Genomic DNA, 118,937 nt, shown 5'->3' with positions numbered 1-118,937 from the left:
CCAACAAATGACATAATGCAGACACTCCACATCCTGCATTCAACATAAGTAAAATCATCATGCTGCTACCAACAATACACCTGACACACGTGCTCACACAACATATGTATGATCGACATAATCCTCCAATTTGTACACACCACACATACTCACAACATAGGTATAATTCATCGTGATACCTCCAACAATGCATACCGAACCCGTGTGCATATGTCAACATAGGTATAATCAACAATACACCTCAAACAACACTCACAACACATACCAAATGAGTATAATCACTTAATACTTCCAATAAAGCCTAATAGACACAAGTGTACCCATAAATCAAATATAATCCACAAGATACCTCGAATCTTACACCGAAAACATATGGTCATATCACAACTCAGATTAAATCGACAAAATACCTCCAATAAATCAATCAGACACGTACGCCTAACCACTCGGGTATAGTCTACTAGAAACCCACAATAATCATCATCTGAACAACTATACACCCACTACATGCAATTTGTCTGTCTATCATAGAACTCCTACAACACATAATAATCAAGTGTATAAACTACACAGGTATGTAAAATCAGCATATTTAATCCAATCTACCACACAACCCCTATGCTACCTACTCTCATGGTTTAGGGGTATAACTAAATAAAATTAAACATAAAGATCATACAGGAAAACGCAATCATAGACAATCCAACTAGGTACATACAGTCTAAAATTAAAGTCCACATGGAATAGGATACATCGATCCTCAATAGACTGACCAAGCCGACAATGATATATGGCTAATTCAGTCTTTTCCACGTCAGTACGAGTCATGTACTCAAATGTACTCTAGATACCTAACTAAGCACAAATAATCAAAAGATTCGAACCTCTAAAAATAGAGTATGACTGTCCTCTACTGATCAAACCAATAAAACTAAATCAGTCATCTACTAACTAATCAAGAATACTTTAATCCTCCACAAGCAACTAGGGTATATCAATATACGACTACCCAAATCAACAAGTGTAAATCAGACTCCTAATGACCGATCTAACAAGAGTAAACCAATATTTACTGATGAAATTAACTAAGATAACATGGTATACTACTGGCTAGGTCAACATAAATAGGTAGATACTATCCACTACACAGCTAATAATAGCAGAGGCAGGTATGTGCCTCCATCTTCTACTAGTAGTACTAGAAGCTAAAAACTACTGGTGTATGCTATGAAAAATCACCAGAAACTGTAACCCTTAATCTCTATTACGGTCGATCATCATCAGTGGCTAACCCATCACATGTAATATGGCTATAACATCAGTCAGATACCAGATACAAAGTGTTATTACATGTCATAACTATCATAGTCAACAATGCATACACTAACAAAATAGTAGGATAACAGTATACCAACATACCTCCTATAGCTTGGAGATGCCCTGCTGCTGTCAGGTCCCAAAACCCGAAGAGTCACATCGAGAAGACCAAAACACGAAATCATAAACACAGGGAAAATAAGACTCGTAAGTCGATCTCTGATACAAAATAAATTGGTATTAGATAAATCTCGAAAATCCAGAACACATAGCAAGTATCGTATACCTGCTCTGATACCACTAAATTATCACACCCCGGGAGAGTCCCTGTCCAAAGAAATTTCGGCAGCACCTCCCCTGTACGGCTGACAATCTGAATCATTTCTACATGTACAATATACATCAGCCACAGACGGCTGGAATATACACACAACCACGCAGTTATATGATACAACCTACTCGGCTGATACAATAAAAACACAATCACGTAGTTATATGTAAAGAAGCCCACTCGGCTGTACCAAAACCAAAACACAACAAAAAATGACAGAAACCAAATACAAACCAAACACAAAACTGCTAGCCGGCTAGGCTTACACAACCAACAATAATACAAAATACCACATAACAACTTATCACTCTGGAAACAAAACCGGAGCACAAACTAAACACACTGACACATAAAACAAACAAAACATAAATGAAACCGATAGATCTTCTGAGGTGACGTGGGGACCAGCAGACAGGATACTCCAAGCGACATCATAACCAACCTGGTACCTGAAAAAGATAGTGTCCACGGGGGTGAGTTCAACAACTCAGCGAATACCAATAGACATGCCTAGTAAGAAATATCTAACAGCAATAAACATGGAAATACAGCTTCCTAATCATATATAGGAAATATGCAAAACTGAAAGGTAACTGAGGAAGCTGTACTCACCAGGAACTCCTATCCAGAACAAAAGGGTCGTCAAACCAGATACACAATATGCCTCCTGTATGCATGTCAAACAAATGCATCCACCAAAATGCAGCATATAAGTGCAGCAAACACAAGCAAATAAATGCAATAAATGCATATGATGTCAATGACATGGTCACCCCTAACGTCAGTCAGTCATCTCACACACAATGGTGAGACTGAGTGGTAGGGTTATGACAACCGTGCACTCTGACATCACTGCTCCTGATGAATGACCGAATGGACGGGATGTTGTCGGAGTACATACATACTCCTACCCCAAATCATAAATGGGGGAGCGCAATGCTCTCATCTCCCGGTACATCATGACGGGGAGGGATCCCTGACGTGCTACCACGCTGCGTCACACTACCGATGAGTGGACCAACGGAGCACCGAACAGAGCAAAACTAACGTGCTACAACGCTGCGTCACACTACCCATGAGCGGACCAACGGAGCACCGAACAGTGATGAAACTGGCGATATTATCTACAATAATGGAGCAGCCTACCACGCAGCATGCAATCATGAGAATAGGGCATGAAACTAAGCATGATAATATTCTGAACCAAATCCATATATATATATATATATATATATATATATATATATATATATATATATATATATATAAATGTGTACCCTAGTACAAGTAAGTCAAATCCACAGATCTAGGGTATACAGGTCCTCTATGATATAACAACCTAGGTCCTGAACATATCCACCTCCATAAAATATGTACCAACAATGTACATGGATCAAAGCAAAAAGTTTAGGTACACAGATCAGGTATGATATAAAAATATAGATACACATGTCAGATAATAAAAATCCAGAGTCTAGTCATAAACTCAGTAAAGCATGGTATGTCACTTACTCTAGGAACTAAGGTACTCATGGCAATAATCACGAAACGTAAACATGGATACATAACAAACGACAAAAACAGAACATGCTATGGGTATCAAACTGTGACATACCAAAGGCAAACATGATCATTGCTTATAGCTATAAAATACTATACATATCCAAATGACAATATCATAAAAGATAAGTCAAGAGGTACCCGCCTCCGATATAGATCGAATCGAACCAATCCGATGTCGAGACGCCCAATCTCGAACCACAGTCCTGCAACAACATGATATATGGATTTAGCTAATTACATATAAATTAATTAGATAAATCATATCCCCAAGAAACTAACCTAAATCCAAATCCAATTATATATGTATCAATCCATACCTAAAACAGCATGTATCAAGAGCATGCCAACTCAATCCATACACCAAACCCTTACCTTACTTCTTAGCCACTCCTGTTAATTCACAGCCAAGGAAAGTTACTGCTGGACAAAGTAAATGTTGCTGGAAACCCTCCACACTGCCCGGATCATAAGAAAAATTGAGGCTCAACCAAAATATCAATACACCACTATAATTTAACATCAACCTAGCTTCCCTTACCTCAATCCACAACTGTTATGGCTACTGGAACAACAAAACAGAAACACAGTAAAGAGAAAAACTAGGGCACAGTGGCTGGAGGCTAGGAGAGGGGCAGGCGGTGATGAACTAGGGCACATGGACGGCGTCGCTGGAGTCGCGGCAGAGGCTAAAGTCGGGTCCTCGGCTGCGTTGGCTCGAGTGTCGCCGACGCTGTCTCGTGTGGCGGCGGCGCTTTCGGGTGGAGAAGGAGCGGCCAAGAATTGGGGCACGCCGGTTGGGGGTCGGCGTCGACACGCAGAGGAGAAGAGAAGAAAGGGAGGCTCTCAGTGGTGTGCGGTGGTGGAGAGGCTAGGGCAGAGGAAACCGCGGCAGCGCTGCTCGGCGCTAGAGGGTGGCTCGGCGTTGCTCTCTTCCTCTGGCGTCGGTTGTGGCGACCGAGGCGACGCGAGAAAGGGCGGCGGCGGCGCGTCAGGCACAGTGGTGGCGTCGGGATCACGGTGTGCGGCGGAGAAGAAAGGAGAAGAAATAAAAGGAGAGGAGGAGAAGAAAACCCTCCGGGCGGTTAGGGCAAGATCGGGGAGAAGAAGAAAGCGCGCACGGTAGAGGAAACGGGGAAAAAAGAAATAAAGAAAAAGAAAAGAAAAATAAAAAGGAAAAATCAACATTTCCTCACTTAAATGTGGTAGCCTAAACAGGCTTTCCCGGGTCCCGTTTTTATCCCCGTTAACTCATTCATACGAGCTCTGAAAAATTCTCGGAAAATTTTCAAAAATTCTGGAAAATTCCCTTATTATTATCTACCATTTTCCGGTATTTTACAAGACTTCCTCCCCGACTGCTCGTCCCTCGAACGCTTCACCCGCGTCCTTCTCGTCCACCAGTGTACTCTTCCATAGTTTTTCGCCCCTTAGATGCACCGAGCCCGTCGACTCACTTGCTATCATTCTTGCTCACCACATCTTCCGTTCGACTTCTTGTACTCCTAAGCTCCTACACACATAGATACAAGGTATTACAATAACATAGAACCTAAGTTAACTGGATTGATCACATCAAAATCAACCTGAGGTATTTACAATCTCTCTCTTTTTGTTGCGAATCAACCCGAGATAAGATTAAGGTTAAACAAGATAAATAAAATGCAATATGATATTTAATTGCAAATATTAAATGTAATAAAACCTCCCTCTAAACTTAACAATATATTTTACCCCTTTGATCACATTAAACAATAGAAAAAAAATAGTAGGGTTAGAAAAAAAAAATGAAAATATTTCTAGTGGTAGTACAGAACATCCCAAACGTAAAGATTTTTATCGAAATTAATTTTGTAAAGAAATTAATTATTATGAATTAAATCTCATATTTGAAAAAAAATATATAAAAATTATTTTAAGTTTTTGAAAAATATTGATTTTTTTTTACAATGCTGAAGATAAGTATTCAGATCCGTATAAAATTTTTCAGGAACATACTATTTTTTCATTATCAAATAATTATTTCGTGACAGAGATGTCTATTTTGAGAATTTACTGTTTTTTAAAAAAAATTTAAACTTCTGAAAATCTAGCTAATTTTTCTAAGCATATAAGATATGATGTTTATCCATAAAAAAAAAAATTTTTGAAAATTTTTAATTTTTAAAAGAGGATTTTTGATAATTTTTTTGAAATTATTTCTCTCAATAGAAAACAAAAGTTTTTATCACAAAATATTTAAGATTTTCAAAATAATTTCAATTTTAAAATATAATTTTCGTTAGAAAATTCATAAAAAAATTCTGATAGTAGATAATATTTCACAAAAAAATTTGGATAAAAAAAAATGTTAACAGAAGGTCTACCAGGGCTACGAATTAAATTTTGCTAAAAATATTAATAAATTAAAACAATTTATATTTCTAGCCTACATAATAAAGTAATTTAAGAATCTAGTACAAATTTTGGTTTCCAAAATAAGTTTTTTCCTAGTGAATTAACAAGATAATGTTTTTAGAATATATTTTTCACTTTTCTAATTTGACCTATGTGAAATATAAAATACCAATTAAGTGTTGGTGCGGTTAGTACAACGGTCTAACTCAGGTTTTGGTGAATGACAAAATAGATTAAGTTAGTTATGCTATGATTTAACACTTTTAATTGAGTGTGCAGGAGAAATCCAGCTAGGTCAACGGGCCAACCAGATAGCTGGTGTGAAGTCCAGATAGGTCGACGAACTGACTGGATATCTGGCACGAAGACCAACTAGGTCGACGGACAGATCGGATAGCTGGCACGAAGCCCAGCTAGGTCGACGGGCTGACCAGATAGCTGGCACGAAGTCCAAACGGGTCGACGGGCTGACCGGATGTCTGGCAAGTAAGTTAAAGTAAGTCACTGGAGGGGAGTGACTTGGTGAGAGTGTGTTCCCCGTTCGAGGGAACAATAGGCATCAATCCAACTTAAATTTATTTTAGAAATCTAAGTTGAGATGTTGACTAGATTCTGGTTTCAATGAGATAAAATCTAATTACTGCTCAAATTGACTATAATTGTGCTAACACTTTGTTTTGCAATGTAGTATAATTTGTATTTACCTCGGACTAACATTTTCTTGTAGGAAAAATGATTTATTGGAAAATAGTGGTCCGGGCGCTCGGAAGGGATCCGGGATCCCAGAGTTGGTCCAGGCGCCCGGAACTGGTCCAGGCGCCTGGAAGGCAAATCTTATCTCCGCCAGCTGATTGGTTGGCCGACGTCATGCTCCAAGAGCCCGAAAGGGATCCAGACCCCCAGAGCTTCCTATATAAAGAGGCTACCACCTGGAGCAAAACACAACAATTTCTTTCTGCGATTGCACTACTGCGCACTGCTCCTGCGACGCTACAAAGCTCTTCTAGCAACCCGCGACTCAATTTCTTCTTGTTGTTGTTATCGGTATTGCTTTTTATATAATTCTTGTACTCAATCGTGTAACATTTTACGAATTATTAGTGATTGCCCAACGAAAACACTCTCACATGCGGGTCTTGGAGTAGGAGTCGACAAAGGCTCCGAACCAAGTAAAATTGGTTCTGTTAGCGTTGTGTTTTCTGTTTCCGCTGCATACTCGGTAATGATTTTTGAAGATCGCTATTCACCACCCCCCTCTCTAACGAACTTTACGATCCAACATTAAGCTCTTGAAAATTTCTAAAATTCTAAACATTTGAACATGCATAATTCTTTTCTAATGTTTTTATTTGATCTTTTAATTTATCATTTTCAATTTTTAGTTTATCATAATCATAATCTTCTAATAAACATGTTTTTGCTAAGGTAACCTTTAATTTGGTATTTTCTCTTTTTAAAAGTGCATGCTTTGTTTTTAATTTGTACCAACTTCTAGAAAGTATTTTTATGAACTCGTACAATTTTTCGAGAGGTAAGGAACGTACCTCTCTTACCATTTTGTTTTTGTGGTCTGACGCTTCCCCTTTTTCATTGTTTTCTTCCAACGTATGTCCCCCTTCATCGATGCTCATTTCAGACGAGCTTTCGATATCTTCTTAGTGATCCACTATCAGTGCTAATCCAACATATTATTCTAGCTCAGACTCGGACGAGGACTTGTCCCATATTGCTTTTTGATTCTTATGCTTGGATCTGCTTGGATCTTTGTCCTTTCCTTTGCTTTTCAACTTTGAGTGGTTTTCTTTGACATGTCCTTCTTGGCAACTGTAGCACTGAACCTTCCTTTTACTCCGAAAAGATTTTATTGCGTGTCTCTTGTAAAATTTGTTAGATTTTAAAATTTTTGAAAAGTTTCTTCATTTTCGTCGAGAGAAGCTTCGGAGTCTGGTTCGTCCCTTTTTGCTTTTAGAGCGACGTTTTGACTCAGCTCCTTTCTTAGTCCTACACATCTAGATTCATGAAGTTTTAATGTAGAAAATAAGTTCTCTAAAATACTTACATCTAGATCCTTAGAGATGTAGTAGGAGTCAATTATCGATGTCCAATCCATGATCCTCGGGAAAGCATTAAAAGCATACCTTATGGAGTCTCTGTTCGTTTCCATTTCTCTGAGATTTGTGAGTCCAATGATCAATTTCTTCAGTTTGGCGTGCAGTTGAGTGACTGATTCTCCTTCTTTTAGAGGAAGGTCCATCAGCTGATTTCTGAGCAAGTTCCGTATTGCTAGCTTAGCATCCGAGGTCCCTTCGTGAAGCTCCAAAAATTTCTCCCAGAGTTCTTTGGTGAAGTTGTAGACACTGATCTAGTTAATTTCTTGCGGTGGTAATATGGTTAGCTAGACCTGACCACAGTTTGGAATCGATGGTTCGAAGATTCTGAATCGATGGTTTGATGGTTCCAGACAGGTCAACCCTTAACCTTAACTACCCAAGACAATTACTGTTCATGGTTCGGTTCACGGTTCGTTACGATTCAAGATTATTATGTTAAAAAAAAAAGTAAAAATTACAAATTACAAATTTATTGGAAAAGGCTTGCACTTATTTAAGTTGTCTACGTATCCCCTTAGGAGAATCAAAGTTCACGTAGTTCTTTTACATTTTTATTCTTTTATATTGTCACTTACTTCCATTTCCCATTCCTATCATATTTATTCTTTTAGTATCAAAATCTTCAATTTCGTCATCTGAAAGTTGCATTCCTTGAATTCTTTTCTCCGCTCTAGTCCAATCGTCCAGTAATGCTTGGGCTTCCAATGAGTCAGGAGACAAAGTTGATCGTCGTTCATCTAATATGTTGCCGCTGGCACTGAATGTCTGCTCCACAACAACAATTGACACTGGACAAGCTAAAATTTCTTTGGCGATCGCGGAGAGGATGGAAAAGCTTTGAGCCTTCTGTGACCACCACTTTAAGATATCGAAATTTTCGCTATATGCTTCATTAAAATCAAAAGAAGTCGTAAAATAATTCTCAAGTTCCTGTGTGGAACTTGAGGATTCTCGTGGACGTTTTGTCTGTTCTTTTAAAAAAAGTTGTGCTTTTGTAAGTTTTAAATTACTAGTAGTAGTTTGTTGTATTCCAGAAATATTAATTTATGTTCCATATTTTGCATAATATTGATTATAAATATCATAGAAATAAATTCTAATATTATATATAATATTAACTTGATCATGAGAATAAAATTTTTTAATTGGAATTAAAGCGTCATAATATAAAGTTAACATTTCTTGTAAAACTTCTAATTAAAATCTAGGATCTAAAGCAAATGCAATTAAATAAATTTCAAGAATAAAATAACAATATTTTTCTCATTTAGTTTTCATAGCTAAGATGTAAGGAAATAAAGATTCATTATTAATATGTCCATTTAAAACTAATACTATATTTAAAAAATCTAAAACTAATTGAGCAATGAGATAATAAACACTGGAAAGTTGTTCGGTTGCATCATTAAATACTTTTAAAATTTCACAAATAGTACTACAAATATTTCATTGTTGTGAAAATAAATATATATTAGTATTAGTATTTTTTTGTAAAAAATGAACATAATAATTCTTTATATTCAAATGAATTTTGTAATAATTGGTATGTTGAATTCCAACATGTTGGTACATCACGTGAAAATTTTGTAGGTCTCATTCCATTAGTTTTACAAAACCTACCCTATTGTTTCATTATAAATAGACGAGACCATAAATAAGAAATTACAATTCTAATCGGTTTAATATAACTTTCTAAAATTTTTAATCCATCTTGAACATATAAATTTAAAACATAGCATACACAACAAATATGAAAAATAAACCGCTAATAATAGGTTGATAATTAAATTTTAGATTATCTATACAAGCAGCATTAAACTAGCATTATCTAATGATATTGAAAATATTTTATGAGTTAAGCCATATTCTTCTAAAATTAAACATAATAATTGTGCGATGTTAAAAGTATTATGTGATTCATCAAAAACTCTATAAGCTAATAATCTTTTTTGGAGGTTCCAAGAGTATAGATCCAATGGCAAGTCACACACATATACGAATGTGTTTGCCAATGATTACTCCAAATATCATAACATAATTTATTACTTAATATTCTATTTTGATTTATTTTAATATCTATATAGTCTTCTTTATTCTTGTGCATGTATTGTTTGAGTTTGTATGATATTACTAGACCATAGTATAGCTACCGATTGATACTCATGCATTTACATCACATCCTAGTTATACACTTAGACTTGTACCTATAAGTTTACTCATGTATACTTATGTGAGCGTATATATGCCAACAAGACTACACCTACCCATACATAATAGATATCATCTTAGCAGAGGGGTAGAGTATTCCATTAGATTATCTCCTTTGGACCAACTCCCATGACTACTTGATTTTGAATCCATTGGTTTACAGTATTCATGATGATACAAGGGAGTTAGATGAGATATCATGACTAGTCATATTCCCTTAATTGAGATTGTTTCTATTGTCGTTGTTGTTGTGGTACTTAGAGACATGTTATTAGAGTTGTTACTTATTGCATGTATATGCATTTAAACTGTCCATTAGATCAGATAGTGATATTGAGCTATCGCATGTAGATTGCAGTGGTTGTTTGAACTTGTGACTATATGATAGTGAGACCATAGCATAGTGTAGCTAGTAAAGTTTACTCTTGGAGGTGATTGCCACTGCTTACTTATCATTTTTAGTTTGTACACTTATACATCCTAGCTGCTTATGGGACCATCTGGGATAGAGCGTTCTCCCATAGATAGTGATTGTTTGAATATGACTACCCAAGGGACCATCCGTGGTAAAACGTTCTCTCTAGATAATGACTGTTTATATACTCTGACTGTCCACGAGACCATCTATGGTAGAGCATTCTTCCGCAATCAATGACAGGGGAGCTAGATAGCTACCTCATCCTGTCCATCCACGGGACCGTTCATGGTAAAGTGTTCTCCTGCGGATAGTGACTTGTTATATATCCTGACTGTCCACGAAACCCATTCATGGTAGTATATTGTTGCGCTATATAGGACTTATGCTTGCTATTTCTGTTGATACAGTCTGACCTGGATGTTGTTTCGCTGTTGACACTGATTTAAGTTTGTATCAGATATTTAACTCAGATTGATTACTAATCTAGGTTGACTTGGTTGACCTGATTGAGAAAGTCCTAACTGGGATGTTAGGCAGTTGGAAAGTCCTGGTGAGTGAAGCCAGGCAGATTGGAAGTCCTGGTGAGTGAAGCCAGGCAAGGGAAAATCCAGATGGATCAAGGGTGATCGGACATCTGGTGTTGAAAAGTCCAAGAAGGAAACTTGGCATGCGAAGTCAGAGAGGGCTCGGTAGCTCGTTCTCTAGGACCAGATGAAGTCGGAGAGGGCTAGGGAGCTCGTTTCTCCGGACTAGGTCAGAGAGGGCTCGACCCGGACTGAGTCAAGAAGCTGGATCGGTCGGCAGACCGATCCAGTGAAACCTTGGACACCTGATCGGTCTGGCGACCGATCAGGAATCGATCAGTGGCTACTGATCGATTACTGATCGGTCTGCAGACCGATCAGAAATCGATCACTGTAAACGCTTGGGAAGAGCGACATCTGATCGGTCTCGGGACCGATCAGATTAGTTCCTGATCGGTCCGCAGACCGATCAGAAGCTGTGTGCAGCGACATCTGATCGGTCTGGAGACCGATCAGCGATGATTCAGAAAGCATGGATCGGTCTGCAGATCGACCCACGGTATTGTTTGTTTTGCATGCACTTTTTCTGATTGCCGTATTTGTTTTCACCCATCTGTTTTTAACCATCTACTGTGAGTCTTTTTAGCTTGCAGGTTGCAGGTCACACTCTCATGGTTGAATTCAAATTAAGCTTCATTAAGAGAAGAAGACAAGTGCTCTTTACACTGTGATTTGCTGCAACAGATGCATTTGAGGCATCAACGTTCATTGGGTTTCTGATTGCGATTGGGCTGCACTAAGTTTGACCTCTACTCATTGGTTCGTATCCAGAGATGCCAGTGATTTCCATTGGCATGGGTTCAGAGAACCAGATGAGGAGGAGAGGTGATTGGCTACGCCTAGTTGGCAGCAGCGATTCTGCAGGCAGCGGTGATTCGAGCCAGTGAAGCAGAGAGACATAAGAAGGAAGAAGAGAGGTTCAGAAAAGTTAACCGATTCTCTGTTTCTTTGCGATCAATCCTTTGAGAAAGCAAGTTGGTGAAGCTGTGAGCTCCTTGCTAAGAAGGTTGTTGTGCGCTCTCTGCTCCGTTTTCTTCTCCGCGTGGCTGTAAGCTCATCTGATTATTCTTCTCAGCCACTGTAAGTCTTGTGCTTAATTCTATAATCAACTGAGACTCTGTTGAGAGGTTGCTCCACCGAGAAGGAGACATCTTTAGCCGGATTTTGTCCGGGGTGTGATCTACCGAAAGATCAAGGAGTCGTCCTCCTTACGGACATGCCGAGGAGTAGGGGCAAGTTATCCCCGAACCTCGTATATCTTTGTGTCTGCTGTGTGTGCTTTTCTTCCTTCGTTTTCGTTTTAGTTTTCAACTTCCGCTGTGCTAACAAGTTTCTCTTTAAGAAAGTTTTTGTTTAAGTTTTCATAGAGGCTATTCACCCCCCCTCTAGCCATCTAAGATCCCAACAATTTCCTGCAACACTGAGTTAGCACAATAGATATAAAATAGTAAAGTAAAGCAGTGTTAGCAACATTCAAGATTCGTTGGTCCGTTCGACTGTGCGTGGTCGACCGAAAACTATTTGGTCACACTTGTTTAGAGTTTACTCCTCAAAGACTTCTCATCTATCTAACCTTTAGTCAGGACTAGTTATTCAATAGACTTCTCACCACTACCAAGTCTTGAGTCATCTTGACCACTTGGACTTGCTAATCACTCAGTAGACTACTCATCACTGTCAAGCCTTCAGTTACCTTGACCACTTAGACTTGCTAGTCACTTTGGTAGATTACTCATCACTGTTTATCTCCAGTTAGGACTTCTTCTTGGTTAGATCAACCTTGACAAAACTTTATTAAACATATTGACAAATAAATATCAAAACTCTAGAAGTCGATTGCACCAACAAAATTGATTGCAGGCTTTGGAGTAGTAGTCATGAGGCTATGAACCAAGTAAAACTACCTTGTCTTTTTTCCTACTTTATCCTTGTTTTTTCCGATGCATGAATTTGTCTTTTTGAATGATTTTTGAATGTGTAGAAGCGTGATATATACCCCTTATAGCACTTTCTTGATCCAATAACTATTTTTAGAGCAGGGCACTCGAAATTGGTGCAAGCACTAATTGAACTTGTTTATTTTTCTTCATTTGTTTTTAAGTTATCATTTTTAGTCAAAATTAGTGTAAACACCTCTTTTGATAAAATTTTTAATTTTTCATAATTGCTCTAAATTGATGCACCACTACCCGAGCGACTTTTTTTTTTCCTACTCGCCCCCTGCTCTTCATCAGAGATAACTTCGATTACTGGAAGAGTCATATGAAGTCCACCTGAAGACTCAGGTGAGCATGTGGATCTTGATCCAGACCAAGTTCACTCTACCTACCAATCAGATGGAAGTCAAATGGATTGTGAGGACTAGGATCCAAACCTACAGAAGCAAATAGAAACCGATGACAAAGTAACTCAGACTCTCTTGTGTGGCTTAACCAAGGAGGAGGTTAGTCTCGTCAACCCTTCATCGATGCAAAAGATCTATGGAACAAGTTAATCAAACTCCATGAAGGGACATTCAACACTAAGGTAAGCAAAAGAGATTTACTTTAAATAATCTGTACAACATAACCATATAGGAAGGAGAGTTCGCTAATCAACTCCACACTCAGACTCCAAAACATTCTCAATTGACTACTCGCAATCAAACAAATAGTGCAGAAGATATCATAAGGTATGCGCTGAGAGCTTTCCTGAGAAACACCTTGTTGGCATCAATCGTCGATGCTTACAAAGTTTCTCGGGATCTCTCAAAAATTAAATTAGATCAACTATTTCCTAAACTTGAACTCCAGGAGCAAACTAATACAAGCCAAGTCTAGAAGGGTATGCCTCTTTTTACAAGACAACTAAAGGAGAACAAGCCAAAGGCGTAGAGGCATCTAAATCCGATGATGACAAGACCACCACCAAATTAGTCAACCTTGTATGGAGATTGGTAAAGAAGAAAAAGGGGTTCAACACACATGAAATTAAGAAGGTAGTATAGAGTAAGACGGATGGATCAAATTGAATCTCTATTCGAAAATCTAAGTCCACCTACTACGAGTTCAATCAAAAGGAGCACTTTAAGGCTGATTGCCCGAAGTTGAAAAAGAAGTACCATCGAACGAAGAGGGCACTCAAAGCAATGTGAGATGAGTCTTCATCCTCCGAAGGAGAAGAGCACCACATTCTCCTTGCAATGATGGCTAAAACCAACACTGAATCCGAGACCGAGTATGAATCTGAGTTCGAGAGAAGCCATGTATTCATTTCTGAATGGCCAAATCTGTCACGCCCTAGAGGTGTACTTGTCCAACGAAATGGACAGTACCCCCTTTGACAATGTTTGATATAACATGATATAAGTTCACAAATCATAAATGAATACACTGCAGAAGATATATGCCAACCAACTATACAATAGAAAGATTTACTCAATTTACTCAAAAACATGAAAAAACATAAGATGATTGCATACCGGTATGACTTAATACAACAAGTACCATAACCAAATAAAAGTACACCATAAGATTAAAATCTACACTCAAGTTAATTATTACATGATCAAGTTCAGAAAAGAAACCAAAATGCAAGTAAAAGCAATAGCAAGAAAAACTCTCAATGCGACGTGAGACTAGTGGATAGGGTTTTCAAGTGACTCCATATATCCTTTATTTGCAACTTGGGGAAAGAAAGCATACATGGGATGGTGAGTCCAAATGACTCAACGAGTAATGGAAAATAAATAGTGCATGGTCAAATGTATAAGGAAATCAAAGTATACAATTTCTCATATAGTATCATCATACATAACTGTAAACAACATAATAAAATGCACATATAAGAACTGGTCTAATAAGTAAGGTATAAGACTATATAGACAATAAATAGATCATCTCCAAAATTAAGCACGTAAGTATCAAATTCAGCCATATGTGAATAAAGTCAAGATAAGTAACCTAATCCATCATTTAAACTCATGCACTAAGATCAATAATCTATAGAGGTTAAGAAAGAAATGAAGAAATATTCATCTTTATCTGTAGATCATTTTAGTCATCTTCTAATCCGAGTCTATCTCAAGCTCGAATCCAACAAGTATAAGATACAAGACCAATCTAAGTACCAACATAATCCTAATAATCATAAATAGTCTAGATAATTAATAATTTATTTTCTCTTTTGTAATCATCTTAATTTCCATATCATCACTTAATCTTGCATGAGCTCTCTATGTGTGCATACTTAAACATATATACCAAATCAGAGAAAGTCGAATTTTTTTAATCAAATATTAAAATTTCATATCACACTAGATTATTTGGAGCATTATTATATTAAGGGTGTATTTAGTTAGGAGTTATCCATCCAAGATTATCAACGAAAATCTTATTTGATTTAGATAATCAATGGTCTTCGAGTAATGTTCTATGCCCGACACGTCAGCAAAAGGGGGCATGCAACCCGAAATCGAAAAATCTCGGAAAATAGAGGTTTTTCTTGATTCCGGAGTTAACGAAATTTTTTTACCCAAAATACCTTCGAATAAGAGAAAAAAGTGATAAAAAAGAAAAACGAAAAGAAAAAATATAAAAAATAAATGGGAAAAAAAACACATAAAAAAAATAGAAAAATAGGAAAAAAGTAAAAAAAATTTAAAAACGTAAACAAATAATAAAAAACGTACAAAATTTTAAAAATAGGAAAAAAAAAATTAAAGACAAAAACAATAAATTTTTTTTAAAAAAATGTAAAAAAATAAAAAAATAAAAACATAAAAAATAAAGAAAAAATAAAAATAAACGGTATAGTTTAAATAATAATAATATATGGTTGGTTTCGTAATTAAGGGTAATATAGTAAAACATTAAACTAGGTTATTCATTAAAATCTTCAAACAAACAAGTTTTTGTTACATTACTTAAATTGAACTAAATAATAATGGGTTATGTTTTATTTTTTATAACTTTAATTATATGATAACTTGATAATCATATAACCAAGATTATATATAATAATTTGAACTAAACATACTCTTAAGAGTGTACTTGATAACTTGAAACCAGACTAGCAATCACTTTTATTTACTTTTATTTGATTTATCAAGATTGGATTAGACATGCCATTCCATGTCTCCAATCAATTTTTTGTTTCATAATGTCAACAAGAATGTGTGCCACGTGGCCAAGGGGTGTCCCTTCCCTTGTATGTGACTCCTCCTCTCTTTGGTTAACTCTTGCATTTTGGTCTCCCACTCTCCACCAATCCCTTTGCTTCTCTTTCTCACCCAAATTTTCTCTCTATGAAAGGCTATGTTTGCATTTCTCTTGCAAAAGGAATAAAAGAATAATTGATCTGCAAATAACACCATAAAAGGTAAATTAATAGGTACATATTAAAAGCTTCCTGCTAGATCTGATCATGATTCGAAATCGATGGTTCGACAGTTCGGAATCGTCGGTTCCAGACAGGTCGACCCTTAACCTTAACCGCCCAAGACGGTTACGGTTCACGGTTCTGAACCGCCGGTTCACGGTTCGTCACGGTTCAAGATTATTATGTTAAAAAAATTAAAAATTAAAAATTAAACATTAAAAATTTATTGGAAAAGGGCTTGCACTTATTTAAGTTGCCTACGCATCTCTTTAGGGGAATCAAAACCCACGTAGTTCTTTTACATTTTTATTCTTTTACATTTTTATCCTTTTATATTTTCACTCACTACCATTTCCTGTTCCTGTCGTATTTGTTCCTTCAGTATCAAAACCTTCAACTTCATCATCTGAAAGTTGCATTCCTTGAATTCTTTTCTCCGCTCTGGTCCAATCGTCCAGTAATGCTTGGGCTTCTAATGAGTCAGGAGACAAAGTTGATCGTCGTTCATCTAATATGTTACCGCCGGCACTGAACGTCTGCTCCACAACAACAATTGACACTGGACAAGATAAAATTTCTTTTGCGATCACGGAGAGAACGGGAAAACTTTGAGCCTTCTGTGACCACCACTTTAAGATATCGAAGTTTTCGCTATCTGCTTCATTAAAATCAAAAGAAGTCGTAAAATAATTCTCAAGTTCCTGTGTGGAACTTGAGGATCCTCATGGATGTTTTGTCTGTTCTTTTAATAAGAGTTGTGCTTTTGTAAGTTTTAAATTACTGTTAGTAGTTTGTTGTATTTCAGAAATATTAATTTGTGTTCCATATTTTGCGTAATATTGATTATAAATATCATATAAATAAATTCTAACATTATATATAATATTAACTGGATCAGGGAAGCGTCATAATATAAAGTTAACATTTCTTGTAAAACTTCTAATTAAAATCTAGGATCTAAAACAAATGCAATTAAATAAATTTCAGGAATTAAATAAAAATATTTTTCCCATTTAGTTTTCATAGCTAAGATGCAAGGAGATAAAGATTCATTATTAATATGTTCATTTAAAACTAATACTATATTAGAAAAATTTTCTAAAACTAATTGAGCAATAGAATAATAGACACCGAAAAATTGTTCGGTTGCATCATTAAATACTTTTAAAATTTCACAAATACTACTACAAATATTTCATTGTTGTGAAAATAAATATATATATTAGTATTAGTGTTTTGTGTAAAAAATGAATATAATAATTTTTTATATTGAAATGAATCTTGTAATAATTGGTATGTTGAATTCCAACGTGTTGGTACATCACGTGTAAATTTTTTAGGTCTCATCCCATTAATTTTACAAAACCTACCTCATTGTTTCATTATAGATGGATGAGACCATAAATAAGAAATTGTAATTCTAATTGGTTTAATATAACTTTCTAAAATTTTCAAACCATCTTGAACACATAAATTTAAAACATGGCATACACAACGAATATGAAAAAATAAACCTCCAATAATAGGTTGACAAACAAATTTTAGATCATCTATACAAGCGGTATTGGAACTAGCATTTTCTAATGATATTGAAAATATTTTATGAGTTAAACCATATTCTTCTAAAATTAAACATAATAATTGTGCGATATTATGAGCATTATGTGATTCATCAAAAACTCTATAAGCTAATAATATTTTTTGGAGGTTCCAAGAGTTATCGATCCAATGACAAGTCACACCCATATACGAATATGTTTGCCAACGATCACTCCAAATATCGGAACATAAAGAAACTTTATAATCTAATTTACTAAATTCATCAATTAAATTCTTTTTTCCTTGTTTTATTAATTTTTTAATTGTACGAGTAAGTGTAGTCCTAGAAACATGTTTAGCATATGGATTATGAGATTCTTTACAAAAATCTTCATATGTGCATTTAGATCCAAAACTAAAAGAAAGATGTTCTACGGAAACAAATTTAGCTAATGATTCTTTTAATTTATTATCCGAATATAAAAATAAACCGAAATTGATACTACCGCTAGTTGAAGAAAATCTTGATAATTTTGTTTGAGAACGGTCAAGTCCATATTCTGTCGAGTGCTTCGTTTCTATATATCGTTTCAACGACCCATAGCCGCCGCTGGCTTGGAATTTGTAGGAAGCATTGCAGTGCTTACATTTTGCACGCATTTCTCCTGACGGAAGAGTGACCTTCTCAAAATGTTTAGTGAAAATAGAAGACTTTAGAGGAGGAAGTTCCCGAACCTTAGAAGTAATTGCATCGGTACTTCCTTGTGTTTTGTGTGTCGGATTCGGAAGATGCTCGATCTCATCATCGGTGGATTGAATGTTGGGGTCCTCCTCCCGCGGATTCATTATTTGCTTTCCCTTCCGAGCTCGAGATGATGCACCTCCGCGGTCTCCTTCCATTGTAATTGAAAATTGGAAACGAAAGCGTGTAGAGTCTAGAGATTAGAGAATACGAAAATGAGATTAAAAGTAGAGAAGATGTGTGTGAAAAATGATGAAATGAGCTCTCTATTTATAGAGTTTTGATAGTGATGACACTAAATCATAGCCATTGATAAAAAAACGGTCAAATGATCCTAACCGTTGAAAAAAAAATACTTAAAAAATCCTCCCAACGGCTACGAACCGTCGGTTCCAACGGCCCATTGACCCGATTATGGGCCCGGGCCGGGTCCGGGCCAGACTCGGCCCGGGGTCGGGTCTACTTCCTGCCATTTAATTATGTAAGGATATCAAAAAAAGTTCAGTTGACAACAATCTAAAGAAATTTAGATATTACAATTAAGCTATATGAATAGCTGCAAATGGCTTTACTGGCCATGATATAAGTCCCAAGAAGAGAAGAGCTATGATATAAGTCCCAAGAAGAGAAGAGCTATGATATAAGTCCCAAGAAGAGAAGAGCTGTGTCATTATGGTGTATAAATAATTATTCGAATTTGAATAGGAATGAATATTTTAAAAATCAACTTCTAAGTGCGTATAAATTATACTTTAAATTTATTCGATAGGTGAATCAAAATACCTCTAAGATTAGTTGGGTGAAAATTATACACCACAAATAATTACAAAAATAAGTAAATCAACAAAAGAGAAATCACAATGACCATCCAACTTATCTTCAACTATTCTCAGTAAAAATTCTTACAAAATTTATACATGTACTAACATAAATAATAGAAAAATATTAATTTTGAAATGGATAAACATCTAAAGACCCATTCCATCACCCTCACCAAACCAACAAAGAACATAAATTTTAAATTGATGAACCAAAATCAAATAAAAATGAAACAATATTTATCATTAAAAATTTTCTTCTCATTAAACATGATTGACAATGAATAAAAGACAATGATGCATTTTTTATTTTTAGCATTTTTCGATAATAATCTTAAGGAAAAAAAATATATTAAATTGATCATTATATTTTTTAATAAAATCCTCACAAAATTCATTCATACACCTACATAAATAATTAACAACTCTAAAAAAGGTAACTAGTAACTTATTCCACCACTCACATCAAACTAAAAAATACTAGAATTCTAAATTTATGCTAATTTAATATACTTTTCCTTATTATTATTATTAAATAATAATCATAATAATAATAATTATCTTTTATAAATTTTTTCACATCAAAATTTTGATAAGGGATTAAATGTTATTTTTTAATACTACTACACAGAAAATACAGTGGTCAGGTATTTTAGCCGCTGAAAATCCGTAAACTCTCAAGCCGTTCTCAGTTTTCTCTAGGTCCGGGAAGAGCTCCTCGATCGTCACGATCGCCAGCGATGGCAAATCCTCCGAAGCCATGGAAAGCCGAATATGCCAAGTCCGGACGGTCTTCGTGCAAGACCTGCAAGTCCCCCATCGACAAAGAACAACTACGCCTTGGCAAGATGGTCACTGCCACCCAGTTCGACGGATTCATGCCCGTAAAATCGAAACCCTACTTTCTCCTCCCTTTCCCCTTCATCCTTTTTCCCTCCCTCTCCCCATCTTGTAGACTCACGTAGAGATGAATTTCCATGCCTTGGCCAATGGCTAGTAGATTTACCTCCTCCGTGTTGCCTAGGGACTGGTTGACGGGGGCGCTGGGTGAGCGAATTGCCTTTTGCCACACGTAGAGATGAATTTCTTCCTAACCCTTGTCTGCTCTTCTCTTGTTTTTCCATATTGGGGACAATGTGCTTTTGATTGTCAAATCTAAAAATATTATCTTTACAATTTTCATATGCGAAGCCATCAATATCTTATCTTTCAGTCTTTTTATTGCGAGATCATATTAGTTACTTTGACTCGTAGCACATTATTATATGTCATTCTTTTGTGCAGCTTTTCTTAATCAAGAGGTTTCCAGACATGAATTTCCTCTAAAGAGATTTTAGTGGGTTTCGGATTGGCAGCTGATAGTTCAGAATATATTGAGCTGATGTGCTTTAGACACCTAAAACTTTGAGAAATCCAGAATCAATACACGGACAAAAAAAATCAGCTGCACTTCAATATACCACTGAGATGAACTTCTGTTATTTTTTCTCCATTTCTTCTATCTACTGCATTCATTAAATTTAGAAAATTTAGTTTAAGATTAAGTAATGGGAATTTTTTTAAAAATATATATAGTCTCATAGGACAACTAATGACATTTCCCTACTATTTAGGCTAGATTATGTGGTTCTTATCTTTCTATCAAATTGTGTGCAAATTCTTGTGGATCTTAACCGTTGACAATTGATGAAATTTAGGGTTTAGGTCTTCTTACCCTTTTCCAATATGTGGAGTAAAGTCTTCTTACCCATCTTTAATTGCTTTGGTTGTCACACTAGAGAATTTATATGTTATGATCATGCCCATAGCTTCTTAGTTCCTAACTTATTTCCTGTTCTTTTATAGTCAATCTTTTGAGGTCTTAACTGATGGATATTGGCAAAAATTTATTTTATATTCTGTTCTAGCATTCCCAACTATTGCTTGAGTAAAATTTATTGTTTATTTGTTCTGGTAGTTCAGAAACTATACATATGGTTGTGCTAAATGAGTGGCTAGATCAAGTGATTTGTTCTCGTAATTGATCAAATTTAGAATGTCTTTGATCATGATGCAATTAATTCATAAGATATGCTTCTTTCATATACATAGAAAGTTTACACAATATCCTTTAAATAGTTATGTTTGCTTCTTCAGATGTGGAATCATGCTGGTTGCGTCTTCAAGAAACAAAACCAGATAAAATCGTACGCTTCTTGTTGTTGAATTTATTGGCAATATTGTTTCACATGTAGTAGTTGTTAAATCATTGTTTTGTAGAGTCTTGGTCAACACATGAGTTTCTCGTCACTTTCACACAACTCTTATTCATGCTTGTTTGATGTCTCTCTTACTACCTTTTTGTTCACTATGGCTTTCTTCATTGCCAGCCTTGATGATGTTGAAGGCATAGACTCATTGCGTTGGGATGATCAAAAAAGGATAAAGAGTTATGTTGAGGGTGGAGCCTCAAGTGGTAGTACAGTTGCCACCGCAGTTGCAACTACAATTGCTGATAATGAGTGTTCCATTGAAGTTTCCCAAACTTCTCGTGCTACCTGCAGACATTGTAGTCAGAAGATTCTGAAAGGAACGGTTGGTATTTTTCTATGTATTTTAAAATTATGTGAAACACTGTTTCTTTTAAGCATATTTTTTCGTTATAGTAATTCTTAACATATCAAATGTGGGATAATTTTTCACTTATGTGGCTGGTAATGCTAAAAAAGGTTGAAGCTACTAATCGATATAGTTTTAGTTTTCTTGATAAAGATCCATTAATTGGTTACAAATGGGTGGTTGGAATCATGGGGAGCTTCTAGTGTCTTATGTGAACGCCAAGTGTCTCTTATGCTAAAGGAAAAGTTTTATAGATTGTGAATTTATCTGCCATACTTTATGAATGAGTGTTAGACAATTTGGAAGCAACATATGTAAAAAGTTAATATAGTATAGATGATTACACAAAAAGTTAATATAGTATAATGAAAATGCTAGGATGGATGTGGGAATCTTATTAAGGTAAAAAAACATTAATATTTGAAAGCAACTAGGTGTAGCTCTAATAAATGATAATGAGAGAAAATAGGTGATGATATGACCATATATAAAGACAACAAATAGATTTTATCATTAGAAGAGTTGAATACATAAGAGTGAAAAAGGTCTTTAGAGGTAGAGACCAAAAAAATATTCTTGAATATAATAAAAAATAATTTAATTGATTTGAATATTATAACCATCATGGAGCTCAATTCAGGGGATAAGATGCATGAAGCCAATACCAAATACTTGGGACAAATATGGCTTCATGATGATGATTTATTGAGGATTATACAAAGTGCCTTAATTAAGGTTATGGACGGATTCAAATTACAATGACTAAAGAGATAGAAAAATAGCCTTTTCGGAATCCAATGTTAGTAGTTGCAAATTGATCCAGACCAACTGAAGCATCTGTCAACTTGCTGCCAACTGATTAAGAGGCAGTCTACTGCCTATTAGCCACCAGCCGATTTTAACAATTTTTTTGGGGACATTTAACAGCTTCCAACTATGATTTGCAGTTGTTTGGTACTTCTTGATAGAGAGAGACAACTTGAGGTCTGGACGAGTAATAAAGCTGGTGTAAACAGTGAAATCCTGACTGAGTCTAGTTGTTAACCCTTGGACCTGTTTAAGTTAATTTTGGTTCCAGAACTTATCAAAATCCTGAAGCATCAAACTATTTTCATGGCTCAATTGGAGAAACATTAACATAAGAACTTAGCTATGAGGTATTTAAACAATTATCGACTTGGACTTGTTTGCATTACATCATTTGAACATAGAGCAAGAGCGAGCTTGACTTGTTATCTTAAAGTATCTTAGCTTAATGCTTGCGTTAATGTCAGTTTGATCATGATTTAGGTGGATTAAATGCTCAATATTGAGCGGCACATTATAGACGGCTACTGACTTTAGGTTCTCCATTGAAAATTCAAGGGATTTAAGAAGCTACTACTGGTTGTGATCATAGAGACCTTACACATTATATCACATGAAGGGTATGAAATCCTGGCACCTAGATGGAAGTTTAGAGGTAAAATTTACAGGTGCATTGTCACTATGAAGAGTGCACACATGTACATAATATTGAGTTAGATGACAGTGTATTTCAGGAAAATAATGTCATTTGATCATAATCAACATCAGTGAATATTATGAAACAATAGACCAAGTTTAGAATTAATAAGATTAGTAGTCAAATATTTTTCTCATTAAGTAGTGCATCTATTGGCTTTGCTAGATTAGTATTCAACAATTATTTTCCTAGTTGGTATGTCCAATTCAATATAACTCTGGCTAGGAAGATAGGGAACCATCTTATAAAAACTTGAGCCACAAAAACCTCACTTACCTGACTATGATTCAATTTCAAGTGGAAATCTAACAATACATGTGAAAGTAGGGCAGTTGATAGGGAATAGGGATATATAATAAAGGCCTTTATAGTTTAGAATGAATTGCCACAATTTATCCTTTTTGTCATCAAATCATGGGCACAAACTTTAGCATAGTTGTATATAGATTGTTGGATTGAATGTAGATGAATGAGACTAGATGCTGCTGGTGGGGGTGCGGCTGGGCGAATAGACTTTGACCTCACAATATCTTTCTTAAAGAAAAGATAGATAAGTGTAGCGGATATTAAAGCAAAATGAGAAAGGAAGAAATGCTAACAAAAGCTATTTATATGGTTTGGAACCCTTGGTTTCTACTCCACAGTTTATATACTCTTAAGGTGAGTCACCTCTCGAAATATTCACTATAATTTCTTCTTCTCAAATCTTTCTGAAGGTTCAGAAACCTCATCAAATCATGGGCACAAACTTTAGCATAGTTGTATATAGATTGTTGGATTGAATGTAGATGAATGAGACCAGATGCTGCTGGTGGGGGTGGGGCTGGACGAATAGACTTTGACCTCACAATATCTTTCTTAAAGAAAAGATAGATAAGTGTAGCGGATATTAAAGCAAAATGAGAAAGGAAAAAATGCTAACAAAAGCTATTTATATGGCTTGGAACCCTTGGTTTCTACTCCATGGTTTATATACTCTTAAGGTGAGTCACCTCTTGAAATATTCACTATAATTTCTTCTTCTCAAATCTTTCTGAAGGTTCAGAAATCTCATAGAAACCAACAAAGGTGTGAACTTAAAGATAGGGACCTTAAATTTTAAGCAAGAAAACTATAAATGAATGACAGAATTGAGTTTTGAAATCCCTGAGAATAATAGCTTGTTTTTGTCCATTGAGCTCCCCCTTGCCGTTCCTTTTATAGCCCTTCAAATGGCCATGGATAAGCTCCGATAACTATTCCACATTAATGTTGGTCGATTCATTTAAGTCTCCGGTCAACTGAAACTACTTGAATCTTGAGATCAATATCTGCCAGCTAGTTGTTGAATCTAGTCAACTCATTGGCAATCTAGTCCAATCAATGTGCCATCAATCAAATACTTTAGATATTCTTTTTAAATGGTCTTCTTTTTTAAATTCAAGTAGAAAATTAGTCAACTGACCAGTCGAATAAAGCATATCCATCTGCTCAGTCAATTGAGCCCGATCAGATATCAAATAGAACCAGTCTCAGCAAATTAAAGCCACACTCAATTTCCTAGTCTATTAAGCTTATTGAAGTCAACTTCCACTCGATTGAAACCTTAACTAGTCTTATGCCTAAGTAAGAATCTAACCGAATCCCAAAATATAGGTCACTCGACTCCTACAACTTACTTAGAGTTACTATAGGCAACTTGACTTCACCATTGAAGTCATCTCTTGCTAGGTTGCTTACCTCTTCGAATGCATTGAGCCAACACCTCGCTCCTTTCCCATTCTTCATGCCTCATCTACATAGTTCACCTTCTTATGGCTTTCGTCAACATTGCAACCTCAATGCTCCTTGCCCCTCGGATGCATTGAGCCAATGACTTGCTCCTCATCCAATCCTTCACACTTCACATACATAGGACGCCTTCCTTTGGATTTTGTCATCACTGCAACCTCGATGCTTCATGTCTTGTGGTCCCTTGGATGTTCATTTCATCCTTATATGATTTCTACCGACTTCGAGCCACTGAGTTGCCAACTTGGCCATGCCGAGTGATGCTCTATGAGTTGCTCCAGCACCACCTTAGTTGCCTCATGCAACCTTTTTTAATCTCCACGAACCTCCAAGCCACTATGTGTGTCGCCTTGGTGCGTCAAGTCATCATCAACATCACTCGACCTTAGCATAGTCACAAGCTCTCCTACACACATTTTAATAACACATGCAAGCCTAACTTGAACCCTTTACCAAATATATCAAAACAAGATGGTCTAAGATGACCACTTAGGCCATGTTAGAGCATGATTGCTCTAACATAGAACACGTGTAATATTTGCTTAGTTTACTTATGGAAATATGATTGTATGAAAAAAACATGGGCTGGGAAAGTGTTTGCAATGATAAAAATATGAGTGGCATTCCTGATCTCTACAAGGTGACGCTAGAAGGAGATTGAGATTTGATATTAATGTAGCAGGACAAGTTGTCTACTTGTGAGAAGTCTTCTAGTTTGAGGACTCATGAAGTTGTAGTGGATGACTGTGCGATAATTTAGTAGAAGGTCCAAACTGAGCTAAAGCAGAAATGGGCCTTCAAACTATGTAGTCAAGTTGTAAAAGTTGGTATACTCTTTTGAAAGAATAAAAAACTAAGGGTTATCTCAAGCAATACCTTATTGTTCTGTCTTTGAGTGGACACAAACGGATTTCTTTTCCCAAAAGAATAATAGCTATTTCTCGCTTTAAACAATTGCAAAGGTTGCACTTGGATGACCTCCATGGCTTTCCTCCATGATTTCTTCTTACCTCCAAATCTTTCTTACCAATTGTTGGTAAATAGTGGTAGATCAGCAGGGACAATTTATAGAATAAATTTACTGAACATTTGAGCAAATGGAAGATTCTTTGACGCACTTAAACTTTGCATCGTCTTTATTGGCTTAACTACATGCTTAGAATTTTAATTTTGTTATTTTGTTTTATTTTTGAAATAATCATTTAGATTATTTGGAAGTTTGTATAGCATTTAGGTAACCAAGCCATAATTTTGCAGAGAACTATACCAGATCTGATTGCTCGACCTATGAAAGAGCTTAGGATTGCTTGTATCGAATCATTTTATTTATTTTTATAATGTTCCCTTTTGACAAATTTAGTCGTTTTCAGTGCTATATCAATTGGTATTAGAGCAAAAATTTCTATGACATCAATCTTCTTGAGATGAGTTCTTGATGCTCGTGAACTCCTGTGTCCCATCCAACCATGCAACTCTATCCTTCAATGGTTTACTTAGCGACAATCTCACTGCTTCTCTATCATGACTTAAACATCACTACAATGCCTGAGCCTCAAGAACCTTTTGCCCAAATAAGCCGAAGATCTTTGTCTCAGGCTCTAATAGAGCTCCACCATCTTCCAACTTAGATATTGCAGCCCAAGAAACGTGTTCTTGTGCCTTTGTTGTCTTGGTCTTCAGTAGAGGATGCCAAAAGTTCCCTCAACACTCCTCGCTTCCTTCCACTATTGCGTCATGGTAGCTAGCAATGCTATGGTCATCCTAGCATCGATATAGAGCATTATATCAAGGCCGACCTACCTCTCTTCTCTCCTTCCACCCTATGCTAGTCTCCAATGCTCTAGAGTACCACTGGCTCCAAGATTCCCTAGCCACCATCCCCACTGCCTATGCCACTTCAGTTTGTTTAAATCCATCAGAGTCCTTGTATTCTCTTTAGATTTGGTCATTGCCTCCTTCAACAATGACGGCTAGAGGAAGCCACATTGTACCCTGCTTCTCTCCTTCGGCTACCCATGTGCCTAATAGTCAATTTCATCACAGGCTTCTCATATCTAAATTTTGATATTTTATAGATCCATCCACTTTGTAAAATTGTAACATGGAGATTTTGACACGTTTGAGGAAGGCATCATTTCTTATCATCAAGTCACATGCGTGACCAACTTCTACAACATAATAAGATTATGCAACCCTGGTAGATGTATGTTTTGTTTGAAAATTACTTTTGTTTAATTAATTGGTTATCAAATTTTCTGCATTTACCCCTAGTCTTTCTTATAAAATGATAATTTGTTCCTCACCGAAAAAGTCTTTTGGCCTTTATTTTCTTATCATACAATGGCTTTGTAGGATAATTTATCCTTGGAAAAAATCTTCATAGCCCTTTAGGTGCACTCTTGGTTTTCTAGTGTTATAAAATTTATAAATCTTGAGAGATATAGATAATAGGAATGAGATTTTTAAAACAAGATATAATGGTTTGGAAAACAAGCTTAAAATCCTAAGAACTCAGGGAAAATTTGTAAACAAACTATTAGAAAAATAGGCGATATGAATTTTGATTTTTTTTCTTAAATATCATTTCAAAAGCATACATCTATATATTTTTCTTAGATGTAATTTACATTGTGACCCTTGACCTATAATTGGAGATAAGGAAGACTTTTTTTCAACTATAGACCAGGGTTTGAAAAGCCGAGCTGTGTTGCCCGAAATCGTCGGAATTTATCGTTTCGGTGGCGCTGGAAGCGTCGCGGGATGCCTTCGCCGCCGCCGCCGCCGCCGGAAGTGTTGCACGAGTGTTGCTTGCGGGAATCGCGGGATCGCGCGCGATGCGCGTACTATTGCAAAAGAAAAAAAGATTTAATTAATTTAAACAATTCCCAACGGGAGATGTGATATTTTGAATAGATTTTTATAAACCCTAATTAAATTATTCCTATAAAATATATAAAAATATATTTAAAATTTAAAAAATTTTAAAAAAATTATTAATTAATATTATAAAAAAAATTCTTTTTATTGTTCTAAATTTATTTTAAAATTATAAAAAATTCAAAAAATTCTAATAAATCATATTTATATTCTGATAATTTATTATTATTATTTTATATTTTTTTGTTGTTTAATTGATATTTTGATTTTTTTACTATTTTAAATATATAAGATTTAAACTAATAATTAATTAAATGAATAAACAATTAATTTATATAATTATGATGTATCAATTTTAATTTGAGTAATTAATATATCTTTAAAGAAAACTATATTTAATTTTTTTTTCAAACCATATTAAGTTGTTCAAATAACTTATATAAAATCAATATACAACTTATTTTTAAATTATACACAATAAATATATTTATTTAATAATTACTATATATAAATAAAAAAAATACTGAAACTGTATCGGCACGATACGATACTGAACCGTATCGTTCCGGTCTGGGACCAAAACCTCGGCACGGGTCGAAATTTTAAACCTTGCTATAGACACCATGTTCAGGAAAGAGGAAAGAGAGATACTAGACATGTTAAGGTGGATGCCCATTTTGGTGTAAGGTAGACCTAAATGCATTCCTTGACTATTGTCTATATTAAGGATTATTTTGAATACATAGCCCTCATTGAACTGAACAAGCTTAATTTGCTAAAAGAAAGCTCATAAAAGTTACTAAGAAATTTTGGCAAAACATGTAGGCTTATCAAGATCAACGCAAACTAGAACCTCAAAATGAAATGAAACAAGAGGAAGACTAATTAATGTGCCGACATAGAGATCAATTGTATAGTAAGTGGATAAATTTAAATAACCATCGTAAGTATATTGGAGTGCCAAGAAACTCTATATACTCAATGTGGCTAGTGAAAGCCTTAGAGCTGCACTCTTCACTTAGGCCCAAAATGTAGAGATTGGATTTTTTCTAACTCATTAAAAAAATCTCTCAAGGAACTGGAGTGGATCAATAAAATCTCTATGTTCCTAGAACTTACCCCTTTCTCTAGAATTGCACCTTCCTATATGACATTTCAATTAGGAAAACCTGTCAACTTGATTTGTTCTAGAACTATCATCCAATGGAGAAGTTAGAGAGATCTAACTTTAATCTTAACTTGAACTAAAATGTATAGGGATCACATGGCATTGAAATGCCTCTATATTGTTTATAACATAGTTTAAAATCTCGTGCCGTGTCAATCGACACTTCCGCCCATTGATCGGCATAACACCGACAATTGACATGATAGCATGAGGCCCCACGGTTGAGCCAGGCTTTGTAAGAGACCCCACGCCCACTTCAGCCTTGCACGAGACCTCGCTTAAGGCCTTGCGATGGCTGTGCGAGACTGCGATGGCTGTTTTTTTTTTCAATTTCTCTTTATTTTTTTAATGGTTAATTTTTCCCCTCTTTAATTTTTTTACTCTTTCCTCCCATATTTTAATTTTTTTTTATTCCTTTCTCCTTAAACACATAGAAAAAATTCCTTGTGTTAATTTTTTTTTATTCCTTTCCTCCTTAATTGATTAAAATAAATTTAATTTAAACCTGTTTGATTCTAATCATCATGTTTAGACTTTTGTTAATCCTAAATTGACTTTTACTCAATTCTAATTTTTAAAATATTAGTTTAACCTAATAATAAATATTTATAGTAATCAAATATTATTATAATATTTTTTAATTAATATATTTTATATTTAAAAAAGTACCAAAATAGTACCGGCATAGTATGATACGATATTATTGTTCCGGTCATAAATTGAAACTTTGACATGACTTAAAATTTTAAACCATGGTCTATAGAGCCTAAGCACTATCCTAAACATAAAATTACATTCTCATTAACTCCAAAAAGTTATGATAAAAATAGAACCTAAAGACGAACTCCTAAAAAAATGAAGGTGAGGAGAGAAGCTGTAGAACACCCACGATTGATAACACATGAAAACATACTATTTTTCATACTTATGTAAAACATGTAAATAAACTAGCTTTACATCCAATTCATAACTCACTCTAAGAGAAAAAACACCTATGTCTAAAAATATAATAGGTAAAATGTTCAACTTATCACTAACCTAGCCTAATCCCATTGCACCAAGACCTAGGTCTATCCAACGTTTAAGGTAATTCTTGAGAAAGAAGGATTCAAGAGTGATAGCAGCCTAGTAGCTAAGACTTTAAGGATGATTGGAGTACCTTACTGACCTTACTAGTAGTGGCCTCACTAGTAAGATTATCTTCTTGAAATCCCTTTGATGTTAAGATCTTAGATGAGTATTAAAATATAAGTCTTATGGAGGTACCTAAAGAAGTATCACTTCTATGCATAATTGAACATGCAATAGACTATTCCTAGATGATAGTTGCCCAAATTTTCACACCTATTGCATGAATCCCTTGGGATGAGATAAATTAAATAGGAATATTGAAGGACTTATATCGAAAAGTTTTATTAGAGAAAACATTAGTCCTTGTGCTACTAAAGATCGTTTGGGATCATCATAGCAGAAGGTATCCAACTAACGCAACAGAAGCATGTTATTTTTATTTTGTTGCAAGATCAAAGTATATACAAAATAATAAATGAAACAATTTCATTAATACTTTTATGAGAGACTCAAAAGATACATGCCATGTACATTGTCCACTTGACGAACTCTTGTTGTAATACAAAGGTGCTATAATTCAATGAGAATGAGGGAAGACATGGTGTTAAAACTTGGCTAGGGTGTTGGTGTTGGCGGCATGGTGTTAATGTGTGTGTGTGTGTGTGAGAGAGAGAGAGAGAGCTCAGTCTAACTAATGGAAATTAATTAGGACAAAATGCTAATTTTCTCAACTAATTAATTATTTGATTTTAAAAAATTAAAAGGCTTTCAAACTTTGAAAATTTTACAATTATTTTAGTTATAGTATCATTCTTTAGATTAAGATTAGGATAGGTAACTAGTGGAAAACCGCTTTTAAAACATAAAATGAACTATACAAATGGTTAATTATGCCCTTTGCACTTTCAAACACTCCAAACATATTTATGAAAATAATGTATTAAGTCTTAAAGCCCTAAAATATGAAAATTTTTAGTAATCCATTTTGATGGCATCCTTATCTATGTCAAAGAGTGGGAGACCCACTTAGAACACATTGGCTTAGTCCCTAAGACCCTTTGAACTGAAAAAGTGTTTGTCAACTTAAATAATGCCAAACTCAAGTACTCCTTATGCCCTCTTGTTCTCTTCCCTAGGGTTATTATCTCTTCACTAAGTTTATTATCATTGCAGAGGGAATTTCAACAGATCTAACAAAATTAAGCCAATCAAGGATTGGCTTGAACCCTATACTCTGTAGGAAGCCTGAAAATTTTCATAGCTTTATGATCTTTTATAGACATTTTATTAGGAACTTTAGTATTATTGTGACACCCATCGTAAATGTTGTTAACAATGGAAGTTTCACTTAGAAAATCGAAGAAAGAATGATTAAGGCTTGCCCTCTTAATTGAAGGTACCCTAAGCCAAGAAATATACATTATACCTTCTTTAGCAAGAAATTGGACATTACTACTCCGCATATAATGAGGATTACACTATTATCTAAGCTATAAAAAAACAACAATGCTATTTATTACCAAACAAATTTATATTGCACTCATATCATAAGATATCTTGTTACATCCAATCACAAATGAAGTTGAGTGCTAAGAACACACTTGATGGGTTGAGTTCCTCCATAAATTTACATCCTAAAACACTGACCAGGGAAGGATAAACACCCACAAATGCATTGAGTTTAGTTATAGCTATCCTACATAAAATGACAACTAAAGGATTTGAATGCCTAACGGATGAGTACTTTACATGCTCTACTTTGGGGCAATTTTTCAAGGCATCCAAGATAGAAACATCACAATGTGGTTACTTTATAATTAAAAATTACTATTTTTAAGGGCACACATTTACATATTCAGTAATCGTCTTTTTAGGTAATGACTAGACTATATCCCTTGTTCCAGACAAGTTGTATTGGGCATCTTTAAAATGAGACATAGCAAGGGTTGCATCACAGTGTCAACCATATCAAATAACTAAAGCAACCAAGCAAAACATGAGTCTCTACACTCCCTTACTAATTCCTCATGGTCATTGAAAGACATTAATATAGATTTTGTTTTAGAACTCCCTTGGACTAATAATCAAAGTCATGACAACATCTTAGTTGTCACAGATGGGTTTTATAAAATGGCTTATCTCATTCTTTGCAATAAGAGAAATGATGCATTTTCATGAATTTAAGTTGTGTTCTAAGGATAGTCTTAGATAGGATGTCAAATTTGTTAGCTATTTTAAAAATATTTTATGAAAATTGTTTTGGAAGCAACTCAAAATTACATCCATATTTTTTCATATGAAAGAGGAAAATAGAAATAAAGTAGGTATTGTTGTAGATAATTATTTAATGGATGAAGTAGTAGTAGTTAGGAAGGGAGATAAAGTTATAACTCTCAAGATAACTGTAATAAAAGAAACTATTAATATAATTAACATATATACACTTAAAGTAGGATTAGAAGAAGACATCAAATATAGATTCTGGAAAACTAGATGAGATAATACAAAGTTTTTTGAAAAACGAGATGATTTTAATAGAAGGAGATCTAAATAGGCACATTGAAATAAGAAAAGAGGAATACGATAGGGTACGCTATAATTTTGGAATAAAAAAATAAGAAAAAACTATATTAGATTTTACGATAGTATATGAACTTGTAATAGCTAATATATTTTTCGAGAAAAGAGAAGAATACTTGGTTGCATATAAAAGTGGAAATAACATCGTAAATTGATTTTCTTATGGGTTAGTGATTTTAGATATACACTTCAATCATAATATCAGAAAGAAAAATATACATGGCTCTTAGGATCAAGTGGTCGAAGTTAAAGGATGAGAAGTAAAGGATCTTTAAAGAGAGAGTAGGAGCATAAGTATTCAGAGAAATACATGACTTAAAAATGAATCTAAAAGAGTACTTGTGAAGATGAGGAAATAAAGGAACGATGAAATATTTTTATAAACTTTTTAATAAAGATTTAGGTGACTAATTTAGCTTAGGAATTTAAGTAGGTTGAGGAGTATAGCAATTTAAATTTTTATTGAATAATTCAAAATTTAGAGATCTAATAGGTGTTAAATGGGATGCAAAATAGAAAAAGTGGTGGATTAGATAATATTCTAATAGAGGTATGTAAGTGCTTAGGGAAAGATATTAAATATACAGTTGTTTGACCTAATGTTAAAAATAATGAAAATGCTTGATTAGTGGAGAGTAAATACTTAGTCCTCTTGGATAAAAATAAAGGAGAAGTACAAAATTATGAAAATTATAGAAGCATTTAGCTAATGAACTATATTATGAAACTTTATGAAAGAATGATACAAAAAAGATTAAGGGAGGAGGCCAAGGTGATTGAAAATTAATTTCGATTCATATTTGAAAGGTCAATGATAGAAGCTATATCTCTCTTTGATAAGTTTCTTAAAAAATATTAGGAAAAGAAGATTAATACATTGTATTCATTGACCTAAAAAAGCGGAAATTTATGTGGAGAATTTTAGAAAAATAAAGGTGTCAACATACTAGCATTGTATATATTGCAACAATTGGGATATGTATGAGAATGTAATAATAATAAGAGTGAAGACTCCAGATAAATACAAACTTTCCTATAAAGATAAGATTATATTAAGGATTAGCTCTAAGTTCATATTTTTTTAGACTAGTCATGGACAAACTCATTGTATACATCTAAGAAGTTACCATGGTGTTGTTTTGGCCGATTAGATACATGAAAAGTAAATCCTGGTGGAAGACATTGGAAGTAAAAGCTTTTAGACTTAGTAGAGTAAAAATATATGAAATTTAAGTTTAGTAGTAGTTGACGTAGTAAGATAATTGTTAAGATAGAAGATTACGTGTTATCTGTAATTAAGAACTTTAAATGTCTAGGATTCTTTTTGCAAAAGGATAAAGGGGTTGATAGAGATATTTTACATGGGATACAAATAAGGTACTTAAAATGGAGGAGAGCAATATGTGTTCTTTGTCATTGTAAGGTACCTCTAAAGTTCGAAATGATGGTTTGAATTGATATGTTATATAGAGTTTCTATGGAGCTTGATGTTGGATTATGAATTAAGCACACAAATAGAAGATGAGACTTGTAGTGATGAGGATATTAAAGTGGATGTGTGAACATACGAGGGATAGGATACGAAATGAGAGCATTAGAGAGATAGTTTCTGTTGCATAGGGAAAATTCCGAGTAATGTGTATAAGATGATAGAGACATATACTTATATGATCAATAAATGCCTTATAATATCTTAGTTAGGCGATGTGAGATTATGATAAATACACACATTAATAAAGAAAGAGGGAGACGAAAAAAAGATTTGATTAACAACGATAAAATAATATAAAATTTATTTAATTATAAATGAGAATATAATTTACATATAGATAAGGATATAGTAGGAGATAGAGCTCAATAGTGTAGAAGGATTGCTAACCCACTTTGTGGGATGAAGGCTTTATTGTTGTTGTATTCTTCACAAAACAATATTTAAACTAAATTGGTGTTAGTTTATGGAATATGCTTAAGTGTCTACTATAGAAAAACCATGTATTTGAATTCTATGTTACTAATTGTTGAATTTGCTTATAAATTTCAAGATCCGTTTATAGGTCTAAAGTTTATCATCTAATTTATTAGTTTCATTACTAGTAGCTCCCCTACCATCTTCCATACTTCTAAATTAGCTGAGAGCTTCTCTGAATGATTTCAAGATACTCACGCTAATCTTAAGAAAAAATTGAGTAAAGAATTTTATAAAATTTATATACATGTATATTGAAGGACAAAAAAAATACAATATAGATTATGTCGTTATTATTTGCATTTGTCTTGATCACATTTGCTGCACTAAGCACATGCCCTTAGCAAATTTCTAAAATTACCATAAGAAACCTGTGTATATCGTTGACTTATTATTCAATCAAACATCACTTTAAATTTCAATCTAGAGGATCTAATAAGATAAGGGACATTTGGGTCCTTTTTCTTGTGTTGATTTGCCTATATGTTGTACTCTTGCCATTCCTGCTCTAGCTCTTCTTCCCTAGTCATAATTGACTCGTATGATTGAGAGGGTTTGTATGATTGAGAGGTCATTGATACATAATTAGTGCTAGCTCCCTATAGAAGCACTAAGAGGTACCTACTCTACTAGAAAAATCTCCCAGATATAGAAAATGCATATATCACAGAAGAATATGCAACACATTACACAATCCAACAAGAGGCACTAAAATCGACTTCTAGAGATGCACTCCTAATTGTATAATTTATAGTCACGTGAATAATTGTAAGCCTTGATCAAACATTGTAGTCCCTGCTTAACACTCTCCCTACTTACAAAGTTAAATTTTTCTTATTGGGGGAGAATGACTTAACTAGAGTTTTAATCAAGTTTCAAAATCTCGAGCCATGTTGAGTGTCAACATTTAACTAGAATGATACTAATTCAGTATCATGTTGATGTTCCAATGGTTGGTGCCGGTGATGGAGTGAATATGTTGATAGAGGAAAGAGATGAAAAAAGTTTTGATAATTTTACTAGAATGATATGTTTCAATTGTTTCGCCCATAGTATGAGATTTCAAACCATGATTTTAATTTTGTCATTTTAAATGCTTTTAAAAAATTGTTTTGATGGTTGTTTAGATTTGTTTGACTCTTTGTGTGAGAGATTAAGTAACCAAGATACGATTTTATAAAGTTAAGTACAATTGACACCCTGTAAAAAGAGTTAAGATCCTTTCCATTGAATCATCTGTCAATTAATATTATTTCCCCCTTCCGATAAGTGTGTTCTCATTGCTACATTATTGAAGCGTTCTAGGTATCACATCGAGATACATGGCTCAAGGATTAAAATGTCAAACTATGCCCGGCAACATAAGTGGAATTTACCATTTTGCACATCCTCTGACATGTGAGATAACTTAGGCATCAGCATGGGGGTGCACAATGGAAATGACTTTGGTATTGAATTCAGATTTGAAGCAACGCTGCATGATGGAAACAAATCAGGAGAGAAGATAGAATGAGGGAGACAAGGGGGAGAGGGGAAAAATAGAGGAGTACGTTGGAGAGAGAGTGGGATAGGCATTAGGCCTGCAATATCGGGTAAGGAAGTGACAGGCTGTGGGTGAGCCAAGAACCACAGAAATAGGGAAAGGGAGAGAAGTGTACAAAGAAAAAAATGGAAGAGAATTAAATAATTCTTAGTCTTTTAAAAGTACCACTAGCCTAATTAAATATAAATGAATAGAACTATCTTATACGTATATAAACTTGGCTCAGAGTTTAAATCACTTGATCCACTTGATAGGTTCCATATAATGATTCTACTTATTTTACTTTGTCATATAAACAATTTCAAAATATAATTTAAAATATAAAATGTAAAATATTTAAATAGGATAAATTTTAGTATTTAATATTGGTTAATGTTTTTTTTTCACAGTGACTTTTTTATGTTGGAAGATTATGTGAGCAAGCAATAGAAAACTTTGGTTTCAATGAGATCCTATCGACCTTCTCCTCTCTCAACTTTACTTTCAGTGTCAAGGAATAGCTACAGTTTGACACAACATTTTAATTAAATATAAATTGGTTTAAGCAAAGAAAGTAGTTCATTTCACTCTTAGACATGTGAGGAAGAATCACTCTCTTTTCTCCTTGGCTTGCTAACGAAAGAGGTCAACAAAGGTCTACTTTCCATCTCTTTTCCTTCGCGTAGGACTACTCTATTCGGTGACTTCTCGAACAAAGAGAATTTGGGTCTACTTGAGTGCTTAAAGGATGGGAAGAATGAATTGATGGGTGGATGGAGTGCGCTCATCCTATTTGATCCACTCATTATTATCGAACTTATATTAGAAAGAAATTTAGTGGCATCCTCATCTCTTTTCTAGATTCAAGACCATCCTGTTCCCTTAGGACGGTCTAGTGGTTAGCGCATAAGGTATTGCCAACTTAAAGTCTGGGTTCGAATTCAGCATAGCCAAGGTAAATGCTTCCCTCATATGCTAGTCACTATTCCAAGGGCTAGTAGCCACTCATGATTTATCTCCTCCGTGTTAGTCTTGGGACGGGTTGGCGGGGGAGGTAGGGGCGAGCGCAGTCGCCTTTTGCCAACTAGCTTCAAGACCACCCTATTTCATTTTTTCTCTATTTTTAATTTATTTTGTTGGAATTGATACACACAAAATGGATTAGATTCAATTTTTTTAGAATAACTTAATTAACTTCAATTTTAGGGATGAAAATTTTTCAAATTTGAATATGGTTTTATTGAAAAAATTTTAAATTTGATTGAGTTGAAATTAAACTGAAATTTGTATTTTTTTTATTTTAGATTAAACCTTTTATTTTAAAAGAACACTATTAAGTTCAATTTGAAGGCATAATTTTTTTTTTCAAATTTGAATTTGGTTTTATTGAAAAAATTATAGATTTGAAAATTTTAAATTTGATTGAGTTATAATCCGAATTGAAATTATATTTTTGTATTTGTATACCTATACAATTAAATGCATTAATTATAAAATTTAAAATCTAATTTAAACCTAGAATGAATTATTTTAGATCTCAAAATTTGAATCGTATATCTCTGTATTTCTCATCCACTTTAATAATTATTGTTATGCGAAAGAAATAAAGTCAAATTTAAACCAAATGACAAAATTTTGAATTATTTCATTGTATACAACAATTTTATTAAAATTTTATAAAAAATAATACAAGAAATAAAAGATATATTTAGTGCCTAAATTTCTTATCATATGCTAATGAACAAATTTCAAATATAATATGTAACCTATAAAAGAATGTACATTCATTTCGAACGAGATTATGTCCTTGGATTCAAAAGCAAAATATGCCCACTTTATTGCTTATTCCAGTATTCTATTTGTAAAAGTTAAATAATTATAATTGTAAATGATTATGAAACAAAAGAAGTATATTTTTAAGAGTAAAGACTGAAGTAATCAAATTAACCAACAAATATAAATAGAATAACATATATTAACAATCTAATTAATTATTAAGTAATAAATTATAATAAAAAATTAGTTAAAAGTTACAACTTATACTAATTAAAACTAATAATGTTGTCATTAATAATTCAATTAAATAAGTATTAAAATTGTACTGGCATGATCATACGGTATTAAAATTGTATCATATGTATTGTTTTGATCATAGAGTGATCGAAACTCTAACACGGCATGGCCATAAACATCTTAGGACATTTTTGTTGTTGAATGTCAATGTCACTAGTGAAAGACAAAATTTGATTAGGGCAGGTAGTCCTTGTTGTAAGTGTATTCATATTTTCAACAAGGTCATGTCATTGGTGTATTACTCTTTGTATTAGTATGTCTTAAAAAGTTTCAAGTAGCTGAACGATGGACACAAGAATAAAAGTGAAGGTTTAAAATCTTGATGTTAGAACTTGTTCCTTGCTCTTGGCAACCTTTTTCCATATGCTAATGTTTACACCAGTGATTGATGGGACTTGATTCAATTGTTGAAGGGCAAGAAGAGCAGGATAAAGAAGAAAAGGACAAGAAGAGGCAATGAGATAATAAGATGCATAGCTGCTCGTTGAATCATCTGTTTTTCTATGAATCATCTGTTTTTCTATTAAGCTGAAGTTTCTTTCTGTTCTATCATTAACCCACCATCCCTGGACAATAGTTAAAGTCACCATAACTTCCTTGATGCTTGTTCGCTGAGATCATCACCTTCCATCACTGTGCAACGTGGTTAGATCATCGCCTTCATGCAATGTGGTTTAGTTGGTGTCTCAAGATGGTGCCTTATTTAGGTTCTGATTCATGTTTGTTTGGAAGAGAATGGGATCGAAAAACTGTGGCAATCATTGACAATGTTAGAAATGCAAGTAGGTGAGTATCCTTCAACATTGATTGGTTGAACTCTAGGAAATCAAAAAATATATTTGAGATTGATTTCTTGACCTTTAGGAAGAAACTATACTTAACGGTAGATGAGCAACATTCATCAATCTATTTAATTTTTCAGCAGTGACTACTGCGCTCCTTGAAATAGTTGCATACTGTAGAAAATGCAGAAAACCTGAAGCTATTTAAGGATTCTAGCTTTAAATTATGAACATGATTATTTGGACTCGAGAGATTTAAACAGAGATTCAACAAAAATAATAATTGACTTGTGAATATTGATGAACAATGTAGCTATCCTTAATCTTGGTTACCTCACACGATGGATACATGATGTTTGTGAGTAGTGATTGGTGCATACCTATGAGTTTTGTAGATACAATTGATACCTGAGAATTGCATCACCATGCCACAATTAGAATTAGTCTAATGATTGATTGATTATGTTTAGAGGTAAATTCCGTTGCTTGATGATTCTTGTTTTATGGTAGATTGCCACCTAGAATTTCATCATGAGAAGAAGAATGATGATGAAGATGTTTGGAGGTAGACTTACCATGGGTAGGGTTTGAACCCAAATCCAGTGCTGAACCTTAATCGGGTCAACGGGTTAGTTACTTGTTGACCCACTTTGATAAGCCAAAATCGTAACTAGCCCATAAGGTTCTAGCTTGGAATGATAATTGATCAGATTTGGATTCCAAATCCTCTCTTTCCATTCCCATTTCTTATATTCATCCTCATCCCCATACCCTACCCAAATATCCTATTACTACTTACAATTGCATTTTTTTTCAAATTTAAATTATTTTGATGAAACTATGGATATTTACTAAATTAAAAAAAACAATAAGAAAAAATTATAATTTAATCATGTATTTGGGTCGGGTATGGGTAGGATTCTATCAGACCCTCCATACCCGATTATCTGATTATTTAATCGGTTCAAACAAATCCCTCCATACCCTCCTCCATTTGGGTTAGTATTGGATCCTCCACATGGTTCGGAGGAAATTGCCATCTCTAGTTCTAGCTCGTAATTAATCATGAACCAGTGGTTTGACATGCTAGTCCACACATTTTTTTATGTATATTGAAAATTTGATTGTTTTCGATCTATTGCTATGATTAAATGATCATTTTTCTCCAAATACTATAAATAATTATTTCATTTCATTGTTTTTACATCTTCTCTGCTCGTCTCTCAATTTTGAAATCTTAATTGTCTTCAACTCTTCAATTCAAATGGAAGGAAGTTCATCTCGGTGTCAAAAGGGCTAGGATATAACAATTTCGAACTTGAATTTCAATGATATTGAATTTATTGATGATGAACTAGTCATTCCGATAGCCAAGATACAAAAATGTTATAAAACTTCCACAGTTCGAGAAATTCCATCTTTAAAATCATATTATTTTACTATACATTTTGAGAAAATTTCTCTTGTCCATCTTCCATCCAGAGAAATGTGTGCAAAATGTAAGTATTATAATACATTTTATAAATTGGAGTGACGGTTATGGATCATTGAAATGACATGTTAAAATCAAGCATCCGATTGAGTTTAGAGTCGATCATCACAATTATTCATATTTTCATTGACTAATGAAGGCACCGACTCTAAGTTATTTAAACATTCTTATTTTAAATTAAGAGAATTGATAGCTAGATTTATTTCTATTGAATATCTTTCTTTTAGTTTTGGTTTTAAATGCACATTTAAGGATTTTTATCAAAAATTACTTAATCTAGCTGCAAAATGTGTTACCCGAACCACACTTGCAGATTTAAAAAATTAGTAAGACAAAGAAAAAAAATTAATTAAAGAATTTAATAAATTAAATAATAAGGTATCTTTATGTTTCCATAGAGTGATTGTTGGGTGTGACTTGCCACTACATTGACAACTCTTAGTCAATCAAAAAACGTTTACCAGCATATTGAGTGTTTGATGAAGCACACGTTACTTGCAACATATCTCAATTGATGTGCCTAATTTTAGAAGGATTTAGATAACTTCTAAAACATTTTCTGTGTAATTTGTTAATGCTAATTCAAGTACTATAAGTATTTAAGAACTTAAAATTGTATCTGAACCACTATTAGTGGTTTATATTGATATATTCAATATATATGTCATGTTTTAAATTTATGCGCTAAAGATGAATTTAAAATATCAGAAAATCAAATTAAATCAATTAAAATTGCTATTTCTTATTTGTGGTCATTAGTATATACTAAATAATGGGGTAAATTTTTGTAATTCCATGTGATGTACAAATACATTGGAATTTAATGTATAAATTATTATAAAATTCATTTAATTATTATATTATATATATATATATATATATATATATATATATATATATATATATATTTGGATAAAATGCTAATAATATCGAATTATATTTATTTTCATACCAATGGAACATATTTAGTCATATTTATGAAATTTTAAAAATATTTAATGATGCATTTAAATAATTATGTGGTCTTTATTATCCTACTTATTTAGTTGTAATGAAGTTTTGTAACATAACTTTAATTTTAAATATATATATCATGAATGATTTTTTTTTTTAAAATTTTTGTGAGTTTGTAATGAAGCCAAAATTGGTAAGCTATTTTTATTATATTCATGATATTTATTTAGTTGTATTTGTTTTTGATCTTGGACTTAATTTAGATAATTTGTATGAAATATTAGTTATGTATTATGATGCTTTATTATCATTTAAAGATTCTTCTCTCCGATCCTGCTTTTAGTATACAAATTGCTAAAAATAATTTATCTAATATTTACAAAAATTATAATTTAAAATATGGATTAGAAGCTAATGAGGTTGAAACATAGAGTATTATAGTAGCAATAATTTAAAATTCATGAAAGCACAACTTTTATTACTAGAAGAGACGAAATGTCCACGAGGATCCTTAAGTTTTACAATTTCTTTTGATTTCATAACAAGCTGGATTTTAGTATTTAATGATAGTGGTCGCAATAGACCCAAAGTTTTATCATCCTCTCTATCATACCAAAGGAGATTTTAGCTTCTTTGGTGTCAACCATTGATGTAGAATTAACATTTTGTCTTCAACTCTTTGGAAGCTTAATCACTACTTGATAATTAGATAATAACGGCAAAAAAAAAGTACAATAAATGCAACTTTTCAAAGGACAAGATAGAAGTTGTTGATATTAAAGGAACTATCACTACGAATTGAGAAATGGAAGTGAGTAAACCACTTCACTTCTTAAGGTAATAAGGGTGGATTTTGATTCCTCTATACCCTAAGAGGATATGTAGACAACTTAAATAAGCTCAAACCTTTTTTTCTTCTTTTAAATTTATAAAAAATTTATTTTTTAATTAAAATATAAATAATAATCTTGAATTGAACCATAAACTGACCCTCAACTGTAGCCGCCTTTGAAGGTAAAAATCGAGATTTTTCGAACTGTCAAATCCATAATTTGGAATTATCAAATCATTGGTTTCGAATCATGGTTGGGTCTATTTGGAGGTGGATGGCCTCTTATTTTCATTTGAAGCAATTATAGTCATAATTAATACATGAATTGACAAAGTTTACAAGATTATGCAACCTAAAGATGAAGTAGTTACAATTATTTTGAATTATTTAAACAAGTTGTTATGGCTCGAGGTGTTAAGTTGTGTCGGTTGCCTATAGACACTGAGATGCTTCGACATCACATAGGCTCACTATGGAATAAAAAAATTGTGGCTAGCTAACACCCACCCTGACACCCACTGCATGGAGAGAAGATCATGACGGAGAGAATTCAAAGAGAATGAAGAGAAGAGAAACTTAAGGGAACTATTGATGTGATGATAAACGTGGTGATAGAAGGTGAGGGTATAATATCATTTGCGATTAGCGAGCATGAAGAGGAGAGTGATTGGTATAGGGGAATAGTTCACAAGAGAGAAAAAGAATGATGAGAAGGAGAAAGGACAAATATAATTTTAAATTCTTAAAAAGTAATTTTAAATTGGATAAATTAAATTGAAATTGACTTGAACCTACGTATTCATGTCTATATAATGATCATCACTTAATCTTAAATTAACTTTTACTCAATTTAAAAACTCAAAATATTAATTTGATATAATTTAATTAATTATCTAAAAAATAACTTAACTTCTAAAAATTTAAATAAGCTAAATTATTTAATATTAGTGATTTTTTTAACGTTCTAACTTTTATAATGTCAAGAGAGATTAAAAGAAATGTGATTACTTAAGAGAACTAAAATTGAGCAAGATAATGTCAAGCTCTTCTTATATGTCTTTTCTAAGCTTTCATTCAAAATTTAAAAATTTATTTAATGAGATTAAGAAAATTATTTATTTATTTATTTACATTTATTTTATTGAAAATATATGATGATGGGAATAGGTGTACATTAATCATAACAAATTATTTTTTTAAAAAAAGCTCAATCCAATACAATTTGATAGAAAAAAATTGAAAAAAATATTAAATCTTTTTTTTTTTTCAAGTTTGATTGACTGAATCGAATTTCTATTTTTCATTTTTTTAAAATTTTGTTCTTGTAAAATTGAATAAATTTAATTTAAAATTAAAATATACATCAGTATTAATTAAAAGACATTTACAGATTATAACAAGTAAATAAAGTAAAAAATTAAAATTTAATTGGTTACTAATATTTTTTAAAGACGGAGGTAATAAAATTTATTAATAAATATCAATAGAAAACCAAAATATATTATTTTATATTAACTATCTTATTAATTATTATATAAATAATTAATTATAATAAAATGTTAATTAAAAGTCATAATTTATGAATCATATTATTATTAATTATTTAATTAAATAATTACTGAAACAGGCTACCATCACACAACATTAGCGAAATCGAATTGTTCCGGCCAAAGATGGGCTCTGTCACTGTGTCATAGGTTTTAAATTTTAAATCTTGGTTAAGTGGTTTTCTATAACATAAGGAGATGAAAAGACAGACTCAAACCAGATTCTTCTTAGTAGCTGTGGCTTTATTGAAACCCATTTTGCCTGCTGTATTGTTCTCTGCATTTGTAGTCTAGTTTTAGTAGTATGCTTCTTGACATCAACCTCGAGAAGCCAAACCCCTTCTGGTCATCTATGTTGATGCTCATGCAACTGAACTAGCAAACAGATGAATGGACAAAAGGAATAATTCCAGATCTAATGAAGTTTTAGAATTTTGTTGTTTCTGTAAAGCTCAATTTCCACACTAACAAGTCCCCATGAAATATTCTGAAATTGTAATTGATTTATTCACTAGAGGATGAAACATTTTTGTTTTGAAGGGGTTTTTAAAGTTTAAAACTTTAAATTGAAATTGGCAGATTACCAATGCGTTTCTTCACTTAATTGCAGTTATTGGCTTAGCTGATATCTCTTTTATATCCAACTGTTTTTTGTTTAGTCTTTTCAATGAAATAATATGACTGCAGGTTCGTGTCTCAACTAATGCTGAGGGAAAAGGTGCTCGAGGTCTCTTATGGCATCATGTCAGCTGTTTCATCACTATGTCTCCATCAAGCAGTATAGAAAAAGTTTTAGGGTGGGACAGCCTTTCCCCTCAAGATAAAGAAGCTGTTTCTGCACTTTATAAAAGGGAGAAATCTAAACATATAGAAGGCAGTAAGATATTATCAATTCGTAATTCTAGTACAATTTGTCAAATAACTGTTAGTTTACTCTTAATTTTTCCTCCTTTTAGTATTATTTGATTATGTCCTATAATTCATCAGATCAAGCAACTTCACAAGGTGCAAAGAGGAAGACTGCCGGGTCAAACAATCAGAAACCAAAAGTTCTCAAGGTTGATCTAAACAATTCATCAGACAGAGGACCAAGCAAAGGAAACAAAGTGCCTGATTATGATAATTCTGACACCATGGAACTGGACAATAGATTGGAAATGCAGAGCAAGCTGTTGTGGGATATAAAAGATGAGCTTAAAAAGGAGGTGAGTGTGGCTGAGCTGCGGGAGATGCTTGAAGCAAATGAACAGGATTCAAAAGGATCTGAACATGATCTCCGAGATCGTTGGTTAGTTTTCATCATTTTCTGTAATTGTTTGCAAGTTTTTCTTGACATGGTACTTCTTGATTCATTAAATTTGAAAATGAGATCAAAGTTTTCTCACAATTATGTTTTAATTGTCTATTTAAAGTATATAACTAACTGAATTAGTGACACTTTCTGAGTAGCTAAATTGTGGATAGTTTTCTTTGGTTCTTGCTTTTCTTTAAGAAAGTTCTTGGGGGTTGATTTCTTGTATGTGCTCATCAGTTTTCTCTTAAATTAACAATAATTCAGTTACTTCACCGTTTTCTTTTGATCTTGTTGCTGGGAACGTTGAGCCTTGATTATTTTACACAAAGGCTACCTGCATCAGTCTATTCTAGTAATATAGTAAACCTGGTGTCCCTCTATAATTAAGTAAAGATTATTATTTTAAAGTCATTTCCTTCATTATTTGTCTACAAGTGGGTTTGCTTACAATTTAATCACCGAGTCTTGAATGTTCTTCACATGCCTGTTGTCCCTGGCCTTATTCTTTTCTGTGATTGAATGAAATGATTTTTATATCTAATTATTTTATTTTTGATGATTTACCTTGCAAATTCTGTTATTAACATGGAAAAAATGCCACACTACCAACCTGACATTATGCATTATTCAACTTGGAGAATTATGTTGCATTCTGTTTTGGTTTGCATCCTGATCTTCCTGTCCCTGCTTCCTTGATGCTCTCTAGCTATAAAGTTTTTGATTGTTTTGTGTTGACACTTGGCATGACTTAAAGCATATGCTGAGAGGATTTGAGATGGTTTTAAATATCTCATACGTCAGTGTAACTATAAAGGTGTATTATGGACTATAAAGTATATAGTAGTACTTTAAAAAATATTTACAAATATTATTAATTAAGTAATACTAATTAACAATGAATTAATTAACTTTAAAACATATAGTTACAATTTACTTAAGTTGAACGCTAAATTGAATTAACCTAGAAAATATAAATTAGTAAAGTTTGTTATATATCAAGGTCCATTGTGTAAAACTATAATTTAGATACATAACTATAGGTTTAAAGTATTATTACTTTTTATTATGAGTATTATAAGTATTATATATATGATTAAATATTTTTTTAATAATCTAAATTACTTTGTTACTTTATGATTTTTTAGTTTGGTCAAATTATATGTACGAATTTGTTAATACATGATGTTGTGTAAGTTGATAAGCTATTTAGTCTATGTATAGTCACAAATTAAAATCTTGCATTGTGGTGGTCAACATGATAGATTTTTCATTCTGCTCCCATACTAAGACGTGGAAAGATTGTTAGTGACACATATTTATTGAATAAGAAGTGGGGGAGGGAGAGAGAGCGAGATCAAGATTGAAAGAGAGTGTCACGCCCCATGTAGTCTGTCAGAAGAAATTTTGACAGCATCTCCTCTGTACGGGTGACAATATGAAACTATACTACATGCCCTCAGGGCCACATATACCTCGGCCAACACGACCGAAATAATAATATAAAATACAACAACAAACTACGTAGTTTATATCAAAACAACCTCCGACTGTCATCACAATACAAAAGGAATCGAAAACAACATCTAAAGTTATCTCTTCTGCCGATCGGTAGGCGCGTAGCAAAACATAACAAATACAAATCCACCAAACAAGCAAAAACCCAACTAGTACAATACTTAAAGACAAACCACATAAAATTCAGAGTGCAAAACCAATACAAGTCTGAAACATGACTCTAAGCAAATAAACGGAAACCAAAAGACCCAAGCGAAAATCCTTATGGCATGGGGACTAGCAACTGGAACCTCCTGACGGCTTCAACCTGAAATAAGAATAATCAACGGGGTGAGTTCAAGAACTCAGCGGAGACCGGATAGACATGCATAATAAGATATAACTAATAGTAATAATTATGCGGTACAGTTTCCTGAACAATAAAAGGAAATGCAAACTGGAAAGGGCTGAAGAAAACTGTACTCACCAGAACTTCCTATTTGATTATAAAGGGTCGTCAGATCAGATACAAAATGTCACTTGTATGCATGTTAAACATATGCAACCCAAACAAATGCAACATCCACAATGCAACAAACACAAACAATAAATGCAATCTATGCATATGGTGCAAAAATGACATGTCACCCCTGACGCTAGTCAGCCATCTCACACGCGATGGTGAGACCGAGTGGGTAGGGCTATGACAACTGTGCACTCTGCCATCACTGCTACTGAGTGATCGAGTGGACAGGATATTGTCGGAATACACCTATTCTCCTACCCCAAGCATAGTGGGGGAGTTTAAGTTCTTATCTCCCTGTATCATAGGGGAGGGATCCCTGCCCGCTACACGCTGCAGTCATTGCTACTCAAGAGCGGACCAACGGAGTCCGGACAGATCAAACTGCATACACCTGCCTGATGTACCACTAACTCATGAGTGGTTGGGTATGCAGATCATGTAACTGGTGATGCGCTCAACAATAATGGAGCCGACCATCGCCAGCATGCAATCATGCAAGATGGTGCATGACACTAAACATGTGGATCTAGATAGTATACACCTCCATATAACAGGTACCCAAAAAAGAAATAAAACCATGCAATGATCTAGGAATCATAACCCTAAGTACAAGATCAGATATGACAAATAACAAGTCTACTACAAAGTAGGTCAATGTATGCCACTATTTCTACGAGCAGGAGTACACATGGCAGCAATCACGAGAATATAAGTAGCAATGGATAATAGATAGGAATATAGGTAGACAACAAGAACCAGATAGTGACATATTAAGCAGACACAAACATAATCATTACTACTAGCAATAAACTACTATGCATATCTAAAAATGACTATATTAAGGAGATAAGTCAGAGGTATCTATCTCAAATAGAAGATCGAATCAAACCAAATCCGACGTCGAGACGCTCGTCTCAAATCAGAGTCCTGCATCAATCAATATATATATATATATATATATATATATATATATATATATATATATATATATTATTTAGTTAATTTCATATGAATTTAAATAGCTAAATAAAATCCCCAAAACTAATTTAGGGAAAACCCTAATCGACATACACATCAATTTACCTAAATTAAATCCAACGGTTAATTAGGGTTAGTTACCTTAACCCTAATTATTCCATTAAATTAAAATCTAAACCTAATTAATCTAGTATAATTCATTCCTAACATATCTACTAAATAACCTAACCACACATGAACAACTAACCATATTCATATCAATCCATGTTCTACAGTAAGATCAAAAGCCCTACACCTTTCAGAACCGCAACTGCTCAGTGAAGAAAAAGAATGCTATCATAAGGTTGCTGTCGAAAACAAAGATGGAGTTGCTACTGGAAACCAGAAACAGTTAGCACATACAATCCTATCTGAAATTGAATCAAGATTTCCACCATCAAAGACTAACATATCTTACCCTAAGCTTGTGCCGGCAGATTTCTCTCTAACGGAAACTTGGAAACTTCAATGTTGCTGTGGTGGGGTGCTACGGCAAAGAAGGACATCAACCACACTAGGGTACCAACTCAAAGGGAATCGGAAGGAAAAGCAAGATCAGTGGTGACACCTGGTTGGGGATCGTGGCTTGCTCTAGTGAAGAGGGGATTGGCTGAAAGCTAGGGCAAAAGGGAATTCGCTCGTGAGATGGGCTGGCTACGATCCCTGACGATCCCTCACAGCAGATGGTTGGATCAGGGCAAGAGAACCGGAGAGGTGGCGCTCGGGTGGCTCTCGTCCGCCGGCAGTAAGCTCCCAGGCGATCGAGAGGCGTCGACGAGGTTGGGCAGAGACGACGCAGCAAGAGAAGGGAGAGAGCAAGGCAATGCAAAGGAAAAGAAGAGGCTTGGCGTCGCGCGCGATAAAGGGGAGGCTGAGACGGTGTCGAAGCTAGGGCAGAGGAGGAGGGTTCGACGTCGCGTGAAGAGGGAGATCGGGAATGAACAGGTTTGGGAGTCGGCGTAGATGGTGAGGAGAAAAATAAAAAGAAATTATATATATAAGGTTTTGCTTAATCAGACCCTAAGTACATTCCTCAATTAACTCCCCCTTTTTGGGTATTCCAAACAGACTTTTCCCAAGTCCAATAATTCATTCCCTTAACATACGCCATACGAGCTCTGATTAAATTCCAGAAAATTTTTAAAAATTTTTAAAAATTCCCGTAAGGTTATTCCTCAAATAACTTTAGTATTTTATTAATGTTTTAGGTGCCGTAGAGGTTACCTGCCATAGCTTGATCCACTTTGATGTTGCAAGAGAGAGGGCGTGTTAGGCACAAGAGAGAGTTGTCAACTCTAGCATTGTGAGAGATGGTGTGAGAGAGTAGGTAGTAATAGAGTTAGTGTCGTGTGAGAGAGGCATAAACGTATACGAGAGAAAGGAATATGAGAGATTTAAAATAAATAAATTAGGATTTTATCCTAGAACTTTTTTTAATTGAAATGGAAAATACGATTAAACAAGGTCTAAATCATAAGTTTAGTTCGATCCTAATTTGATTAAATCGAGACCAAATTAAACCTACTCAAACTAGATGATTAGCCTATCCAAATAACTCAACCACGCCCCAATTCCACTCTGATTGAGTTCTCTAAAACCTATTAATTAGTTTGGTCAACCTAAATAACTTGCCTAAATAACTAATAAAATAGCAATGAAAATTTTAGTTGAAAGAAAAACACAATGTAATAATAGTTCTTATTGTTTTAAAATGATAAACACTCAATTTCAATATTTTTAATTAGCTTATAGTGGAATCACATTTTCATGTATCTTTTTGGGTGTTGTCAATCGTATATTATGCTAAATGAAAAAAATAAAAATTATGCTATCTTACCAATACATGGATTAGGCACTACAAACAATAAATGTAAATTGTGTTTTGGGATGGTCTTTTATGTTTTGAAACTATTTATGTTGAAGAGCATAATTTCAAATTTTGAGCCGTGCCAGTCTACACGGGCGGAATTTATCATTCTGCATCGGCATCACTGGTAAAGGGTGGAGCCTCTCATGGCAGCCTCGTTGAGGCCTCGCCTCGGTGTAAGGTCTCGTGCGAGGTTTGCAGTAGAGGCTTTGTGGAAGCCGCCTCACGCAGCCTCTACGTGAGACCTCGAGCTTGGCGAGGCCTCCATGCGAGCTTCGCATGAGACCTCGCGTCTAGGTGAGGCCTTCGTGCCGCCTCGCTGCATCACACGAGGCCACTAGCAGATTAATTTTCTCGGCATTTTTTCCACTTTCTTATTTCAATTTATTTTTAACTATTAAATTTTTTAATTATTAATTCTTTTCTTTTCTTTTTATTATTAAATTCAATGATTGAAATTTCCTTCTTTATGAATTTCGTTCCCTCCATCCGTCCACAAAGATAAATATAGAAATTAAGAGCAGAAAAAAATACTTTTTTTAAATATAGAAAAACATTAAATATAATATATTTTTTAAATACTACAATAAATTTAAATTTAATTTAAAGCAAATTAAATTAAATTAAATTTAAACCTATTTATTCCTAATTATCATATCTACTTGGGTGGTCAGGTGGATTCCAATTAACCCTAAATTGACTTTTACTCAATTTTAATTTTTCAAATATTGACATAATTAATTATTTATTTTTAAAAATTATTTAAGATATAAAATTTTAAATAAGATAAAATTTGGTATTTATTTATTTTTTATATGTTGTAACTTTTATAATGTCAATAGAGATCGAGGATTAAAGTCACCCTTCAAGAATTATAATATATATAAAGAAATGTTATGCTACGCACCGCACGCTGCGCATTTGTGCATGACTGTGCGGTGCCCAACATTTTTTTTTTAAATTTTTGTTTATTTTTGTAAGCTCCCAGTAATACTATAAAACAAAAGAGACAAAATAAATTAATATTAATATTTGTATCTTTTTAAATGACAACAACAATTAGACTAATAGTCAACCATGTTTAGTAGAATGATGGACAATATATTTTTAACTAATTTTCAAAAGAAAAAAAAAGAGACAGAATCAGGCTTCTGTTTTTTCTGTTTTGATCTCATTTTGCAAAAGTAATATTTTTGTTAATACAAGTATTAATTTAGATGAATTCAAATTTGGCACGCGTCAAATTTTGAATGTAGAATAACATCTTATGCTTGACAATACATTTTCTTTAGTAAGATGGTGAGTTTCAATTCCCTACAAAGGAAACAAATAGAATTAATTATCCACTTTCATCTCAATAAAGAAAGCAAGTAAAAGAATATTTTTTAAAAAATTATATTGGTTATTGAAATCTAAAGATAATATGAGATATAATGTGCACACTTGACGTTGATAAAAGTAAATAAGTACCGAAATTGTATCAATACTATGATATGGAACCAAAATTGTATTTTTCTGATCAAAGATCGAAACTTTAGCACGGTTTGAGATTTTAACTATACATATAAAATATTTTATTCAATAAAAGAAGCAGAGATGCCACCTCCCCTTTGTTGAAGATTTTCTGCTTCTGTACCTACTTTTTCACTATTGATGTGTGGATCTTCATTAGGTATGTCTTATCTTCTCTTTCTAGATTTAGTCAATTCCACTTATGCCGGTTGACAAGAGAAACTCATTGGGTATATCGTCATGGGCTATTTTGTGTTGACACATGTGGCACAACTGCAAGAAAGTCCGTGCTGGTACAATATTGGTTTCATCCAGAGGTCTCAACACTTTAAACCATGTAATTGTTGCATGCTACATTCAATTGTTTGGAAATTTCAATGTGTTGTGATATAAGAAAACAAACTGTTCTCATCAAAGAACGAGAGGATTGTACCGACTTAATTACTTAGTATATGCTGGATAGACCAAGATATCAGTAATTAGAAACTTAGGATTTAGTCCTGTACATTGCCATTCTAGTAAAATTCTTTCACCAGCTTGTTATTCAGGTTTCAGTACTTAGTAGGCACATGGAAGTCTGCCTATAATTTCTTTCACTGTTTTCTGACATAAAAGTGTGAACAATTTAATTCCATCTGTCTATTGGATGACTAGGCTATTTAGTTGTTTCATATTGGTGTGCTGTTTCCTCAATTTTTGAGTCCTTAACAGGTGTGTTTGTTTTTTTTTTAAATATTTCTAGTGCTGATGGGATGCTATTTGGTGCATTGGATAAATGCCCACTCTGCTCTGGTTCTTTGTGTTACTCTGGAGGCCGGTATCATTGTCATGGTTATTTGTCAGCATGGAGCAAGTGTTCATACTCAACAAAGGAACCAGTACGCCTTATGGAAAAATGGAAAATTCCTAAAGAAACGACTAACAAGTATCTTATAAAAGTATGCATATTTGTTGCATGAAAAATCATCAGCTGTCATCAATGCTGACTCAACTTTGTTCTACCTCTGAAGTGGTACAGGTCTCAAAAGACTAAGAAACCCGAAAGACTTCTTCCTCCCTCCGCTAGTAAGTCTGTCATTGGGCATACATCTGATTCATCTCAGCCATCCAATGATGACAAGTTGGAGAAATTAAAAGTTGCTATTGCTGGGAAATCCAGTGCAGATTTCGTAAGCTATTATTTTGTTTTATTAGTATGTCCACTTGTTGATTTCTTCTCTTGGCAAATATATACTTTTTAATGGACATTAGAGGTTGTATTTAGGTGGTCTTGTTGCCCAAGTGAACTTTGTTAACTGTTTATCACATAATGATTTTGCACTTGTTAAAGTAATTTGTATTTTTACATGTAGGAAGAACTGAAACCAAAACTTGAGGCAGCTGGAGTAAAATTTCATATGAAAATCATGAAAGGTTATTTTCCCAAGTTTTATTAAAACTATCTGCATGCCACTCTTGTTATCGAATGTGTTCATACTTTGAACGATCAGTGACTTTTTTTCATCAATGTAGATACTAGCTGTTTGATATGGAGTGGTGAGGTGAACAATGATGATCCTCAAATAAAAAAAGCAAGGTTATCCTAGACTGTATCTCTCACTTTTTCTGTCTCTCTCTACTCTTAACCATTATGGGTCTATCCAAATCAAAGGTTTGACAAGGCTTTATCCTACTTTACAGGAGGATGAAATTGCCCATTGTTAGGGAAGATTACCTTCACGGATGCATTAGAAAGCAGAAGAAGCTTCCTTTTGACTCGTACAAGATTGAGGTTGCTTCAGAAACCTCAAGAAGCGGTGTTGTCACTGTAAAAGTGAAAGGAAGAAGTGCTGTGCATGAGGCTTCTAATTTGCAGGAAACTGGTCATATTTTAGAAGTTGGACAAAGCATCTATAACACTACTTTAAATATGTCTGATCTTTCTACTGGTATAAACAGGTAGTTTCATTTGTTTTTTAAAAAACATGTTAATTAGTGTTATCCTGCTTAGCTTCTATTTTTTTTCTCCAAACAAGGATCTTTCTGTCATGATTGGTATGATAAGTTGAATGTGTATCATCATTTTATGGTGATCTCTGCTATTAAATTCCTTTCCTTAATTACCCTCTCCTACTTGTTTCTTTATTTCCTTCCAATTTAGATCCATCATAAAAATTGTTATTCTTATTTTTCTTTGGCTTGTAAATTAACTCTTACTGTATTTTTTATTTTTATTTTTTGTTTGTGAAGTTACTACATCCTTCAGATAATCCAACAAGATAATGGTTCAGACTGCTGTGTTTTCCGGAAGTGGGGACGAGTTGGCAATGATAAAATTGGAGGAATGAAATTTGAATGGATGTCAAAATCAGATGCAATTCAGCAATTTAAACATATATTTCTTGAGAAGACAGGGAATCCGTGGGAAGCATGGGAACAGAAGATTAACTTCCAGAAGCAACCTGGAAGATTTTACCCACTAGATATTGTAGGTGTTTAGTGGATGATGACTTGTTTGTCAATTCCTTTATGAAGCTAGTCCTGTATTTGCCTGTTTAGTGGGCTTATAAGCTTTTTCATTTTTAGGATTATGGTGTCAAACAAGCTCCAAAAAAGAATCCATCTAACCTGAAAAGCCAGCTTGAACCTCGGTTGTTCGAATTAATGAAAATGCTTTTTAATGTTGAAACCTATAGGTAAGTGCTGTTCATTCAGATTGTCCATATTATGGGTTAAGTGCCTATAATTTTTCTCCATAAACCTTTTAGGTCTGCAATGTTAGAATTTGAGATCAATTTGTCTGAAATGCCACTCGGAAAGCTAAGCAAGGAGAATATTCAAAAAGGTGAGCCTTTTTGCTAGTGTACCATAACAATGTAACCAATATTGTTGTACGAAAATGCTGATAACTTTTCTAGTCTGCTAAGTTCCCTTTTGCCTTTCAGGATTTGCAGCATTAACAGAGATACAGAACTCGATTTGCAACACTACATATGCTCCAGCTGTTAAAGAAAGCTTGATTGTTGATGCTAGCAATCGATTTTTTACCTTTATCCCCTCCGTCCATCCTCATCTGATACAACATGAAGATGACATCAAGGCAAAGGTGGGGTTTTAAGCATATAAATGCTACTATCATTTCTTCATACTTTATCATAACTGCATTTGAGTATGTTTTTTTTTTTTGACGTGCATATATATTTTCTGGTTGGCACTCATTATGGCTTTTCTTTTCTTTTCTTTATTTTTTTGGAGTTTTAGATTTTTGTCATTTTTGCTAATAATGTAAAGTTTATTTTGATCCAGGTTATGGGTTGGCTTGATGCTAATTTCTTTTGTAGGCCAGACCAGTACTGACTTGGTGTTGGTCCATGCTGACAGGCATTGATTGACATCGGTTGACACTGATCATGCTAAACCTTGATTTGGGAAAACCCAAATCCTTCAGTCCCCAAAAGGAGACATATACAAGTTTCAAATTTATTGCAGATAGATTTCAATTGTATAATGGTATTGAGTACCTTGTTAGCCGGAGACTATTAAAAATTCATTAGTTGAACCCTTGCTAATACCAAAATCATCCATCACCTAACATATGGGTGGTGGCATGTAAACTAGGAAATTAATCCTAAAAGTCTTAGATTTTTGAAAAGTTTAGTTTGGTAAGATCTCTTTAGGAGAAGTCTATTTTAGTAAGTGTTTAAGGTGATAATTGTTTAGTTTGAGGGTGTTAAATAGATTTGGTAAGTATTTAAAAGAAATACTTTTGGTAAGAGTTTAATCTGGATTTATTTATTTCATAATTTACAATTTGATTATTTCCTAGTTTCTTTTAGGTTCGGGTCTATAAAAGAGATCTAGTTCTTTAATGCTTGACATTTTCAATTTTTCCTCTTAATATTTGTGAGTTCTTTGTGTGAATAATTCTCTGACATGCCACATCAATTTCATCTCAAGTCTCTAAATGAGTTTCAGGTTTTATTTTGGTGCTGCATCAAGTTGGTATCATTTCAAATTCCTTTATGTTTGTTGAATCTGCTGATGGCCGTATCCTTATTTGCACCTACACTCACCTATTTCTCTACTTGCTAGAAACCATGCGAGGTCACTGACAAGTGATGAAACTTGCTATAATGTTAATTGACCCCCCACAAACCCCCCTTGCTCATAGCCTACTAATTTCAACTTGGTCTACTATCTGCTTGAAGAGCGCTTTCTGCCTCATCTCAATGTTGTGGTCGACCAAGAAAGGACTCACTCATCCATTCCGCAGCTAAATCTCCTACCCAATTGTCATGCCAATCATATCCTCTTTGTCACCACCTGTCTTGCAACTTCTAGCCATTGTGAATCACACTTGAAACGATCCTCACTTAGCCCTTTGTTTCTCCTATGTAGATCCCTTTTGTCTCTATCAATTAGTATTGTAAAAGGCGGTAAGTGGTGGTGAGGCGGTAAGTGATCGCCTACTGTCTAGACAGTGCTTAGGCGGTTGAATTTTTTTTAGAGTTCCTACAATACAAAAATCTTTCTACATGGCCATTTTTTATGATGTTTATGCATAAATAAGTTCCTACAATATAATACAATTTATATAAGGTATAAATAAATATATAAATGCAACTAACAAGATAATTAATAAAAATTTATCATTATATTAATAATAAAAAAGTAATATCACTACTTATACCAAAAGTTTAAGATTAAAATTCAAAATTTCAATCCAACATGGTAACAAGTCAACCAGGACTAGACTAAACATAACTAATCTTCTAAATCATCTACACATATACCATCAACTATATCCATAATCCTCTCATCATCAGACTTAAAAGTCAACATCTTCTTCATTCTCCTCCTCCGATGTATCTAAATCCGCATCAAGTTCTCTAATGGGGATGTTCCTTGCGCTCCTCTTTGGTTGTAGCATTTCATCTGCTCCCAAGGCCTCCACTACCATTCTCCAAGTCCCAAACCTGCTGACCCCATCTTCATCACCACCATCAACAAGCCAACCTTGAGCTTCACTTGCTTGAGAGGATAGAAACAAATCTCCACCCATTTCTTTTTTGCTCTTCATGAGATTTGCGTTGAATTTGGCATATACAAGATCATTTAATCTTGATGTCTCGAGCCTATTCCTCTTCTTAGTATGCATCTAAATAATTAGAAAATTATTAAAATTAAAGAATAGATAACATAATTTATGAATTGCTACTTACCCCTTCAAATTGACTCCAATTTCTTTCACACCCGGATGAACTATTTGTCAAAGAGAGAAATCACATTGCTATTTTTTTGTAAGTTTGGAGTGTCACTACCATAATTGGACCACCATCCAACTTAAAAATGTAAAGAAGCAAAAAAATAATAAATTCAAAAATAAGTAAAAGAGACATGCATGTTAGTGAATAGAAATAAAAGAAGAGATTTACCTGGATCAAAGTCATGGTACACATCCACTTTCTCATATGCCGTGACTATCATTTTTCTTCCAAAGTTTTCGGATTTACTCTTATACTTCAACAATTCATCATTAAAAATGGTAGATTGTATGCTCTTGTTGGACACAATTTATGAACTTATTCACATTTTATATTCTTGGATCTTTGAAGTAAAATATTAGATTCAACAAGTAAGCGACATAATACAAAGAATTATCAAGTCTACCCTTAAACTTCTTATCATTAATCTTCAAAATAGGGATGTCATTTTATTCTTTTTTTGAAAGTCTTTCTAATATCTTTCTTAGCTTGTTTAAGTGCATCCAAGGGCTTTTTGCCACTATCAATGAGGCATAAAACTTTCACTAAAGGAGTAAAAACATTCAAAGCCAAAGAAACACTATTTCAAAAAGAGATACTTGTTACCGTCGTCTCCACCGCTTTCCCCTTCACACTAAATTTTGTGTTACTCCACTCCTCAGATGTAAACATAAGTCTCAATTGATCTTTCATGCTTTTGAGACTTTCCAATGTCAAAAATGAAGTAACAAATCTAGTCACCCTGGGCCTCACAATATCTCTCTTTTTGGTATATTTTCTCATAATAGCCAAAGTTCTATCATATGCATAGATGAATATTGTTAGAACCTTTGCTTTTTCAAGTATTCCGCTAAACTTGAGTAGCTTTTCAATTGCTTCAAGCATGAGGTTGATTGTATAAGTCACACAAGATGTCAAAAAAAAATTGAGGTCGTGTAACCTTCAATAACTCCGCAACTGTCATATTGTTTATCGCATTGCGCGTTACTACTTGAACCACATGTTGAGGGTCAATTTCATTGATGTATTTTAACACAAACTCAAAGATGCAAGTCCCGGTTGTAAGGATCTAGAGCGCTAAACATGCAGAAAGCGCAACAGAAAAACTAACTAGATCCTTTTCAGAAGATCCATGCGAAGGAAAACCATATACTAAGTTTGTTAAAGGGCATTATACTTTTGTTGCATGAACACGAACTCCTGACGACAACTTTATCCTCGGTGTATCTCAGCACGATTAAGTGGCCGCGCTTCTACGGTATCCACATGAATCATCCGTCGCACGAACACGACTTCGGAGAAGAACCACCTTCTTGCGCTAGCAAGCAAGAGTGGTTCGGCCAAGCATGAAGGAGGAAGGAGAAGCTCAAGAGTCACATTTTTCATCTCATGAAAAATTCAATCAAACAAAAACTATTTATATTCATCCAATGAATATCAAGGGTTTTTCTCTTTGTCTTCCTCTTAATGAGTTAGATTATTATATTGGATTAACCATTAATCCAATAAGTTATTAACCGAATTAGCCTAATCATCTCATAATTGGCTCTTAGGGCTAATGTTAACAATCTCCCACTAGCACTAGTGCCAATCATTACAAAGATGACCCTAACACTTTGGATTAACCCATTATACTTAAGATCCTTAGTATTTTAGTCAAACTAAAATATACATCTCCAAACGAACATATTCTTTGTGTGTGACCCAATAGACTCCCGTAACTAGAGCCGTCAAACGGACCAACCCGTAGCGGGGCGGGCCAACCCGCCAAAAACCCAACATTTGGCGGGGCGGGGCGGGCCGACCCACCATCCCGGCGGACTACAAAATCTTCAACCCAACCCAATTCAAGGCGGGCTGCGGGTTAAGCGGGCCAACCCGCGGGCCTGTAAAAAATAAAAATAATAAAAAAAATAAACTAATCAATATGAAAAATCATCACAGATAAGTGATAATTATTCTCATCCAGCACTGTTTACTTCATTACAAAACTGCAGTGACTATTTGAAGACTCCAAAATCCAAATCCTTCATACTAAAATACAAAACTGCAGTGGTTACTTATTTTATATTTTCATATTCCATGGTGTAGACTACAAATTCTAAATTCTAATGCAGACTTCGAATTTCAATCCAAAAGACCAGAATTCCAGAATCCAGATTTTAATTTCCAATTACGGTCTACAACTTACAAAATTGCAAATCTACACCATAAAATAATTAACTAACTAAGAGATACCACTTAAAGAGATTACACAACAACATTACATCTACAACAAGTAAGCACTACTACACCAGTACACCACAACCACAGTCCGTAGGTCCACAACCACAATCCACAGCAATCAGCAAGTCATTAGTCAACAATACTACCAAAACATAACAACATTACATTTTTAGCAACTCAGCAAATAAGCATTACTCCACCAAAGCCACAGTCCGCACTCCGCAGGTCCACAGACCACAGCAATTAGCAAGTCAACATACTGCCAAAATATAACAGCATTACATTTACAACAACTCCGCAAGTAATTGTAAGCACTACTACAGCATAGTCACAGTCCGCAGGTCCACAAACCACAGCAATTAGCAAGTCCACAATACTGCCAAAACATAAAATAAAACTGAAACGAAAAATTCAATGACTCTAACACAATATTTTTTAAATTCTATCAATAACATCATCCACATTAATTTCTTCTGATCCTCCTTCATCTCTTTTCTCTTCATTGATATCCTCTTCTAGAGTATTTGATTCTTGCTTAGAGAATGTTGTTTTGATACTTGCATTATCTTCATTATCTTTATCTGCATATAAAATATAGAAGGATGAAGATAATTAAAAAATAAAATAATAATAAAATAGTATATCAACTAAGTTAAAAACATAACTAAAATAAATAAAATTACCAATAGCATAATCATGTAACCAATTGCGAGTGCAAATAAGAGCTTGTACTTTTTCATGAAGGGTGCAACTTCTATACTTGGTAAGTACACGAGCACCAATGGAAAAAGCTGATTCTGATGCAACAGTAGTTATAGGAATAGCTAAAACATCACATGCCATTAGTGCAAGTGTTGGATATCGATGCTTTTGATTCTTCCAATGCTCCAAAATATCCAAATCTTGATAATAAGCAAATTCAAGTTTTGGCTCCTCTAAATAGAGATCCAATTGAGATTTTCCAGCACTTGTAATTGTTTGGCTCTCATATGCCATCATTTCCTGCATTAATTGAAATAGTAGTGAAAAAAATTATAAATCAATCAGAGAATACAAGGAAAAAAAATATTAGAGTACTTACATCAAAGATTCTTTTGTTCTTTCCCTTAACTCCTCCTACACTTTGTGAAAGTGTATGTGTGGTAGAAGATTGTGGTTGTGAAGAACTTGTATTGTTCGTATTAGAATACTGGTCAAAAAGCTTATACAATTTTGTCTTCACAAGATCCATCTTCTTTTGGCATTTAAGAGCATCACTTTCAACCTTTGAATAAAAAAACTCCAACATCGAAAGCTTTATTCGTGGGTCAAGAATAGCTCCAAATGCAAGCACCATGCTATATTGAGTCCAATACTTGTCAAACTTCTCCATCATTTTTTTACACATACAACTTATCACCTCATCTTCATTCAATAAGTTTTCCTTTAACAAAACTTCAATTTTCCAGACTTGCATAAAAAATAAATTTGATGTAGGATAAGAAGAACCAGAGATTAAATTAGTAGTGTCATAAAATGGCTCAAGGAACTCACATATTTTCTCTCCTCTTTTCCACTCTTCACTTGAAGGACAATATTTATAATTCTTGTCATTGAATTGAAGAGAAGCAAAAGCTTTTTTATATTTGATGGCACTATCCAGCATTAAATATGTTGAGTTCCAACGAGTAGACACATCCAATCGCAAGCCAATACTAGTATCAATGTTACCAACTGCTTGTACACACTCTCCAAATTTCTTCATCCTAGTCTCTGAACCTTTAACATACTTGACCGACTCTCTAATTTTATTCAAAGCCACAGTAGCCACTTTCAAACCTTCTTGGACAATGAGATTCAATATATGAGCAGAACAACGAACATGAAAAAATTCACCGTCACATAATAAACTATCATGCAAAGAGAGTTGCTCTTTCAAATGAACTTGCATGTTATCGTTACTAGATGCATTATCCAATGTCAAAGAGAAAACCTTTTTCTCAATTCCCCATTCCTTCAAATATTCAAACAATTTTGCAGCTAATTCAACTCCTGAGTGTGGAGGGGGCATATGAGAAAAACTAAGTATTTTACTATTCAATTTCCAGTCATTATCAACAAAATGGGCAGTCAAACAAATATAACCCTCACTAGTGCACGCTGTCCACAAATCTGAAGTTAAACAAACTCTATTCTGAATAGTAGTCAAAACATACTTGAGTTTTTCTTTCTCCTTCAAATAGATTCGGTTAATATCAGAAACAAGAGTATTTCTAGAAATGCAAGCAACATCAGGATTTATGTACTTCATCCAAGTTCTAATACCATCATACTCAACAAATGAAAATGGTAAATCATGTCTGATGATTGCACAAGCCAGTAACTCACGTGAAAGCTTTTGATTTATTTTCTTAAATCTCATCTTCCCATCTTGATCAAGAACCATTTGTCCTACATCATTAAACTTTAATTTGTCACAAATTTTAAGATGACGCCACAACGTAGAAGTTCCATATTGTTTACCCCCACACTTGTACTGTTTTTTACATCCAATACATTCAGCTTTATCTATACTATCAACCCCTTTGATTTTCTTAAAATACACCCAAATATCAGAAGTTTCTTTGGACCTTTTAATTGACCCCTTGTCATGCTTAGCACTTTCCAATTCATCATCTAAAATAACAGTTTGCTTTTGAGAAGTAGAGTCCATTACAAAATCAATCTGAAATACAATAAATAAATTTAGTTTCTAATAAAACCAATCAAACAAAACTCTAAATGTTAATAGCAGAATAGCATAAATTCATTTTTGTGTTAGCCCTCTGGACTACAGTCTACAGAACAAATCAATCAAAAGAAATGTTAAAACAATCAACAAATGCAGAACAGCAGAACAAAAGAAATGTTATCAACACACTAGATAATGTTAAAACAATCAACAAATGTAGAACAACAGAACAAAAGAAATGTTATCAACACACCAGATATGTTGCGTATCAAAAGAGAGAACTAGTATTGCTATTGCAGAAGAACAAATTGTTCTGAACAATTAACAAATGCTAAAACATTAGAGAATACTAGAATAGGGGCTGCAGATTACTGGAAAATAGAAAGAAATTAGGAAAGGAAGCTAAAAATCTTACCTCAAAGTCTCAAATAAGAGCTTGGAGAGTCGGAACTTGGATTCAAGCTTATCGCCTATTGAAAATTTGAAATCGGACTGCCTTCTTTAAACACTCTGCTCTCTGCACTCTCACGCGGCTACGGGGAGATGTTGATGCAGATGCGCACGAGGCGGAATGTCACTCGTTCTACTCCACGGAGGCACGGACCACAGACACGGCCCACGGGGAGGCGCTAGGAGACGGGCGCTGATGAGGGATGTGTGCGACTGTGCTAGCACGAGGTAGGCGGCGATTCGACGGCAGGTGCTTGCAGGTTGCAGCGTGTGCGCCTGCAGCTGCGACTTTGCAAGTGGAGCTGTGGAGGTAGGCGGCGAGCCGGCGACAGACGTGAGACGACAGTGGAGATGTGGAGGAGGAGCTGTGGAGGTAGGCGGCGAGCCGACGACAGACGTGAGACGACAGTGGAGCTGTGGAGGTAGGCGGCGGCGATTCTGTCTAACAGTCGAAGGCTCGAATCGATCTCAAAGTGGTGCCGGCGGTGAGAAATAGGGTTTAGGATTTTAGGTCTTTAGCTTTATGTTCACAGTTCACTGTAGCTACAGTGATGGTTGAAATCTCAACCGTTGGATATCTAGCTTTAATTTTTAAATATTGCTTGCTTTTTTTTTTATCCAGCCCGCGGGCCAACCCAAGCCCGCCATGGGTTGGCCCGCCTTGACCCGCGACCCGCGCGGGCTGATCCATTTAGGCCCGCCAGATGATGGGTTGATAAATTTTCAACCCAACCCATTTAAATTATTTGGCGGGGCGGACCAACCCGACGGGCCTAACCCAAATTGGCGGCTCTACCCGTAACGTTGGCAATGGTATCTAAAACCACTTTAGATACATAAACAATGTGTGACATTTAGCAAGGCATCATTGCTACCTAAGTGACGAGAATGTCGAGATCCGACATAATCTTTCCGTGTTTATTATCTTGTATGACTCAATCCTTCTATCCTTGATATCTAGATTGATCAATGAAACATAGACCGTGTCATCCTCTTATCAATCTGTGTTTCTTGATCTCTAAGTAGACACATTCAAATAAATAAGCTCAATATCTCATATTGACTCATTTGAGCATGTCCATATATTCTTGTGTTTACTAATCAAGGGGCCTACAAATATCGCTTCCGTTATATAGAAGGAATATATCCCATCTACATCACTCACATCCCTTCGCATAACTTATTACATACCTAGTAATTGACTATATAGTCTATCTTGTTACAGATGCCGTTTGCTGATACCAAAGTACATAGCTCCTTATGTAGGGAACCGTAGTGACTTTAGGTGTAAGGAGTATTCATACCAATAGTCACTATAAGAATGTTTGTGACACTAGTATAACGATCCATGAAACATCTCATGACGGGTCAATTCAGTACATATTCTCTAATATATACCCATGTGTCAACGTGATATCTCATATCTATGACTTGTGGGATTAAGTCATTAATTGTCCTACATGCTAGTCTCAATGCATTAATATTATCCTTGCATATTAATGCTTGACCAACAATAGTTACGAGTAATGTCTATATATATCTACGGACTTCCACTATCAATTCAACTAATTGATATGCTGTATACTAGAACCTACTACCCTAGGACATTATTATACTTCTTCATCTGCCATAGATTTGAAGTAAAGATAATAACCATAACCTTTGCCCTTTTTATTAATGAAATATAATACAAAATGTCTTAAGTCATTCAACTCTTGATTGACTTTTAGGATTTACACTAACAATCTCCTTATGTCACTAGTACTAATCACTGAGATATCTAATACTCATTGACCTAGTGTGTCCACCATGCTTTTTCTGTGCCAAAGCTTTGGTCAAAGGATCCGTAATGTTAGCATTAGTCGATACTCTGCATATCGTCTTATCTCCTCTATCGATGATCTCTCAAATGAGATGGAACTACCGTAATATCTAATACCTAGCACCACCATTTAAGTAAAATACATATCCTAACTACGATCTGAAATCATGCTTGTCAGTTTGGAAACTAGCATCGGTGTAACCCTTTGCAGCAAGCTTTTCATTGTCTCCAAAGATCAAGAAATAATCTTGAGCTTTTATCAAGTACTTAAGAATATTCTTGACTGCTATCTAGTGACTTTCACTTGGATCTGATTGGTATCTGCTCGTCATGCTTAACGCATACGAAATATCAGGATGAGTACATGATATATCCTATAGCAGACGCATAAGGAATCTGATCCATGCAGTTCCTCTCTTCCTTAAAAGAGGGGTATTGTGTCTTTGAAAGGCTCATACCATGTGACATCGACAAAAACCGTTACTTGGAATTTTGTATGGCAAAATGATTAAATACTTTGTCAATATATGTACTTTGACTTAGATCAAGCAATCTCTTAGATCTATCTCTATAGATTTTGATGCTTAAAATGTAGGCTGCTTCACCTAAGTCTTTCATTAAAAAATAATTCCCAAGCCATGCCTTACTGCAGTGTAGGGATATCATCTATAACGAGAAGTATGTCATTTACATATAATATGAGAAAGATGAATATGCTCCTACTAACCCTCTTGTAGACATAAGGTTCATTTTCATTCTTGATGAAACCAAACACTTTGATTGCATCATCGAATCGAAGATTCCAGCTACTAGAAGCTTGTTTTAATCCATAAATGGATCTATGCAATTTACATACCTTTTCAGCATGCTTTGGATCTATAAAATCCTTAGGTTGTGTCATGTACATATCCTCGAGTAGATTTCCATTAAGAAATACAATTTTGATATCCATCTGCCAGATCTCATAATCATAGTAAGCTGTAATAACAAACATGATCTGAATAGACTTGAGCATTGCAACTGGTGAAAAGGTTTCATCATAGTCTATACCATGAATCTGCTTGAATCATTTAGCCACTAATCTACCTTTATAGGTATGCATAAGAACATCCATGTCAACCTTCACTTTGAAGACCCACTTTGGTTTGATCCCTTCAGGTGGATCAACTAAAATTCATACTTGATTAGTGTACTTGGATTCTATTTTAGATCTCATAGTTTCTAGTTATTTCTCAGAATCTGGTCCTGTATAGCTTCCTGATAAGATGTAGGCTCATTGAGACCAACAAGCTCTATATCACCGTGGTTAGACAGAAAAGAATATCTGGTCGACGACGAGGTTGACGATGGGTTCTATTGGATCTGCATAGAGGTTTTTCTACTTGAACTGGTTGTTGCTCCATAATTTTTTACGGTGTAATAAAATCATGATCCACAATATCTCGTGGTACCTGTTAGGGGTGTCAAAAATGAACCCGACCCGACGACCCAACCCGAGTCGACCCGAAAAAAATCAAGTTCGGGTTGGACATTTTCGGGTTCGGGTCGGGTTCGGGTTGGAGGGTTGGAGAGTTAAAAATTTTCGGGTCGGGTCGGGTTCGGGTTGACTTAAATATAGGGTTTTGTGGGATTTTTTTGGGGTTAAATCAAATTTTATTTTAAAAATTTAGATGTTTTTATATATATTAATATCATGTTTGTATGATATGATGGAGTATTGAGATAAAAGTGAAGAATTATAGGGAAAATAGCTCAAAAAAGTCGCTTTGAATCGGATTTTCGGGTTATATGGGTCGGGTTCGGGTTGATCGGGTTGGTCGGGTTCGGGTTTAGGTGTTTTGGGTTGAACTCGGGTTCGGGTCGGGTTCGGGTTCGGGTTCGGGTTAAAAAAAACAAAAAAAAAAATCCAACCCGACCCGACCCACCCGAATTGACACCCCTAGTACCTGTTCAATTTTCATCAAGATTTCGGTGCTAGTTTGTATATCTTGAATTTCTTCAAGATTGACTTTACTTCCACAAGTTTTTCTAGAAATAAATTCCTGTTCTAGAAATACACCATTTCTTGCAACAAACACTTGCCTTATGTGGAATTATAAAAATAATATCCCTTTGTTTCCTTGGGATATCCTATAAAATAACACTTATCCGATTTGGGTAAGCCGCACAACCTCAAATCTTCATGAAAGACATCTTGGGACTCTTCCCAGTCCATATCGTATATGATGTCTTTATGACAGCCTTGGATGGAACATGGTTAAGTGTGAAAACAGTCGTTTTTAGAGCATGTCCCAGAAGGAAGTAGGAAGATCTGTTTGACTCATCATTAATCATACCATATCTAATAAAGTATGATTTTTTCCTTTCTGATACACCATTCCATTGTGGTGTTTCAGGTGGAGTAAGTTGTGATATGATCCCACACTCAACAAGATGATCATAAAACTCTTGGCTAAGATATTCCCCACCTCGATCTGATCGAAACATCTTAATACGCTTATCAAGTTGGTTTTGTACTTCATTCTTGAATTCTTTGAACTTTTTAAAGGATTCTGACTTATATTTCATTAGATACACAGTCGTATCAACTGACATCAGTGAAAGTAATGAAATACTGATAGGTTTTTCTAGTTGCTATTTTGAAATGGCCACATACATCAGTATGTATGAGTCCTAACAAATCATTAGCTATTTCGTTGTGTCCTCTAAATGGAGTCTTAGTCATCTTGCCTTGAAGATAAGATTTAAATGCCTCATATAATTCAAAATCAAATGAGTCCAAAAGTCTATTCTTATGTAGTTGGGATATACGACTCTCATTTATGTGACCTAAGTGACAATGCCAGAGATATGTTTGGTTTAAATTATTAGATTTGAACCGTTTTGTATTTATGTTATGGATTGAGTTTTCAAAGTCTAGAACATAGAGTCCATTCAGAAGATGTACACTATAATAAAACATTTCATTTAAATAAACAGAACAACATTTATCCTTTATTATCATTGAGAATCCTTTCTTGTCTAAACAAGAAATAGAGAGAGATAATGTTCTTAGTTAAGGCAGACACATAACAACACTCTTCTAGTTCTAAAATAAGCTTAGTGGGTAAAGATAAGAAATATGTTCCTACAACTATAATAGCAATTATTGCGCCATTGCCTACTCGTAGGTCCCCTTCGCCCTTTGTCAATGATCTACTATTTCTCAACCCTTGCACATAGTACAAATGTGAGATGCACACTCGGTATCTAATATCCATGAAGAAGAAATAGATAGATTGATTTCTATAACATATATATCCGAGACAGAAGTCTAACTTCTCTTCCTTTCACTTCCCCTAGGTACAACTCGCAGTTCTTCTTCCAGTGTCAGGTTTCACCACAGTGAAAGTAAGTTCCTTCCTTAGCAACCCCACTTTTGGGTTTCAATGCATGACTCTTGTCCTTGCTTTTGGCTTGGGTCTTACCCTTATCTTTGAGCTTCCATTTGCGTTTGCCCTTTGACACCATCAAAATGGTACTAGGCTTTGCCTTTTTAAGGTTGAGTTCAGCCGTTCTCAACATGCTCAACATCTCAGACAACAATTTGTCAATTTCATTCATGTTATAATTAATGACAAATTAACTGTAACTCTCAGACAATGACTGCAGAATAAAGTCAGTGGCCAATTTGGCCCAGTGGAAATCTCAATTTTTGTAGGTTCTCCACATACCCAATCATTTTGAGCACCTAAAGCCTTACGAGACTTCTTTCTTGCATTTTGCATTGATATAGAGCCTTATAGATCTCAAATATCTTATACCTTGCCTGTCTTTGATATAGTTGTCTAAGATATTCAACTATAAGCATCCATGTTCTTATGTTGCTTCTGAAGCTTAGAATTCATGGTGACAAACATAAGGCATGATACATCTAATGCATTATCTTGATGCTTCTTATAAGAATCCTTATCAGCTCCAGTGGCAGTAATAGGGTGTTTCAGGAATGAGCTGCTCTATGACGTACAATTTTCTTTCTTCTTTGAGAATTATTCTCAAGTTTCTGTATCTGTCTAGGAAATTAGCTCCATTGAGCTTGTTCTTACCAAGGACAGATCGCAGAAAAAGAGTATTTGATGTACTAGATGACATGGTGAACTATAACAATAAAATGTAAAAATAAGTATAATATTCAGATCATTTAATTATGCCTTTAATTAAATGATTCTCTCACTGAATTGTAAAACTTAGTAGGAGCAAGTCATGGATGTGGTTTTACCCACACTAGTAGTTTCAACCCTCAAAACAATGACATTCAAGTGGGACAAGATCCATATTATACCTCATCTTGAGTTAGCTTTGGCTAATCGCCCAAGACTTGTATATTTTAGGTACACAACTTTTACCAATTACATCATATGTAACTCTTGTATAGTTAGGTGAACAAGACTATTTGTTTGTTTTCCCATCTCATAAAATCCATATTATAACTCATCTTGAGTTAGCTTTGGCTAATCGCCCAAGACTAGTATAATTGAATTACATCGTATGAGATATGCCTCTAAATTCTCAATCCAATTAAGGTAACTTAGTTATGTCGCACCTAAAGTTCAACAGTCGGGCATCACAATTGTCCTGCCGCATTCTACCAAGATAAAATGAGTCATTTTGCTTTGGCAAACCTGACTACAAATGGTCAAGGTAGTAGTGAGTACCAAACTTTGGTAGGCATATTAAAAGAACCTAATTACAATTAAACTACACATGTATCACATACAATTATGGCATATCATGGCATACATCAACATATATGCTAAATAAGGCGTGACATGGTTATGACCCCGTCAACTACGATCTTCTCAAAGGCAATGAGAAGATCGAAAGGTCAACCTAGGTCAAAACATCTTCTCTAAGTACTTCCTTGGTCGTCGTGTGTTGTTGCCCTTCTTCCTTTTTTTACCATCGTCCAGCAGACTAGTTGTTTTCTAATTTGTACATTATAAAATCTAAAGAAACCTTAAGTTACATTTGAGGGTAGTCTAAATTTACAACAAAAATACAAAAGAAGAGAGGCACGACACGCAGACCATATTATGAATTACAACATACATATCCAATCATATCCGGGTTAACATTCACAATATTTTTATAACATAAAATCTACTATGATTTCAACAAATAATTATGAGCCACAATGCCACGACGGTCCCTGCTGCCCACAAAAATTGAGACCTTGCTGTTCACAATAGTTTGGCCGAAACCTTGCTGTTCACAACAGTTTTTGGTCGAGACCTTGGAAGTATTTTTTTATCAAACAAAATCGACTATTGCACGCATTCATAACATGTATGAAGATGCTATATCCTTTAGTTTGTTCAACATAAACTATTTCGTTCCCAATAAAAACAAAGACTCATAATCATGCAAATCACAGTAAACATCTCATGCAATATCTATATCACATATAAAAATCTAACTACAACTTAGTATACGCCTTCGTAAGTGACTCTGATACCACTGTAAGGATCTAGAGCGCTAAACACGCAAAAAGTATAGCGGAAAAACTAATTAGATCCTTTCCAAAAAATTCATGCGAAGGAAAAACCATATACTAAGTTTGTTAAAGGGAGTTATACTTTTGTTGCGTGAACACGAACTCCCGAATTCAACTTTGTCCTCGGTGGATCTTAGCACGATCAAGTGGCCGCGCCTCTACGGTATCCACACAAATATGTTTCGTTCGTCGCAGGAACACGGCTTCGGAGAAGAACCACCTTCTTGTGCTAGCAAGCAAGTGTGGTTTGGCCAAGCATGAAGGAGGAAGAATGAGAAGTTCAAGAGTCACATTTTTCATTTCATAAAAATTTCAATCAAGCAAAAACTATTTATATTCATCTAATGAATACCAAGAGTTTTTGTCTCTTTGTCTTCCTCTTAGTGAGTTGGATTATTATATTAGATTAACCATTAACCCAATAAGTCATTAACCTAATAAGCCTAATCATTTCATAATTGGTTTTTAGGGCTAATACTAACACCGGTATGTGCTTTCATGGATTGTTCAATAGAACCAAAGAATGAAGTACCTAGTTTGCAATTAACACAAATTCATAATGCTTCTCCTCTTGCGATCCGTCCATGCATCAACCATAATTGAACATCTATTTTTTTATCCATTCTCTTTCCTATTTTTTTAAAGATAATTTGGTTCAGTCAACTTCTTGTTTCAAAAGTAGCTCTCTTAGAAGATATTGACTTGGAGGTTTGTAGCCCGGACCAAATTGACCAACCGTCTCTACAAATTGTATAAAGCTTTGATTGCCAGTTGCATGAAAAGGAATCCCCGCCTCATAAATCCATCTTGCAAGGTACTCATGTACATCATTTGTGTTTTAATTAAGTTTATTTAAATTATCCCAATCATAGTTGGTTGATTAAAATTATTAATATAATGTATTTGATTAAACCCTAAGTTAAAAAAAAAAAAGAAAAAACCTAATTTTGATTTCTAACTTTTTGTTCCTTCGGAGGCTTGTGCAACGGACGCTTCGTTGAACCCGTTGCGTGGGCACGAATGCCTCGCTGGGTCCAGGCGACATCTGGATGCGTCATCGGGCCCGAATGTGTCGCCGGGCCCTGACGTCTGTGCTTGCATGAGCCTCCGAAGGAAGCAAAAACTTTGAAATTGAAATTAGGGTTTTCAAAACCTTACCTAATGACGACATCAGCAGCGATGATAGTTTGAGGCGGATGGGAAAGGAGTTGAGTTTTTTGAAATCAAAGCAACGAAGGCTTTTTATTTTAACCTACGTGTTTTACCTTGCCTTAAAAGCCGTCTCTGACAAAAGCGGGGCAGGTGAGGTACGCTTCCTGCCTCGGCGCCGACTAGGTAAGCGTCTCCAGTGCCATTTAGAATACTACTATCGGTCCCGCAACTTCTTGCCATGGAAAGTTAGTTGTGAATCATACTTGAAACCATCTTTAGTTAGCCCTTTGTTTTCCCTACGTAGATCTATTGGGTGCACCACTATCTGGTGCAAAATCAACCATCGTTGATCTCTTCTCTTGGCAGTCGCACACTCTAACAACATCTCCAAACTTGTTACCTACTCTCTTTCCCAATCACACAACTGTGGTTGGTTCTCTGCGAGACTGAGGTCTAGATCAAGAGAGGAAGTCTTTCTCATCTTGTGGCTTTAATAATAAAAAAAACATTTAGCATCAACCCAAAAATAAGTGATGAACCCTATCACCCATAGGGATTTGCTACGATATTTTGGATTCTACTTAAGGTAATCTAATCCAAGACAGATTACTGGAAGAAGAGTTTCAGAGCTAGTTCAAGACATTTTATAAGTATAATAGTGAAAAAGTAAAGGGAAAGACAAAGTCACCTTTCTATTCAATCAATTGACAAGACACGAGACATGGCAATTTCAACATCAAATAAACTCAGTTTGTCTTTATGAATTCATTCTTGTGCTTATCTTGTCACATTTTATAACTATTGTAGAGATTAGCACATCATCCTTGCCCCATGATTAATCTATACATTTTCTTATGCATCAAAAAGGACTAAAAATAATGAGAATAAAGTCAAGTCTCAAATTTTCAAACAATAGGAGAAACAAGATAAAGTAATTTCTCGTGTGTTAGTTTGGACGACTAAGCAAGAAGATACTAAGACATTATGATCGAGACTAAAACGATGACATTGCTATTTGTTATTCATTGGAAATGATCCATGGACATAGAGCAATGATTTACTTTAATAGAGGAATTTAAAGGCCCAAGGAGCAACTCCAAAAATATGAGACAAACGACAAGGTAACTGAAATTTTAGTTTATTTGATTCGTAATGATATATAGTGCAGGTTAGGAAATTACAAAGATGCAAGTGAGTTATGGAGTAAGTTGGCCAAGCTCCATGAAGATTTAACCTCAACGCAAAGAGCGGAAATCCCAAGAGGGAGATTCATTGGATCAAGAGTTTGAGGATTCGGAGGTCGATTCAACATTCGAGGATGAAGTTGAAGAAGCATCTATCTCAATGATCGATGGGGAAAGCTCATTGACTCCACCTCTAGAAAAGGTTAGATCCTACGTGGTAATCGATTGTGGTAAGACCAATCGATTGAGAGACATTTTTTAGCTCAAAAGAAACCTTAGAAAAGGGGTTTCGTGAAGAGTTTGCAACGCCGATTCTTGGAGATTTTGAAATGAAGTGTTGCTGCATCTTCGAGTTAACAAGAGATCAAGTAAGCAAGGTGTTCATTGTATTTGCATTTACTTTCTTGTTTCTTGTTGTGTTCTTGTGAGTATGAGCTTGTACGCGACTTCTTCGCCTTCGGAAAGTTTCCGAGAAGGAGAGTGTTCATAGTGGAGCTGTGAGCGAAGAGTGGATCCTTGGATTAGTCATCTTAAGGAGATGGATATCAAGTAAAATCCAAGTGTAGTGCATGTGGTGTCCAAGATTGAATCAAAGTTTCCGCTGTGTGTTCAAATAATGACGACAAGCTCAAGAGAAGTGATCGAAGCTATTCACCTCTAGCTCGCAAGTGTCCTAACGCATATGATGACAGATGATGTATGCAATTTGTATGTGTAGTTAAAAGAAAGTTGGATCATTTGAACCATTAAAAACTTAACCAATCTGGTATAAGATTCCAAGCTACCATGTACAATAGCTACTAGTAATTGTTAAATAGTTGTTTGTAAATGTTAAACACTTGATATATTAATTTATGCAATATTACACATATACAATCTATTTTACATTGTTGATTTATATTGATTATCATATGATTTATATATATTATTTTCTATGCGTTGAAATATGAGTTGGATATGCCAATAAATATACTTTATTTTCATATGTTAGGTATTTTTCTTATTATGAATGTTTTTAAATATTCTTTATGTTGACCACATATTCCTTCAAATTTTGGATATGCATTATGCAGTTGGTCTAACTATATATTGCCTATCATATGTTGTTTGGATTTGGAATTTTTTAAGGTACTCTCTTGGTTATTGTTTATAAGAATGCTAATGTTATTCTTAAACTATGCTACTCATACTCGTATTGGCATAAAGATTTCAACAAGTGTTAAGAAATATAAATATTAATGCATATAATATGTAGTATATAATGTAAATAATAATATAATGGTATATAAATTTTGTAGATATAACGTATATAGTTTAATGTTTAGGGTGTATTTATAGGTTATTTTTATATGCTATAGTTTAAGGGAAATTTTAAAAAATTCTAAAAATTAAAGAGGTGAGGGTTTGAAATACTCCCAAATTTAACCTAATCAACTAATGCAATCCATTCCTTCTATACAAGCCTTCTCTCTTTCCTATCCCCTCGAAAGTGTGCCCTTGCCCTCTCTTGCTCACTCAACATGAGCAATTGTGTCTTCTTGGTATTCCTTTCCCAACGATAAGAGCAAAATGCCTCCTTGTGTGATTGTTGAACTTTCCTTTCTCCTTATGGGTGATGTTGTTAAACTCCCTTACCTTCTCATGTGACATGGGCAACTTGTGAAGTCTTAGATGCGCTTCCTTGGTCTCTTTCTTCCTTTGCTCTCACAGGCAAATTCGGTGGTTCTAATTCTCATTTAATACCCATACTCTTACGAAGTCAGTCAACACAAGAAGAGGTGAATCTGTTGAATCCAAATAATAGAGTTCACAAAGCCATGCCTCTAGAATGGTAAACTTATTGTTCCAAAATTAGGGTTTGGTCTTTGGGACCATTGAGAATAATTGAATGGCTTAGCTTATATTGGATTTGGAGAGGATTGATGAAATATTTTTTCATTGTGTATAATAAATTTGTCTATGTATTTTAGTTCATTTTTCTCTTCAAAAATGTTTCATGATGTTTGAAAAAGCAACCATGCAACTTGTACTAAATGATCCCAAAACAAATATTTAGGTGAAAATGCTTGAAGCTCTAAAAGACATTGAAATCGCTTCCCGACTGGTGGGTTTTGATAGAGACGATGATATGTCTCTTGATGAAAAATATGAGAAACTTCAATGTGGTATTACTCCATTGTCACATGATAGTGAAGACTATCAGCTTGTCAAGAAATATCTTCTTAATACCCATGCTCCAACTCACAAGGTGTGCGTGCTTTTTAAAAATTTTTTTTTTTATCAAAATGAACTTTTCTTTGTATGGACTTGTCACTTTGTTTGATTTCTTTTCCTTGGTTGACAGGATTGGTCCCTCGAACTTGAAGAAGTTTTTGTACTTGAAAGAGAAGGAGAGTGTGATAAGTTTGCACCATTTAAAGATATGAAAAATAAGATGCTGCTGTGGCATGGTATGCTGTTTTTTTTTTCAACTATCTAATTAATTCATGAGCAATGTTCTTGCCAGACAAGATATTACATTTCTTAAAAATCTAGCTTTTGCCACTAACTCCAGCAAAGTTAGCTAATATTTGTGCAGTTGAGATACAATCTCTCTTTACAAATGATAGTCAAAACAATCAATATAACAAATAGCTAAAGTTATAAGCAGTTACCAAATTAAGTATAACTATTTGATAACTTTCTTCGATTTTTGATTCTTAATTTGTATCAGGCCATTTAGGAATGCTTAATTTATACATGTAAATAGCAATTGTCTTGAAATATAAATAGCTAGTAATAGGTATCTTAACATTTGAATCTTGCAATATAAATCAACCACCTGTATCTTTGTTGCTCGAAAGAAATGATCCATTGTAAGATAGCTATAATTCATCATAATGAAAGGATGCCTGTAATTGGGAATATAATTAGAGATGATTAAAATTAACCATCTTTTCCACACATTCATAGGCTTTAGTAAAGGATAAAACTCTGCTCCGATTACTTTAGGTGAAGAAGAAATACTTTAATCATCACGCATTCTATTTAACCATTGATGCCCAAAGGAGTCGACAATGACAAGATAGTTTTAGATTATCTATTAATGTTGTTATCCTCTAACATTCACAAAACAGAAGCCCAAGTATTGAAAAAATTGAAACTTCACTGGTAAAAGACCAATATGATAAAGCATATTGCATGTGACGAAGATAATATTCTATAGAATCCCTCTCTGTGCCACATAATAACAAAGGCTATCATAATAGTGCAGAATATTGGAAAAACATTCACTAGTAGGAAGTCTTTGTCTCAGCGTTGTCCATAGGAAGAATTTTACCTTTTTCCTGCTGTTGGTAACTATCAAATCATTTCCCAACTCCTGCAAGCTTCAACATTTGAAGTAACACTATGTGGTCAATGCATGCATGGTCTTCTGTTAATATTTGTCAGAGTATCTTATATCTAGTTTTTACTCTACTTTTCATTAGTCTTGTGAGAAATTATGATCGACCTTTGCTTTCTTATGTTGTAGCATCAATTTCATCTTAACTATAAGTGTATATGCTTATTTAATGGCAGGTTCACGTTTGACAAACTTTGTGGGAATTCTTAGCCAAGGACTGAGAATTGCACCTCCAGAAGCTCCAACAACTGGCTACATGGTTCTCTTGTTTTTCCCCTTATCTTTGTGTACATGTGGCGTGTGTGTTGGTTACGCCTATGCAGGTTTTTGTGTGTGCAACTATTCTAGTTTAGTATAGTTGGCCATGTTGGGTCTGCTTAAGTTTTACTATTTGAACAGTGAAAGAAAATTAAAAAGGGGCCTTTGACTTATATAATTGGAATAAAAGGTGATATCACGCACCTCAAGTGGTGAGTATGGCCGGGCCCATGGTAAAATATATATAGGTAAATCATATTGGGGGGGGGGGGGCAGAAAGATGTCAGACACCCAACGAGGCATTGTACATCAGTTGGGAATATTGACCTAAAGACTTATTGGACCAAACCCCATACCGGTACCAACTGCGCCAACCCATAGGGACCCCTTGACTTGTATAATTAGTTCCACATTGCCGAGTTTGCCTATGTAAGGGGAGGTTTGATTGAGCATAAACTATTTACCTATTTCTCTATATGCAATTTGAACTTAGATATGCCTCACTGCTGTCTATTAAATTGAGCATTTATATGGCTTGGGTGGTCTTTCTGATTGATGATTAGCAATAATATTTAGGGTAATGAATATGGATGGTTATTGTTTTATTGACTATTCGCTCTCTTTGAGATATAAATATGCTAGTATCAAGTTCTATTGAGTTTGCATTTACATTATGTTTTCCATCTTAGATTTGCAAGTACAACGACATTTATTTTGCGAGTAGTCATTTTATGAGCACTGTGTAGTGATGCGTACTGCTATTTGTTGTAATAGTCTCTATGATTTTGGCAGTTTGGCAAAGGTATTTACTTTGCTGACCTAGTAAGTAAGAGTGCACAATATTGCTATGTGGACAAGAATGATCCTGTAGGTTTAATGCTTCTCAGTGAAGTTGCTTTGGGAGAGATCCACGAGCTCAAGAAGGCTACGGTGATTTCCACTCTTAATTCATAATATTTTCGTTACTGCATCAAAAAAAAGTTACCATAGCGCATTAGGTTTTAGCCTCGACTGAATGATCTTTTTGATGATTTGAATTCCATTCCTGCTCTTACATGTATTATTTTTTCTTGTAGTATATGGATAAGCCACCAAAAGGGAAACATTCAACTAAAGGATTGGGAAAGACGGTGCCACTGCAGTCTGAGTTTGAGATGTGGAGGGATCAAGTAGTTGTGCCCTGTGGCAAGCCTGTTTCATCAACCATCCTAGCATCAGAGTTACTTTACAATGAGTACATCGTTTATAATATGGCTCAGGTTGGCTGCTGACACTTGTTTAGATCAGCGTATTGGTCGACCTCAGTTGTAGTCTGTTTTGTATATCTTGTCAATTCATAGAAATAGCTTATCTGAATCAAGTATTATGACAGGTCAAGATGCAGTTTTTATTGAAAGTTCGGTTTCATCACAAAAGGTGAGAAAGTTGGTCTGATGTCAAGAGACCTTACTTTTGGAGAACCCTGTGTGGTGTTCAAATTTTGGCCCTCGTATTTGGTGTTTCAACTTGTTACAAGCATCAAGATTTTGGCACAATTCGACATATTGGCTACTCAATGGACTTGGTTGTAAATAAGTTGCCTGTGTTGATACTACCACCTGTAAATATATGACCACTTTTGTTGTAAAAATGGTCATTTACTAGTTTATTAGTATGCTCCTAGTTAACTTATCTTTTGTTCCAGCCTCTTCAATGATGATCTTTTAATTTTCTTTTTAAAATTTTGAACTTATTTGTTTCTCGAGTATGTGATTGCTGAGAGAAATTATATGCTGCTCACCTTTGGGTGTGCGCCCTCGTGGAAGGCAGAGAGCAGCAACCCACTCACTATAAAAAATAAATATGTTGATTTAGCGAAATTTTATGATAAGTCATTGCAAAATTATAACTTTAGAAGTCGTCGCTAATTAGCGACGAAACTACAACAAATAATTGCTATCGTAAATTACCAACAGAACTTTTGTTGTAAGTGGTACATTTTGTGATGAATTTTTGTTTTATTGTCAATTTGTGATGAATCTCAGAGTTTTGTTGTAAAATTTGATAATGGATTTTGATTTTTGTTGTAAAATTTGTTGGTAAATTTTGGTTTTGTTTAATTTTTTTTTCCATCATTGATTCTGATTTTTGATGGAAAATATTGATTTTTATGTTTTTGCGATAAATTCAGTATTTGTTGTAAAATTTGTGATGAAATTCAAAATTCGTTGTAAAATTATGATAAATTCTAAATTTGTCTTTCGTTGCCAAATCTGCACCACTGTCAAATTATTTTTTTAAAAGCAGATTTGGCAACGAAAAGGTTTTCGTCGCTAAATCTGCACCGTGGCAAGGGAAAAAAAAATCAACTTTTCCACCGTCTTTTCGTTTCAAAATCTGCACCGTGGTAAAAAATAAAAATTAAATTCAATTAGTGTCTAGTTCTAGTTCACTGATCCACGTGATAACAATCTAATTCATCTCTACTCAACTTTTCCACCGGCGAATCAATTTCATCTCTCCCTTCATATTATCGAATCAATTTCATCTCTCCCTTCGTATTATCTTGTCCTTTTAATTATTTAAAGATGAGGTCCCTCTAAATCAAAGGGTTCTCATACAATGAATCATCCCTTGGACTATAATTTATAGACTAGAAGATCCCTACTGAATCAAAAGATGTTGGACTTCTGAGCTGATCGTCGCATACGCTTCCCGATTTACCAATAAAGATACCCTATATTCTTTTAATCCCATGATCTTTCCCAAAAATTTCAATGTGGAACTTTGATTGAACCAACAATCTTCCCCTCAAATGAAGGACCACAATTACCCTCATGGTCCGGACCTCCCGTGAGCATCTGGTCATCCTGACCTGCTCTGGGTCTCCCCAAAAGCATCCGCACCCGATCACCTTGACCTACTCTGGGCCTCCCCGCGAGTATTCGGTTATCTTGACATGCTTCGGGCCTCTCTGTGAGCATCCGATCACCTTAACCTACTCGCCTCTCCGCAAGTATCCGGTCACCCTAACCTATTTCGAGGCCTTTCCCACAAGCATCAGGTCAGGACATCAGGTCATCCTGACTTGTTCCGGGCCTATCCGCGAGCATTTAGTCACCCTAACCTACTTACTTCCCTGCAAGTATCTAATCACCCTGACCTACTCCGAACCCACTCTCAACTTCGTTCAAGGCAAAATGATATTGTCCACATATCTCCATAATGGTATGATATTGTCCACATATCTCCACAATTACCCTCATGGTATGACTTTGCTCTAGGCCTCTCCTCAAAAAGCTTCATGCTAATGGAGATATCATGCATCATTTTAACCCCATGATCTTTACCAAATCTTTCCAATGTGGGACTTTGATTGAATCCCAACAGTTAAGACTTATGCATTCAAGCAATTGTAACTCATTTGTTAAAGTCGGCATCGGCGTACATCGAAGTCAGTGTCGGTGTTGAAGTTGGCATTGAAGTCAACATCGACATCAGTGTCGAAGTTGGCGTCAAAATCGACATTGGCATTGACATCGATGATGTGCAAACATCGAGCGGTGCGAATATTTTTCGTCACGATGCAAAGAATACCTGAAACGATAATTTTTAAAATTAATATAATAAAAAAGATAAAATTAGAATATAATTTTTTTAATTCCCTTTACATACACTTCCTTACACTCTAAATTAAATATAAAAAAATTCTTTCATTGTATAGATAAGACAGATTAAAATTTACACTTTCAAATTGCCCTTCCCCTTCTTCACCTCCCCTCACCTCCCCTCACCTCCTCAGTGCGTAAGAAAGAGTTCATATAAAAAGTAAGATATGCGGCACCTATTCTGACCTTCCCTTGAAGCACTGTGCCATGCTGAAGCGCCACCTCCGTCGCCTCAAGAAGCACGACGTCCTTTTCATGGTCCGACACTCCTACAAGCTCGCCGATGCTGTGGCCGGCGAGATCCTGCCGGATGGGGAGAAACGGAGGCAGGCCCGCCCTCGCAAAGCTCTAGTCCAACCCATCTCAGCATCGCCATTCCTGACGACACCTACGTAGCTCCGAGATCGGGCCTCACATGGAAGAGCTCGATCGACGTGGGTGCTGGTGTGATCGATGCAGACTATCGGGGCCCGATTTGAGTCATCCTGTTCAGCCACTCGGACTTATACTTCGAGGTGAAAGCTGGTGCTCTAATTGCACAGATGACACTCGAGAGGATGGTGACGCCGTAGGTGATCGAAGTTGTGGATCTGGATGCGACTACCAGGGGAGAAGGTGGATTTGGATCCATAGGCATTTGATGCGTTATAAAGTTTTGCTCCAAGATTGAATTTTTTGTGGCTTGGGACTTCCTTGTTAAATCTTGTTGTTGCATTAATTGGTTTTTCAAGGCCAACTGATATTCTGTATGCGAACTAGCAGTGTGCACTGACTCACTGCCTTCAGACGTGTTTCAGTTGCACATTCTGACATGGTAGAAATTTAAATTTTTGACCGGGGTGCAGATTCAAGTCGCCAAATCTGCGCAATAATAATTTGACCGCGGTGCAGTTTGGTGGTGAAAATGTTTTTGTCGTCGAATCTATGCTAAAAATAATTTGACTGCGGTGCAGATTTCGTGAAAAAAAAATTGTCGTAGATTTGTAATGAAAATTGTTTTTTAGTTTTAGATTTTGCGATGAAATTTGTGATAAATTTTGTGACAAAATAATTACTGATTTGTAATAAAATTTATTTTCGTCGATAATTTGTGATGAATTTTGTGACCAAAGTTTATTTGTTTTAAATTTTGTGATGATTTTTTATTTTTTTTATCGCAAAATTTTAAGGTGATCTATTTGCGACGTAAATTTTTTCGTTGTAAAATTCGTCAAAAAAATTTTGCAATGATTTTTTTTTAAAATTCATCGTAAATCTATGAATTTTTTATAGTGACTAGTTGTTGAGTCCACATGTCTTACTGTCATATATTAACTCGTTTCTATCTCTTGCTCTTTAGTCAACTTAGCGATTGGTTATAAATTGACATTGTAATTTATTTTTTTTTACATAATGTAGGGATAGAATAGACTATGAGAAATATTAGGGATGAGCGTAATCATTTTTTACTATAATATCTTAACTCATCTTTTTTGCATCACTAGGGATTGATGTTAACCAAGGGAACATCAAACCATTGATAGAATTTGACCGAATAGGACTAAGCTATATTTTAACTCTTATGACGGTAAGTATGACATCTATTTGTTTCGGCTTAGCTATATATTAACTTTGCATGCTTGCAGTATTTCGTTATACTTGATTGAATAATTTAACTAATTTTTATTTTTACTTTGTTACTTTATTGATTAAATTATTTATGTATTATTTGCTAATGAAATTTGTACGCTATTCATCCACTCTCTCTAGCGTCGAGTGACTCTTATAATTTGGTATCAGAACGGATTGAGCTGATAATAAATAAGAAAGTTTGGTTGGATGCATATCTAGGGTGGGTAAGGAGTACCCTACTTGGTACATCTAGTCAAGTGGAACTAAGAATGCTAACTCACCTCACTTTAAACCAGTTAGACCAAGACATTATATTAAAGTTGATTTAGCACTAGATTTTGAAGTTAACTTTGTCTTAGGAAGTGATTGTTGTTCTGATTAAGAAGACTTTTGTATCTCGTAACTACCTAAAAGTTTATTTAGGAAATTCTTGCTCAATTAGTCCAAAGAAAAACTTCAATCTAACATAGGGTGAACTTTGTAATTTGAGACGAATAAACAATTAAATTGATTAACACAATCCAAACCTAGCCCGAACCCAATTCAAACCCAAATTACAACCATACAAAACCCAAACCAAATCCAAATCCTATCTCATACCTTAATACAACTTGAATAAATTTGTGTGATATATTATAGTGGTACTAACCCAAGATTTGCAAGAATTTTAGAAAAATATCTATGTAGGAAGGATTCAGCACAACCCACCCTCTTCTCTTTAATGGTGCCAATTTTACTTATTGGAAGGGGAGAATGAAATATTATCTCATGAATGATGTTGAAAACTATCTTATAATAAAGATAGGCTTTGAGTTGTCTACAAATCCAAATGGCACCCCAGTTGAATTCAAAAATTGGTCAAGTGACAATAACAGAAGGACTCAAGCCAATGATAGAGCCACAACTACACTATAATGCGGGTTAACTCAAGAACAACTAAGTAAAATTGGATAGTTTAGTAGCGCTAAGCAACTTTGAGAAAAACTAATCAAGTTATAGGAAGGTTCAGTTGATTCTCAAACCGCTAAAACAAACTTGCTACTAAGTCAGCTCCAAAACATCCAAATGAAGGAAAATTAATCGGTAAGCCAACTACACAACCGCTTCAAATAAATCTTAAATAGTATCCACTTAATCGACAAACAAATTAAAAAAATCATGATTTTATCAAGTATGCACTTAAAGCATTTCCAAGGACCACTTTTGGGCCTCAATGGTTGATGCTTACAAAGTTATCTATTATAAATTAGAAGAATTCTTTTATAATTTTGAACAGACAAATCTTGATTATAAAGAAAAGGGTATAACTTTGATTACACATAAATAATCTAAGTCAAAAACTAAACCTAAAGAAGATGACCTATTTTCAGAAGTCATAGACCTAGTCAAGTGGATGATCTGAAGAAAGAAGTTCACCTAGTGATTCATGAAAAAGGAAATCCCTAAGAAGAATCTGACGAATGTTCGATGTTTCGAATGCAAGAAGAAAGACCACTTCAAAATTGATTGTCATCTACTAGAAGAAAAGGAAAACGAATCTACAAAGAGGGAGAAAAAAGAAAGCCCTAAAGGTGATATGGGATGAATCATCATCGAAATCCAAATCAAACTCAAACCAAGTCAACCTATTGGCATTGATAGCAATTCAAGAGGCATCAAGTTCAGAGTTTGACTCAGGCTACAACTCAACATTAGACTCAAGTCAGATTAGCAACATAGATGAGTCAACTGATGAGATAACATATCTATTAATTGAGAAATTGTAAGCTACTATCTCTTATTTGTCTAAGACCCTAGCTAAATACATGTCTAAGGTTAAGACTTTGCTTAAGGAGGTTAAAAGACCTTAAGGAAAGGATTAACTTGGATTTATTGACTTTGATTAGCCAAGTTAGAACTTCAACTCAAGTGTCAAATTTTGAGGAAGACAACACTAATTTGAAAAACCAAGTTAGTGTTAAAGTCTACATTGAGCAAGTTCATGTCTGGGTCTAAATATTTAAATATGATTCTTGGGACTAGACGGATTGCATACAATAAGACTGAACTTGGGTTTAACTCCAGTCAAAATCATGTTTGCTACTTTACCTTAGTCAAAAGAAATGTTAGAAGTAAGATTGTTTGGGTTGCCAAGTCATACTTAGTTAATTAAGTAGAAAATAAATGCTATTTAGTACCAAACAACATATACATGTTATTAATGTTGGAGAATGCCCAATGTGGTTACGTGCTAAAACACGTTTTGTAAACATATACAGTGAAATACATAAATAATAATTCCTAATTATTATAACACACACCACATGCATATAAGATACGTCTCATTCAGACATGATCACAATATAAATTTTTACGAAAAGTAAATTTACGTTAAGTGTACCTTGAAGGTTCGTTAATGAACCTTATAGAGAACGTTTGAACGAGCAAGAGGTCAATCGATGAGGAGTGGAATTGAATCAACCAAGCGACACTCGGAAGCCTCGCCTCTATTCATATCCACCCTGAGCTTTCGCCAAGACGACTTCCAAAGCTCGACTAGAGTCTCCGCTTCAGTACTAGCCAAAGTGGGGAGACAAAATGATCCAAGAGAGTGATCACGGTATGATTCAGTGGGCGTTAGCAACTTGTTGTCGGCGGCACCAAAATCGTCGACACTGAATTCGTTGGCATAGAAATTGTCAGCACCTAATTCGTCGACACTGAATTCGTTGGCATTGAATTCGTCAGCTCTAAATTTTGGTGATTGGAGATGGTGGGCGGTAACTCTTGGGCGGCAAGAGATTGGGTGGCAGCTAGAGAGAGGGAGAGGGAGAAGTGGATGAGAAGAAAGCCTAATCAAATTAGAGTTTTCTCTCAGAGAATAAAATCCCTTATCTCTTCTTCTCATAGAGAGGTATTTATACACCTCTACATGACTTGGGGAGCAAGTCATCTCCTAAACCCAATAAGCAAAACCAATCTGATCTATTACCATCAAGACTAAACCATCTTGGTTCATAATTAAACCAAATCCTTTTGATTTATTATTAAACCAAATTATTTTATAACTAAACTAAACCCCTTTTGGTTTATTATCAAATCCTAATGAATTCATATCTCCTACAATAGTCATGGCCCATCTGCGCTTCTGTTCCGACAAATATCTTTCCATATTTATCTTTTGTTTGGTCCAATCAAACTTTGTCTCTCACTTGATTTGAGAATCTAATTCTCAAACTCGGTTTAAGTCTCTAAGATAAACTCGTAGTGCGTGTGACCTTACAGTTATGTTGGTCATCCATAATTAACCATTAATTATAGATCGATCATGAGTAACACCTAGTAGTATATCATAATCCCCAATTGACTAGAAAATCATAGTTGATTTCAGAACCACTTCTGAACCCTTCAGCAGCTACAGTCAGTCGTCCCTTGTGCCTTTTACTCATCTTATACCCACTTGATTTATGACATGGTCTATGTGTTAGTCTTCACTAGGCTGACTACGTCACACCTAGCCCAAGAAATACTTTCTCGTCTTATGGATTCAAGTTACTCGTACATTGTCCAAGAGTATAATACTCTTAACATATGATGCTTTGGCCAAAGACTTTGAGTAACAATCCTGACAAGTGACCATAGGGCATATATCTCCTCGCAAGGAGACGAATCCTCTATGGGTTATCCAAGCACCTTTGGACACTTCGACTTATACCCAATCATCTCAGGTCCACATCTCCAAGGAGATGCTTTGCTTAAGATGTCAAAGTATAAGCCTTCATGACAAGGTGACTTGAATACCTCAAATCGAAGGAAACTTACACTCGAGCTGTAGTAAGAACTTCACAGACATATCCATATATGTAGAGAACCATATGAAGCCGTACAACATGTCACTCTAATGAACTAGTTACCATAACTAGCATCCATGTTTAATTCTCAGCATCCTAATGTCTCTAGCCACTGAGGAGCAACTGCTTGGATAAACTAAGGAGTATAACATGTACTAGTCTCACAAAATTGATGATGTCCAAACTCATCAATTCAACAACTTGGGACTATTTCATCACATTCATAATTACATATGTAGAGATGCTCACTAGTTGTGATCCAATCACAAGTTCAGACATGCTATAAATTGTATTACAGACATTCAATAAATGAGTTTGAGATCCAATCATACACACAGAGAATGTGCACTCAAATAGTGAATCTCTATTTATCCAATAAATAGGTACAAACAATAAGATAATTACCTTAGGACACCTCTCAAAACTAACAATTAATGCCAATTCTTGCCATGTAAACTCAATTGTCAAATTGAAATATGTTAGAGCTTCAATTTAAAGGGAACTAACTCTTTTTAGACTAATATTGATTCAAATCATGATTATATATTCTCATTTTCAATCAAATATGATTTCAAAATTATTTTTTATAAAATATTATATATATATATACTTAGCCTAAGTCCTACTGTACACTACAAGCAACTATATTTTTAGGTAGTTAGTATCTCACAAACACCCTAGGAATAACTTGTTTATGTTTGAAAAATATAGAAAGAGGTGAGAGGATTAGTGTTAAACATTTGATTCCAGATGTTTATATCAATACATCGACATGAATAAAGGGCTAAAAACTTTACATTGATCAAGTGAGGTAATTTTCACATGTTAACAACTTAGTTTTCATAAGATTAAGCTAGAAGCTCTTACTTAACTAACCAACCAATTAAAAGCTTCTATCCTATAGATAGTCAAGTCCAAAATTAAAGTTGGATATTTCAAAAATGGTTTGAAAAATTTATTTTGATAAAAAATTTAGATATTTTCATAAATATCATTTCTTTTCAATTGCATGTTAACTTATTTTCGGAGATTTGACATATGAACTTAAGGTAGGATGGAAAACTTAGCTAGAAATATCATTCACAAAAGTCAATATCGTTGACTCTTCTGTTACCTGGACGGTGTACATGCAACTAGTAACTAATCGACAAAAATTCAAATCCCATTAACTAGGGTAGGTAAAAATTATGTATACAGTCAACCTTATCCCTATGCGGTAGCCTGAATTTGAAAAGTTACATTTATTATGGCAGTAAAAATTAGGTATATGGTTGTCTGAGCAGTAAATATGGTCACCCGCGTCACCTCAAACGTGCACCTTGATTAGATTCATGGGGTCGACTCCGTACCCACCCGGTCGCCTGATCAGATTTTATATAGGCAACCACGAGCAACTGTTGGTCCCCTGACGGCCGGCTAGAGGGGGTGAATAGACTGAAATCAAAAGAAATGAACAACACCTTCCTCGAACTTTACAGCTTTATTAAAATAAACACTTACATAAAAGGAATTAAGAAACTAATTAAAGAAAGAAGAGGCACATAGATGTTTACTTGGTTTGCAATTAGAAGATTACTAATTCAAGACGTTGAAAACCCACTAAAGTCTCATACTGGTGGAGAAGCCTCTTATAACAGTCAAAGCACACAATTACAAAGATAAACTCAAATGAAATTGTTTACAAGTGTTCTATCTAGCTTTTGAGATCAGAGCTATATTTATAGTTATGATCGGGGCGCCTGGAAGGGTTCCAGGCGCTTGGAGGGGGATAAAATTTTATCCTCATTGCAACGGATCGTGACGGCTGGCATTTTGATAAAGTTTCTGGTTCGGGCGCCTAGACCCGCTCTGGGCGCTCAGATTGGGTTGAACTAGTTCGACCAGGGTGCAAGCTTGGGGGCCCTGGGTCCGGGCAGTTAGAGCCATCAATTTAGGTTGGGCCCATTGGGTTGGCCCGCCCTGCCAAATAATTTAAGCGGGTTGGGTTGGAACTTTATCAACCCAAGCCGACCGTGGGCCAACCCGCCTAGCCCCGTGACCCATGGGGGTTGGCCTGTGACGGGCTTGGGTTGGCCCGCGGGTTGAGAAATACATGTAAAATAAGTTTTATGTCATTTTATTATGTTTCTTTGTTATAATTTTGAAATAAAAATAGTACTTTTCATCCAACATAAGTATTTGTTTGTGTCCATTTATATTTAAAATATATATTTGTGGATACATTTAATTGATGAAACTTTTCGGAAGTAAAACGTTGAAGATATGAAATATTTTTTAATTTTTTTTAAAATTTTGATGGGTCTGCGGGTTGGCCCGCCAAACCCGCAACCTGCCTTGGATTGGGTTGGGTTGGAAAATTTCCAACCCGCTATGTTGACGGGTCAGCCCGCCCCGCCCCGCCCCGCCAAATGGTTAGCCCGCCACGGGCCAACCCGCCTTGCCATGGGTTGGCCCGTCTGACAGCTCTACAGGTAGTTCGGGCGCCCGGATCCAGTCTGAGTGCCCGGAGCATAGTCAACATTTGGTTGACTTTTCCTCTGAGTCTTCCGCTCTAACTCCGCTCGCTTGGGTGATTTTGGCCATCCGGAAAAGGGCTCACTCGAACCTATCTTCCGACATTCTCGAGCAACCTTCCACTCCGCTCCGCTCGCTTGGGTGATTTTGGCCATCCGGAATATGGCTCATTCGAACCCATTTTTCGGCCTTCTCCAGCAACCTTTTGCTTCGGCTTCTCGTCCCTCGTAACCGTGGCGTGCTTCCTTCTCGTTCTCCAGCGTACTCTTCTGCAACACCTCGTCCCTCGAACACACCGAGCATGTTGACTCTCTCCTATATCGTCCTTTTCACTAGCTACGTCTTTTGTTCAACTTCTTGTACTCCTAAGCTCCTACACACTTAGACACAAAGGTTAAACCAAAACATGACCTAACTTGACTTGTTTGATCACATCAAAACTACCTCGGGATGCTTACAATCTCTTCCTTTCTGATGTGAGCAACCCAAGTTAAGTTAGGGTAAATCAAGAAACAAATAATATTAAGGTAATAAATTTTGCAAGTACAAAATGTGCAAAAAATAGATAAATTACCCTCCCCTAGACTTAATCTCTACTCTCCCTCTGATCACATTGAAAATATTGGTTATCTATGAAAATAACTTGAAATAAATATAAAATAGAGTTTAAGGATAAAAAAACTGACTATCATTCAGAGAAGATCAGGAAGTTTAACTTTCGGAAATCTGGATAAACTATTTTTGGAAAAATTAATTAAACAAATTTTTAGACTTGGAAAAATTCTGAAAATTTTTATAACAGTTGAACAGCCATATATAAAGTAGATATAAAATTAAAAAATTTATATTATTTTAAGTAGAAATAAATTCTTTTCTATATAAAGACATATTTCCCCAAAAAATGCTTACAATATAGTTATTAACGTTGAAAGATCTTGAAATATTTTCTGAGAATGTATAATAGCAAGTAACTTTGCAGAAAAAATAAAATTTTTTAATATTAAAATTTTTTATTTGGATAAATAATTTATAGAAAATTTACCAATAGTCAAAAAATTTCAAAAAAATTTCTTAGATAGAGAAAATAATAAAGTTCCACAGAAAAATAAATTTTGTAAAAATAAATATGTGAAATATTTTTAAATGGACAAATATAATTTTTCTTAAATAATTCATACAAAATAATTTAATGGTCAGAAAATTTAAAATTTTTCCTATTGATAAGTGATAAAATTTTCTTTCTAAAAAAATAAATTCTAATTAATTTCTAACAGAAATCATGCAAAGCAATTTATTTGTAAGCAAAAAAAATTTAAAAAATAAGACATGCATAACAATTTAACCTAAATATATAATCTTGGAACCCAAAATAGATTCCTTCCCACTGGATTAATCAAAAATTTTCTTGGAATATATTTTCTTAATAATTTTCTGATTTGTTCCTTGTGATATCTAAAGTACCAATTTAGTTTTTGATCATTTTTAAAATTTGAATTCAAACATGTAGTATTTAACTTCTCTATTTGTTCTTGTAATTTTTCATCTTGTAATTTTATTTTATGAAAATATTTTAATCGAGAAGATGTAATTAGAATTCTTTTTAATTCATTATTTTCTTTTAATAAATGTTTATTATTATTTTCCAATTGATAAGAATTTTTTGATAACATTTTTATAAATTTAAACAATTTATCAGGAGGTAGAGATCGTACTTGACTTACCTTGTCGATCTCAGAATCTGATGCTCCCCTTGTAGAGCTTTTTTTTTTTTTTATGTTCCGCCCCCTTCAATGCTGCTTTATTATGAAGACTCTCCCCCTTCATCGATGCATATAGGACGAGCTTTCTGTGTCTTCAGGTAGGTATTCGGCTATAAGAGCTATCTTGGCAATTTCCTCAGTCTCGGATTCTTCTGACGATAACTCGGTGTACATTTAGGAGTTGGATTCAACTTCTTTTGATTTTTCGTAGAGCTTCAAGAACTTTTCCCAAAGTTCTTTTGCACTCTTGTATTTGCCAATTCTATCGAGATCCTGAGCAGGCAAAACGCTTAGAAGGTAGAACTCACCCTTACCATTTGCTATAAAATGGTTGCGTTGCTTTTTAGTCTATCAATGCTCCTCAAATTCTTTTCCTTCTTCACTTTTGGGCATATCAAAATCATACTTAATCGTTAGTAAAATATTGAAATCAGTTTTAAAATATACCTCCATTCGACATCTTAGTCTATCAACATGAACTTCTCCTCGAATACTGGTGGGTAGATGCTAGCTTCGGTCATTTCTTGTGGTTCGGTCGGTGGTTACTCCTTCTGAAGCTAACTTGGCTCTGATATCACTTGTTGGTCCCTTAGCGGCCAGTTAGAGGGGGGGTGAATAGCCTGAAATCAAAAGAAACGAACAACACCTTCCTCGAACTTTATAGCTTTATTAAAATAAACACTTACATAAAAGGAATTAAAAAACTAATTAAAGAAAGAAGAGACACAGAGATGTTTACTTGATTTGCAATCAAAAGATTACTAATCCAAGATGTTGAAAGCCCACTAAAGTCTCCTTCAGGTGGAGAAACCTCTTATAACAATCAAAACACACAATTACAAAGCTAAACTCAAATGGAATTGTTTACAAGTATTTTATCTAGCTTCTGGGACTAGGGCTGTATTTATAGCACTGATCGGGCCACCTGGAAGGGTTCAAGGTCTCTGGAGGGGGATATAATTTTATCCCCATCGCAATAGATCACGATAACTGGCATTTCGATAAAGTTTTTAGTATGGGCACCTGGACCCGCTCCGGGAGCCTGGACCAGGCTGAGCCGGCTTGACCAGGGCTCGAGCCTGGGGCGAACTGGGTCCTAGCGGTTCGGGCGCCCGAAATAGCTCCGGGCGCCGGGAGCATAGTCAACCTCCGATTGACTTTTCCTCCGGGTCTTCCATTCTAGCTCCGCTCGCATGGGTGATTTCGGCCATCGGAATAGGGCTCACCTGAACCCATCTTCTGGCCTTCTCAAGCAACCTTCCGCTCTGGCTTCTTGTCCCTCGAAACCGTTGCACACTTCATTCTTGTTCGCTAGCGTACTCTTTCGTAGCATCTCGTCCCTCGGTGCACCGAGCTGATCGACTCTCTTCCGTACTATCCTTCTCATTAGTTGCATCTTTTACTGGACTTCCTGTGCTCCTAAGCTCTGCACACTTAAACACAAGGGTTAAACCATAATACGATCTAACTTGACTTGGTTGCTCACATCAAAACTACCTCAAGGTACTTACAACAGCCATCGAGAATCTCAACATAACCCTATTCTTCTTCCTCCAAATCTCAGTTTCAGCCCTATTTTGAGTTCATCTTCGACTCCTATCTTGAGCTAAAGCCTTCTTCTCATTCATCATGCCTAGGTAACAATTCCTTTTTACTTAAATCACATCTTAAATCATATTTTCTTTATGTAAATTATTATCACTCTCTATTTTTTTTTAAATTTAGTTGTTTTATTACAATTATTAGACTGAAACGTAGAGCGACTGAGGCTAGTGCCTCACACCATCAATATGATGACTCTAGGTTCCCTTTTGAGGACCTTAGGATTAAATATATGCAGCATATCTACATATTCATGCATACTGATGTACATAGATTATGTATGTTTTTAGTTATTATTTATCGTACATCTATTTGCATTTCATGAACATGATTTATATTTATCGCACCCTATTTCATATTGTGTCAATACTTCCACTCTATTAATTCAAAGATCTATTCTCTTTATATTTTTATTTATAAGATGTTTTTGGATCGAAAACGGAGCAAATCAGACGTTGGAGCGGACTTTAGTAGCATACACGGTCGTGCCTCACAAGCACATGGTTGTGTCTTCTAAAGTCGAGACCTACAGTGGTGTTTATGCTCTTACCGTGCCTTTCTTGCATCCAAGTTTATGCCTCAGTTGTGCCCTACATCTTCTGAGCAGCGAACTTTATGCTAGGGTCGTGTCTATTAAGTATGGTCGTGTGTCCATTCCAACGACGACCATGCCTAACACTACAACAAAAACATTAAAAGACAACGGTTAAAAATTATTGTCATAGGCCCTTTAAAATCGTTGTAATTGGTAGTATTGTTAAAAGTGGGGGGCTACGACAACGGTTTTAAACCGTTGTCTTTGAATGAAAAGACAAGAGTTTGTAACGGTTTTAAACCGTTGTCTTTGAATGAAAAGTCAACGGTTTAAACCGTTGTTGTTTAGAGCATTTTTATTAACACTGTCAGTTTACAACCGTTTTTGGGGCTACGACAACGGTTTTTAACCGTTGTCTTTGAGGGTGATAGACAACAACAACAATTTTAAATCATTGTCTTTTAAATTATTATCTTTTAATACCAATATATCATATTTCAATATAAATATATAAAAAGAATCATAATCACAAAAGAAAGAATATTTTCCACATCAATGTCATTTAAAATGTTACTTATACAAGAATTACAATCACAAAAGAAGAAACATGTCTAATATTCAAATAAAATTTATCCCAATACAAATAAAAAAATAAACTTCATTTACAACTAATGAACAATAGTCAAAAGACTAGAAACTTGTGATGGTGGTTCATGCCATGTCGGATTGCAAGTATTATTATCAACTCAAGCCCCATCACAATCTTCAACTTGTAGAATTTCATTGGACTCCTCTTTCTCACTTGCTGATTCTTCCATGTCAACCTTTTCCAACATTGTTGATCATCAATTCCATAATAAATTCAGTCTTCCCACATCAGCTCCATCAAAAAGTCCAATCTTTCAACCCCTTTTATAAGGCACCGAGAGATCTCGACATATAAAAAATGCACATGAATACTCATTTTCATTGGATTAAGAGTCTCCAATACGGAAGCTGAAAAATGGACATATGAAAATGCTCACCCTTATTTTATCTCATATAATAAACAGTAGAGTGGTCTTATGAGGACTAAACAGTCTCAGCATCTGTCATGAGGTAAACGAAAGCAACTAAGCAAAACTCAAATTAAAAGTATATGTAAAAAAGTTGTTGTAAGATGGGAATAAGATTAAGATAATGAAAGATAACCTGGAAGACTGTCTTTAAAAGAGTCTTGTTTGCCACTTGTTCTCGACCAATATCATGGCACCACCTATATCATAGAGGCAAATGCTCCACCCTTGTTCTAGACAAAGATAACATTTGACGCATAATGAAAATGAACTTACATGTTTATTAGGACTATATCAGAAACTGCTAAAGCAAAAAGAGAACACTGCTTCTCAAAGGCAGTATCATCCTGAACAAAGTAGAAATACAACTCAAAGTTGTGTTATCGACAGACTGAGAAATGGAGTAAAAAAGCCAATTAAGATAAACAAAGGAGAGAAAAGGTAAACAACTACAATTGTGAACTAGATTCAACAAGCTTATACTAAGATGTTTTCAAGGTGGCTGCTCTAAAATTCAAATCCTCAGCATTGCAAATAGAGCTTCTTAATTAACTTGTTAATGAACACTACATGATTCTTAACCAACTTCATAAAGTATCCAATGGTTGCAATCGTGACAACGAGCTTTCTAAAAGAAAGTCTTGAACAAGTTGAATTTCTCATCACATTGACTAATTTTGTTAAATGTTAGAGGTTTGTAAATAATGAGAATTTTACTTTATATGCCTAAAAATCATTCTAAGATAGGGGCACCTCTTAGGCATATCTAGAACTTCACAAGATAAAATGCTTAATCCTATGCCAAAAGAGACCTATTGTGAGTTCAATAGTTTGGTTGAGAATAATACCTCTCCTAATTCTCGTCCATCAGTATCTTCTAAGCCCATAACAATTGTACATGGTTCAATCCCAACACAATTTGTTAACCAAATGCCTTTTGTGGTTTGTGATCTAAAATAACTCATATATCAATAGCACTAAAATTGATAATATATATATACAAGAATTCAAGAACTTGCCTTCACCCGAAAGCATCCATCTCTCGGAAGTTGGTGTCAAATAAATGGTTTAATAGAGTGCTCTTCCCTGTTAACCAAAATAAAAAAAAGGAAATAAAGACCATTCATCAGCAGTTACTTAATTTAACAAGTAAAAAAATTATATTGCTGCAAAAGCATATCCAAAAGGCAACAAAAATAGGGAAATATAGATATCTATTTTATAGAAAAAAATTCAAGACTCCCTTAAAACCATATATCTTGTACAAAGGAAGTAAATATGAAGAACAAAAAAATATTTCCAAATGTTTGAAAGTGAATAGTTCATTAACAGTAAGCAATCCACAAAAGCAAATGAGTTATTTGTCTATTTCAACCTTGAGAAGCAATTGGAAAAGCAATAGTAATATTGAGGTTAGCGGCATAATTCATATAAATGAATAAAAGCAAAAGTTGAAACTAAAAGGTATTAGTTAGGTAACATGGTCCAACACTGACTCAATCACAGAACTTACAATACATTATAGTAAAATGGACAATGATAAATAGTGAATACCTAATATATTTCACTGCAATAATTCTTGATCATCATCTAGGCAACCAATTTAACCAAATTAAAATTAGTATTTGGAATGAACATATTCAAATATTATTGTCTCCCACATTTATATAATCCAAGACTAAAAAATATAACAAGGGCAACCAATATGACACAGAAAGACCAATTATGTTCCAAAACTAGAATGCATAGAGAAAACAATGTTGGTCATAAATTTAATATCATCACCATATCAAATTTCTTCGAGTACTTATTATTTTTTCAGAATAATTCTTAGTCTTGTGAGCATCACTTGTTATTCCAAAGCCCAAGCAATCACATAGAAACAAATATGAACAATAATACATATGCACAAGTTAACTTTATTCCATGTAAAATTCTATGCTACTTGCCCTATACTTCCAGATTTATAGGAAACAAAGCAATGATAGAAAACGGTAATTATCTTGATCAATAATATTTTTTTTATTGAATTGACTTCATTACACAATAAGGAAGAAGTAATATCTCTAGCTACTCCAGTCTTTATAAGGGTAAAGAATTGAAAAATGTGATAATCTCTGACTCAGGTTGAATACCTCTAAAGTTCAAAATGTGATATACCTTATAATAAACATAGCCTTCAAGCACATAAAATACGAAAATAGAATTCAAGAAACTCAAAGACATGCCACTACTTTGTGGATTGTAGGTTATTTTCTTTGTAACGACTTGGATGCTGAGATCTCTAGTTATGGTATCATCTCCTAGAAGCCAACATGACTACATGAAAGGCAAGCAAGGCCATGGATTCTAGTGAGTACTTAGATAGACTTGAACCTTCCTATAGTATCATCTCTAGTTATGGTACAATCATTTTTCAGAAACTTAAGGGGAAGTTGTTGATGTAGTTGTACTTGAGTTGGACTCATTTTAATGTGTTGGCAAAATCTATGACGTTATGTTTAAGTTGGACAAAACTTCTATATCCTCAAGCTTTAATGCATACAACAAACTTTAATGAGAAAAGTAAATGACCAAATTAAAGATAAAAATATGTTACAACTACATGCGCAAAAGGAAAAAATAACATATTCTGATGCATAAAGTAGCTGGTCAACAAAACATGCACTTGTCTAAGAGTTTTCATACCTGATACAGAGCATGACTTAACTCTTACCTAGCTGTGTGTAATTGATTCTCAAGTGCAAAATTAGATAGCATCAGCGCATCCCATTCCTATTTCAGCAGAAGAAAAACTGTAGGACCGTTAGATTCGATAGAGGGGGGGGGTGAATATCGATTCGAAAAAGACGAGTATAATCGCAGCGGAAAAATAAAATAGACACAGATGTTTTTACTTCGTTCGGAGCCTGTGACGACTCCTACTCGAAGGCCCGTGGTCCTTGACCACTTTCGTTGGGCAATCACTAACAAGTCGAAATATGATTACAGAATAAGTACAGGAAATGCTAGTAATAAAGCAATACCGACAAAGAAAAATTAAATGAAAACCGGAAGAGCACTTTTGTTGGAGCGTAGTTGACGTCGCACTTGAACGTCGAGCAGCAAGATCAGCAGTAGAAGAGTTCTCAGTAAAAGTTGATTCTGAAGCTCCTGCCTGGGGCTTCTTTTATATGCTGTTCCGGGCGCCTGGATCCCTTCCGGGCGCCTGGAGTGTGACGTAACTGCTCAAACCAAGATGCTCCACGTGGCGACGACTTGTCTGGATAAAATTCGCCTTCCGGGCGCCCGGATCCCTTCCGGGCGCCTGGACCTCCGGGCGCTCGGATCCCCTCCGAGCGCCCGGACCACCTTGTTCCAGAAAGACTCCTTTTTCCTGTAAAACAAGGTTAGTCCGAGGCAAATATACATCCTGTAAAACAAATTGTTAGCACAGTTAAAGTTCAACAGATGGATAAAAAGAGTATGACTTAGATTCCGTCTTTCCGAGACCGGAATCTAGTCACGATCTCGACTTAGATATCCGAAATGGATCTAAGCCGGATCGACGCCTAATGTCCCCTTCCCGGGAACGCGTCCTCACAGTCACTCCCCTCCAGTGACTTACCTCACTTACCCGTCGACCCGTCTGGACTTCTCGCCAAACGTCCGGTCAGCCCGTCGACCCGCTTGGACTTCTCGCCAGCTATCCGGTCAGCCCGTCGACCTAGCTGGACTTCTCGCCAAGCGTCCGGTCAGCCCGTCGACCCGCTTGGACTTCTCGCCAGCTATCCGGTCAGCCCGTCGATCTAGCTGGACTTCGTGCCAGACATCCGGTCAGCCCGTCGACCTGTCTGGACTTCTCCTGCACACTCGATCAAAGTGTCAGACAACAACAAGACTAACTTAACCTATTTGTCATTCATCAAAACCTGGGTTAAATCGTTAGTGCTAGCCACACCAACAATCTCCCCCTTTTTGATGGAATGACAACCTGGTTAAGTTAGTGAATGCATATGCAAGAAACAATGCATTTGTGTGGTTTTAAAGTTAGTTTGTGTTTTCAAATTGGTTTAGCTAACTTAACCACCTAACCCTCCTCCCCCTTTGGCATTCATAAAAAAAAAATGAACAAAGGTAAAAAAATCATAGTGAAGAGTTATTTGGTTCAAAATTTGAAAGATAAGAGTGTAATTTTTAACACCAAGTTAAAAAATAGTCAAGTTGACTTGGGGGAGACAAGTTGAGTTTTGAAAAGTGTAGATTTAAAGTTAATCAAGTTTAACTCTCAAGCGTGTGGAAATTTTCAAAATAGGTTTTTCAAATTTACTTTTTATGTTTAAGTAACATTTACTTTTCAAAAAGGTAAATTTTTTTTCAACTTTGATTTTTCAAATAAAAAAAAATTAAGTAATTTTTCAAAGAAATTTTTTGTCAAAAATTAATTTTTAAGGCTAATTTGATAAAAGCTAAATTTGGAAATAGTTAACTTTTCAAATCAGGTTTGAAAATTAGGTGATATTAAAGTTTCACATTTTTTCAAATACTTAGTTAAATTTAACTTTTTGTAAATCAATGTTCAAACATAGGTTAGGTTTTAAAAAGCATTTTTCAAACACACAAAATTTTGAGTTAATTCTCCCCCTGAACTTGATACTTAACTCTAACCAGCTGTCTAACCAATTAGGTATTAACTAACTATCAGAAGATAGTAGCTTTCACTTGGTTAGTCAGATTAAGTTAATTATAACCAGTCAGTGTTTGACTTGACTGATGAACTTTAATCTGATTAATATCTGAATTATATTTAACGTCCAGACTTATGCTGATGCACTGAAATAAGCATCTTAAGTCTAGATAGTTGGCCTATGCATCTCACCCCTTTCTATGTTTATCAAACACAAGCAAGGTAAGCCTAAGGTGTTGGTGAGATGCTCAAAAACTAGTCCTATGGGTACATGCTTTCTAAGGATGGAAAGCTAGTCTAAGGCCAAAACTGTTTTTGAAAGTCTAAAAATGGAAAGTTTTGAAAACAAATAAGTTTAACCTATAAGTTGGTAAAATCATTTTTGAAAGTATTTTTGAAAGATCCTAGCATATTAAGATAGAACATATTCAATGTAAGTTTGAAATGCCACTAGATAAATCCAAAATATTTTACAAGTAGTGTAGCTACAGAAGTAGGTCATCACTAAAGCTACTGAGATGATGAACGGGGTGGTCCAGATCCCAAGGATCGAAGAAGTGCCATCAGCTCAGTGTCCCCGGCAGCTCGTAACTCGGCAACCTCTCGCCGTATGTCCCGATGAAAATCAGAGTTCTCCTGCTGGAGACTCGCCATAGCTCTCTCTAGTCCGGTCATACGGTCGGCTAGAGTGCGGGGAGCGTGTCGTGGTGCTCGAGCTGGGGGTGGTGGTGGAGCCGGTGCGGCTTCCTCTGGAAATAGTGCGAGCATGAACTCGTCCATATGTGGGTCTGGATCGGGCTGGTGCTGTGCCCCCCTCCGCCAAGACATAGTCCCGTCATCTCTATCTATCTGGATGCCGGCTAGGGAAAAGTTCCGAGAGGATATAACATCGAACTCGGTCATATGGGCAACGTCTCCTCTAGTGACATCAATGTGCAACGAGAACATATAGGCTGTCAGAATGTGACCAAATGGCATATGGACTCGACTGTCAGTCACGAATCCAGCTGAGTAGATGATGATGGAGAAGATATGTAGGCTGATGTCAATTTCTAACCTATGAATCAGGGCATAAAGTAAGAACGAATGGAAAGGGCGCATCACAGCGATGTCTCGAGTAGTCAGTGGTAAAATGCAAAGGACTACAACCCTATAAAGAGCGTAGTCCTGGACTCAAAGTTCTACTGACCTAAACTGTGTCACCGTGGGATCTCTCTCTCCCCCGAAAAAATACGAATAAATCGTATCGAGAGTAATATGTGAGTAGGGATCTTCGAACGGTAGATCCCTCGGAGGATAGCACAAAAAGGAGCAAGTAGATGGACGCAACTCTAAAAACTCTCGGATAGTCGTAGGGGAAAATACGATATCGGTGCCTGCTGCCCTAGTGGTATAGGTGAGATCGTCTACTTTTACTAGGTTATTGCAAAATTCGGCACACAGACTTATGTTTATTGGACTGGTACATTCGACAAGGTTCCTTAAATTATAGTGGCCTATAACCTCTAAAGCAGAGGGACATGACCTTAGAAAGAACGATCTATCTATGCAGGTAGTCCTAATGGCCTTATAAATGGTGGACTCAAATTTAATCCTAAGTTCGTCTGTGGGAAACCTAGGGTCTGTACTAGCATTGGAGGGTCCAGCACCAGTATTTGTTCGTTTCCTACTGTATATAAATAAAAGAATATTCAAAAAAAATTGAGAAGACAAAAAATAAAATTTTAGAGAGGGGAAGAATTTTTTTTACCGAGGAGCCATCGAAAAATATAGATTTGACGACCTCGGTTGAGTCGCAACAGCGTCTTCACCGCAAGAAAATTTTGATTTAGAGTACTTTCGCACTGAGGTTCAAAGTGAACCTTGGCAAAAATGAGAATTAGTGGGGCAAAGGTTGGGGGTGCCTGCTACCCCTTATTTATAGGGGACTCCGGGCGCCCGGATCCCTTCCGGGCGCCCGGGGTTGTTAGGGCGGGGCGCCCGGATTCCCTTCCGGGCGCCCCGGAGAGGAATACCAGGGGCGCCCGCCCCTGGTTTTTGACTTTTTTTTTTTTGAAATTAGGTTTGAAGTTAAGTTTATTAAAATTTTAATTTAATTTTAAGGTTTAAAATTTTGAACATAATTTTTCAGTTTTAAAATAAAATTTTGAAAATAATTTTTAAGTTTAAAATTAAAATAATTTTTAAGTTTAAAATTAAAATATTGACAATAATTTTTAAGTTTAAAATTAAACTTTTGAAATTAATTTTTAAGTTTAAAATTAAAATTTTGAAAAAATTTTAAGTTTAAAATTAAAATTTTGAAATAATTTTTAAGTTTTAAAATTAAAATTTTGAAAATAATTTTTAAGTTTAAGATTAAAATTTTTAAATTAATTTTTAAGTTTAAAATTAAAATTTTAAAATTAATTTTTAAGTTTAAAATTAAAATTTTAAAATTAATTTTTAAGTTTAAAATTAAAATTTTGAAATAAATTTTTAAGTTTAAAATTAAAATTTTGAAATAATTTTTAAGTTTAAAATTAAAATTTTAAAATTAATTTTAAGTTTAAAATTAAAATTTTGAAATAATTTTAAGTTTAAAATTAAAATTTTGAAATAATTTTTAAGTTTAAAATTAAAATTTTAAAATTAATTTTTAAGTTTAAAATTAAAATTTTGAAATAATTTTTAAGTTTAAAATTAAAATTTTGAAATAATTTTTAAGTTTAAAATTAAAATTTTAAAATTAATTTTTAAGTTTAAAATTAAAATTTTGAAAATAATTTTTAAGTTTTAAAATTAAAGTTTTGAAAATAATTTTTAAGTTTTAAAATTAAACTTTTGAAATAATTTTTAAGTTTAAAATTAAAATTTTGAAAATAAATTTTTAAGTTTAAAATTTTGAAAATAATTTTTACGTTTTAAAATTAAAGTTTTGAAAATAATTTTTAAGTTTAAAATTAAAATTTTGAAATAAATTTTTAAGTTTAAAATTAAAATTTTGAAATAATTTTTAAGTTTAAAATTAAATTTTTAAAATTAATTTTTAAGTTTAAAATTACAATTTTGAAAATAATTTTTAAGTTTTAAAATTAAAATTTTGAAATAATTTTTAAGTTTAAAATTACAATTTTGAAATAATTTTTAAGTTTAAAATTAAAATTTTAAAATTAATTTTTAAGTTTAAAATTAAAATTTTGAAAATAATTTTTAAGTTTAAAATTAAAATTTTGAAATAATTTTTAAGTTTAAAATTAAAATTTTAAACCTTATTCATCTCACCCGATCTATATTATCAATCAGGGAATCTTATGATTTTGTGAGATGAAATTAGATATTATTTTTTATGGAGTTTCGGTTTAACTTGAGTTAGATTCAGATTTAGCTTTGGTCTCCACAAATAGGCATTCTTTGGATAAATTTCTAAGCTTGGTGAGTCACATGGACGTAATTAGAAGTAACCAACCTTTCGAGATTTTTCGAATAGTCCTATCCACGGAACTTAGTACTAAATCTTGGTCTAACTGGTTAGGATTCATTTAAGGGTAGCTTCGGTCAGTTCCACTTGGCCAAATGCACCAGATCGAAACCATATCTTTCTAGACATGCGATGCCCAAGCTTTCATAACGTACTATCATCCAAAAATTTCACCAGTACCATGATTCAAGTTAAACTTGGTCTCTTTTTAACTAATCTTAATTACCCTGCCGGGTTAATTAGTTTTGGGTTACCCTGTCGGGTAAGTTAGTTTTGGAGGTGCCAACTGTTCTGGAGCCTCCCCCTGAATTATTGGCCATTAGTTTAAGTTTTGATTTTAGGCTTGTGTCGATTCTTTTTATAGTTATAGTTAACTTGGTGATAATTTTGTTGATTTTTAAACTGTTTAGATTTTGAATTTGATTTAGTTTTGTATTTTGGATTTTGGTTTGGTTTATTCAATTTTATATAATGTATTTTTTCTTTAGGTATATAATATTGATTGAGTCCTACTTGCGTGGTCAGACACGCTTTTGGAACCCAAGCTAGATTGGTTGACTTGTATTGGGTTATTAATGATTTGAAGGTTTTATTTGAATTCGACTTATATCCTAGTCCGGTTTTATTATAACATGCTTTTTGATTATTTAGGATTAAGTCTAAATTTTTTGATCTGGTTGTGAATTTTTCTAACATCTCCTTTAAATTGTTTATTTCATTTTTTAATGATAAATTCTCCTCCTCAAGTGTTAGATCTTGAGTTGGATTCGAATTTTTTAGTTGTTCCTTGAGGTTTTGATTTTCCTCAAGAAGTGATTTGTTTTCATTTTCTACTTTAGTTAATTTACTATTTAAACACGAAATGATTCTAAAAAACTTTTTGTTTAAATTAAAATATACCTCATTCGAGCCTTCGGAAACGAGTACGGACTCGTGGCTTGTTTCGGGTTCGGACCCGTCTTCATCTTCCGACTCATTTTCAGTTTCGGCTTCGCGGGCCATCAGTGCGAGGTGGCTCTGATGTTTCTGCTCTTCTTCCTCTGATTCGTCCGAGGAGTCGTCCCACGTTGCTTTGAGTGCTTTCTTTTTTGTTGGCTTTGGTTTGTCGAACTTTAGTTTTGGGCATTCGTTCTTGTAATGTCCCTTTTTGTTGCAGTCGTAGCAAGTCACGTTCTTTTGTTCTGAGGGAGAGCTGATCTTTTGAAGATCCTTTTTGCTGAAGCTCCTCTTTCTCCTGGTGAACATTTTTCTTACCAAGTTCACCAGGTGTTCTTCATTTTCGGAGTCTTGGTCAGATTCTTCTTCAAATTCAGGCTTGCTTTTCTTTTCTTTGGAGGACCCTGCAAATAGAGCTATACCTTTCTCGGCTCTAGCATTAGTTTGTTCGTGTAATTCTAATTCACAGAAAAGCTCATCTAATTTTAAATTAGAAAGATCCTTAGAAATTTTGTAGGCATCCACTATTGATGCCCATAAACTATTACGTGGAAAGGTGTTTAATGCGTACCTTATTAAGTCTCTGTTCTCCATCTGGTGGCCTATCGCATGAAGCCCGTTGAGGATGTCCTTGATCCTCGCGTGTAGTTGATTCGCTGTTTCTCCTTCCTGCATTTTTATATTAAAAATTTTATTTAAAAACAGGTCTCGTTTTGTTACCTTAGCGTCGCTCGTTCCCTCGTGCAGTTCGATCAACTTGTCCCATAGCTCTTTAGCGTTCTTGTGTGGACCGACTCTGTTCAGTTCTTCTCTTGTCAATCCGCACTGTAGAGTGTTGATTGCTTTATTTTCTGTTGATGCTTTTTTCTTGAGATCTGCTGTCCAGTCTTCTGGATCCACTAGATTCCCAGCGTTGTCCACTGGAATTTTGTAGGGTCTCGTGATGCTCATCCACTGGTCGAAGTCTGTTTTGAGGTAGACCTCCATGCGCTTCTTCCAGTAAGGGAAGTCGTCCCCGTTGAAGAGTGGAGGTCGCACTGTGCTGAATCCTTCTTGTTAGGACATTCTGTGCACAGGTAAATAACCATAAAAAATCCCAAGACTTGGTCTTGGATTAGTAGTGCGGGAAGAGAAAAAATAGAAAAAAATCTAGATTCGTGTTGCACTAATTTAAATTGTTTAGAGAAATATTAAGTTAACGAAACAAAAGTTAATTAAAAAAAACAAAAAAAAATTCACCCCCTGTCTGATTGGTGGTTGCACCAAATCAGAGCGGTACCTGCTCTGATACCACTTGTAGGACCGTTAGATTCGATAGAGGGGGGGGTGAATATCGATTCGAAAAAGACGAGTATAATCGCAGCGGAAAAATAAAATAGACACAGATGTTTTTACTTCGTTCGGAGCCTGTGACGACTCCTACTCGAAGGCCCGTGGTCCTTGACCACTTTCGTTGGGCAATCACTAACAAGTCGAAATATGATTACAGAATAAGTACAGGAAATGCTAGTAATAAAGCAATACCGACAAAGAAAAATTAAATGAAAACCGGAAGAGCACTTTTGTCGGAGCGTAGTTGACGTTGCACTTGAACGTCGAGCAGCAAGATCAGCAGTAGAAGAGTTCTCAGTAAAAGTTGATTCTGAAGCTCCTGCCTGGGGCTTCTTTTATATGCTGTTCCGGGCGCCTGGATCCCTTCCGGGCGCCTGGAGTGTGACGTAACTGCTCAAACCAAGATGCTCCACGTGGCGACGACTTGTTTGGATAAAATTCGCCTTCCGGGCGCCCGGATCCCTTCCGGGCGCCTGGACCTCCGGGCGCCCGGATCCCCTCCGGGCGCCTGGACCTCCGGGCGCCCGGATCCCCTCCGGGCGCCCGGATCCCCTCCGGGCGCCTGGACCTCCGAGCGCCCGGATCCCCTCCGGGCGCCCGGACCACCTTGTTCCAGAAAGACTCCTTTTTCCTGCAAAACAAGGTTAGTCTGAGGCAAATATACATCCTGTAAAACAAATTGTTAGCACAGTTAAAGTTCAACAGATGGATAAAAAGAGTATGACTTAGATTCCGTCTTTCCGAGACCGGAATCTAGTCACGATCTCGACTTATATATCCGAAATGGATCTAAGCCGGATCGACGCCTAATGTCCCCTTCACGGGAACGCGTCCTCACAGTCACTCCCCTCCAGTGACTTACCTCACTTACCTGCCAGACGTCCGGTCAGCCCGTCGACCCGTCTGGACTTCTCGCCAAACGTCCGGTCAGCCCGTCGACCCGCTTGGACTTCTCGCCAGCTATCCGGTCAGCCCGTCGACCTAGCTGGACTTCTCGCCAAGCGTCCGGCCAGCCCGTCGACCCGCTTGGACTTCTCGCCAGCTATCCGGTCAGCCCGTCGACCTAGCTGGACTTCGTGCCAGACATCCGGTCAGCCCGTCGACCTGTCTGGACTTCTCCTGCACACTCGATCAAAGTGTCAGACAACAACAAGACTAACTTAACCTATTTGTCATTCATCAAAACCTGGGTTAAATCGTTAGTGCTAGCCGCACCAACAAAAACAACATTAAATTCTTTAAGGATTAATACATTGGCGGTAAAGTATAAAGAAATATTATTCTAGAAAATTAGGATAAGGACAAGCGTGTTCTAATTACCGCATGCTCCCATCTCCAGTGTTCTGATTACCTCTTCTAACAGAACACCTGTGACAAAAGTCTTCCATGAGTTACAAGAAGACAATTCAGGTCAAACTTCAAATGATTAGGTATTCTATTATTGAGGTGGATATATGCTTGCTCTATGTTTGCTTTAATGGGGATTCAACCAATGTCCCTCATTATCCTAAAAACCTGCAAAAGCACCATGGTTCTGCATATATTAGTTGATACTTTGCTAGAATTTGAGATTAGTTAAAAGGGCACACGTGAGTATCCACTGGGAAATCATCTCACTGAAGCTTGAACATTAGAACACATGCTACCTGGCATGTAGAAAGTGATTAAAAGATGATTGATAAATAGAGACCGTTTTGATTGCATAGAATAGAACAATAACAAATTCGATGAACTTGAGCTCACAAAGTTACAACATTTGTAGTTACAAAATGATAAGGTTTTTGCGAGTCAAGATTTGTAGAAAAATATCACTGTTTGATCATCCTTCCAACCAATACAATTGCTCACACAATTAGATTTTCCCTAAGCCTTTGGATTAGCATAAAGCAGCGCATTGAATCGAACCTACCTCACGATGTCCGTGATTTAAAGCCCGAGATAAGCTTAAAACTCAATGGAAACACATCGCATAGTAAATCTTCAATTCTTCATCCTAGATATCGAGAATCAAATGTAGCCAACAAGGTAGCCAAAACATGGTAATCAAGGAGACTCATCCAACCGTTCATCCTCAAAAATTTTGCAGGTAGCGTGTAATAAATGCTCAATTTCTTACAACAGAATGATTGGATATTTTCAACAAGTAACCTCACCTACTAAGACTAACACCTGAGCATGTTTTCTTTGCAAAGCAAGAGACATCAAAATTATGAGACTTAACCATACGACTACGAGCAAAATCCTGAAAGGCATGGTACGATAATCAGTATTTGGAATTAGGTAAAAGTGCACAAACAATTAAAGTGTAGTAAGAATTTAAATAAGAAATAAACTTCTGCGGCACAAATAAATATATAAATAAATAAATAAATATATATATATATATATATATATATATAGGTGAACTTAGATTATTTATCATTTCTAAGTGTCTTCCAAATCCTTATAGTAGCATAATGGTAGGAAAAGAAGTAAGTTCCATAAATATACCAAAAAAAAGGTTGAATTGCTTAGATCCCTTGTTAAATCTTGGAAGGATAATGGAAAAATTTTTGCAAAATTCTGTGGAAAATGCGTTCTATTTCAAAAATTAGCTTGGAATATGTAACTTGCTCTTATTTTTGTGTAACTCAACTTCCATTCACTAGGAAGCAGCACACAGCCAAGCAAGCGCGCAAAACCACGATTTTAACATAACCGCCAAAAAAAACATCTAGAGGGAGTTGCAATTATACCACACGAATGAGGATTGTGTAGCAAAATAAATATACTCCAAAAGGGGACAGGAGATCCCCAAGCTACAATCCAGAGCGAGAACAGCAAGCGACGACAAAAATCGTATACAAGGAATGAGGAGGTGACCTGGGCGACGTAGAGGAAAGAGATAGACCGAGGGTTGCGGCCGACGGCGAGGGAGGAGGTCACGGCCGGAAAGTCATAGGAGACGCCAAGGAAGATTCCTCAAATATGCTCTCGCAGAGAGAAGGGCGACAAGATCGAAGAAAGGAGCAAGCTTTACATGACGAGAAGGGAAGATTCCTCTGGGTAGAGGGTGGGGTTGGTCGTAAATGGACTTTTGCTTCAAGAGAGAGGTAAAAAAACCTGTACCTTGACCTTGCGATGGATGTGGTTTGTTTGGTCGGATGCAACCATTCGATTCCGACGGGAACAAGAAAGCGAGCCATGGGAGGTGCTCGCTTCGTTGTGGAGGAAGATCCAGTAGAATGGAGTGAAGAGATTGTATGAGGAAAGGGAAAGAAAAGTTACTTAGCTAGGTTTGGGAGCGCGAAAGGGAAAACAAGGCGCCGAAAAGATTTGCGGAGAGAGGGAAAATAAAATTAGGAGGGGAAATGACGAAACGAATAAAGTCAAAGACAACGGTTTTATCAAAATTGTTATCGTAGCCCCTAAAAAAGCACTTAAAGACAACGGTTTTAGATAACCGTTGTAAAATGCGTTGTTGATTTAAAAAAAATTTACTCAATGACAACGGTTTTCACAAAACTGTTGTCTTTTGTATTTTATGGGAGCTCAAAGGCAACGGTTTTAGATAAAACCGTTGTCTTTTACCATATTTACAACAGTTTCATCTAAAATCGTTGTCTTTGTGGTGTTGTCGTTTAACAATTTTGTTGTAGTGTAAAGGCATGTCAGTGTCCTCCACTAGTGGTTATTATGCCACAACTATGCCATTTTGGTATAATTGTGCCCTATTTCCAGCAAGAATTATGCCATGGTCTTGCCCCTTGGGCACAACCATGTGCCGTGAAGTAGGGGGCATGTGCCCCTGCTATAAAAGTGGGACTAGATCCCCATTTGACAGGAGAAACGATTTCCCCTTGAGGGGTACCTTGAAGGTCCATTTCTGTTGAGTTCTCGATGATTCATCCATGATCCAGAGCTGATTTTAATGATCTGCCCACCATCCCAGTAAGGAGTTCATCCCAAGACGTCGGTTACATCTTGCTAAACATTTTTTCCTCTCTCGTCTCCATTTTGAGTTTTAAGAATGCTTACTTCATTGTCTTATGATTGTATTTCTCTTGCTATGGAGTAGAGCTCTTAGATCTTAGAATGTAGGGAGTATTCATAATGTGATGTTGATGTATGAACTATGGATTTGCCAATCTCCCTATTCAATGAGATGTTTATGCCTTGTTTATTTAATTGAATATGTGTATGATGAATGAATTCTTGAATGTGTTATTTAATTAACTGGATGTGAAGGATTGATCACCATATAGAGGAGAAGTTCTAGATCGTATGACCGAGGGGCTCTTAGTGACAAAGGGTGTCCCTTTAATCAGAATTTCTAAAGTATCGCCTTGAAATGGGGACAAATTCTCTACAAGGGATTTGCTGATTAGAGTTTAATGTGTTTCCACCAATTTAATATTGGAAAATGACTTATGTAATCTAGATTGTAAGATCATGGGCCCCTCATGTGACAGGGGGTATCTCTTTAATTGGACTTTCTATATTACTTCTTCTACTTAATAGCATTGGAATTTAATGGTGTAAACACTTCAAAGCAACCTTCAGGGGTTTGTGCTGGTATTTTCTTAGGATGCCTACAAGTGTATAAGTGTGGAGATAAGGAGATGAACAATTCATAGAACAACAATTAACATCATTATAAAATCGAAATTCTAGAATCATTCCCCCAAACTAAGTCCAACTTCTCTCTCTCTTTGTTCACTTTCTATCTCTCTCTCTCTCTCTCTCTCTCTCTTACTCTTGAGTTCTCAAGCTTTCACACAACTTCGATCATTTAGATAACTTGTTTTACAGACTTGATTAGTGCTTAGTCAACAATCCCTATGGATTCAATATTTTATTACTTGATAACTTAATTGTGCACTAACGGTTTTGACAACAAATACTATATATCTGAGTATGAAATTCTTTATTGATCATTGGACAGATGTTCTAGAGACCTACTATGGTGTGGATGCCTACTATAGTCTATCCACACTTATTTGTGACCAAGCAATAAACCTCAATCTCTGTGCCAAGTTTTATAACAACTTGGATAAGATAGACAATTTCACATTCTCATCTAGGGTTGGAGGTATAGATATTGTCTTTATACCCTATTTGATTAAGGACTAATTTGAGTTGTATCCCTCAACCTCCACGCTCTACTGTTTTTCATGTCTTGTTTTACATTTTCCAGACCTTTATTCTGATATCACTTTGGACCGCATCTACATTTACTTTTTTTGGTGGCAAACAGACTCTGACCATTGTCAACTTCAGCTCTATCTAGCTTAGAGTTGAAGACTATGTCTTGTTTAAGGTCATCTATTCATGCATTTTGCCTATTAACACTAGAGGTCTTGCTATCGTGTGACCTCTTTCACTCTTTTCTTCTTTATGCACTCAAACATGGGTTGTACCTCAACCTTAGCGTGCTTATCTTTAGGTCCATTATCTATCATTCTAGCATATCCATTAGTCATCGAGTCCATATGTCATATTGTCATATCTTGACTTGTTTCTTTGCATCACTAGGGATTGTTATTACTCGATGGAACATCAAACCATTAACAAAGTTTGACTTGATAGTACTTAGAAATTTTACCCTAGCTTAGATGGTCCTCAGAGAGACCATATTAATTTGGAAGGATGGGAGGCATGCACCTCAATCTTCAGGGATTGACGAGATATTGGATGCATTCGATGATGATCCATATCAATCACTGGCGTAGCTATTGGGATCTCCAGCACCTCCACCTCTACTGACCTTAGAGGACCGGATGAGTAGATTAGAAGACACTATCACTGATATGAGGGGTGACATATGGGAGATGATGGACATGATGTGTAAAAAACAAGCTAGTAGCCTCTCCCCCCTATCCCAATCCTATGGATGAGGATTGACTTATTTTGGACTTATACCTGACTTGGTTATGTTATTTTGATCGTATATTGACTATGCTTGACATTTGACTTTGTTATGACTTAGCTATATTTTAACTATTATGACTAGGAGTATGACTTCTATTTGTTTTGACTTATCTTAAATTTATGCTTGACTTGTAGTTTAATTAGTTTAAATCTTTAATTGTGATTTGCTTACTCTCTTTAATAGTTGACTTATCTAATTGCAAACTAATCATCTTATTTATCTACTTTATTTATTTAATTAATATTACATTAGGACACTATATGCTTTGGTTTATCTTTATTATCTCTTCTTTCAAAATTAACCTATTTTTTATGTATGAAAAGGGGGTGAGAGGTAAAAATAAGGGTTAAAAATCAAGAAAAGGGATAGGGATGTAAAAAAAACAAGGGTTCAAGAAATTTTTTAATTTGTCTTTTAACTTCCTAATTTATACAAATTTCCATATATGATTAAGAGGGAGTTATATCATAAATAAATATATTCATGTATATATGACTACATTAAATATATTTTTATCTTACATTGAATATAAATTCTAAATTCTAAACTTATTTTTTATTATTGTTTACTAACTTTAACTTAATTTTCATACGATCAAAAATGAGAAAAGTGTTAGCGCTGGGAGTACAATATTTAACCTAGAATTTTGATGTATGACTAAGGTTATGTAGGAGTAGGTAATTTGATAAATGGTAAATTCCTAGTTGGAACTAGGCAATGACCAAGTCCTTGTGGAGCTATGTAACTAAAGACCTGATTGAGAGTCAAACATGAGTTAAGTCTTAGTTGGAGACCAAGCAAGAAAATTCTAACTAGGAGATAGGTGAATTAAGTCTAAGTTGAGTCAGCTAGGAGTTGAAGGGTCGCTGGGCAAAGATCAAGAGGAGTGAACTAGGAGCTGAATCTTGGTAAACAAGTCAAAGTGGAGTAAGCTTGGTAGACAAGCCCAAGTGGAGTAAGCTAGGAGATGAACCTTGGCAAATAAGTCCAAGTGGAATCAACAGGGAGATTTAACTTGACACCTTAATCTAGATGAGTTAGCTAGAAATTAGAGGGTCCGGGAGACCGTATCTGATTGGGGCAGCTGGAGTATATGAGCCACTGAAGCAGCTTTCAAGTGACCGGGAGATAATGTTATCTAGCAATCCAAGCGAGTTGCATGAAGATCAAATTTAATCCCTCTCTGGGAGATCGGAGGGCTTCCAAGCGATCAAAGAGCTTCATTAACATTATCTAACGGATAAAAATTATAGCCACATCAACACCCATCCATGTGACTGGGAAGCCTCCAGGCTATAGGACAAGTGCTATAAAAAGTGCTTTGAGGTAGAGCTTTGAAATAACCAATTCACTCAATCTCTAAATTCATGCTCTTGAGCTCTCGTGCCTTTTGTGTTGCGATGACGACACGTTATAACTCATGCTTTATTTTTGATCAGCAACTCTTAAAGTAACATTTCAATTTGTTTTTGTCTTGTTATATTTTTGTATTTGTGCTTAACTTTTTATATTCTTGTTTTATAAGTTTTTTCCACCTCTAGTGGTTTTCTGAAAAGGGAAAATTAGAAATAAGAATCATATTAACTGCTTCATGTGTCTACATTTCTGATTTGGTTGATTAACTACTTGGATGCTCAATTGTTAGTTAAGTCCTTTACATGCTTACATTGTTTTGCTATACTTGATTAAATTAGTTTAAATAATTTTTATTTTTGTTGTGATACTCTATTGATTTAATTATTTCTGTTATTATTTACTCATAAAATTCGTAATGTTATTTACCTCACCTCTAGTGTCAAGTTTGAACCTATACTTGTGATCATTGTTGTGCCACCTACCACGAGCAGGCCATGGTTAGTACTATCTTTGCAAATTTTTGAGTCTTTAATTCTCGAGTGATCCATGGTCGTTGTGTTCATCACAGGCAAACCATGGATGTTCCCGTCCCTCATATAAATGCACCTTTCAGGCAAATCAAAACATTAAAATACCAAATTATAAATAAACAAATGAAACAAAAATTAAACAACTTAAACCAAAATAAACTTGGATTGTCTCCTAAAAAGCACTTATTTTAGGTTGTAAGTTTTACCCTTGTAATTTTCAATCTGGAGTGCTTGATTTGAGGAGGTTGTGCTTCCCTCCTTTATCAACATGCTTGTTAAGAAAATATTTCCTTAACCTTGCTTACTCAAGAATAAGGTGTGAACTCTCATCCAACATACGAGCATACTTGTCAACTCCGCTATCATCATCTCTTGATCCTTTATCAAGTATGCACAACTCTGGTCATTTGAGAAACATTTATGGGTTTCCTCATTCCCTATCTACTGTAAACAATGCTATAATAGACATTCTCAATAGACAATTGATTAGTGACCTTAGATAGATTTAATTTAATTTTATTTTCACCAATGCCCAAAGAGAGTATATGATTTTTAACATCTATTATGTCTCTAGTGGTGGCTAAAAAAGGTCTCCCTAAAATAATGGGAATACGAGAATCCTCATTCATATATAGTACAACAAAATCAATAAGAGCAATAAAATTATCGATTTTAATTTGAACATACTATAAAATACCAATGAGCATCTAACAGAATGATCTGCAAACTGCAAAGCTATCGTTGTTAGTTTCAGCTCACCTAAACCCAATTTCTTATAAATAAAAAAAAAGGGTTGAGGCTCATGCTAGCACAAAGATCACAAAAAACATTATCAAATTTAACATCACCAATCATGCAAGGAATTGAAAAAACTACCTAGATCTATGAATTTTGAAGGTAATTTGTTTTGAATCAATGCATTGCACTCCTCTATCAAAGCCACTGTCTCAGACTATAGGATCAAGAAAGCACTAGAGAGGGGGGGGGGGTGAAAATAGCACATTTCGCTAACTTTTTTTTTTTTGAAAGTATGCAGTAGAAATATAAAACACAACAAAGAACACAATTTCTTTTTTACTTGGTTCATAGCCCATCGGCTATTAGTTCATGGTCCACGGTCATTGATCGCTTTTGATGAATAATTCATTAATGTCCACTTTCTCAAAAGAGAAAGAGGTTGCCTTTTACAAAAGTTAAGGAACAGTAACATGTTTATCATTCCTGTTAAAAACTTAGTACAAAAAGGACAATATGCAATATAAAAAAATGAATACTAACAACGAATTAAGATTAGGAGCTTGATTATCATTGTTAGAGTAGCACTTTAGCATTATGTCAGAACTTTGGAGCAAGACAAGAGTAGAAAGTAGATCGTAAGTCTTATTCAAGGCTATTGTTTGCAGCCTTTTTAAAGGCCATTCCAGTCATTTGGATTATCCCCAGGGCCCCCTGCTCAAACTGATCTAATTCGACACCATCGGGTTGTATCAATCTTCGGGCGTTTGGAAGTATTCTAGGCGCTTGGACTGCTGACATGGCGTGTTCTCATCGAAGCTCTATCCAACTTCTTCCATCGTGGCTTATTTTGATCCGGGTATCTAGATCCCTTCTGGGCACTTGTTTCTAATGTGTCAAGACACATCGTAGACTAATGAGGCTTAGACACATCATCTGCCGGATCGTGCCCATTCTGGGTGCTTGAATCCTTTCAAGGTTGCCTGAAACCCCTCTAGGTACCTAGATATGTTGGTCCATACTTTTTTGCTCGTGTCATAGAATTAGCACAGAAATACTAATATGAGCAAATGAATAGTTACAATTGTCCCGATTTGGACTTTGGATTTTCAGTCAAACACTTATGTCAGATCAACGTCTACTGTTCTCTCAACGAGAACGCGCCCTCACTATTCTTCCTTTAGAAATAAGCTCTCCACTCAGGAGAATTTATTTGATTTGCCAAACATTCGGTTCTCTGGACCTATTTGTACTTCCTACTCAATATCTGATCCTCTGACCCCAGGGCTTATTTTCGATGTCCGATCCTCGCTGACCCATCGACTCACTAGATGTCAGGTCCATTGACCCGTCTAGACTTCCTGCTTGGTATCCTTGATCAGCTAAGTCTTCTGCCAAGTATTTGGTTCAGCTAATCTATTAGGGCTTCCACTTGCCTAGTATCTAGTCAAGTTGACCTACTAAGACTTTCTGATTGGGCTACCTGCACACTTGTCAATCTTCGTTAGATCATAATAAACCATAACTTGGAATCTTTGGTAATGATCAATATATATGTTCGATTATCTGGTGCTTCTTACACCAATACAGACTCCTCATATTTCCTTTTGTTTGACAGTATATCCTTCTGAAACTTAGCATAGATGGGTATTTGCTGAAAAAGAGTATATTAACATAGAGCTTCGTGATAATTTCTAGAAATTTATCAAATTATTCATCTAGCTTAACCTTAGCCCACCGTTGAGGGAATGGTATTTATGGTATGCAAGTTTTTACTTGAGTCATGGAATTAGATTCCTTACCTCTTTATTCATAATCTTTCCCTTCTTTAGGTTACATCACAGTAGCTTCGACCTTTTCACTTCCTATGTTGTTTTCATTTTCATTACTTACCTTAGGCTCTTCCAAATCTTGCCACTTCTCAAAAATACAACATTGCAATGTTCAATAGGAGGTCCAAGAACACCCACAATTGTTCTCCTAGTAGTGACTTTGAAAATACTAGGAGGTCAACCAAATAATATTTCAAGTCCTTGAATATCTGCTCACACTTCTCATCCCAATGAAACTGAGCCACTCTGTAGTATTCAAAAAAAAGGCAAACTACGATTAACCGACCTTGAGATAAATTGAGACAAAGCAATGATACATCCCACAAGATGTTGAGTCTCCCATAAGGTTCGAGAAGAGATCATTTTCTAGACAACCTATATCTTCTCCGAGTTAGCCTATACCCCCCTCTTAGTGGCCATGTACCCTAGGAATTTCCCTCTTCTAACTCCAAAGATACACTTGTTGAGATTCAAATTTAGGCCATTTTGCTTGAGGCTTGCAAAGGTTTCCTCCATATTCAGAACCAAGTCAACCATTCGAATGAACTTCATCACTAGTATCCACATAGACTTCTATATTCCTACCTTTTTTTTTGGATGAAGGTAAATCTATTATAGATCAGATGAGGATATACATATTAGACATACAAAAAATAGAAAATATGTGTCCGAATCTTGAGGAACATTGTCTCAATATTGGGAACATCCCCCTCGTATTGGCATCTATTTCTTGCTTGCTATATAAGAAAGATCATACAGGACACCACCAAATAACAAGCTTTGTTTAACTGGTTGTTGCCGTGGAAGCGCCGGTGAAAGACCCTTAGCATGCGCTTAGAGGTGCTCATCTCTTGACTCATGTGCAACCAAGTCTTCACTTGGTCCCATAGGGTCTTAGTTATCACATAGGAGAAGAAAGTGTGATCTAAAGTCTCATCGGCAGCTTGGCAAAGGGGGCAAGTTTTGCATGTCTCATATGAATCCTATCTTTGGTGTGTAGTTACCCATGTGCGAGCCATAAAGAGAATTGTTTCCATACCACTTTTGACCACACCTTTGACTGGCTTCGTGGCTTGAAAAATTCATCGGCAGCGGTCGATCCTCGCTGCTGTGTTGCTCGAAACCGAGCAGACTGTGCCTCCTGTGCATTATGTGCATGGTCTGCCTGAGCTACTTCTGTATGTTGACCATTTTGTGAGAGACCCATTGCTGAGTTGCTGTGGCCTACCCATTCTGTGGGGTGGCTTGCTAACCTTGCTGTGTAGAGCCAACTCGTGTGAAGGAACTAGTGGTGGATCTATCTCACCCATAGAGTGTCCTTATGCTAGATGTTTCATAATGCTTTGCATAGAGGGCTGAATTCCATGCTTGTAGATCACAAACACCGTAACCTCCCTTCTTCTTCGGTAGACACAATTGCCCAAGAGATTGGCGGGTGCTTGTATATTCAAACAAATGATCGGCATATGACATAAAGCTTGTCATTTACTGCACATGGTATCGGCAATATGGAAAGCAAAAAGCATTCAACCCCTTGTAAGACGGTCTTCACTAATTCAATGTTCCCTGCATATGACAATGCATTCTTAGACCACGACGTAAGTTTACATTCTACGGCGTCAGTTAAGTCACCATAGTTGCCCGTTCGTAGCTTTTCAGCTGCTAATGGGATGCCAAGGTATCGGAAATGGAAAGATCCAAGATGGAATCCAGAGATAGCTAGTAATATGCCCAGGCTTGCTCGTTAACCCCAGCAAGATACATTCCTACCTATTTGCTGCACCAACACCTTGTCTATCAACCTTTTATAAGTGGCACTCGCATTTTTGAAATTGAAAGACATGACTACATAGCATAAAGTCCCATCATATGCCATCATATGTCATGAAACTTTGTCATGATCTTCTTAAGCCAAAAGTATTTGGTGATACACCTTGTATGCATACATCATGCAAACGACCACGTGACCGATCATTGAGTTCAACAACTAATCTACGGTAAAGGATAACAATAGATCCTTTTGAGATCTCAAAAATCAATGCGCATTCTCCACCTTTATTAACCAACACCACATCAAACATCAAAGAGCCACATAGGAAATTAGGAAATTGCACCTCCCAAATATGTTTGACTTTTAGCAATTTTTCCACTTCGATCTATATAATTTTATCTTTTTGGGCCAAAGTGTCTATTTTTCTACTTCACCGGTCCCCTGATATGTTGAGATGGTGTTCCATCAATTGTGGGGAGACTCCACCCATATCCTATGCCCTTCGATAAAAGGCGTCACTATTCCGAAAAGACACATGATTACCTCCTTTTTTAGCTCCAAGTCTAAGTTGGATGCCACTCGGATAGTCTTTACTGAATCACTAGGAACTCTTTGTGCGTGCTCATGCTCTTCCTCTGGGATCATGGCATACTCTACCTCCTGGAACAAATGAACCTCCTGCCCAACACCCTTTAGGCTCACTCAACTTCACCAACTCCTCGAGCACGCTTTTGATCAATTCAGACAATCTCCACATATCACTTTTGAGATATCTCCTAACTTCCCCCAAACTCACCAATCTTTAACTCCACTGGAAACTTGATCTTTTGATGGAAATGAGAGGCAACCATCATGAAAGTACTCAGAGTGGGATGCGTAGGGATGACATTGTAGGTTGATGGTACATCTATCACTATAAAGAAGGCCATGACGATTCGTTCGAGGGGCTCCTCCATCAAAGACAATGGCAAGTATATCCGCCCATCGGCTACACAGAGTGCCCTGAGAAGCCAAACAAAGTCAAAGCTAAAGACTCAACTCTACTTCTCCAATTCGCATATGATCAAAGACTTGCTTGAATAGAACGTTCACTGAGTTGCCCAAGTAACTGAGCACCCGGGCAATATCATAGTTGATGATGGTAGCCCGATTGACTAGGGCATCATTACAAGGGGTGTAGTCACAGCCTCAAGGTCACCCAGTCTGAATCCAATAGTGGGCATGTGGAGATTCTTGGAGATCCTAGTGATCACCAGACTCTCCATCTGTCCGTGAGCTTTTCTTGCATCCTCACAAATATGCAGAGTCTTCTCCTTCGATACCCGAAGGGGAGTGGAGGGTAAGAGAGACCTTGAGAACTCATTCAGAGAAGGGGCAATAGTTGACCTACTTTTCTACTTTCTTATTGGCGTGAGCAGTAGTCTTCTCTCGTCGCAATCACTGTGCCTCCTCCACATATACTTCTTCGCCCGACCAAGAAGTTTAAGTCGCCCTCTTAGAGACCTTACAAGAAAGTACTAGTTAATATCTCCGAAGTTGCAAAGGAAGCTTCCAATGAAAAGGTGCTGACTCACGGAGTTATCCCATTGGGAGCCGGGGAGGCTGTTCTTATCAGTTGCAGAAATTTAAGTTCAGATTGACTTCTGAACATGGAATCGAGCCATTGGCTTTCTATTGTGCAGCTTCTGAATGGCTTGTGCTTCCACCGAGTGCACCACATTGTGCGCGCACTCAGACGGAGCATGTGTACAATGTATGACCCTCTAAATTATGCTCCGGTACGGCAGTACTGTAACAACCTATTATCCTAGCACAGACTATAACCATGAATAGGGCAATCAAGTATTTCATCATTACTATCAAGAATCATAAAGATGAACAATGATAAACTAAAGCATCTAAGAAAACGTTTTTTTTAAGAGGGTTCAAGCTTAGCATGGTCAATTTGTTAAATAACCAGAGCCAGTCACAACATTAGTCTATGTACAGAAAATCTTACATCGAGCAAAGCTCTCATTTCAGATGGAAGATCCAGACCTCAGAACCCTCTCTAGCTTCTCAGCCTTAACGTAATCCTTATCGGTAAGTGGTCCGGCAGGAAATGCTGTGATCTCAACAACAAGATGTGGAGTGGGAAGTTCATCAAATAGAGCTCTTACATTATTGCAACAAACACTTTCTCCATGAGCGCTCTCCCTTCGTATCTGACAACCCTACATGTCCCATAACGGTTACCGTTCAGTAAACATCTTATAGAACTCAAGTTGTGTCAATTGCATAAAAAGTAGATCAGGCGAAAGGAATGTATATGCCTTTGTGATCAACTTCTTTCACTTTTTCTTAAAAATTGATAAAAAGATAAAATCAATATGTGAGCATGGAGAAATAGACAATAATAACTACTAGATGAGCAGAATAAGTTGTCTATTACCTTGTGTGAGGTCGCATCCACAAAATGATCATCCTCGGAAAGCAATGATGCAACGGCTCGTAGAAGTCTTTGGCCTTCAGCCTTCGAAGGTACTCTGTAATTTCTCTTTAAGGTACCCTTTGTTGTTGGGTGCCACTTCCTAACCAGCTTCCTCCGATCAGTTGCCTCTTTATCACCTGAATTTACTCATAATGGAACAAATCATAATCTGTATCTAACAATATCAATATGTAAGCAGTTAGATTGCTGCATAGTGCATGTGTAATATATGGAAGTATACACCAATTTATATACAGTCAACATCAACGTGTTTGTGATTGTAATGATAGAAATATAATCCCAGTGCCATCAAGAACTTAGTCAAAATAAATAAACCATAAAAATAGTTTGAATCTATTCATTAATTAACAAAAATGAAACAAACTAAAATTTCTAAGAGGTCGAAATAGACAAAAGAGAATGCTTATGCAGAAGAAACCTAAACTAATGTGCAATATTGGCAATTTTTGATCAATCGCACATCATTGAATTCCTTGTAATCATCAAATTCCTTTCCCTTTTCAGCTAAAGCTTCTTGATGGCAATAATTTATTAGCTCTCATTTGTCTTTGCAACTCCATGCCAGGCCTTGTCCTAATAAGATGCCATCATGTTCCAAACATCAAATAATCATTCATTTAAATTATTATATGTTTTCAGTTAAGTATTTCTTCCCTTCTCTTACATTCATCCATTCTTTATGTTAGATTAAGGTTAAAGTATATGCATCATCTCCTTATCTAGTTTCTAACTACAAATGGATGAATTGACTGAAAGTTAAAACAGTATGTGGATTACATAGGCATATTCAAGCATATCGACAACTTTTTAAAACTCAGAAATGAACAACAAATTTACTGATCCATTGAAAAAAATGTTATTTAGGTGGATTTTTTAATTCAAAATTACTAGAAAATCCATGCTCCATATCAAGATTTATAATCAAACTATGGCTATTTTGCTCCACATACATGCAATTAAAATTTAGTTAAGGAGACCCTTTCTGTTCAAGTACACAAAATAATACTCTCACGCTTTAATCAAATCATCATGTTAGTTTACCAATTCATATGTAACCTACGCCCATATAATAATGATTGAAGCTCTTAATAGTCTCAATAGATTTTCATTGCTACTGACAAAATGCCTTACTTTCTTTCCTCATCTCCACTATAAGCATTGTTTGCTCAGCCATTATAATATACAAACATGGATATCAGGGAAACAAATAAGATAAAGTCACATCTAACATGTAAAACATGTTTGAATTTGATTTTTAGCTCAACAGTTTGATATAAGAAAATGCACTCTAATACCTTTATAACAAACTATAAACTAGTTGTCCTCTTTACAAATAGGAATAACAGCCACCCCGGTTATTACAGATGATTATGCATATATTATCATGCTATTTTAGCTCTCTGTAAGATCAATATCACAGTAACACCCATGTCATTTATATCTCTTGTAACTACACAATATAATATTTGCTTTGATTTCCATTTACCTCTCACACCTTCAAGCCTTTACCACATAGCATAGATGATAATTCAATCTTGTTAAAGAAGTTTGCAAGATAGAGCTCCAAACTA

The 118,937-nt window shown here is 35.3% G+C and overlaps 2 protein-coding genes across 3 annotated transcripts in view; one reads left to right on the top strand and one right to left on the bottom strand.

Annotated features, from left to right (window-relative positions):
* Window positions 1–20,039: 20,039 nt before the first annotated feature.
* Window positions 20,040–77,463, top strand: LOC122047422 (poly [ADP-ribose] polymerase 1-like). Of its 2 annotated transcripts, none has more exons than XM_042608710.1 (20): window positions 20,040–20,267; window positions 21,520–21,569; window positions 21,753–21,957; window positions 44,807–44,996; window positions 45,107–45,407; window positions 52,572–52,767; window positions 52,840–52,998; window positions 53,182–53,242; window positions 53,342–53,405; window positions 53,510–53,767; window positions 54,059–54,296; window positions 54,395–54,504; window positions 54,577–54,653; window positions 54,754–54,914; window positions 74,206–74,397; window positions 74,494–74,599; window positions 75,711–75,793; window positions 76,585–76,722; window positions 76,869–77,051; window positions 77,165–77,463. In XM_042608710.1, exons 1-20 carry the CDS (start codon window positions 20,124–20,126, stop codon window positions 77,210–77,212), a joined length of 2,964 nt encoding a protein of 987 aa, XP_042464644.1. In that variant the 5' UTR covers window positions 20,040–20,123; the 3' UTR covers window positions 77,213–77,463. The 2 variants fall into 2 exon arrangements, with proteins under 2 accessions (XP_042464644.1, XP_042464645.1); XM_042608711.1 differs by lacking the exon at window positions 20,040–20,267 and adding an exon at window positions 20,412–20,430.
* Window positions 77,464–116,765: 39,302 nt separating this feature from the next.
* The window catches only part of LOC122047421, a 3,223-nt gene continuing 1,051 nt past the window's right edge, over window positions 116,766–118,937 (bottom strand). The window contains exons 3-4 of the mRNA XM_042608709.1: window positions 117,307–117,482; window positions 116,766–117,088 (exon numbers count right to left, since the gene is read on the bottom strand). Of these exons, the coding sequence (XP_042464643.1) occupies window positions 116,894–117,088; window positions 117,307–117,482 (371 nt within the window). The 3' untranslated portion in view covers window positions 116,766–116,893. The remainder of the gene's footprint in view (window positions 117,089–117,306; window positions 117,483–118,937) is intronic.

The sequence above is a fragment of the Zingiber officinale genome, chromosome 2B (genome assembly GCF_018446385.1).
Source record: "Zingiber officinale cultivar Zhangliang chromosome 2B, Zo_v1.1, whole genome shotgun sequence".
Classification (NCBI taxonomy): domain Eukaryota; kingdom Viridiplantae; phylum Streptophyta; class Magnoliopsida; order Zingiberales; family Zingiberaceae; genus Zingiber; species Zingiber officinale.
This window is presented reverse-complemented; position numbering and strand designations above follow the sequence as displayed.

Bases quoted from the DNA above. Each gene is read 5' to 3' on its own strand.
- LOC122047422 (XM_042608710.1), top strand. From the start codon at position 20,124: ATGGCAAATCCTCCGAAGCCATGGAAAGCCGAATATGCCAAGTCCGGA. The intron at 20,268-21,519 runs GTAAAATCGAAA...TTGCTTCTTCAG, and splicing joins AGTTCGACGGATTCATGCCC to ATGTGGAATCATGCTGGTTG. The intron at 54,505-54,576 runs GTAAGTGCTGTT...TAAACCTTTTAG, and splicing joins TTTAATGTTGAAACCTATAG to GTCTGCAATGTTAGAATTTG.